This window comes from Equus quagga, chromosome 16, assembly GCF_021613505.1.
Source record: "Equus quagga isolate Etosha38 chromosome 16, UCLA_HA_Equagga_1.0, whole genome shotgun sequence".
NCBI classification, from domain to species: Eukaryota; Metazoa; Chordata; class Mammalia; order Perissodactyla; family Equidae; genus Equus; species Equus quagga.
The window spans coordinates 45650461-45794639 of record NC_060282.1 but is presented as its reverse complement, the minus strand read 5'-3'; the positions used below and the strand labels follow the sequence as shown (position 1 = coordinate 45794639).

Sequence of the window (144179 nt, the reverse complement as noted above, 5' to 3'; positions counted from 1 at the left end):
TAAAGTCTAGTGAGTGATATCCCTGTGGAGTGATTCATTCAGAGTGCATGGTTTTATATACATAATAAACATTTATATACAGTGAATTACTTTCATCTAAACTACTCATTTCTCCTTTTTTCATTCCAGATATATGAGACATGCATATGGCTTAGGAGAACACTACAATTCTGTTACACAGTTGGTGAACACAGCTACTGAAAATTGCAGCTAGTTTACAAAATGTTGCACAATTATGTTTTAGTGCAGTGTGCTGATCTGAGTATTCATACCAAGTGCTGAATTGTTTTAAACATTACTGAAAAACACAACTACCTTAAATTAGTGTTATGGCAAAGCTACTTACAGGTTTTTGAAAAATGTGTCAGAGAGAAACTTTAACCAGCGTCCCCTTAGTAGTAGTTTAAAAACTCGTAAGCCCATTGTGTCGAACAACATCGTTTATAGAACAAGGTGGTACCCTGTTTGCTGATATTCTTATTAGTATAGGATCCTGTACATTCTGTTTTCCATTGAAGTAAGTTTTAAATGGTTTTTTCCTCCCATTACTAAAAGCTTTCAGTAACCATTTCAGTGTACTTTTTCTTGAAGAAATGAAATGACTCAGTCTCTTTGTCATTACAGTAATGTGGTGATGGTGATAGCAGATTTAATTAATGCTTATAAATGAACTTGATTACAGTAACCTTGGTATTGATGGGATTAATCCCATGAAGCTTATTATATAACCCTATCAAAGTACAGCTGAGAAGCTTGCTTTAATAATTAAGAATTTTTAAATACTTATTCAGATGGGAATCTGTTGCTAAGTTTTAAGAAATGAGACAAATTCAAAGGTAAATTGGTGTTCCCTGTCAGATTTAAACCTCTAAAGAATTAAAGATTAACCTTTTAGTTGTGTATAACTTAAAACGACCCAACATTACTGTCTTTCTAATTCGTTTGTTATTTCTTGCTGTTTCTTAAAATTCACAGTGGAATTAAGACCATCATTTCTGGGTTATCTTCATAACTACAAGTTTTTCTGTTCTTTGTTGTGTTTTCTCTATCACCCCTCAGCTGCTTTGCTTTCCTTGCAGCCTTTTCCACTAAGAAACAGTTTGTGGCGTCTCTTATTCTTTAACTTGTACAAATTGAAGGTGTAGTGATGTAAAAGGGCCCAAGGCCAAATTTACTTCCATTTCTTCCTCTTTTCCAATTTGTCTTACAAGATCTTTCTTTTTGCTTCATTCTCTAGGGTTAGGAGAAAGCCTTTGTTACTTGTTATTTTCTCAGCCTTATTAATGTCACGTTTCCTTTAACTCAGATATTTGGGAATTTTAATGTTGCATGTATTGATAAAGTTGAAAACCACTGTTTGGGAGCCAAGACTGTATAGTAAAATCAGTACAGAATACTTTTGGTGTGAATGATTTATCTAGCTCAAATTTTAGGTTACTCCTAACAATATTCTAGGAATGACAATTAGGAGTAACAGTATTCTAAGAAGATAGTATCCATGTATACAAATGTGTCTGATAATTTGTTCTGTAAGGAAGTATTATGAAAATGAGACCTTTTTGGTTTGATCCGTTCCCAAATTAGAAATAACTAGTAAGATTTAGCATCAAATTTATAATATTTTAGTTTTTGCTCCATGAATGCAGCTAAATTTTGTAAGTAAATGTTGGGTTTATAATATTAAAAATGGAGTGTCAGTTTTACATGCCCAGCAAGTGACAGTGTGGGAAAGTGGTAGGGACTGTAGTCAACTAGAGCAAGTAAGTACTGCATGAAGGTATTCCAGTTCAGAAGATTGAAAACCATTCTGCCTGCCAAACAAAATATATTCTGAAGGTTCCCTGTTTTGTAATCCTTGATCTGAATATTTTCAGGGTCTGAAATTTATAAAAGAATGAAGTTATAAAATACTAAACAGCTTGGCTTTATTTTGAAGTAATATTACTTTAAAATTAAAGGATAAGCATTTAGAAGTAATAAAACAGTATCATGAAAACTAGTTATTATAAATTCAATCCATATTTAAAATATTCTAAAATAACTTATTGGTATTTTATTCTACCAGACGAGTGGAATTTTCTTGATTATAGTTTTATTTTTTATTTTTAAATGGCCAATATGGTTATGAGTAAAATTTGTATGGTCAATTTCTGTTCTTTCATAAAACTTGAGATTAAAATAATTTTAACTGTAACCTAATATTGAAGTCTTTAAAAAAAGGCAGATGTTAATTTAAAATCAGCATATGCTAATTTAGTTTGCTGTATGATGATAGTCTAATGGAAGTTTCAAAAGCTTTCTTTTGTCCTAACTCAGAAAAGAATATGCCAGAGTTCTGGAATATGTCTTTAGCCAAGAATTTTATCCACTTAAGTATGTTTACAATTTGTGTAAAGTGAAAAAACAGTGTGTAATTATAGTGAGCAATGTAATTTTGCTCCTATTATATGTTATTTTCCAAAATGAATAAAAGACGAATGAATTAAATCAACATTTGTTTGTTCAAATTGTTATTCTCTAACAATTTTAGAATATAGGCATAGAGAAAACTCATTTTGTTTAGAATTTTATCTAGCCATTATTTTTTCCTCACATACAATTGAGAATAATACAATCACAGATTCTTGCATTTGGGAGATGTGGAATAAATACATGAGCATAGCGTAACGCCCCAAACAGAATAGAGGCAGACAATAACGTAATAGCTCTTTAAGCGATGGCTCTTAGAAAACAAGTTGAAGCTTAGAACCTTTTAGAATAATGAAGGTTTATTTGGGGCAAATGAATTAGAGAAATGTTCTAACACTTGTGGGTGTTAAAGAAGAAATGAAAAATGAATAAGCATTTGTGTGCAAGTATGGGAAGAAGTAAGAAGGAAATTTGTGTAAATTGAATCCTGGCACACGCATGTTAATATATTGTCTTCTTGGTACAGATTGTCACGAACTAGCTGAAGTTCTTAGTTTTTCTGAGAATGTAATTGGTAATTTCATACTGTTTTTACTTTTACTGAAGAAATGAGAGTGGTTTTATTTTTCTCCCTGTCCCGCATGTTTTCACATACATTGATTCCTTAAGTCTTGTTTAAAATAATCTTTTGGGGCCAGCCTGGTGGTGCGCTGGTTAAGTTCACACACTCCGCTTTGGTAGCCCAAGGTTTGTGGATTTGGATCCTGGACACAGACCTACACACCACTCATCAAGCTGGGCTGTGGTGGCATCCCACATACAAAATAGAGGAAGGTTGGCACAGATGTTAGCTCAGTGACAATCTTCCTCAAGCAAAAAGAGGAAGATTGGCAAGCGATGTTAGCTCAGGGCCAATCCTCACCAAAAACAAAAAAGGCACATATTTTCAACTGTCTGTGCTAATTAGGGACCTGTGGCATATAAATATAAGGCAACTGTGTCACCAAAAAAAAAAAGGTATTAAAATAATCTCTATCTTGTGGAGAAAAAACAGAACTCATGGGGTCTCTTCTTTTTTTAAAGTAAGTTTTAGGAAGCTTCAGTTCTGGTTCTTTACCCCACCATTGTTTCCTCTGAAGGCTTTTGAAGCGTCATTCCGAGTTGAATGCCTCACCCAGCCTGCTTCACCTTGGTTACTATATGCTGGCCTTAGACTAAATAGCACTGACCTAGGCAAGCTTCCCAGATTCCTCCCACTTGGGCTGGGTTAGACACCATAGTTGATGCATGTTTCTTTCTAGTAACTACACACTTGTAAGCAGTTATTTGTATTTAGTTGTTTGTCATTGTTGTTATTATTTTTCCCAAGTCTAAGTGCTTGGAAGAAACAAAAAACTTGTTGAAACAAAACTTGGAAGAAACAAAAATTTGTTGACAATTATTATAATATCTAGCATATTGCCTGGCCTGTATATTAAATGCTTAATAAATGTTTGTTGACAGTGTTAAGATCTCAAATTGAGAGGATAGAACATGACTGAGGAGTTGTCCTTAGGCTAATGGACCATTAGGATTGAAGAGAGATCTTGACTTAGAATTGTGTTTGCTCACAAAAAGGTTGCTAATATACCTTGCCCTTGAATGAATTCTTTTTTTTGTTTTTAAAGATTGGCCCTGAGCTAACATCTGTTGCCAGTCTTCCTCTTTTTTTTTCCTTCTCCCCAAAGGGCCCCAGTACATAGTTGTATATTCTAGTTGGACGTTCTTCTAGTTGAGCTATGTGCGATGCCACTTCAGCATGACTTGATGAGCGGTGCTAGGTCTGTGCCCAGGATCCAAACCAGCGAACCCTGGGCTGCCGAAGTGGAGCTTGCAAACTTAACCACTCAGCCACAGGGCCAGCCCCTTTGAATGAATTCTTAACTTTTGGTCGATTGAAGGCAAGGATGGAACCCAAGAGAACTTCCTATTTTCTTCTGATAGTGTATTATAGTTAATTTATCTTCACTGTCAATTGGGACAATCTGATTTTAATGAATCTGCAAAATGTCAGGGTCCTCTAAAATAAGTGTACAGACCAAAAAAAAATTAAAAACTTTGTTAATATAGTGACAAAGAACAACTTTGTCTTATTTTGATATAATCAGGATGACTAGTATGCCTTACTGATGCAAATTACTGCCTTTCTACAAGGCTACTGAATTTATCAGTTCTCTGAACAGGGATGGCTTACAATCTTTCTCCTGATTTTTCTTATCTATGTTACCGTTGTCTTGATAAATGGAAAGTTCTATTTATTGTATATAATCTTAACCAATACAATATCAACATGGGCATTAATAAGAACCACAATATATGAGTTTGATGAGTGAAAGTAATGACCTTATTTTAAAAAGTAAATTGCTGTCCTGGGTTTTTTGTTTTATTGAGGTAACATAACACTGTATAGATTTCAAGTGTACATCACTATATTTTGATTTCTGTGTAGATTACATCATGTTCACCACCCAAAGACTAATTACGATCCATCATCATGCGCATGTGCCTAATCACCCCTTTTACCCTTTCCCTGCCCCTTCCCCTTTAATAACCAGCAATCCAATATCTAGGTATGTGTTTGTCATTGTTTTTATCTCCTACTTATGAGTGAGATCGTATGATATTTGACTTGCTCCCTCTGACTTATTTCGCTTAGCATAATACCCTCAAGGTTGTTCCAAGTGGCAAGATTTCATCATTTTTTATGGCTGTGTAGTATTCCGTTGTGTTATATGCCACATCTTCTTTATCCGTTCGTCCCTTGATGGGCACCTAGGTTGCTTCCAAGTCTTGGCTATTGTGAATAATGTGGCAATGAACATAGGGGTGTGTGTATCTTTATGCATTCGTGTTTTCATGTTCTTTGGATGAATATCCAGCAGTGGAATAGCTGGATCATATGGTAGATCTATTCTTAATTTTTTGAGGAAACTCCATACTGTTTGCCATAGTGGCTGCACCAGTTTGCACTCCCACCAGCAGTGTACGAGGGTTCCCTTCTCTCCACATCCTCTCCAACACTTTGTTGTTTCCTGTCTTGTTAATTATAGCCGTTCTGATGGGAGTGAGGTGTTATCTCATTGTTCTTTTGATTTGCATTTCTCTGATGGTTAATGATGTTGAACATCATTTCAAGGGCCTATTTGCCATCTGTATATCTTCTTTGAAGAAATGTCTGTTCAGATCTTTTCCCATTTTTTAATTGAGTTGTTTGGTTTTTTGTTGTTGTATGAGTTCTTTATATATTTTGGAGATAACCCTTTCTTGGATATATGACTTGCAAATATTTTCTCCCCATTGTTAGGTGGTCTTTTCATTTTGTTGATGATTTCCTTTGCTGTGCAGAAGGTTTTTAGTTTGATGTAGTCCCTATTTGTTTATTTTTTTCTATTGTTTATCTTGCCTGGTCAGACATGGTATTTGAAAATAACGCTGCTAAGACCAATATTGAAGAGCATACTGCCTATGTTTTCTTCTAGAAGTTTCATGGTTTCATGTCTTATATTCAAGTCTTTAATCCATTTTGAGTTAATTTTTGTGTATGGTGTAAGATAATGGTCTACTTTCATTCTTTTGCATGTGGCTGTTCAGTTTTTCCAACACCATTTATTGAAGACACTTTCCTTTCTCCATTGTATGTTCTTGGCTCCTTTGTCAAAAATTAGCCGTCCATAGATGTATGGGTTTATTTCTGGTCTCGATTCTGTTCCATTGATCTGTGTGTCTGTTTTTGTGCCAGTACCATGCTATTTTGGTTATTATAGCTTTGTAGTATATTCTGAAATCTGGGAGTGTGATACCTCCAGCTTTGTTCTTTTTTCTCAATATTTCTTTGGCTGTTCAGGGTCTTTTGTTGCTACATATAAAATTTAGGATTCTTTGTTCTATTTCTATGCAAAATGTTGTTGGAACTGTGACAGGGATTGTATTGAATCTGTAGATTGCGTTAGGAAGTATGGACATTTTAACTGTCAATTCTTCCAATATAAGAGCACAGAATCTTTTTCCATTTCTTGGTGTTTTCTTCACTTTCCACAATGTTTTATAGTTTTGAGTGTACTGTTCTTTCATCTTTTTGGTAAAATTTATTCCTAGGTATTTTATTCTTTTTGTTGCAATTGTTAATAGGATTGTATTCGTAATTTCTCTTTCTGCTACTTTGTTTAGTGTGTAGAAATGCAACTGATTTTTGTATGTTGATTTTGTATCCTGTAACTTGACTGTATCCATTTCTTATTTCTAAAAGTTTTTTAGTGGATTCTTTAGGGTTTTCTATATATAAAATCATGTTATCTGCAAATACTGAGTTTTACTTCTTCCTTTCCAGTTTGGATCCCTTTTATTTCTCTTTCTTGCCTGATTGGTCTGACTAGGACATCCAATACTATGTTAAATAAGAGTGGCAAAAGTGGGCATCCTTGTCTGGTTCTTGTTCTTAAGAGGGATAGCTTTCAGGTTTTCTCCATTGACTATGATATTAGCGATGGGCTTGTCATATGTGGCCTTTATTATGTTGAGGTACTTTCCTTGTATACCCATTTTATTTGGAGTTTTTATCATGAATAGATGCAGTATCTTGTCAAATGCTTTCTCTGTATCTATTGAGATGATCATGTGATTTTTTTCTTTTTCTGAAGAAGATTTGCCCTGAGCTAACATCTGTGCCAGTCTTCCTCTATTTTGTATATGGGTCGCTGCCACAGCATGGCTGCCAACAAGTGGTGCCCAGGAACTGAACCCGGCCCACTGAAAGGGAGTGTGCTGAACTTAACCACTAGACCATGGGGCCATCCCTGCCGTCATGTGATTTTTATTCTTCATTTTGTTAATGTGGTATATCATGTTGACTGGTTTTTGGATGTTGAACCATTCCTGCATCCCTGGAGTAAATACCTCTTGATCATGGTGTATAAACATATTAATGTATTGTTGTATTTGATTTACTAGCATTTTGTTGAGGATTTTTGCTTCAATGTTCATCAGTGATATTGACTTGTAATTTTCTTTATTTGTGTTGTCGTCGTCTCTTTTTGGTATCAAGGTGATGTTTGCTTCACAGAATGAGTTAGGAAACTTCCCTCTTCTTCAGTCTTTTGGAAGAGCATGAGAAGGATAAGTATTAAGTCTTCTTTGAATGTTTGGTAGAGTTCACCTAGAAAACCGTCTGAGCCTGGACTTTTATTTTTTGGGAGATTTTTCTTACTGTTTCAATCTCCTTATTGGAGATGGGTCTATTCAAATTCTGTTTCTTCTTGATTCAATTTTGGAAGGTTGTATGATTCTAAGAATATATCCATTTCTTCTAGATTATCCAATTTTTTGGTGTATAGCTTTTCATAGTATTCTCTTGTAATTTTTTGTGTTTCTGAGGTGTCCATTGTAATTTCTTGTCTTTCATTTCTGATCTTATTTATTTGAGCCTTCTCTTTTTCTTGGTGAGTCTAGCTAAAGGCTTGTCAGTTTTGTTTATCTTTTCAAATAACCAGCTCTTGGTTTCATTGATTTTTTTCATCTCTATTTCATTTGTTTCTGCTCTGATTTTTATTATTTCCTCCCTTCTGCTGATTTGGGGCTTTGTTTGTTGTTCTTTTTCCAGTTCCTTTAGGTACACTGTTAGATTGTTTATTTGGGATTTTTCTCGTTTGTTGAGGTAGGCCTATATTGCTATAAACTTCCCTCTTAGAACCACTTATTCTGTATCCCATAGATTTTGGCATGTCGTATTTTCATTTTCATTTGTCTCCAGGTATTTTTTGATTTCTCCTTTGATTTCTTCATTAACCTAATCGTTGTTCAGTAGCATTTTGTTTAATCTCCATATATTTGTGGCTTTTCTGTTTTTCTTCTTATAGTTGATTTCTTGTTTCATACCTTTCTGGTCAGAAAAGATGCTTGGTATTATTTCAGTCTTCTTAAATTTTTTGAGACTTGTTTTGTGGCCTAATATGTGATCACTCCTGGAGAGTGTTCCACGTGCATTTGAAAAGAATTTATATTCTGTGGTTTTTGGATCGAATGTTCTGTATATAGCTACTAAGTTCATCTGGTCTAATGGGTTGCTTAAGGCCAATGTTTCTTTATTGATCTTCTGTTTCGATGGTCTATCCATTGATGTAGGTGGAGTGTTAAAGTCACCTACTATTATTGTGTTGCTATTTCTCCTTTTATATCTGTTAATAATTGCTTTACATATTTAGGTGCTCCTATGTTGGATGCATAGATATTTACAAGTGTTATATCCTCTTCTTGGATTGTTCTCTTTATCATTTTATAGTACCCTTCTTTGTCTCTTGTTACGGTTTTTGTTTTAAAGTCTATTTTGTCTGATGTAAGTACTGCTACCCCAGCCTTCTTTTCATTGCTGTTTGCATGGAGTATCTTTTTCCATCCTTTCACTTTCAATTTGTGAGTGTCTTTAGGTCTGAAGTGTGTCTCTTGTATGCAGCATATGTGTGGGTCTCATTTTTTTATCCAATCAGCCACCCTTTGCCTTTTGATTGGAGCCTTTAGTCCATTGACATTTAAAGCAGCTGTTGATAAGTATGTACTTCCTGTCATGTTGTTACTTTTTTCTGGATGTTTTACTGGTTCTTCTCTGTTCCTTTCTTCTTCTCTTGCTCTCTTCCCTTGTGTTTTGATGGATTGCTTTAGTATTATGTTTGGGTTCCTCTCTCTTAATTTTTTGTGTATTATAAGTGTCTGGTTTGTGATTACCATGAGGTTCATATATAATAATCTACATATACAGCAATGTATATTAAGTTGATGGTCTCTTCAGTTTAACCTCTTACTAATAGCTCTACTCTTTTATTCCCCTCCTACGACATTTTATGGTTTGGTATCATATATAACCTCTTTTTTGTGCATGTGTAACTGTTACCCTCTTATCATGGAAATAGATAATTTTAGTACTTTTGACCTTCATATTATCTTCATAGGTGGTTGATCTGCTACTTTTACTTTATATTTGCCTATACCAGTGATTTTATTTTTATTTATTTATTGTTTTGATAATTTTCTTATTCCTATTTGTAGTCTTTTCTTTTCCACTTAAGTCCCTTTAACATTTTTTGTAAGGCTGATTTATTGATGATAACCTCCTTTAATTTTTGTTTGTCTGGAAACTCTATCTCTCCTTCCATTCTGAATGACAACCTTGCTGGGTAGGGTATTCTTGGCTGTAAGCTTTTTCCTTTCAGCACTTTAAGTATATCATGACACTTCCTTATAGCCTGTAAGGTTTCAGTTAAGATGTCAGCTGATAGTCCTATGGGATTTCCTTTGTTTGCACTTGTTGCCTTTCTCTTGCCACTTTTAGTATTCTCTCTTTAATTTTGGACATTGTAATTATAATGTGTCTTGGTGTGGGCCTCTTAGTCTTCATCTTGTTTGGAGCTCTCTGTGCTTCCTGTACTTGGACGTCTGTTTCCTTCCTTAGGTTAGGAAAGTCTTCAGGTATTATTTTTTCAGATAGATTCTCTGCCCCTTTCTCTCTCTCTTCTCCTTCTGAGACACCTATAATACGAATGTTAGTGTTCTTGATATTGTCCCAGAGTTCCCTGAGACTGTTCTCATTCTGTCTAATTCTTTTTTCCTTTATCTGTTCAGCTTGGGTGATTTTTGCTAGTCTTTCATCCAATTTGTTGATCTCTTCTGTATCATCTACTCTGCTATTGATTCCCCCTAGTGAGTTTTTCATTTCTGGTACTGTGTTCTCCATTTCTGATGGGTTCTTTTTTATGTTTTCAATTCTTTTGTAAGAATTTTTTAGCCATTCTTCTGCCAAGATCAGTGATCATCCTTATGACTATTAGTTTGTACTCTTTATTGGGTCAATTGTTTATCTCTGTTTTATTTAGTTCTTTTTTGAGGATTTGTCCTGTTCCCTTATTTGGAACATATTCCTTTGTTCCCTCATTTTGCCTCTTTTTCTGTGCTTATATCTATGTATTAGGTAGATCAGCTATATCTCCCAACCTTGGAGATGTGGCATTATGTAAGAGATGCCTTATGAGGCCCAGCAGTGTGCTTCCCTCTTGTCACCAGTTCCAAATGTTCCAGGAGTGTCTCCTGTGTGGTCTACATGACTCCTCCTATTGTAGCAGGGTTGCTCTTGTGCAGATGCATGGGGAGGCTAGGCTGCCCCCCTGGCCAGCTGGTTGTAATGCTCAGCTGTGTGCAGTTGCTGTGATCCCTTCAGCTACTTTATTGGGCATGGGAGCCCCAGCACAGTTGGCTGCAAGGTCTAATAGTGCATTCCTGCTGCAGTTTTTCTGTTAAGTGAGTAGATTCCCAGCATGGTTGGTTGCTAGACTCAGGGACTTACAATTGCTGTAGGCCTCCAGTGTGTGAGGCTCATGGCAGCTTTCTCTGTAGTGCAGCTGGGTGGGGCTGGCCCCAGGCATGGCCACACACAGTTGTTTCAGGTGTTGCAATGTGGGGCCAGTCCCCTATGTGGCTGTTTGAGAAGCACAAGTCTGCTGCGGCTGATAAGCCCCACCACCTGCAGGCCCACATACCCCATCAACACAGTTTTTCCCCATGCACATGCCCCGACCCACTGAAGCAGACCCACTCACCCTGCTACAGAGACCTCACACACTTTGCCGGTGCAGGCCTGCCCCTCTTGAATGCCCTGCCCCACAGTGGCTGACCCACTTGCCCTGCAGCAGAGGTCCCACACACCCTGTCTATGTACCTATGCAAGCCAAGAGTTGCCCAAGGGCTTGCTGTTGGGTGGTGCCAGTCCCTAGCATGGGCTGCGTGCCCTGCCTGAACTGGATTAAATTGATGCTCTAGTGAGTGTGGCAGACCCCTGTAGTAACAGGCCAGGGGAAGAACTCCCCAATGACGTCTGCTAGGGTTTGTGTCATCATGCCTGTCCCAGGTCACAATAGTGGCTACCTCCAATGTCTCAGTCCCTGGGGATGTTGTCCCAGTCTGGAGAGGTCTCACCTCTCATCAAGATGGGCCCAGAGCCTATCAAGTGAGTCTCTTTTCACTAAAGGACTGTGTATCTTTCTTTCTGGTGATTTTAGGTTGCTTTGCAAAACAGATGAATTTTTGCATGGGCCCTTTAAGAGCAGGCTTTTCTCTCCCTTATGTCCAATTTCTTTTCTGGGGGTATTCCCTGTTGTTAATAGCCAGCAAAGCCAGATATTATGACACTTGTCTTGGTTGTACTGAGTCCAAATCAGCTTATTGTGTCAAAGTTCTGCTGCTCAGGTTCCTCACTCCTCCAGGAAATGCTTCTTACCTTAAGATTGCTCCCAGCCATGAAGCACAATGCCTAGAATGTGGCTTTTTCCTCTCCAGAAAGGAATTTCGGTCTCTTCCACCTCAGTCAGCACTGTCATTTGTTGTGGGGATTCTTTTTACTCAGTTTTGAGTTCTCTCTCAGGGGTAATTGTTCCAAGGATAGTTGTAAATTTGTTGTGTCCATGGGAGGAGGTAAGTTCAGAATCCTATGCTGCCATCTTCCTGATTCCAATAAATGGCTGTTGTTGAATCAAGAATTTTTCTCCCCTTGAAATCAGAAAGGCTTTATACACCTATATCAGAGTTTCTTAACAATGACACTTTTGAAATTTTGAGCTGGATAATTCTTTTTTGTGCTGTCCTTTGCATTATAAGATGTTTAGCAGCATTCCTGGCCTCTACCAACTAAGTGCCCCTCTAGAGATGGGAGGGAAAAATGTCTCCAAACATTGCTAGATGTCTCCCCCTAGTTGAGAATCACTTACTAAATCATAAGTTTCATAAGTTGCTAATGAGGTTGGAAAGTTCTAAGGAAAACCATTTGGAATAAAAATTGGGCACATTAGGCAAGAGTTATTCATCTGTTTTTCATAACTTTGGCAACTGCCTAATGCCAGACTATACATTAACCTCCTTTGAAAAACTCGGTTAATCTTAACTTCCTTTTTTCCTTCTCTCTTCATATTGTATCCTGACCTACTAAGATGTGTTAATTTGACTTTTAGACCACTGGTGGTAGCACTCAGGATAGACTATGTTGTGCTGTGGTAATGACTCAAAAATCTTGGTGGCTTTACCAACAGAGGAACATTTCTTGTATGTCCTACATTTTGCAAGTTGGCTGGGAGCTCTGCCCCATGTCTGTACACTCTGGGACACAAGCTATTGGAGTTGTCACCATCTTAAACTTTTCTAGGAGAGAGTATTCTGGAAAGTCTCACTCCAGCAAATAAATTCTGTGGTTCAGAAGAAACACGTCTCATTTCCATTCACTGGCTGTAAATAGTCTTATGGCTTCACCCAAACAGGAAAGTGCCCAGAGCTGCAGCCCTACCATGAGTCCTGAAGGCAGGGAGCTCTAATATTTGGTGAACATCATTCAAGATTTTTACATGTACTGGAAATATAGGCATTTGGGATCAGACCTAGATTCAGCTCTTGACCTTAGCACTCATTAACTATTTAAGCTTGTGCAATATATTTAACCTTTCAAAGATCCAATTTGCCTGTTATAAAATAGAAATAATGTTTACATAGTAGGAGAACGATAAAAATAAATAGGAAAGTTTAGATAATGCATCTAGCATTTTAACATTTGCTATATAATTTATGGTAAATATGAAAATAATTATTATTTTGCTGGGTTTGGGGCCTATATGTCACCTGGAAGAGAGACAGACCCATGATGGAAAGGGTATTGATTTCTTTTGGAAAAGTAGGATTGTCTATGTGGTTCACAAAGCAGAGCCTTCAGATGCTAAAATGATGGGAAATTTCACTGTTGCCCTTGGTATTCAGCGTGGAGGAATTTTTCGTAGCTTTTACGCCATTATGAGACCAAGGAATTTTCTGAGATAATAAGGTAAAAATTCTAATAGTATTTCTGTTTTACTTCCTATCTGTTATCTCAAAGTTTGACATTTACATTCTATTTGGAATTGAACTGTTAAGATTCTTGATCAACATAGAATTTGTCAGATTTAGTTACGATATTCTTAAATGAATTGTTAAACTTTTTTGATATTATGGGTGAATTAACATGAATTAACATCTTTACTAAGTTCCACAAAGAACATTCATGGTCATGTGTCGCTTAATGATGAGGCTACATTCTGAGAAATGCATTGTTAGGCAGTTTTGTCATTGGACAACATCACAGAGTGTACTGAAGGGGAACAAAATTTGCCATCCCAAAATGTGTCTCTTTAACATGAAAATTATTTTAGCCGAATTGTTTTTAAGAAATAAAAACTCAGAAAGTTTACATAATGTTGTAAGCCAAATATCTCAATAAAATAATTAAAATGAAAAAAAAACCCAGAAAACAAAAAATCTCAGCAAGTTTTTCTTGTTACCTCCCCCTTAACTGCCTAAAAGAATTCAGATAAAAATAAACCTGTCTCAGGAAGTTAGCTATCACCTTAGCATAACACGAACTAGGTGGTAGACAGGGAGGAACCTACAAAAGCCTGTTTGTTGGGCTCCCCTCTGTGTTCTTCTGTCTCTGTGTGGCCAGACAAACACTTGTTTTCCAGATGTTTTCTCCTTTTCACCTACTTGTGAATTGCCTTACTTCCCCTTGAAGTCCCTGACTCTCCTACCCCCAAAATCTTTTGTCTTTAGCTGAGGATGGTATTTAAGGTGAGGGCTTTGGCCATTTTAATGAGTTACTCAGTTTTCCTGGAACCATGTATATGTGTTATTAAACTTTTGTTTGTTTTTTTCCTGTTAATCTTTCTCATGTCTTTAACTATTAGACCAGTCAGAAGACTCTAGAAAGGTAGAGGAAAATTTCTTCCTCCACTACAGGACTTACACAAGCCTAGATGATGTAGTCTACTACACGCCTAGGCTATTAGGGTGCTATCTTATGTGAAAACCATAGTATATGCAGTCCACTGTTGATGGAAATGTCATTTTGCAGCATTTGACTGAATTTTGTGTATGTTGTAATATATTTACAAAGCTTTTAAAATTATTGCTGAAGAATGACACCATTTGCACATGGACCTATTTATTTAGCGTTGTGTTTTTGAGATATATAAAAATCTATATCTTGAACCCACAACAGTCTGGGTTCAGCCTTCACCGCTTCACTGAAGCTGCTTCTAAAAGCAGTACCAGTAACCACTTACCTTTCTTTATCTCATAGGACATCTCTGTTGCGTTTTATGTTGTAGATCACTCGCTCCTTGAAATTCTTTCTTGCTTTTCACAACACTGCTGTTTGCTGGTTCCTCCTCCCTAAGCTTTGTTCTGGGCTGTGCCGCTTCCTCAGACTGTCTTCCACAATGTCATCCTTGACCCTCCTTTTCTCACACTACACCAGAGCTTCCAAACTGGTGGGCTGAAAGTGGCCCAGAGATGTATTTTGTTTGGCCTGTGTAGTGATTTAAAGAAAAAAAATAAGTAAATTAGTTGGTATCATTTAAGAACTGGGAGATTTCACTTAAAATTCATATTTCCAGCTTCTGAAAAAAATTGGAAGAACTGTCAACACTGGGCTCGGATTTCCTCATGGCAACACTCAGCTGGAGCCTTTAGCCTGGGCATGTACTCTTTCTGTTTGCCAACCACCATCTCTACCTGGTCAGCTAACTTCTATTTCATGTCTCAGTCAAGAATGCCCAGTTCTCAAGCCAGAATCTTGCTTGGCATTTATCTTATACCATTCTCCTTTTTGTTGTCCTTTTTGCTTCTTTTATTCCATCCTTAATTAGATGTGATAGTTGTTTGGGTATCTTATTGGGCTTGGTTTATCCCACTGTTTTATTTTCTAATCTATTCATTTCTACTTTTTATTTTAATTGGTTATTTCCTTCTATTTTCTATGTGTTTAATTTTTGGTAGAAGCTTCCCAAAAATATGTATATGTATTTGTGTGTGTTTTTAAGTAGAATCTGAGAGGTTCGTCCAACCTACTGATAATCAAATGCTGGTCTGTAAACATACCATTGGCAAAACAATAAAATTTAGTATAAGATAGTGAGTTTTTCATAAAGCAAATTTATTCAATTTAAGGAATTTTTTTTTTTATGGCTTGCATTATGTTAGCAGAGGGGTTTAAAATGTGCTTTCTTTTATAAAATTATGGTGGTAATAGATAATAGTAAATTTTTTTAAGTGACTTGACTTGGCAAAATTAAGAGTTGCTAACTCTGTATTTCTCACAAATTGCTTCATGTTTTAAAGTCTGAATCACTAGCATCTTTCTGACCTCATAACCGGCATAAGAATTCTTTGTAAAACATCTCCAACAGATCCTGACCTAGCCCCTCATATACACACCTTTAATGAGGGTTCAGTCAGGTCTCTAGGGAATAAGTTGAAGTAGTCATGGATAAAGAAGAGGGAGTGGAGTGCAAGTGGTAACAGGGAGACAGGTCCTTGGCACAGTAGGCCTATGTTGGCATCTATGTCAGGCCCAAGAGTAGTGCTTGCGTACTTGAGATTTGTTAACAAAAGGTGGAGAGCTTGATTTATATGCCTTGTGGGATTATACAAAAGAGAGCAACTACCTTTTACTGAGCATTTACTGTGTACCAGGCAGTGTGCTACCTGCTTTACATAAGTGAGCTTATTTAGTCCTCACAGAAGGCAGAGTTTTGTATTTTGATCCGTGTTTTATAGATAATGGGAACGAGATTTGATGAGGTTTGAGAATGAATAACTTGCTAAGCCACACACCTAGTAAGCGGGAAGGCTGACCCTAGAAGGTAGGCCTTTGAAAATCCAAAACTGCAAACTTTCCATTTCCGTATTTAAAAAGAAAACAAACCAAGAGAAACCCTATATCCTTCTTTATTACAGGAGAGAGAATTTCTACAATAGATTTTTGGGACAATGAAGCATCTGCTCATGTTTGATAACGTTTACCCCAAGTCTCAGATCATGTTTTAATCACAAAATAAGCTTGCCAAAACAATTGGTTTCTGCCATAATCTGTATTTGTGAACTCCTGTTTTTCATACATTTTTGCAACTTTCAAAATCCTTTAGTTTGTCACAGGAGCCCTTGTATGAATTAGCCAGGTTCTTTTGTATTATAGAGATAATAAATGGAATAAGCCCTCTCTGTGTTAATAAAATTAATTGTAGTTTTTACTTGAAGGTCCTTGAGATTCCAGGATGCTATATATTTTAGCATTCTTACAGCACTTTATACTATATACAAAGTAATTTATAATCATTAGTTAGATATTTCCCACACAATCTCAGTGGAGTAGACTGGTATTCTTTTTTGGTTTTTTATTGATGAGAACAGAGATATAGCCATTTGACTGACTTGCTTAAGTTTACATAATAAGTCGATAGTTCCATCTGGATTAGCATTCAACTTAAGATTCTTAGTCTTGTGCTGAGTTTACAGGATGATCGTGTCTCAAAAAATTCATGATTTTTCAATCTTCCGGCCAGACAGATTGATTTCTGGTTGCTGGGAAAGCTCTGGATGCAGACATTTCATGAGGCTAACCCATACAGCAGAGAGTTCAGCAACCCTTTCAGCTGGGCATCCATAGGAAGTGTGTTTAAGATGCAGGTCAAAACTCAGAAATTTGAAGTAGCAAACCCCATCTCCTTTTATACATTTCTTTTCCTAGGTTTCTAATGTCTTCATAAGCCTAGTCCTGTGCCACAGCCTTACCCTGCCAAATACTACCCAAATCTCATTTCCCCACTTTACATCCTAAATTGTGGTTCACCCTATCTAATGTGCCCATGAGATCAGGTTCTAGTTACGATTTTACCCACATTATACCCTATCATTTCCTCTCTATCTCTTTTTCACTTTCACCTAGAATAGTACAGAAGCTTCACAATGCAGTCCCTACCTCCAGTCTTACTCCCTTAAACTCTCCTTTCCTTCATGGTGCTAAAGTGAACTGCCAGAAAGGCTATCTGACTACTGACTTCCTGACCTCAACTTTCCACTGATTTCCCACTCCTATAGGATGAAGTCCGCTCTCCTTATCCTGGCCTTTAAGGGAGGTCCTTCATGACTGGTCCTATGTATCTCTCTATCATCAACTCCCATCACTCCTTCCTTTATATTCATGCACTAGAATTATTTATATTCCCTGTGGCCCCATGTATTTCATGCCTATGAACCTTTTTTTCACGATCCTTTTATTTAAATGCTTTCCCCCCTCACATTTATTTCATCAACTGTTTAATTCTTTTTAACTCTTTATGACTGGACTCAGCAGTCAACAGCAGGAAATCTTCCTTAAACCATCAAATAAGGTTCTTTGCCACTTTGTATGCTTATTTAACTTAGCATTTATGTATTGCAATGTTGGCTTCCCAAGAGAAATGACCTAATCTATGCTGTACATTACTGTGTCCCCACTGCCACAATGCTATAATGGTGCCCAGCATGTAATGGGCACTTAATAAATATATGATTATTGTCAGGGTTTTTTTCATGATCAAATGAATCAAAAGTTTAATTCTGAACCATTTTTATAAGCACATTTTCTCTTGTAGCAGCACATCCCAGCAGTTTACAACAACTTTGGGATTAAAGGCAACTGGTAAACTGTCCAAAACAAGATTCCAAATAACACTGTTTACTGATTTACCCCACCCATGCATATCCCAAATAAAAGTTTTGATCAAAAACATGAAATAGATCCACCTGCTTATTTTAAGCATATTAAAAAAGAAACTAATTGGACCATTTCTGTTTGCCTATTTTATACAAAAAGGCTACACAATGTTATACTGTATTTGGATTAAAATTAGAGTGGTTATGAATTAGAGTTCTCCACCATTATTCAATTCTTAAAAATTAAAAATTGCTATGGCAGTATTCACTATAACTGTATAATATTAGAGTTAAAAAACTACCAGTTACTGCAAAAAAAAAAAATTAAAGCTATTTCAAAGCAAGCAAAGTCAGTACCATTATAGATAGTTAAAAAAAATCTAACAAGCGAGGCTAGAGTTTGATAAATTCTACCTTGTGATCCAAAATATAGACATATCAAACCATTATGTTGTACATCTTAAACTAATACAGTGTTGTATGTCAGTTCTATCTCAATAAAATGAAAAAATATTTGATGAATGAATGACTTGTTTACATTTCTAACTTCCCTGTAGACTCTGAGCTCCTTGAGGGCAATAACTATGACTTATTCATATTTGTATGTTGGGCATCTTGGACAATGCCTGACAAATAATCAATGTTTTTAACTTCTGTGATCTTTGCATTTATTTTTTCCTATATTCGCACGAACACCAATTTATGCTACTGATGGACTTTATATAAGATGCTCTTTCAGGCAACATGTAGGCTTAAGTTTTCAATTTAGTTTAATGAACGTTTACTGAGTGTCTGCTTTATGCCAAGCATGCTATTAGAGATTACAGTTCAAACGTGCGGCAAGGGAGAAATATGAAGAGAACAGAAATACAAAGTATCAAATGCTAAACTAGAGTTTGTATATAGTCCTCTTGAAACATAGATATGGAAGCACTTAATTCTGCTTAGAGGGAAGGTCACAGTTCAAGGAAAATGATAGAGGAAATATTTGAGCAGGTTCTTCAAAAGATTAGGAACAGAATTAGGCAGAAAGACAGGTGGAAAAGGCAGATAGGCAAAATGAACAGCATAAGCAAAGGAGTAAATGTACTTGATGCTGCTGAGGACTAGCAACTGATTTCCCAAAGGTAGAATACAGGGTTTGTGAAAGGAAATGACAAGTGATGAAGCTGGGGCTAGACTGATGAGTTTTGAGTCCAAACTTAAAGAGTGGAAATTTTAACTTGTACTCAATGAGAGGCCATTAAAACGTTTTATTTAGAGTTATAGATTTATTATAGGAAGATGACTCATGACAGTGATAATACAATAGTAGAGTGGCACAGTATATAATGGAAGGAGGCAAGTACTACAGGTGGAGATGATGAGTCTTTGGACTATGATAGTAGCAGTGGAAAGAAGCAGACAGGTGTGAAGGGTGGTGGTGTGGTAGATTTGTACTGAATCAATTTAGCTAAGCTCAGACCACATCTCACTCCTCTTCCCTGCATAATTTCAGATTAGTCCTGGCCTTAAAAAACATTTCGTGTGAAATTTGGAAGGCACGTGTGAAGTGGCAGCTTGGAAAATCAGTGTGGAGGCATCAATTGTTAATAATCATGCATACTGTTGCTGATCTGCTGGCTCACTTCAACGGCTTGAATTAACAGTTGAGCCTGCATCTTCTCCCACTTCTGCCAGATCTTCTCCTTCAGCATCTCTGAATTTGAGGCAGGTACAACACCAGATACAAAAGCAACAGGCCTACTTAGATGGCTTAACCAGCTCCCACAATTACCTAAGGTCAAAGTCTATTTGATTCCTAGTAGGTCTTCTCTGATTGAACCCTGGTAAAGAGTTGGCTGCTATCACAAAATACCTAACCCATGTAACAGGTTCAGGGACTGGGTCTCAGGTATAAGTTAGAAGGGCCATGAAAAGACTGTTAGCAGGAGACTGATGTAACTCCAGGAGGCCGTTGGTGAGGGTTTATAGGATTATGAGGAAAATGTTATTGGAAACTAGAAGAAAGATGACTCCTGTTACATAGAAGCAGAAAGTTTAGTAATGCTGCCAACAACATTAATATGGAAAATAAGAATAACACGATCTCTTCATGGATCATCTAGCAAAAGAGATTTCTAAACAGAGTGTTGAAGGTGCTATCAGGATTCTTCTAGCTGCCTATAGTAAGAGACAGAGGAGAAAGGCAAACAAGAGGAAGAATTGTTAAATATAAATGAGCCACAAATTTGGGGGTTTGAAAAATAAAACTTTCATTCCTAGCCTCTCCAGACAGTGAATAATGCTAAAATCAAGAAATGTGTTCCAGACAGAGCAAATCCAGGGAACTGTCAGGAAAATGAAGTCTAAAGATGAAGCCAAGGGCATGACTGTAAAACCCTTTAAGACCTCAGGAAGATTAAAAATGCTTTCTTACTGACAGATGAGAGAGCTTCTAAAATTCTTAAGGCTATTGTCCCACATAGTTTCACATGGGAACCCAAAATAGAGAAGGGCTATTCCAAAGAGATTTTGGGTGTGGCTTTTGTCTGTTGGAGTGAATTATAAACTGTTTCAAGAGAAACCCAAAATGTTTTTAAAAGGGTTTTATCAGTTTGAACTGAAAGGGACAGAATAAAATGAAAAGATGAACCCTCATACACTGCTGGTAGAAATGTAAACTGATGCAGCCATTTTGGAAAACAATCTGGCAATTTCTCAAAAGGTTAAAGATGGAGGTATCATATGACCCAGCAATTCCTCTCCTAGGCATATACCAAGAGAAATGAAAACATTTATACACACAAAATTGTACACAAATGTTCAGAGAATTATTTGTAATGGCCAAAATGTAGAAACATCCTAAATGTCTATCAACTGATAAATGGATAAGTAAAATGTATAACTATCCAATGGAATATTTTTAGGCAATAAAAGGAAATGAAGTACTGGTATATGCTGTAACATGGATGAACTTTGAAAGCATTGTGCTAAGTGAAAGAAGACAGTCACAAAAGACCAATTATTGTATGATCCCATCTATATGAAATGTCCAGAATAAGCAAATCTGTAGAGATAGAAAGGGGATTAGTGGTTGCTTATGGCGAGAATGGATGGGAGGAATGAGAGGGTGATTGCTAAAAGGTAGAGGATTTCTTTTGGGGATGATGACAGTGTTTTGAAATTTATGGTGCTGATGGTTGTACAACTTGTTGAATATACTTAAACCATTGAATTGTACACTTTAAATGACTGGACTGTACGGTATGTGAATTATAACTCAATAAAGTTATTAACAAAAAAGAAAAAAATGGAAAGTGGCCTTTGGACTCTTGAACTTCTTTGGATAGGAAGCAGTCTGATAAAACTACTTAGCAAACATGGGTTAAGTTTTATGAAAAAGGAAAGATAATTCTAGAGCCCAGAGAGGAGAACCAGGTACAGGACTGAACCCTAGCAAGGAGCTGACAACATGTGCCTAATTAGATTCCATAATTACTATGAACCCGTGGCTGCTTTGTGCCTCTAATTTTTCAGCTTTTTTTTTTTTCCTGGACTGTCTGTTGCCTGTCCTGTTTCACTCATTGTTATATTCTGGATATGTGGGGACAGATAACTTGTCTCTTTAGTTCATAGGTCTCAGATCAAGATAAGCTGTATTCAAGCTGGATTTGAGAAACTGCCCCTGAGGAGCTGTATCCACCTTTTGTACCTAATTTAGATGACAGGATCTGATGCTCTAAATAGATGAAACTTTTGGGGAGCGGGGCTCTTGGGAGTGAGTGTCTCTATTTTGCATGTTGCAGGAATGTAAATAACTCATGACCAAAGGGTGGACTGTGGTGGGTTTTAAGACATGTGCACTTCCTATCAAGAGGTGGAATCTAATTCCTTTCCCTGTGAATGTGGGTTGGCCTCAGTGACTTGCTTCAAATGAATAGAATGTGGCAGAAGTGATGCTGCAAGACTTCTGAAGCTAGGTCATGAAAGTGGTATGGCTTCCACTCTGCTTTCTGTCTTGAGATGCTCAAGCCACTTTGGAGAGTCTACATGTAGGTGTTCTGGCTGACCACCCTAAGGTTCCAGCCAACAACCAGCACCTATCACCAGATATAGGTGAATGAGCCTTTAGATGATTTCTGCCTCAGCCTTTGAGCCACCGCAGCTGATGCCAAGAGGAGCATTCACAAGATGTCCCATTAAACCCTGCCCAAATTATAGAATTGTGAATAAAATAAATGTTGTTTTAAGCCATTAAGTTTTGCAGCAATTTTTTACCCAGCAATAAATAACTGGAACAGGTGATATTAATAGGACTAATTGCATATTGGAAGTAAAAGAGGAGAAATCAGGAATGTTTACCACATTTTCCAGGTTAAGCAAATTAATAGAAAACAGTATCAGATTGTAGTGGCCTGTTCACCAATTTAAAGCAGTAACCACTGTTTGGCTAGCCGGGGTACTGGAGGAGATGCATGTTCATGAGATTTTTTTTTATAAAAACAAAGCCTTACGAACAGTTTGTTTAGATAGTGACAGCATGATTGTTCTCAGGAAACTAAATATCAGAATAAAGAAGTTGGAAAATAGGTTTGGATGAGATAAGACAGAACAGTGATTAAGAAGCTGAAAACGATTTTATCTATCATTCTAGCAGCTGGAGGTCACCATTAATCAGCACCTTTTATCTGACTGTTATGATGATATTGATGTTCATTATAATGCCCTTTATAAATTTCATGATTCTTCTTTAGGACTTTGGCACCTGCTTTACCCTCTTACTAGAAATGCTATGGTCCCTAATAGCACCCTCTCAACGAGGCCTTCTCTGGTCCTCTATCCAAAATTGCAAACTCCTCACTCCTATACTCCCTATTTCCTCACCTGATTTATTTTTTTGCTTGGCACCTAACACCATCTAACATGCTGGATTTACTTACTTACCTTGATTATTTTTCTCTCCCTACTAGTTCATTGAGAAAGGGAATTTTGCCTTTCTAATTCACTTCTCTATCCCTGCTGCCTGGAACAGTGTTGAGCACGTAGTAGGAGCTCCTAAATATTTGTTAAATAAATGAATAAAGTGATTTCTGGATTACAAGGGAAGGATTGAATCATGCTCTGTACACTTTCAATGCAGAATGTATTTTGTAGTGTTTAACTTTTTGGAAATCAGCAATCTAAATGTGGCATATATAGTTGTAACCCAAATGTCTCCAAGCCTCATAACTGGGCACAATGGTGTTCTAATAGTAATCAAATATCGCTGCCTTCAGCTCCTCCCCCCTTCCTCTTCTTTTTGTCTTTGTCTTAATCTTTTACTTGGAAATTTTCAAATATACACAAAATATAATGAGAATAGTAAAATGAACCCGTATGTACCCATTACTGTGTATTAATAATTATCAATGTTTCTTAATCTTGTTTGATCTGTTTCTTTCTCCTACTTTTCCTCCCTGATTATTTTAAAGAAACTCCAAGACATTGTGTAATTTCATCTGAAAATTGTATATACATTTCTAAATGTTAAGTACATTTTTAAAAAACACTATCTCCACACCAATATCACATATAACAGAATTAGTAATTCCTATCATCTAATATCCAGTTCATGATCAAATTTCCCCAATTAACTCTGCACTATTTTTATTCTCATAAGGATCCGAACAAGGGCCACACATTGCATTTGGCTGTTATTTCTCTTAAGTCTCATTTATTTCATTACAGTTTCCCCTTCTTTTTATCATGCTCTTGATTTGTTGGTTAAACCTTGTGTCGCTTGCCGTGTAGAATTTCTCATGTTCTAGATTCGGCTGACTGCTTCACTGAGAAGAATGTGGCTTGTTCTTTAGTCCTCATGTTTTCTGTAAATGGTGGCTACATCTAGAAGCATGGTTAGATCCAGATTCAATATTTAGGCAAGAATATTTCATAGGTGGTGCTGTGTACTTTTTATTGCATCACATCATGAGACTTATAACATGTGATTGTCTCAGTTTTAATGATGCTAAAATTGATTAGTGGACTATTAGCCTGTTTTCTTAAAGTTCCTCACCAAACTCTCATGTAATGCTTTTAGTATCCAATTATGATCTTTGCAGATCCATTATTTATTTCATTAGGATTTGCAAAAGTGATGATCTTTCTAAATGTATTTTTCCTTCTTCATTGATTAGCTTCAATTTTTCTATGAATAAGAACTTTATTAACTATTAGGCTATGCTAAATTGTGATTTGTACTGGAAAAGCAAAATAAATGCCTTACTTTTCTTCCCTTTATCAATTTTCAGACTAATGAGTTTGTTCTCTAACAAGTCCCAATGTACTCAGTGAGTTTATTTTTAAAATACCATTATGAATGCTTAGATTTTAATGTATTTTAATGTGTTTCAGTTCACTCTAGGTTATTCGTTCTTTCTGATCCTCAAGTGTTCCCATTTTAGAACCCATGGGTGCCCCTAGAAGTTGGCTTCTATGTCTTTTTGATGCAATATCATTAGTCTTTGATAACTTCCATGTCTCTAGCATTAGATATTCTAGCTCATCTTGTACATTTTTGCCCTAAACCTGGAATCAGCTATTTCCCCTCCCTACCTTTTACACAGGAAACTATCTGATGCCTCCCACCTTCACCATGTTAGACCTCAGAATGTTTGTTTCCATGACACAACAATTCTGTAATTATAAGTTCTAAAGATGCATAATAGGGCACTTAATCTCCAATGGTAACCTTCTCCCTTTTCTATTTTTCTTCCAAGCCCATGGCTGAAAGGTTATTGGTAAGAGCACTGAAGGGTGGTAAAAACACTAAGATTGTTACCTTGAATGGGAAGAAGATAACAAAGATGCCCTCAACATTGGAAAAACTGCCTGGCCTGAAGACTCTAGACCTTCAGAATAACCGAATCCCCAAAGTGTGCCCAGAGATAAGCACCTTGACCCAGGTGAGGCACAGTCTATCTTTTGGATTGAAGGTGGAAAATAGGAAGAGAGAAAAAATGTGAGAGAACAATAAGGCTTCCATCTCTGGAGACTCAGCTCCCTGGAAATTTACTGTGGAGTGTTGTTGGGGTGGCGTCAGAAGACTTTCTCTCTCAGGGAATTATATATGGTAGGGGAGAAGATGATTCAACTTATTCTTGTGCTCTTTGGCCCACATCTGGAATCAGAGGATTAGATCTCTGCCACGCACATCTTTCCGGAGGCTGTCATCTGAAAAGGGGTTGGGAGCCTGGATCTGCTCGTCTACATCCAGGGTTCCATCTGGAAGTGGGTTTGAGGATCCAGCCCAGAGATGCTGTTCACCCTGGGGACTATCCTGAAGCTTTTCAGATTTAGAAAGGAGGTTCCTTTTCAATTTCCTAGAGCAGGCTGAATTTTGAAATTGAGTGTTGGCAGGGAATGTGGAGGGGACATTCATTTCTTCTGAAGTAGTCTTAAAAAGAAAAGTAGTAATTTAAGTAAAGAATACCCTTCTTAAAGAGCAACAGTTGACATGAAAGAATCCCAGATGCTTGTGTTAAACATTTCTGCCAAATAATGTGAAACCACAGCTGCTAAAAATCTTGAGATCAGGAGAAGGCAAGGGATCTTAACTTTGCAGTTAAACTGTCATCGGCACTGAAAGAACCTATAACCAGTTTAGTCATTGGAGTTCATTAGTTTTGAAGGCAGAGTTACAAAAAAGAAAATCTCTATTTTTTTTTTTTTTTTACCTTCAACTACCTCATTTCCTTTTATTTTTATTATTATTTTTTATTGTGGTAACATTGGTTTATAACATTATATAAATTTCAGGTGCAAATCATTATATGTTTCAATTTCTGTGTAGATTACATCATGTTCACCACCCAAAGATTAATTACAATCCATCACTACACACATGTGAGCCTAAACACCCCATTCCCCCACCCCCTTCTCTGGTAACCACCAATCCAGTCTCTGTTGCCATGTGTTTGTTGTTGTTTTTATCTTCTATTTATGAGTGAGATCATACAGTATTTGACTTTCTCCTTCTGACTTATTTCACTTAGCATAATACCCTCGAGGTCCATCCATGTTGTCACAAATGGCCAGATTTCATCATTTCTTAGGGCTGAGTAGTATTCCATTGTGTATATATACCACATCTTCTTTATCCCTTCAACCCTTGATGGGCACCTAGGTTGCTTCCAAGTCTTGGCTATTGTGAATAAGGCTGCAGTGAACATAGGGGTGCATGTATCTTTATGCATTCATGTTTTCATGTTCTTTGGATAAATGCCCAGCAGTGGAATAGCTGGATTGTATGGTAGTTCTATTCTTCAATTTCTGAGGAAACTCTATAGTGTTTTTCATAGTGGCTGCACCAATTTGCACTCCCATCAGCAGTGTTATGAGGATTCCGTTCTCTCCACATCCTCTCCAACACTTACTGTTTCCTATCTTGTTAATTATAGCCATTCTGACAGGAGTAAGGTGATATCCCATTGTAGTTTTGGTTTGCATTTCCCTAAACTATTGTTAATGATGTTGAACATCTTTTCATGTTCCTGTTGGCTATCTGTATATCTTCTTTGGAGAAATGTCTGTTCAGATCTTTTGCCCATTTTTTAATCGAGTTTTTAAGTTTTTGGTTTTGAGATGTATGATTTCTTTCTATATTTTGGATAATAGCCCCTTATCAGATCTGTGGTTTGCAAATATCCTCTCCCAGTTGTTAGGTTGTCTTTTCTTCTTGTTGCTGATTTCCTTTTCTGTGCAGAAGCTTCTTAGTTTGATGTAGTACCATTTGTTTATTTTTTCTGTCACTTCCCTTGCCTGGTCAGACATGGTACTTGAAAATATGCTGCTAAGACTGATGTCAAAGAGTGTACTGCCTGTGTTTTCTTTTAGAAGTTTAATGGTTTCAGGTCGTACATTCAAGTCTTTAATCCACTGTGAGTTAATTTTTGTCTATGGTGTAAGATAATGGTCTACTTTAATTCTTTTGCATTTGACTGTCCAGTTTTCCCAACACAATTTATTGAAGAGACTTTCCTTTCTTCATTGTTTGTTCTTGACTCATTGTCGAAAATTAGCTATCCATAAATGAGTGGGTTTATTTCTGGGCTCTCAATTATCTTCCATTGATCTGTGTGTCTGTTTTTTTTTTTTTTTTTATTGAGTTAATGATAGGTTACAATCTTGTGTGATTTCAGTTGTACATTAATGTTTGTCATTCGTGTTGTAGGTGCATACTTCACCCTTTGTACCCACCCTCCTCCCCACCTTTCCCCTGGTAGCCACTAATCTGTTCTCTTTGTCCACATTTTTAAATTCCTCATATGAGTCGAGTCATACAGAGATTATCCTTCTCTAACTGGCTTATTTCACTTAACATAATTCCCTCAAGGTCCATCCATGTTGTTGCAAATGGGATGATTTTGTTCTGTTTTGCAGCTGAGTAGTATTCCATTGTATATATATACCACAACTTCTTTATCCATTCATCTGTTGGTGGGCACTTAGGTTGCTTCCATGTCTTGGCTATTGTAAATAATGCTGCAATGAACATTGGGGTGCATAGGACTTTTGGAATTGCTTACTTCAGGCTCATTGGATAGATACCCTGTAGTGGAATGGCTGGATCATATGGTAGTTCTATTTTTAATTTTTTGAGGAATCTCCATACTGTTTTCCATAGTGGCTGCACTAGTTTGCATTCCCACCAGCAGTGTATGAGGGTTCCATTCTCTCCACAACCTCTCCAACATTTGTTACTATTAGATTTAGATATTTTTGTCATTGTAATGGGTGTAAGGTGATATCTTAGTGTAGTTTTGATTTGCATTTCCCTGATGATCAGCGATGATGAGCATCTTTTCATGTGCTTATTGGCCATCCATATATCTTCTTTGGAGAAATGTCTGTTCATGTCTCCAGCCCATTCTTCGATCGGGTTGTTTGATTTTTTGTTGTTGAGTTGCGAGACTTCTTTATATATTATGGATTTTAATCCTTTGTCAGATATATGACTTGCAAATATTTTTTCCCAGTTAGTGGGTTGTTTTTTTGTTTCAATCCTGTTTTCATTTGCCTTGAAGAAGCTCTTTAGTCTGTTGAAGTCCCATTTGTTTATTCTTTCTATTGTCTCCCTTCTCTGAGAAGACATGGTGTCCGAAAATGTCCTTTTAATACTGATGTCAAAGAGTGTACTGCCTACGTTTTCTTCTAGAAGCCTTATGGTTTCAGGTCTCACCTTTAGGTCTTTGATCCATTTTGAGTTTATTTTGGTGAATGGTGAAAAAGAATGGTCAATTTTCATTCTTTTACATTTGGCTTTCCAGTTTTCCCAGCACCATTTGTTGAAAAGACTTTCTTTTCTCCATTGTATGCACTTTGCTCCTTTGTCGAAGATAAGCTGTCCATAGATGTGTGGTTTTATTTCTGGGCTTTCAATTCTGTTCCATTGATCTGTGCACCTGTTTTTGTACCAGTACCATGCTGTTTTGATTACTGTAGCTTTGTAGTAAGTTTTGAAGTCAGGGATTGTAATGCCTCCCATTTCTTTTTTCTCAGGATTGCTTTAGCAATTCGGGGTCTTTTGTTGCCCCATATAAATTTTAGGATTCTTTGTTCTAATTCTGTAAAGAATGTCATTGGAATTCTGATTGGGATAGCGTTGAATCTGTAAATTGCTTTAGGTAGAACGGACATTTTAACTATATTTATTCTTCCAATCCCTGTACATGGAATGTCTTTCCATCTCCTTATGTCGTCATCCAATTCTCTCAGAAAGACCTTGTAATTTTCATTATATAGGTCCTTCACTTCCTCAGTTAAATGTACCCCGAGGTATTTTATTCTTTTTGTTGCTATTGTGAATGGTATTGTGTACTTTTTCTGTCAGTTCGTTGTTGGAATATAGAAATGCTACTGATTTATGCAAATTGATTTTATACCCTGCAACTTTGCTGTAGTTGTTGATTACTTCTAAGAGTTTTCCAATGGATTCTTTGGGGTTTTCTATATATAAGATCATGTCATCTGCAAACAGCAAGAGTTGTTTTCACTTCTTCCCTCCCTATTTGGATTCCTTTTATTCCTTTATCTTGCCTGATTGCTCTGGCCAGGACCTCCAGTACTATGTTAAATAAGAGTGGTGATAGAGGGCATTCTTGTCTTGTTCCTGTTTTCAGGGGGATGGCACTCAGTTTTTGCCCATTGAGTATGATCTTGGCTGTGGGCTTGTCATATATGGCCTTTATTATGTTGAGGTAGTTCCCTTCTATGCCCATTTGGTTCAGAGTTTTTATCATAAACGGCTGTTGGATCTTGTCAAATGCCTTCTCTGCATCTATTGAGATGATCATGTGGTTTTTATTCCTCAGTTTGTTGATGTGGTGTATCACGTTGATTGATTTGTGGATGTTGAACCATCCCTGTGTCCCTGGTATAAATCCCACTTGATCATGATGTATGATCCATTTGATGAATTGCTGAATTCTGGTGGCCAAAATTTTGTTTAGAATTTCTGCATCTATGTTCATCAGTGATATTGGCCTGTAGTTCTCTTTTTTCGTGGCGTCCTTGTCTGGCTTTGGTATCAGCGTGATGTTGGCCTCACAGAATGTGTTAGGAAGTGTTCCATCCTCCCTAATTTTTTGGAATAGCTTGAAAAGGATAGGAGTTAAATCCTCTCTGAAAGTTTGGTAGAATTCCCTGGGGAAGCCATCTGGTCCTGGGGTTTTATTCTTTGGGATGTTTTTGATTGCTGTTTCAATCTCTTTCCTTGTAATTGGTCTGTTCAAATTGTCTGCTTCTTGAGTGAGCTTTGGGAGATTGTAAGAGTCCAAGAATTTATCCATTTCCTCTAGGTTATCCATTCTGTTAGAGTTTTTTGTAGTATTCTCTTATAATCCCTTGTATTTCTGCAGAGTCTGTTGTTATTTCTCCTCGTTCATTTCTGATTTTGTTTATTTGAGCTTTCTCCCTTTTCTTCTTTGTAAGTCTGACTAGGGGTTTGTCAATTTTATTTATCTTCTCAAAGAACCAGCTCTTTGTTTAATCGATCCTTTCTACTGCCTTTTTCGTTTCAATAGTATTTATTTCTGCTCTGATTTTTATTATTTCTCTCCTTCTGCTGCCTTTGGGCTTTATTTGTTCTTCTTTCTCTAGTTCAGTTAGGTGTAGTTTAAGATTGCTTATTTGGGATTTTTCTTGTTTGTTAAGATGTGCCTGTATTGCGATGAATTTTGCTCTTAATACAGCTTTTGCTGTATCCCATATGAGTTGGTATGGCGTGTTATCATTTTCATTAGTTTCCAGGTATTTTTTGATTTCTTCTTTAATTTCATCAATGATCCATTGCTTGTTCAGTAGTGTATTGTTTAGTCTCCACATCTTTGTGCCTTTCTCAGCTTTTTTCTTGTAATTAATTTCTAGCCTTATAGCATTATGATCAGAGAAGATGCTTGTTATTATTTCAATTTTTTTAAATTTGTAGAGGCTTGCCTTGTTTCCCAACATATGGTCTATCCTTGAGAATGTTCCATGTGCACTTGAGAAAAATGTGCATTCTGTTTTTTTAGGGTGAAGTGATCTATATATGTCTATTAAGTCCAATTGTTTTAGTTTTTCGTTTAGCTCCACTATTTCTTTGTTACTTTTCTGTCTGGATGATCTGTACATTGATGTGAGTGGGGTGTTGAGGTCCCCTACTATTATTGTGTTGTTTTTAACATCTTCCTTTAGGTCTGTTAATAGTTGCTTTATGAACCTTGGTGCTCCTATGTTGGGTGCATAGATATTTATAAGCGTTATTTCTTCTTGATGAAGTATCCCTTTGATCATTATATATTGTCCCTGTGTGTCTCTCTTTACCTGTCTTATTTTGAAATCCACTTTGTCTGATATAAGAATTGCAACACCTGCTTTCTTTTCCTTGCTATTAGCTTGAAGTATGGTCGTCCACCCCTTCACTCTGAGCCTGTTTTTGTCCTTGGGGCTGAGGTGTGTTTCCTGGAGGCAACAAATTGTTGGATCTTGTTCTTTAATCCATTTTGCCACTCTGTGTCTTTTTATTGGAGAGTTCAATCCGTTTACATTGAGAGTGATTATTGATGCATGTGGACTTAAAGCTGTCAATCTGTTGCCCATTATCTGGCTTTCCTGCTTTTCTCTTCCTGTGTGCTTTATCCTACCCATTTGATACTGCAATTTCTTATGCTGGGTTTCTTAGATTTTTGCTTATTTATGTTTTGTGTCTCTGTTCTGTTGTTTAGTTTAGTGTCTACCCTGAAGTTTGTATTTAGAATCTCGTGTATAATATAGTCCATTCTCTGGTGGTCTTTTACTTACTTGGCCTAGACTAATTTAGTCCCTTTGCTCTTCCCCTCCTAAATTATTATTTTCACTTCTTGTTCCAACTTGTGTTATGAGTTTGTAGTTAGAGTGATAAGATCGTCTTTGCTTTGGTAGTTTCCTTACCTTTATCCTAATGCTATAGTTGAATATTTGCTGTCCTATTCTGCTTCTATTTATCTCTCTCCCTACTCTGTGGTTTGTGACTCCTTTCTCCCTTTTTTCTTTTTTCAGGTATGAGAGCCTTCTTGAGGATTTCTTGTAGTGGAGGACTTTTGGTTACAAATTCCTTTAACTTTTGTTTGTCTGGAAAAGATTTAATTTCTCCCTCATATCTGAAGGATATTCTTGCTGGATAGAGTATTCTTGGCTGAAGATTTTTATCTTTTAAAGCTTTGAATATGTCACTCTATTCTCTCCTAGCTTGTAAGGTTTCTGCAGAGAAATCCACTGAAAGTCTAATAGGGGCTCTCTTGTAGGTAATTCTCTTATTTCGTGCAGCCCTGAGTATTCTTTCTTTGTCATTCCTTTTTGCCAATTTTACTACTATATGCCTTGCAGTAGCTCTTTTTACATTGACAAATCTAGGAGATCTGAAAGCTTCCTCTACACACATTTCTCCCTCAATCCCTAGATTTGGGAAGTTCTCTTCTATAATTTCATTAAGCACACTTTCTGCTCCACTTTCCTTTTCTACGTTCTTGGGAATTCCTATGATCCTTAAATTCTTTCTCCTCATTGAATCTGCTATCTCTCTAATACTTTCCTCATTCCTTTTAACCCTTAGTTCTCTTTCTTCCTCTGTCTGGAGCAATTCAGCCTGTCTATCTTCGATTATGCTAATTTGCTCTTCTATGGTGTCTACCCGGGCATTCAGGGAATCCGTATTCTGTTTTATCTGGTCCATTGTGTTTTTCATCTCTAGTAATTCTGTTTGATTCTTCTTTATAATTTCAATCTCTTTTGTGAAGTAACTCCAGAACTCGGCTTATTTCTCTATCTTTCTCTCTACCTCATTGAGTTTTTTTATTATAGCTGCTCTGAACTCATTTTCATTTAGTTTACCTAATTCCAAGTCCTCAGGACTTAATTCTAGGTTTTTATTATTTTCCTTCTGGTCTGGGGCTTTTATAAATTGCTGGATGGTAGAGAAGCGGTTTTTTCGCATGGTGGTAGAATTCGGTTGCAGTTACCACCTGTCGCCACTAGATGGGGGTCAAGATCTGCGTGTTCTGAGCTCTCCACCTTTGGGCAAGATGTTGGTGCCAAGTGCGCTTTGCCAGGGCCAGGGGTGGGGGTGGTTTCTCTCACGCATGGATCTGGATTCGATCAGTTCTGTTCTCTGGTCTCCCACCCTGCGTTTATGGGGTCCCTGCGCAGGGAAGCTTTCCCCTGTCAGCAGGTTTCCACTGTACCGGCGGCAGGAGTCCTAGATGATGCCCTGGTCGCACAGCCCCTCCCCTGCTCCTTCCCGGACCCACGCGGCAATCCTGGTTTCTAGGGGATGGAGCGATGTTCTCTCTTACCCTGTTCCAGCTCCTCCGAGGCAGGCATTAGGGGCTCCGTCTTCTGTCTTTTGATACTGTAGGTCTCTGAGTCCTGGCATTAGCTGAAATTCAGGGGTTTTTTTTTTTTTCAGTCCTTTGTTGTACTTTAGAGGGGAGAGAGTCCTGGGTAGCTCACCCCGCCATTTTGCTCCACCTCCCCAAGCTGTGTGTCTGTTTTTTGCCAGAACCATGCCATTTTGGTTACTATAGCTTTGCAGTATATTCTGAAATCTGGGAGTGTGATACCTCCAGTTTTGTTCTTTTTTCTCAGGATTCCTTTGGCTATTCAGAGTCTTTTGATGTTCCATATAAATTTTAGGATTCTTTGTTCTATTTCTGTGAAGAATGTCATTGTGATTTTGATTGGGATTGTATTGAATCTGTAGATTGCTTTAGGAAGTATGGACATTTTAACTATGTTAATTCTTCGAATCCAAGAACACGGAATATCTTTCCATTTCTCTGTGTCTTCAATTTCTTTCAACAATGTTTTATAGTTTTGGGTGTACAGATCTTTCACCTCTTTGGTTAAGTTTGTTCCTAGGTATTTTATTCTTTTTGTTGCAATTGGAAACAGGATTGTATTCTTAATTTCTCTTTCTGCTATTTTGTTCTTATTGTATAGAAACACAACTGACTTTTGTATGTTGATTTTGTATCCTGAGACTTGACTGTATTCATTTCTTATTTCTAAAAGTTTTTTAGTGGATTCTTTAGGGTTTTCTATATATAAAGTCTTGCCATCTGCAAATACTGACAGTTTCACTTCTTCCTTTCCAATTTGGATCCCTTTTATTTCTTTTTCTTGCCTGATTGCTCTGGCTAAGATTTCCAATACTGTGTTAAACAAGAGTGGTGACAGTGGGCATCCTTGTCTTAGAAATCTTAGAGGGATAGCTTTCCGTTTTTCTCCACTGAGTATGATATTAGCAGTGGGTTTGTCATATTTGGCCTTTATTATGTTGAGGTATTTTCCTTTTATACCCACTTTTCTTAGAGTTTTTATCAAGAATGGGTGCTGTGTCTTGTCAAATGCTTTCTCTGCATCTACTCGATGATTATGTGATTATTCTTCCTTTTGTTAATGTGCTATATCACGTTGATTGACTTGCAGATGTTGAACAATCCCTGCATCCCTGGAATAAAACCCACTTGATCATGATGTATGATCTTTTTAATGTATTGTTGTATTCTATTTGCTAGTATTTTGTTGAGGATTTTTGCTTTGTTGAGGTGTTGGCTTTGTAGAACAAGTTAGGAAGCTTCCCCTCTTGGTGTCTTGATTTTTAAAAAGATTTTTTAGTCTCTATTTCATTTATTTCTGCTTGGATTTTTATTATTTCCTTCCTTCTGCTGATTTGGGGCTTTGTTTTTTCTTCTTTTTCCAGTTCCTTTAGATGTGCCATTGATAGCTTATTTGGGATTTTTCTTGTTTGTTGAGGTAGGCCTATATTGCTATAAACTTCACTCTTAGAACTGATTTTGCTGTGTTCCATAGATTTTGGCATGTTGTATTTTCATTTGTCTCCAGGTAATTTTTTGTGTCTGTTAATAATTGCTTTATATATTTAGGTGCTCCTATGTTGGGTGCATAGATATTTATAAGTGTTATATCTTCTTGTTGGATTGTTCCCTGTATCATTATGTAGTGTCCTTCTTTGTCTCCTGTTACAGTTTTTGTTTTAAAGTCTGTATTGCCTGTTATGAGTGTTGCTACCCCAGCTTTCTTTTGCTTGCCATTTGCTTGGAATATCTTTTTCCATCCCTTCACTTTCAGTTTGTGAGTGTCTTTAGGTCTGAAGTGTGTCTCTTGTATGCAGCATGTATTTGGGTCTCATTTGTTTTATCCACTCAGCCACCCTATGTCTTTTGATTGGAGCATTTAGTCCATTGACTTTTAAAATAGCTATAGATATATATGTACTTATCCCAGTTTGTTATCTTTTTTCTGAGTGTTTTAGTGGTTTTTCTCTGTTCCTTTCCTCTTTTCTTGCTCTCTCTCCTCGTGGTTTGATGGCATTCTTTAGTATTGTGTTTGGGTCCCTTTCTCTTAATTTTTTTTTTAAAGATTGGCACCTGAGCTAACAACTGTTACCAATTTTCTTCTTCTTCTTTTTTTTAAAGGTTGGCACCTGAGCTAACAATTGTTGCCAATCCTCTTTTTTTTCTTTCCACTTTTTCTCCCCAAATCCCCCCAGTACATAGTTGTGTATTTTACTTGTAGTACGTGAGACGCTACCTCAACGTGGTCTGATGAGTGGTGCCATGTCCATGTCCAGGATCCAAACCAGAGAAACCCTGGGCTGCCATAGTGGAGTGTGCTTACTTAACCACTCGGCCACAAGGCCAGTCTCCCATTCTCTTAATTTTTTGTGTATTTATTATAGGTTTCTGATGTCTGATTACCAGGAGGTTCATATATAATAACCTACGTGTACAGCAATCTGTATTGAATTGATAGTCTCTTTAGTTTGACCTCTTTCTAAAAGTTCTACTCTTGCTCCCCTCCTCCCACATTTTATGTTTTTGATATCATGTCTAACCTCTTATTTTGTGTGTGTGTATCCATTACCTTCTTCTCATTGAAATAGGTAATTTTAGTACTTTTGTCTTTTGACCTCCATATTATCTTCATAGGTGTTTGATCTTCTACCTTTACTGTATTTTTGCCCTTACCAGTGATTTTATTGCCCTTTTTTTTTGGATAATTTTGTTATTCCTATTTGTGGTCTTCTCTTTCCCACTTAAATAAGTCCCCTTAGTATTTCCTGTAAAACTGGTTTCTTGGTGATAAACTCCTTTAATTTTTGCTTGTCTAGGAAACTCTTTATCTCTCCTTCCATTTTAAGTGATAACCTTGCTAGGTAGAGTATTCTTGGCTGTAGCTTTTTTTCCTTTCAGCACTTTAAATTTATCATGCCACTTCCTTCTAGCCTGTAATATTTCTGCTGAGAAGTCAGCTGATATCCTTATGGGGTTTCCTTTGTATGTCATTTGTTGTTTTTCTCTTATGGCTTTTAGGATTATCTCTTTATCTTTAATTTTGGCCATTTTAATTACAATGTGTCTTGGTGTGGGCCTCATTGTGTTTATCATGTTTGATGCTATCTGTGCTTCCTATACTTCGATGTCTATTTCCTTCCTTAGCTTAGGAAGATTTTCAGCTATTATTTCCTTAAATACATTCTCTGCCCCTTTGTCTTTCTCTTCACCTTCTGGGACACCCATAATATGAATGTTAGTGTGCTTGATATTGTCTCAGACTTCCCTTAGACTGTTCTCGTTCTTTTTAATCTTTTCTTTTATCTGTTTGGTTTGGGTAATTTCCTGTAGTCTTTTGTCCAGATCACTGATCCATTCTTCTGTATCAGCTACTCTGCTATTGAGTCACTCTAGGGAATTTTCATTTCCAATATTGTATTTTTAATTTCTGATTAGTTTTTTTTATATTGTCCAATTCTTTGTTGATGTTCTCACTGTGTTCATCCAATCTTCTCCCAAGTTCAGTGAGCATCCCAATGACTTTTTGTTTGAACTCTTTGTCAGGTAGATTGCTTATTTGTGCTTCATTTAGTTCTTTTTCTGGGGTTTTGTCTTGCTTCCCTGCTTGGAATGTATTCCTCTGTCTCCTCATTGTGCCTCCTTCTCTGTGCTTATATCTATGTATCAGGTGGGTTAGCTATGTCTCCTGATCTTGGAGAAGTGGCCTTATGTATGAGATGCCTTTTGAGGCCCCACGGTGTGCTTTCCTCTCATTACCAGTTCCAAATGTTCCAGGAGTGACCCCTGTGTGGGCTCCATGTGTCCTTCTGTTTTGGCAGTGTTGCTATTGCTGGAGGTGCCCAGGGCATCTAGCCTGTCCCCCTGGCTGGCTGTTTGTAATTATCAGCTGCACGTGGCTGCTATAGACCTTTCAGTCACTTTCTTGGGTTGGGGAGCCCCAGCACTATTGGCTTCAAGATCTAATAGCACATTCCTGTTGCAGTTTTTCTGTTATTGATTAGGCCCCCAGTATGGCTGGTTGCTAGGCTCAGGGGATTACAATTTCTGTACTCCTCTGGCCTGCAAGGTTGTTGTCAGCTCTCTCAGGAGTGCAGCTGAGTGGGGCTTGCCCCAGGCACATGAGCACCCAATTGTTTCAGGCTTTGGAAGGCGGGACCGATCCCCTATGTGGCTGTTTGTGAAGGACAGGTCTTCTGTTGCTGATAAGCCCCATGGCCATCAGGTCCACACACACTGTCAGCATAGTCCTGGGCTGTACACATGTCCCAGCCCCTTGGAGCCTGCCCAGTTACCCCACTGCAGAGCCCCCCACACACTCCACCAATGCCTCACCCATGCTACCTCTCCTCAAGCACACCCTGCCCTGCAGAAGCTGAGCCAATTTCCAGCCTGAAGTGGATCCAGACACCCAATTTATGCAGGTAGAAAAGTTTCCCAAGGGTTTGCTGTCCAGTGGGGCCAGTCCCTAGGGCGGGGTGCCTGCCCTGGCTGAGCTGGATTAAATCGATGCTTTAGTGGGTGGGGCAGACCCTGGGCTAACAGACCAGGGGAAGAACTCCAATGGTGTCTACCAGCATCTGTATCAGCTCTCCTGTACTAGGTCACAATAATGGCTGCCGCCAATGTCTCAGCCCCTGGAGTGGTCTCACCTCTCACCAAGATGCACCCCAAGCCAATCAGGTGAGTCTCTTTTCACCAAAGGAGTTTGTACCTTTATGGTGATTTCAGGTTGCTTTCTGAAACCTGTGAATTTGTGTGTGGGCCCTTTAAGAGATGGATTTTTTCAGCTCATGTCCAATAGCTTTTCAATGGGTGTTCCCTGTTGTAGTTAATAGCCAGCAAAGCCAGATATTATGACACTTGTCTCAGTTGTGCTGAGTCTGAAGGTTGCTTATAGCAGTAATGCTCCCTAGTTCAGGTACCCAATTCCTCCTGGGAATGCTGCATACCTTAGAGCTGCTCCTGGCTGGCTGCCCATGAAGCACTGAGGCTTGCAAAGGTGGCTTTTTTTCTCTCCAGAAGGAATTTCTACCTCTTCCCCTCAGTCAGGACTATTCCTTGTTGCAGTGGTTCTTTTTATGCAGTTTTCATTTCTCTCTCAGGGGTAATTGTTCCAAAAGTAGTTGTAGCTTGATTGTGTTCATGGGAGGAGGTGAGTTCAGAGTCTGCCTACTCCACCATCTTGACACCAACTCCTCATTTCCTTTTAGATTTACAAAGTTATTTGAGCTGGTAATCTGTGACCAAGTCTTTCCAAGAAATAGAATAATATTTCCAAACTCCCCTCTTTAATGGTGAATTCCAAAAGTGTGTTTGTAGTTATAGAACAACAAGGATATGGACTTTTCTTATGGGACAGAGGAATTTCTATGCAAAAGAATTTAGGATTTGACTGAACCTCCTCTGCTGGAATTTTTTTCCAGGAAAGTAACACAGTGCATTGTTTTAAGAAAATCAAATACTACAAAAGGCTTATAATAAAAAACTACTATTTTCTGTCCCACTCCCCTTCACCCAAAATCCTGATCTCCATCTATAACCACTTTTAATTTGTCTTTTTTTCTTGATTTGTCCATTTTAGATGTCACTCTTCTTCATCTTCCAAATATAATTGTATTAATATGTTTAGTTTCTCCATAGTTATCTTTTAAACTTAATATTATTATACCTTTGTTTCTTCTTTCATCAACTGCAGTCTCTATTTACTCTTCACTTTGTAAGATGACAACGTTAGCATCTGTAATCCACTTTCAGCTCTTTCCCTCTTCCCCTTCACAAATTCTGAACTTCCTACTTTTATGAGATGTATAGCATTTACATTGTATTCAGTTTTAAAGATGATTAAATCTTTACTTTGTCTCTTGGAGACTTTTAAAATGTATATTTTTAATGAGTATCATTCAGACATAGCAATTAATATACTATGATTATATTTTCTTCCTTGTATACCATTTTTATCCCTTGGAGTTTCTAATTGACTTTCATTTATTCTTGTGCTTTTTGCCTTTATCATGGCATCATTTTATTTCAAACTTGATCATATTATAGATTTTATCAAATGTGTTTTTTCCTTGAGTGACTTCCCTTAGGAACATCCATCCTCCTGCTCCAATCTAAGATGATTGATTACTCTCTAGGCTTGCTGGATACGGTCAGCCCAGGACAGCCCTTTGTGGCTCTCCTGAATTGGACCCATTGTTTCCTGTAACTATATTTCCCTCTTTCTTGGTTTACCCACTTATTTTGTAGGAATAAGCACCATAGTCTGAGCATGTGGTAGTTAAATTTTATGAACACCTATATAACTGAAAACACATGTATTCTTCCCTCCCATTTGATTAATTGTTGTTTAGTAAAAATCTACAGATTGTAAAATATATTTCCTTAGTAAAAAAAAGCCTGACTGTCTGATTATCATTACTTTGTCTTCTTGTGGCTCCCCTGTTACTTTCCTCTTCATTCTGCTACTATTGAGGAGAGACCCTGAATTTTAACTTCTGTTTGCTCATCTCAATTTCCTTAAATAGAGAGCTGGCTCAGCTCAGCCCTTACTTTTAAAGAAGAAATCACACCTTTTTAAAAAAATTATTTTATTGATGTCATAATGGTTTATAACATTGTGAAACTTCAGGAGTACATTATTGTCAGTCACCATGTATATGTACCCCTTTACCACTTATGCCCACCCCCAACCCCCTTCCCCTCTGGTAACCACTAATCTGTCCTCTTTGTCCATGTGTTTGTTTATCTTCTACATATGAGTGAAATCATACGGTGTTTGTCTTTCTCTAGCTTATTTTGCTTAACATAATACCCTCAAGATCCATCCATATTGTTGCAAATGAGACAATTTTTTATTTTATTCATGGCTGAGTAGTATTCCATTGTATATATATACCACATCTTCTTTATCCATTCATCAGTGGATGAACACTTGGGTTGCTTTCATGTCTTGGATATTGTGACTAATGCTGCAATGAAGATAGGGCTGCAGAAGTCTCTTTGTATTGTCAGTTTAAAGTTCTTTGGATAAATACCCAGTAGTGGGATAGCTGGGTCGTATGGTATTTCTATTTTTAACTTTTTGAGGAATTTCCATAATGTTTTCCAGGGTGGCTGCATCAGGTTGCATTCCCATCAGAAGTGTATAACAGTTCCCTTTTCTCCACATCCCCTCCAACATTTTTTGTTTTTTCTCTTGGTGATTATAGTCATTCTGACTGATATAATGTGATATCTCATTGTAGTTTTGATTTGCATTTCCCTGATGATTAGTGATGTTGAACGTCTTTTCATGTGCCTATTGGTCGTTGGTATATCTTCTTTGGAAAACTATCTGTCCACATCCTTAGCCCACTTTTTGATCAGGTTGTTTGTTTTGTCATGGTTCAGTTGTGTGAGTTCTTTATATATTTTGGAGAGTAACCCCTTGTGGGATATATGATTTGCAGATATTTTCTCTCAGTTGGTGGGTTGTATTTTTGTTTTGTTCCAAGTTTACTTTGCCTTGCAGAAGCTCTTTAGTCTGATGAAGTCCCATTTGTTTATTTTTTTCTTTTGCTGCCCTTGCCTGAGTAGAATGGTATTCAAAAAGATGCTGCTAAGACCCATGTCAAAGAATGTGCCATCTATATTTTTTCCTAGGAGTTTTATAGTTTCACATCTTACCTTCAAGTCTTTAATCCATTTTGAGTTAATTTTTGTGTATGGATAAGGGTCTACTTTCATTCTTTTGCAAGTGGCTGCCCTGTTTTCCCACCACCACTTATTGAAGGGACTTCCTGTTCTCCATTGTATGTTCTTTGCTCCTTTGTTGAAGATGAGCTGTCCGTAGATATGTGGTTTTATTTCTGAGCTTTCAGTTCTGTTCCCTTGATCTATGTGTCTGTTTTTCTGCTAGTACCATGCTGTGTTGATGACTATAGCTTTGTGGTATATTTTGAAGTCAGGAATTGTGATGCTTCCAGCTTTGTTCTTTTTTCTCAGGATGGCTTTGGCTATTTGGGGTCTTTTGTTATTCCATATAAATTTTAGGATTCTTTGTTCTGTTTCTACTAAGAATGTCATTGGGACTGTGATTGGGATTTCATTGAATCTGTAGATCACTTTAGATAATGTGGTTATTTTAGCTATGTTTATTGTTCCAATCCATGTGCATGGAATATCTTTCCATTTCTTTGTGTCATCATCACTTTCTTTCAGTAATATCTTATAGTTTTCATTGTATAGATCTTTCACCTCCTTGGTTAAATTTATTCCTAGATATTTTATTCTTTTTGTTGTGATTGTAAATAGGGTTGTATTCTTGAGTTCTGTTTCTGTTAGTTTGTTATTAGGGTGTAGAAATGCAACTGATTTTTGTATGTTGACTTTGTACCCTGTAACTTTGCTGTAGTTGTTGATTATTTCTAATAGTTTTCCACTGGATTATTTAGAGTTATAGAATCATGCCATCTGCAAACAGTGAGAGTTTCACTTCTTCTTTGCCAATTTGGATTCCTTTTATTTCTTTTTCTTGCCTCATTGCTCTGGCCAAAACCTCCAGTACTATGTTGAATAAGAGTGGTCAGAGGGAGCCCCCTTGCCTTCTTCCTGTTCTCAGAGAGATGGCTTTCAATTTTACCCCTTTGAGTATGACGTTGGCTGTGCATTTGTTATATTGAGGTATTTTCCTTGTATACCCATTTTATTGAGAGTTTTTATCATAAATGGATGTTGGATCTTGTCAAATGCTTTCTCTGTGTCTATTGAGATGATCATGTGATTTTTATTCCTCATTTTGTTAATGTGGTGTATCACACTGATTGATTTGCAGATGTACCATCCCTACATCCTTGGTAAGTCCCAATTGATCATGGTGTATGATCCTTTTAATGTATTGCTGTATTTGGTTTGCTATTATTTTGCTGAGGTTTTTTGCATCTATGTGCATCAGTGATACTGGCCTGTAATTTTTCTTCTTTGTGTTGCCCTTGTCTGTCTTTGGGATCAGGGTGATGTTGACCTCATAGAATGAGTTAGGAAGTGTTCCATCTTCTTCAATTTTTTGGAGTAGTTTGATAAGAATAGGTATTAAATCTTCTTTGAATGCTTGGTTGACTCTCCAGAGAAGCCATCTGGTCCTGGACTTTTACTTTTGAGAAGGCTTTTGATTACTGTTTCAATCTCTTTACTTGTGATTGGTCTATTCAGATTCTCTATTTCTTATGGATCCAGTTTTGGAAGGTTGTACGAGTCTAAGAATTTGTCCACTTCTTCTAGATTATACAATTTGTTTGCATATAGATTTTCATAGTATTCTCTTATAATCCTTTGTATTTCTGTGGTATCCATTGTAATTTCTCCTCTTTCATTTCTAATTTTGTTTATTTGAGACTTCTCTCTTTTTTTCTTAGTGAGTCTGTCTAAGGGTTTGTCAATTTTGTTTATCTTCACAAAGAACAGCTCTTAGTTTCATTGATATTTCTACTATCTTTTGGTTTCTACATCATTTATTTCTGCTCTAATTTTTTTTTCCAGGAAGATTAGCCCTGGGCTAACATGTGTTGCCAATCCTCCTCTTTTTGCTAAGGAAGACTGGTCCTGAGCTAACATCCATGCCCATCTTCCTCTACTTTATGTATGGGCCGCCTATGGCAGCATGGCTTGCCAAGCGGTGCCATGTCTGCACCGGGGATCTGAACCAGCGAACCCCAGGCTGCTGAAGCAGAATGTGTGCACTTAACCACTGTGCCATCAGACTGGCCCCTCTGCTCTAATTTTTATTATGTCCCTCCCTCTGTTGACTTTGGGCTTTGTTTGTTCTTACTCTTCTAGTTCCGTTAGGTGTAGTTTAAGATTATTTGAGATTTTTTTTTCCTTTTTCTCCCCAAAGCCCCCCGGTACATAGTTGTATATTCTTAGTTGTGGGTCCTTCTAGTTGTGGCATGTGGGACGCCACCTCAGCGTGGCTTGATGAGCAGTGCCATGTCCGTGCCCAGGATTCGAACCAATGAAACACTGGGCCACCTGCAGCGGAGCACATGAACTTAACCACTCGGCCACGGGGCAGGCCCCTATTTGAGATTTTTCTTGTTTGCTAATGTGGGCCTGTATTGCTATGAATTTCCCTCTTAGGACTGCTTTTCCTGCATCCCTTATGAGTTGGTATGATGTATTTTCATTTTCGTATGTCTCCAGGTATTTTTTGATTTCTGCTTTAATTTTTTTCTTTTCTTTAATTTTGAGGAAGATTAGCTGCAAGCTAAGATCCACTGCCAATCATCTTATTTTTAGGGAGGAAGATTGGTCCTGAGTTAACATCTGCCCCTATCTTTCTCTGTTTATATGTGGGACACCTGCCACAGCATAGGTTGATAAGCAGTGCATAGGTCTGCACCTGGGATCTGAACTGGAAACCCCAGGCTGCCAAAGCGGAGCACATGAATTAACTGCTGCACCACTGGACCAGCCCCACTCCTTTGGTTTCTTCATTGATCCATTGGTTGTCCAGTAGTATGTTGTTTAGTTTCCACATATTGTCACTTTCCCAGCTTTTTTCTTATAGTTGGTTTCTCATTTCATAGTATTATGTTCAGAAAAGATGCTTGATATGATTTCTATCTTCTTAAATTTATTGAGTCTTGCCTTGTTTCCCAACATGTGGTCTATCTTTGAGAATGTTCCATGTGCACTTGAGAAGAATCTGTATTCTGCTATTTTGGGATTCAGTGTTCTATGTATATATATACTAAGTCCATCTGCTCTAGCTTTTCGTTTAATTCCACTATTTCCTTGTTGACTTTCTGTCTGGATGATCTATCCATTGATGTAAGTGGGGTGTTGAACTCCCCTACTATTACTGTTTTGCTGTTAATTTCTCCATTTGGGTATGTTAATAGTTGCTATACGTACATTGGTGCTCCTGTGTTAGGTGCATATTTATAAGTGTTATGTCCTCTGGTGAAACACCTCTTTTTCTCATTATATACTGTCCCTCTTTGTCTCTCATTGCATGTTTTATTTTGAAGTCTGCTTTGTCCGATATAAGTATGGCAACCCCTGTTTTCTTTTGTTTGCCATTTGCTTGGAGTATGGTCTTTCATCCCTTCACTCTGAGCCTGTATTTGTCTTTAGAGCTGAGATGTGTTTCCTGGAGGCAGCATATTGTTGGGTCTTGTTTTCTAATCTATCCAGCCACTCTGTGTCTTTTGACTGGAGAATTCAATCCATTAACATTTAGAGTGACTATTGATATATGAGGGCTTAGTGTGGCCATTTTGTCTCTTATTTTCTAGTTGTTCTGTACTTCTCTTGTTTCTCACCCAATGTATTTCTTACTGCCAATTCAGTTTGGTGATTTTCTAGGATGGTTTTCTCAATTTTCTATTTACGATTTGTGTCTCTGCTCTGATTTTTTTAGTGGTTACCAAGAAGTTTGTATAAAAGATCTCATAGATGAGATAGTCCATTTTCTGATAGCCTCATATCTTCTTAGCCTAAGCAGTTTCCATTCCTTTCCTCTTCCCCATCTAAGTTATTGTTGTCACAACTTATTCTGTTTTGTGTTGTGAGTTTGTGATTGGAATAAGATGATTATAGTTATTTTTGATGCTTTCCTTCCCTTCATCTTTAATGTTATAATTATTTGCTAACCTGTTCTGATAGAGAGCTTCAATTTTCTGATTTTGTCTGCCTGTTTATCTCCTTGCTTAAGGCTTTGTAACTGTTTTCTTTTATTTCAGGTATGAGGGCCTTCTTGATCATTTCTTGTAGGGGGGATCTTGTGGTGATGAACTTCCTTTGCTTCTGTTTATCTGGGAAAGTTTCTATTTCTGCACTGTATCTGAAGGATAGTCTCACAGGCTAGAGTATTTTTGGCTGAAAGTTTTTGTCTTTCACTATTTTGAATATATCATTCCACTCTTTTCTGGCCTGTAATGTTTCTGCCGAGAAATCCACTGAAAGCCTGATAGGGCTTCCTTTGTAGGTTATTTTCTTCTCCCTTGCTGCCCTTAATATTTCTTCTTTATCATTGACTTTTGCTAGTTTTACTAATGTATGCCTTGGAGAAGGCCTTTTTACATTGATGTAATTAGGAGTTCTATTAGCTTTATTTACATGTAATTCCAGCTCCTTCCCCAGGTTTGGGAAGGTCTCAGCTATTATTTCTTTGAACAAGCTCTCTGCTCATTTCTCCCTCACTTCTCCCTCTGAAATACCCACAATCTTTATGTTGCATTTCTTAATTGAGTTGGATGTTTCTCAGAGAATTCCTTCATTTCTTTTTAGTCTTAGTGCTCTCTCCTCTTCCACCTGAAGCATTTCTATTTCTGTCCTCTAAGTTACTAATTCTGTCATCCATAGTGTCAGCTCTGTTTTTTAAGGATTCTAGATAGTTTTTTATCTCATTCTTTTGTCCTTCATCTCTAGGATTTCTGTTTGGTTTTTTCTTTTTTGCAGTTTCAATCTTTTTTGAAGAAATCCCTCTGCATATTAATTTTATTCCTGTGTTCACTGAACTGTCTTTCTCAGTTTTCTTGTAATTCATTGAGTTTCTTTATGATAACTATTTTGAATTCTCTCTCATTCAGATTATAAATTTCTGTAACTTCAGGATTGGTTTATGCACACTTGTCATTTTCCTTCTGGTTTGGAGTGTTAATGTATTTCTTCATGCTGTTTGATGGAGTGGAACTTTGCCAGCCCATAGTGGTAGTACCTTTTTGCAGATTCCACCTGCCACAACTGGGGGGTTCAGGAGTTGTGTTTTCTGAGCCCACCATGTCCCCTGGCAGTTGTGCCTATCTGTTGGAAGTTTGCTTGTTGAAAGTTGTGCCAATTGGCCTCTCTGCTTCTGGCTGCCACTGCTTCACATATGCAGATGCAAGTGTTCTGGTGGGGATCCCCTGCCCTGGCCCGGTGATGTGCCAGGTGGTCTAGGAGGGGAGGGAGTGCTTTCTTTCCCACATCCACTCATGCTTTGTACTCACTGGCAGCCCACCTGGGCTGCTTGGCTTGGTGGAGGTACCCCTGCAGTGACTGAGCCACCTTGGTGTGGTGTGTTCCCACAGGTGAGAGGCAGCTCCAAGAAAGAAAGCATTCCTGCAGAGGGCTGCCTTTCCCCTGTCTCCTCTCAGAGTTGCATGCTGGCCACTGTGTGAGGTCCCGTGCCCTATATTGCAGCTGCTGGAGATGGGGAGGAGATCTGATTACCCACTTCCACTGCTTTGCAGGGGATCCAGTACCCCCATCTTCAGACATATGGGTGCATGAGTCTCTCAGACATCTATTGTGTTGTGTGGATAGCCTCTGTTGGTCAATGAATATGCTTTTTATTGTATCTTAAGGGAGAGACACCAATGGAACTGTGCCATCATGCTGACATCACTCCTTTACACCTTACTTTTAAAGAAGAATTCAACTGATTAGAAATCAGACTTCTTGTTGTCTACCATTAAAGCTCTTTACAAGTCAGATTTAGGCTAAAGACATTCATGTTTAGCTGTTCATGAACAATCAATTTTTTTCATATAGAGTGTCCAAGGTTGTGGAATTTTGAAAAAATCTGTTTCCCCTTTATAATGGGAGTTCCAAAAGCAGCTTGTGGTCTTTATAACTTGGTGATGTATATATCATAGTTCAAAGATCATAATAATTGTTATTTTAACAATTTTATATAAAATCCCCACATGTATTTTTCAAAAGTTACTTTGAACTCTTTCTTATGTTCCTATAGGTCATATCTTTTATTAATTATGCTCAAAACTATCCCTCTACCACATTTTTTTTTTTTTTTGGTCTATATTGCACTTGCTTTTTGGACTAGTCTTTCTTTTATCATCGTAGAAGTCCAGTTTGCCTCAATATACTGATTTTTTGATCATATTTTCCATAGAATGCATAGCATTAAAACAGAATTGATATTTTTTAAGTTCTTAAAACAAAAATAATACTTTTAAATTCCTGTATTCACAAAATGGTATCAAATAGAATAAGAATATCAACTGTTTATTGAGAGCCAGGCACAATGCCAGGAACTCTCTGTTCATTTTCAAGGAAGTTATTACCTTCATATTGTTAATAAAATTGAGGTTCAGGGAGAGGTTAAGTCACTTGTCAGGGTGACTTAACTAGTGAATACATCTACAAAATGAGATCTCTTTTGAGGTTGCTTTCAGCTCTATTGTCTTGTTATTCTATACACTTAGTGTGAAATTTACCAGGGTGTGATGTTCAATTTATAGCTCCTAAAAACAAAAACTGGCTTCCTAATGATAGCTGTTTTGAGCACTAGATGGATTGTCCCCACTCTCCATTTGTTTACACATCTGTTCTTGGGATAAAGATTTACCATTCATCTTCTGTGTCTATGCTGGTCCTGAGGATACAGATGTGAATAAAACATGGTCCCTGTCTTCATGTTGGGGATTAAATTAAATGGTAATATATGTAAAGCTCTATGCCTGTCACATAGGAGCTTTTCAATAAATTACAGTTTCTATTATGATTAGTGTTACTATTATGATATAACTAGCAACAATGATAAAATGGGAGCAGGTTCTTTAGAGACTATAGATCCTAACTCTTCTTTCTTTCTTTGCTAATTTGGCTAATGAAAATCTGGAGAATGTCAATCACTTATAATGACATGAAAAACAATAGGTAAACGTCCAATAATTTTTTTTCTTTGGTGAGGAAGATTGTCCCTGAGCTAACATTTGTTGCCAATCTTCCTCTTTTTGCTTGAGGAAGATTGTCCCTGAGCTGACATCTGTGCCAATCTTCCTATATTTTGTACAGAGGATACCACCACAGCATGGCTTGATGAGCAGTGTGTAGGTCCGCACCCAGGATCTGAACCCATGAACCCCAGGCTGCCGATGCGGAGTATGTGAACTTAACCCTTACACCACTGGGCAGCCCTGTAATGTCCTATAATTTATGATGAATGCCTTTTGCCTGTGACTAATGAAGTGCTAGAATATCAACAATATTCAAATAAATGCTTTATAATTCTTGAGAGTGGAGACCTTGACCTTGTCTTGTCCCTAGTGCCTGGTGCATATTGGACATGTAATGTCAATTGGAATGGAAACCCTTTTCAAAGTCCAGCTCAACCAAACGTAATGCCAGTTATGATTATGGCATCATCTAGGAAAAAAGTCCCTCACAGGTAAATCAGCCATAGTTTTAAAATCCCCAAAGAAACAAATAGCCATCATCTCTAACTGTGTGCAGCATTGTCGACATGCATCATAAGGTCCAATGGTGGTATAGGAATGTTTCCCTTACGTGGCTCACATGTGTGGCTGCCTAGGACAAAGATATGGCCTACCATAGCTTTTTATTTGACCATAAACAATTGACAGTAAATAAGGCCAACTATCAGCAGAGTTGAGCAGTTTATAACTTTGTTATTATGTCCCTAGTCTCTCCTTTTAATACACTTACTGCCCTTGATGACCTCTAACCCAGTCAACTAACTTCCTTCCTTCCTAGCTCCTTCCCTCCCTCCCTCTGTTCCTCACTTCCTCCCTCGCCCCCTTCCTTATATTCAACAAATAATTATGTGTGCCTACAGTGGACTGGGCACTGTGCCAGCTGGCAATACAAAAAGGAGTGTGTCCCTATTCTCAGGTTTAGTGGGGACAGGTAATCAAATATACAAATAGATGTAAAATTACAGTTGTGAAAAGTGCTGTGAAGGAGAATTATATTGTGTTATGAGCATCTCTAGTCAGAGACATCAGAAAAAGTGATCCTGAGGAAGTGCAACCAAGCTAAGATCTGAAGGATAAGAGTTATGCAGAGGAACACAAGAGGGACAGCATATGCAAAGACTTCCCTATCTCTCCCTTCCTTGGGCATTCTGGGTCTTACTCTCTAAGTCTAGCAGACCAGAAGGGATCTGATGTCATTTGTACTGTTTGACAGCATCACTGGAAATGTCTTCTTCCTCCATTAAGTAGGTAATGCCTCCTCTTTTCTAAGCTTGACTTTTCTATCAAAACAGGAATTTATTATCTTAGTTTATTCTATCCTGTCCTGGTACAGAGGTACCTCATGATTTCCTTTTCTCCATGTTCCTTTCAGTCCTCCTTTGCCTCTGCTTCTTTACCCAAGCCTACACTAAGCCTCCTACACAACTATTGGAACTTCAGCTTCTTCCTCTAGCTAGCAGTCAAGTGTCTAGAAGAGGCCCAACTCTCTTCTCTCACTTGCCAGCTGGGTGATATGGGACAACTCACATAATCTCTCTGTGCCTCCCTTGACTCATCTGTAAAATGGGCCTCATCATTCTTAGCTCCTATGGTTGCCTTCAATATTACCTTCTATAGAATGTCTTACCCACACTTGTTATGCAGAAAATTTTAGCCACCAACCTCACTCAAACATCTAAATGCTTAGTTTTTCCAAACACTTAAGGCTTTACATTTTAATTGAATTTTGTGTTGTAATTCCCCTTTTACGATAATTTGAAACTGTTGTCCTTGCTTCTTATTTATTCTTTCCTTGAGAAGCTTCTGACAGGATGTTAAAAGGTCATGCCTGGTTAACGCTTTTACTATGAATGCCAATCAGAGATTCCTTCTTATATTGAGTGAGTAGGAAGTCCCAATTCCATGGCACCTGGGTTGAACTTTGGGCTCTAAGGGGACAGTACTTGGAGTTCACAGGGATCTCTAGAGATTAGATGCCATACTGGACCTTGGAACCTTCTCCTCTTATTTCTAATGAAATCTGAATTGTTTTGATAAATATGAATTTATGTATTAAGAAGTTACTGTGAAATTAAATAATAGTTTTGAACTTAGCAAAATTATTCAAATAAAGTCTTTCGGGAACAGCTGGACTCAGAAGAAGCATTTGGCAATTGCATTGAACTGTGGTTTTAAAGATGTCACAGATTCTTAAAAAGAGGCATTTATAAGGATTAGCAGTGAGCCATAATGCTGCCCTCTCCCATACATGTTGGCTATACGCATGCTAATTAAAAAATGTAAAAACCTTGTTATTCTTCTCTCATTAATTTGATTCAATTATTTTTATTAGTTTACAGACCCTGACATTATATTATGCACTAGTTAGGTGTAGTGAATGGGGATATACACTGTCCTTAAGGAATTTAAGGATTAATATTTCAAACACTTGCCTAAACACATTTATACATATTATAGGTAAATGATCTAATAGTTTGTTCCACAATGGTATCATCTAACCATGATTTAGCTCAAAAAGACTTCCAGACAGAGGTGGACATTTGAGCTGGTTTTATTTTCTTTATTCTTAAAAAAAAAGTTTTTATCCAAGTTAGTCATGGATATCATTTAAAAAATCAAGTAAGTAATTGAAAGATATAATAATAGCATAAAATTTTCTAGTGGTAATTAATAGCTACAAGCACAGCATAATTAAATGTTAGGAGATCTTGCCTGGTCCAAGTTCTAGGCGTACATATGATAGGCACTACATCAAATCAAATATAGGGTTAGTAAGAAGGAGCAGATGGGTAGAATAAAAAAAGCAGGCAGCCCATTAGAAGGAAATGAATCAAGCTGGGCAGACTGGAGCTGACTAAGCACAACAGATACTTGATTTTGAAAAAGAAAAAATAATGTGGAGCCATAATGAGTATGCCATAGTTTGAACCATTAGCTTACAGAAATGATCTAAGCAGGCAGCATTCAACTAATGTTTATTGAGCAATTGTTATATTCCAGCCATTGTTCTTTGAATGGTAGATGAATCACAAAGAGACCCCATTATTGGAAAATTTCCACTTTAATAGTGAAAATAAGATATATACATGAATCAGTATAATACATAGCAGAAGATAATAATTGGCCATAGAAAGTACCCAGTGCTACACAAGTACAAAAGGAGGATGGCTTCGTGGAGGGTGGTACAGGCCAAGGGGAAGCATTAAACACAGAAATCAGTTATAATAATTGAAAAACAAAGGTATAGTGATAGTTTAATCAAAACAGAATCCTGAAACACATTATCACTGTAGAAACAATAAAAAAAAGTTTCCAGCAAAATTAATGAATTAATAGAAAGCCTTTATTCTACGGCCAACATTTCTCTCTTTCCTGAAAATGTCATTCAAAAGGGGCTGTGAATTTAGAAATCTTTGAAAAAATGAGTTGGAAATCATTAAGAAAACAGATTTAAAATTCGAAAACCAAGTAGAAATGTCAACATACACATAAGAAGCAACTTGTGCATTTCTAGCATCATGTATGTCTCACATTTTGTCAAACAGTCTTCTCTTATGTCTAAAAGATTATAGCTACCATTTCATAATATCTACACTTTGAAAGGCACTTTATTATATTGTCTCTTGTCCTTATGACAGCCCTGAGAAGTAGATGCAAGTATCCCCCTTTAAAAAAAAAAGGAGAGGAATTTGAGTGACTTGCCTGGGATCACATACCTAGTATACTGCATAGCAGATGGTCTCCAAAGCCTGTGCTTTGCCTACTGCACAATCCTGACTGAAGAGATTGTGAACCAATAGAACAAGAATATTTAAAATGAGAATTCTGTGTATTGCAAACAGTCCATTGTGTGTGTGTTATGTGCATTATGTGCTTATATATGATCATTCTGAGCAATAGTAAATTCTTTTTGAAAATAGGCAGCACAGTATTGTACACAGTGTGGTGTAGAAGTTAGGAATATAGGTGATAGAGTGAAGCTATTTTATTTCACCATAAATCATAGCCTGGACCACAGATCTTTTTTCTGTAAAATTGGGGCTATTGTGAGGGCCACATGAGGCAATGTACACGGCTACTTGGCACAGTGTTTGGCACGTGCTAAATTCTATTTAAATGTTAGTCATTATTATCAGTATTAACTGATATAGTCACTATTATCATCATATAATGACAATGAGTCATCATGAGTATAGTCATTACTCTACTGACATCATGAGTATAGTCAGTATTATCATCAACAAATCAATCAGTATTTTTTCTTCTCAAATTTCTTGTCCTCTTCTCTCCTACTTGTACAAAGATTGCTACACATTAAATCTAAATTCCGTAATCCAAAGGCCTCAGAGGACACTGAGATGCTTATCTTATATCCAAGATGTAAGAGGAAACACACACATCTATTTCAAGACAGGCCACAGATAGGTTATAACTTAGAGGTATGAGAAGGCTAATGCAAGGAAGTAAATCAAACCAAATTTACAAAGAGTTGGGATAGACACACATTATTTGGGACAAGTGTACAAAGATGTAGAAAAGGTTACAGGGAGATTGGAAACATTTTGGACATATTGGGTAGGGAAATTCCTCATGGACTGATTATTTGGGCAGCTGTTTATGTATAATCTAGTATGATTGGATAAAGGAAAGTTAAATGATAATACATGCCATTCTTTGCATTCTTTGGCTATGTAATGCTATCGGCAGGCAGTAATGAGCTCTGGTATTAGGGTGATTGCAATGGGATAGAGCTGAAAGAGTTGCATCTAAAAGGAATTTTGAGAATGGGACTTGGTGACTGATTGAATTTAGCTGGAAAGAGAGAAAGAAGTTCTAGGTGATTCCAAAGTTTGGCCACCATAGGATTACAAGAATGGTGGGTGGTTAGCCAAAGTGGGAATGGGAAAAACAGATCTGGTTTGTCCATTGACACTGTCCAGTTTTAGGCTTTGAATTTAGAGTGACAATATCACATCCAGTTGAGATGTCTTTTGAGCTAAAATCAACAAGATGCAATTTTTAAGTGGTAACTGTAAATTCCTACATTTAAGAATTCAATTGTGCAAGTCCAGCAAGTGGGTTATCTCCTTGACAGTTAACTTAGGGATTTTTGTTGGCCACAAAATTAAGCATGTGCCAACAATGTGCCCTGCTGTTGAAAGAGTGCATGCCATGTTAGGCTGCATTAATAGAAGTATATTCACCTGCCCTAGAGAGATTCTGTGGTCCCGCTAGCATCTATGCTATGAGATCACATTTCCTGTCTCACCCTAGGCGCCGTGTTTCTAGAGAGGGGTACTTACAAAGTTCTTTCTAATTGTAAGAAGATATAATTCCCTGAGTCATGAGTCCATGAGAAACCAATTCGTAGCAATGATTTCTTTCAATCTATGGCAATATACTTGTTTCCAAGGGATAGAAGAGTTACACTCTGAGAATAACAACAGAACTTCACTATGGATAGTTATTGAAGTAATGTTAAGTTTTAAACTTATCAAGTAGTTATCTCTTATCTGACTAAAGCCTTCCCTCAGGAACTGCCCATAACCATAGAAAGTGTTACTTTTGAAACACTATATGTGCTCTTTCTGAATGCTTCCTACTTCTGAAAACCTGTTAGTAAAACACCATTTGGAACAACCTTGTCAAGGCATCATAAATTTATTGCTCACCTCAAATATCACCTCCTCAGAGAGGTCTTCCCTAATGACCCAATCTGGCCCCAAGTTACTTTTCTATCCTATTATCCTGTTTTCTTTCCTTCATATGTTAGCACTTAACACTAACAGAAATTGTTTACTTATTTGTTCTCTGTCTCACTTCCCAACATACGAGAATTATGAGAGTGGGATCTTGTGTCTTTTTCTCTCTAGCATTCAGAATAGTACCAGGCACATAATAGATATATAATATAATATGATTGAATTAATGAAACATATAGGTTCGGTCTTGAGGTGTTTCTCAAAGCTAGTTTCAGTCCTTGCTACAGTATCTCTGGACCTTTCTATGTAATTTATGTAATCTAGGCTGAAGCTCTGACATATTTGCCATGGTGACAGAGTATAGCCACCTGGTTTTTAGGATACCATTATGAATTTAAAGGTCATCAATGAATCTTCTTTTAGTTATTCTATTCTATCAAGAATAATTCCAGTTCCATTCACTTCATCTTAGTTTTAACTTTGAAATCCTTTAAATGTTGAGGTTTTCAGTAGAACCCTCTTCATCTTCTACATGTCATATTCTTGGTTGTGGTAACCTTGGTAGCCTTTTCTAGTCAAAGGGTCATGAAGTTAACTCAGAAAAAGTGCCTTTTCTTGGATTATCTAAGCATTTTATATCATCATCTTTGGAGCTAAGTTGAATCAGAAAACCAACTGTGACTGTCAAGTCACCCTACTACATTTCTCTAGATTGTTCTTCAAAATTACCTTTCCTCAAACCTCTTATATCTCTTTCTCCCAGCAGATGGCTTTGTTTCATATTTCATTGAGAAAACAGATAATATTAGTCAGGAACTCCCTAATCTTTCCATAACTAAATCCATCCACTGCCCTGATCTGCATGCCCCTTCTCTTCTTTCCTTCTTACCACCCCAATGAAGAGTCTCTACTCTTATCTAAGGCCAGCAACCACTTGTACTTTGTGTCCTATCCTCTCTCATCTTCTAAAGGATTTTGATTCTACAATTATCCCTCTCCTTATGTCATTAGTTTCTCATTCTCTACAGGATTATTTCCATCAGCATATAAATAAGCTGTAGTATCTTTTATTTTAGGGGGAAACAAACCCTCTAGCTCCCTCCTAATTTTCTAGCGTCCTTAAGAAAAGTTCTTAAAAGAATTGTCTTTTAGTCATTGTCTTTGCTTTCTCACATTTTCTCCACAGTACACTTCAAATAGAGTTTCCTCCCCAACGCTTCACCCCTGTTATCAACGTCACTAATGATGTTCATGTTGCTAATTCCAGTGGTTATTTCTATGCTTGTATTTGACTTAAGCTTCCTGTGGGATTTGACCCACATCTTTCTTCTTAAAATAGCTTTCTTTTCCTTTTCTTTCCTCTTGGCTTCTGTGACACTATATATCTTGGAGAGCCTGAGTCATAACATTTTTGTAATTTATTAAGGCTGTGCTCACAGAAGAAACCTGTAAAAGTGTGAGGGAAGCAAGACAGAACACGGAAATAATCTAGGCAAAGATGTGGTTTCAGAATAAATTTAGCCTCAGCCTAATCCCACCAGAGTTCTAGAGTATGCCTTGTACCACAGAGACAAAGGGGCTGGCTGTTATACCCCTGCATCCATCATAGGCTGTAGGCCACCCTGGGAGATTGGAGTAGAGGCATAACTTTCCATGTATCTCCAGGTAAAGCTTCTCCTGGTAGCCAAGGGAAATTCTTCAGAGAAGGATGCAGGAGAAAGTCCACAGTAGCTGAGGATTGAGCACTGGCTCAATAAAGGGGATTTGGTGTACTAGATGCTGTAGGTGTCCCACCTTTCCCTTCTACTTCACTAGCCTCTCCTTCTCTTCCTCTGCTAGGCTCAATTCTTGCCCCACACTCTTATCCTTGATGATTTCTTACAATTGCTAAAAGCTCACAAATTTACCTTCTGGTCTTGACCACTTTAGAGAACTCTAGACTTGCACTGACAATTGCCTACTTGATGTTTCCACTTAAAAGTCTAAAAGACATCTTAATTTTAACATGGATAAAACTGAACTCTTGATTCCCTGTCTTGCCTTCAAACCTGCCCTGTCCCACCTTTCCTCATCTCAGGTGTTCAAGCTCCAAAGCTTATTTTTGTCCGTGATTCTTCTCTTTCTCTTACATCTCACGATCTTCTGGCTTTACATCCAAAACATATCTCAAACCCATCCACCTTCTTTCCACCTTCACCACCATCATTCTAGCCCAAGCCATCATCATCTCTCACCTGGACTGCTGCAGTCATACCTTCAGGCTATCTCTGTGCTTCAGTTCTTGCTCACCTTGAAGACTTCTTTATACAGCTACCAGAGTGCTCTTAAGACACAAATCAAATAATGGTACACACCTGCTCAAAACCCTACAGTCACTTCTCATTCCACTTAGAATAAGATCCCACTCCTTACCCTGGTTTACAAAACCATACATAGTGTGGCCCAAGGACACCCTTCCAACCTCATTTTTTGCTGCGTTTCCCTCTACTCATTATGCTCAGCCATATCAGCCATGTCTCTTGCCTCCTCAACCACACCAAGAAGGTTGCTGCTTTGGGGTCTTTATTTTGGCTGTTTTTTCTTTCTTACTGTCACTCAGATCTCATTTTAAATATCAAATTGTAAGGCAAGCTTCCCTGATCAACCAATCACCATCTCCTCATTCTTTTAATTATCTACAGAGGACTTAATGCTGTCTGTTATTTTTCTTATTAATTCTTTTAGTCATTCGTTCATTCATTCGATTGTTGCTCTCTCACTGTTACTGTGTAAGTGCTTTTAGGGTAAAGATCTTACATATCTTTTTCACCTCTGTATATCGAAAAACTAGAACTGGCGGCTCATAGTAAGCATACAATGCATACTTTTTAATGAATCTTGACTCACCTGCTTCCTTAGACAGATGGTTATATGGGCAGTTTAGACTGCATTTTTTTCATGATTTGTTTGTGGATATATATTTCTAAGCATCAAAAATTAATAAAATAAAACCCCACTTTATAGTCAAGCTTGATTATATCCTGTGGCTTCCCTTTGATATACCATGAAATCAAATTACTGTGTTATCTTCATGTACCTGGGCCATACCCGTAGATTCTGTAAAACACAATGACAAAAATATAACTCATACATGAGAACTTATGGCATAACATGCAAAATGAGCATTATACAGTCTGTGCTGTATACCTGGAAAGCACTGATGGTGTGGGAAACCACAAGCTCCATTCCTTGTTACTTATTTACTTTAAAATTACATGTTACCATCTCTTTGCTGGAGACAGTTCTCCACGAGTCTCTCATGCTTTTGCATATTTTGTAAGCAGAAGTACTGACTGCCTTTGTTCCAGACTAACTTTTCAAGGATGTCTATATAGCAGATATCCTTGGAAATTAGACATAGTGTCTCCCTCTGGAGCAAAGGACAGGCACGGTTACTGCTCATTATAAAAGATTCAGGTTCCCTAAGCTTTTGGTTCCTCTTCTGTAAAACAACACTCTGCACATCTAGGTGTCATCTGATTCTCTGCCTTGCTGGTGCAAAAATGGCAATATTCTGGGCACAGCTGTTGCTGTGAGTAATAAACTGTCTTTTTTCTCTTTCCCAGGGATCTCACGCTTTCTACTAGCATCTATGAAATGGCGGCAGGTTAGCTTGCAAATTGGGTAAAATCTCAGACCTTTCACAGTTCCTGACACTCCTGGATTCCTGACTAGTATTCAGAGATTTTCTTGGGCTCTCAGCACTGGTCATCTTCTATGAATTTTTTACTAAAATTAGGCAAAAGAATGAAATCTATCTCAGAAGAGTATCAAAGTGATGTGACTTGAGAAAAAATCAATCAACCATTGATGGCTTTGAAGATGAAAGGAGGGGCCCGGCGCCTAGGAATGTGGGCAGCCTCTGGAAGCTGGGAAAGGCAGGGAAACAGATCCTCCCTAGAGCCTCCAGAAGGAGCACAGTCCTGCCTGTACCTTGATGTTAGGTCAGTGACACCTATTTCTGATATCTGATCTCCAGAGCTGTAAAATAATAAAGTTTTATTGTTTTAAGCCACTGAGTTTGTGTAAATTTGTTACAGTTGAAATAGGAAACTAATACAGTCACAGACTCTAGATGAAGTCTTTTCATTAGAATGCCTACATGAATATATTTTAACTTCACCATTCTAAAAGAATAAAGCCTCCAAGATGGTAGATGTATTGTCCTTTGTTTAGAGGACACTGGCAATTCTGAGGAAAGCATGTATGGAAACCAAATCTCTTCAATGAATTCTAAGGACAGGGAATTTCCTTGTAAATATATCTATGTCTACTTTATATTAATTTAAATCATTAACATACACCCATACCAAATATCAGGTGATATTTAAACATAAATGGTACTCACCTAAATTTTCTTCTTAATTTTCTTGTCTTTTGTAAACTCATTAATTTGTAAAACCTCCCATGATTCCTTTTCTTTTACCCTTTATTATTAAAATTCTGAAGGGGCTGGCCTGGTGGCGTAGTGGTTAAGTTTGCACACTCCACTTTGGTGGCCCAGGTTTCTTGGGTTCGGATCCCAGGCGTGGACCTACACAGTGCTCATCAAGCCATGCTGTGGTGGCATCTCACATATGAACTAGAGAAAGATTGGCACAGATGTCAGCTCAGGGACAATCTTCCTCAAGCAAAAAGAGGAAGATTGGCAACAGATGTTAGCTCAGGGCCAATCTTCCTCACCAAAAAAATAAATAAATAAAATAAAAAATTCTGAAGTATACAGTTAGTAATGAAATCTGAATGGTAAATTATGTTTGAGAGTGAAAGAAAAGGCAATTTTTGTATCTTGGATGGTACAGTTAGATTTCATATCAAAGAAAAATACCACGTTTTAGAGGACAATCCTGTGTCATTGATTTACTGGATTAGAGGATCAAGGAGGATCTTTCTAACTCCTCTTATGTGCAGTCCTTCCTATGGCTAACCAATTTGTCATTAGTAGAACAGGTGTCTGTAGGGCAGATACCCTACCATACCATGTCAGTAGTTTCTCTTATGAACTTTGTGATCATACAAAATGATGTTAAAGCTCCCCGCCCACTGCTACCCTTGGCTGTATCCATGTAATGGAGAAGTCTTATTGGCCTAAATGAAAAATCTCATTTGGGTGTACTATAGTAGAACCTCAGATCTTTGACTATATTTCTGATTTCTGGAAATTAGCCCTTTTACTGAATTTTTAATGGTTTTCAGTCTATGGGTCACAATGTTAGGATATTCTTGAGTTGCTCAAGTGATTTATAAGTGTATCATTAATTGTATTTTCAAATACCCTCAGAATGGTTTGTAATTCAATTTTAATGAAGTTAAATGTTTGAATTAAAAATTAAATTGTGCTTTAATTAACAAAGTGCTTGAACATGAAGTTCAAATGATCTTTAGTTATAAAGATAATTTTAAATATATGTGAAATAACTGTTTAAGATCATGTTCAAGTTTTCTTAGGTAACATCGATCTCAACAAAGGCGCTTAATTATTTCTTTTTTCTCATTTGAAGATGGGTAATGTATAAGTCCATTAAATCTCTATGTGTTTGCAGTTGACATCACTAAATCTGGGAAACAATCTTCTAGAAGAAGTTCCAGAAGAGATGAAATACCTTACATCTCTGAAGAAGCTCCATTTATTTGGAAATAGGATTCATAGATTTGCATCTGGTGCATGTGGTAAGTTAGTCAAAGACCAAAATTATAGTATCAAGCTTAATCCTCTTATGTTTAACAATTTGGAACTAAAGTGAAAGGGAATTGTACATGTTTTAATATTTTTCTGTTGGAGCTGTTTACACACTACTCTTGAAATTAAGGAATTTGGGGGACAACACTTTTTTCCAACTATTGTATTATATATTTCTTTACATGTATACCTATGAAATAAGTAAGCATTAGTGTTAGTGAATTTTCCCCTTTTAAGAATCAGTGTACATTTAGACTCGAATCCTGGGGCCCTTTCTCTGTGCCAGAGAGAAAACCAGTTGAAGAGCAAATCAAGAAAAGCTCTCCATAGCGCTCCTTATTCTTTACACCTTTTCTTGTCTCAGATACTAAGTGACAATCTTTGATCAAGATGCTAAGTTTAAATCAATTTGAGGAGAATTTTAAAGGAAAGATATGAGACTCAATAATTGGCATTCTTTACTTTGTGTTTCCTTTAAACCTACAATTTCTCCATCCAATATGAAACTCTTCCTATTTAATATGGGTAACGTGGGCTTAAGGACAGAATGCATGACAAAGAAATCTGTATGATTTTTATAGCTTCATTAACTCATGTAAGGCACTTCACCATTTTATGCATTTGTCCCCAATAGTAAATCTAGAACTATATTACAAAATGTATAAGGTTCTGTGAACTTTTGAGGCACAGGTGCTATATATAATCACTGTCACCACCAAGCAGCAATTATTAAGGGTATTATTGCATGGGGCACTAAATTAGGGGTATATTTGGCAAACAGCGCGAATAGACTCTGATACCATCTATTTAAAGTACCTCAAAATCTTAGATCATGTATCTTTGAGAAATATTTTTCCTCAAAATGAGAACTGTAACAAACACCTATTGATGCTTATGTACATTATATATACAAAGCCATAGATTCAGGGTTCAATTATAGTTTACTTAGGAAGAAAACAGTTTACATATAAGAAAAAATTAAGGGCATGCAAACAAATATACAATACTATTTTATTAACTATATTGAGGGGACAAACTTAGGTAAAACCTGATGTATATAAATGATACTAAGCAACCTAATTAATGTGAATTTAGTTTCTGTAAAGAAGTAATTTTTTTTCTTGTGTTGCTCTTAAATTTGAGGTTTACAAAATACATGTAATCTGTATACAGTGCCCCTGAATGTCTGTGACTTCTGTATTTCCTGATTTTGGGCTGTTGAACTTTGAAAATCCCATGTGATCGACATAAATTATGGTCTATGTCAGATCCTGATTATCCAATTGCAGAAATGGTTTGGTGTCAGGGAGTTGAGCCCCCTCCAGCATAGATCACATGATCTTGTCCCCCTGACCTGAGCAGACTGGACAAGGGCTAGACATGTGTCCCAAGCTGAGTCAGTCATATATCCTTTCTTGGGGATTATGACAGAATCTAAAACAGTTTAATTAGTCTGAGCTAATTACATGAATTAAGACAGAGGTTGCAAACTGGTGGCCCACGAGCTGAATCTGGTTCACAAATAGGTAGGTTCTGTTTTGTCTGCCTTTGTAAAAATTTGAATTTAGTGCCAAAATTTACAGGTCAACACAGTTTATATAAAAGTCTGGATCTCTAGCTCTTTTTGTTTGTTTGTTTTACAAAGGAAAGATTAGGCAACACTGAAATCACATTCCCACGTGACAGCATTGGCGGGGAGCTGGCTGAATGGCAGCTGCCCTGTTAAGATAAGGGATGTGCTCTGCAGTTCGGCAGGCTGCCACCAGGTACACTCCCACCAGACCCACTGCTGTGTTTTGAGTTATCTCCCCAGTTCCTGCAGGCATTTCCATTTGAGAACTCTGTCTACCCTGTCTGTGAACATTCAAACACAGGAGTTGGGGATGGCTAGGAATGCATGGAAAATTAGAGAAAATGCATTCAAAAGAGAAGAAATGGGGCGTCAGGGAGAGGGAGAGAGGGAGAGAGAATATAAATATGAAACTGAGAGAAGCTGTTATGAGAAATGAAATTCTATACTCTGCAGAGATTCCCAGAGTATAATCTACCAGACTTTGAGAAGCTGTGTGGAGAGACAGACTATTAGCATGGAGTGTTGCGTAGGTCTCCTTGGACATCACAGCCTGGTTCAGTGGTTCAGAAGAAGCATCAGAAACCCAGGAGACCCAAGCATGAGCAAATATATATATAAGCCTATAATTATATAACACTATATATATATTATGTGTATATGTATACATATATTTAAATTATTATAACTTCTGGCTGCTGCCGCTGCTGCAGCCTAAGGGCCGTGCACTTTGGGCGGAGCGCGCGTCACCATGTGCAGCTATGGACGGACTCTTGGGGAAGGCCAAGCGAAGCCCAACGGGGAGAAGCCGGCCGGGGAGAAGATGTACCTAGGAGCTGGAGTATACCAAGTCCGGAATCACCGACTTCCAGGTCAAGGGACTGCTGGTGCTGCCCAGGGAGAATGACCTCCACGTGCGGCTGGCCAGCAACACCACGACATTTTTCTGCCAGGTCAACCTGCAGCATAGCACTGCCTCAGAATTCTGCACAGGAGAGGCGTGCCAGACGATGGCCGTGTGTGACACACAGTACTACTGGTAAGAGCTGGGGAAGAAGGTCAAGTGCACAGCGCCCCAGTATGTCGACTTTGTCTTGAGCTCAGCGCAGAAGCGGGTGATCAACGAGGGCATGTTCCACATGAAATAGGCAGTGAATTCTCCAGCTCCTTCGAGTCAATGGTGAAGAAGATCTGCAAATACCTGCTCCCGATGCTAGGGTACGTCTACTCGTCCCACTTCCAGGAAACCCTGGCCTTGGAGCTGCACGCGCGCTTGAATACACTCTATGGCTAGTTCCTCTTCTCCAGGAAGTTCAACCTGCTTGGTTCCAAAGAGACCGCGGTCATGACCATTGCATCGAGGTGCTGTGCAGCGGCAGGGGTGCGGCTGTGGACACATGGGAACAGACCACGGGAAGGGGAGGTGTGCTCGGCACCCCCGGCCCGACAGGTGTGCACGTGTGCGGAGAGATGCCATACGAGTGCCAGCATGGCTGTGCACACTCTTGGCGGGAGTCAAGAGTGGCGACGCGGCCCCCCACCCCGGGACGGCCTGCGCTGTGCTGAGGGTGGGCTCCGCAAAAGCGGGAGGACCGGGGCGAGGTTCACCAGTTTCCCACAGCGGTTTTCTATTGGATGGATGAGTGCCGCTTGTAAAGAAGAACCTTTGGACTTCATTTATTCGCTCAACAAACATTTAAGGGACTGACGTTCTGAGTTCCAAAAAAGAAAAAGAATACAAAATCGTGGGTTCCTGTGCCGTTTAATTTCTGGTTCCACTTTGTAGTGAGCCTGGCTCTACCCTCTGTCCTCGGGCTCCATGACTTGGCTTTGTAACTGTGATAAATTCCCTCTTTTTGCTTAAGCTAGGTTAAGAGGGTATCTCTTACTAGCAACCCAAAAAGCATTGGCCAAAGCAAGAAACCAGAAGGAAAACAAAGGTGTATGGAAAAGTGGCTAAAAATTACTTTCTAACAGATATCTAAGGTGACTAAAATTATTTTCTAACAGATGGCTTACAAAATTTGATCCTGCTTAGTCTGAACAACAATCAGCTTACATGGATTCCTCCAGAAGTCAGCAGGTAACTTTGTTTATACCGACACTTGTTTAAACACTCCCCATCCCCCACTGCCCTCTACCCTCGCCCTCGTCGTCTGAACACGTAATGCCTAGCCTCAAGTCCTTGTGGGACTTATACAGAGCAAAGAGGCACCTGAATGACTGAGGCAATGCCGCTAATTTTAAGCAGATGATTCCTTAAACACTTCAGAGAAATGAGAAACAGCATGACTTGGTAGTCTAAGTGTAAAAGTGGGGGTTTGAAACATAAAGTTCTAAAGTTGTTTGTGCTGTTGATTTCCCAACTCAGGGGTTCTTAGAGCTTGCTCCGCGGCAGAATTGAGGACAGTAAATTTTATTTTATATGAATATTGTAAGCCATTTTCAGCTTGATGGAAGAGGTGATGTAAAAGCAGAGGATTTCAAGCCCAAGTGTCTTTTTTTTTTTGTTAAAGATCGGCACCTGAGCTAACATCTGCTGCCAATCTTCTTTTTTTTTCTTCTTCTTCTCCAAAAAACCCCCCAGTACATAGTTGTATATTTTAGTTGTGGGTCCTTCTAGTTGTGGCATGTGGGACGCCGCTTCAGTATGGGTTGATGAGCGGTGCCATGTCTGCTCCTAGGAGCTGAACTGCTGAAACCCTGGGCCACTGAAGCAGAGCACGCGAACTTAACCACTTGGCCATGGGACCAGCCCCAAAGTGTCTTTTTTATTAAAAAAAAAACAAACTCCAAATTTTATTATCATTAACAACAGGGACAAAATGCTGTCTCTCCTTATCCTGCACATCTGCACAGATGGGCTGCTGTTTCTGTGCCTTTCTGGAGCCAGCTGAGGGCCTTGTCCTGCAGGCAAAACACCGTCTTGGGCTTTTCAGTCTGACAGATGGAGAGAGAACCCAACTGGGGTTTCTTTGGAGACCCTTTTTATTGCCTGTTGAATAGAAACAGATGTATTCCAATATAAGAGCATCCAGATTTTTAAAGGAGGATACAAAACTAGGACCAGTCCTCAACAAAGGGCTTTCTATAGCACCTAAAAGTCGATTCCAATTCACTTGTCTATACATCTAGCCAATGATTTATGTTTCTCAGATAGATTTTTACAGAGAAAGTAATGTTTTAAGTCGGAGCAACTAGAAAAAGTTTTGAAGTGATCTAATTTCTGAAGAAGAGGTTTATGGCAATGAAAATGCCGATAGTTGTCTACTTGCTTTTCACTTATTTAGCTTATCAGTTGATTTATGTAGTGATGATATAATGAAAAAAGGATGCCTTGGAAGATCTGGCGAACTAGGTTCAGGTCATATCTTTGTGTGACTAGCTTTATGACCTTGGGCAAGTAATTTAACGACTCTGGACCTTAGCTTTCTCATCTCTAAAGGAAGAATTTTGAGTAGATGAACTTTAAAATCCTTGCAGCTGTAACATGATTTCACAATTTAGTGAGTTTAGTTCTGTTTGCAGTAGAAAGTACAATATTCAGGGACTGCATAAATGTAAGGTTACGGTATGTTAGAAAAGTAAATGAGAACTTTCAGTGAAAAAAGTAGGATTGCAAAATGTCTGGGTCCATGCTATTTTATAGATAATTCTGGGTTGTCCATATTCTGCCTCAGCCTTAGATGTAAGCTGATTCAGAACCTCTTGAAGCAGGATTCCATTTTCTGACCTTGGGAAAGTTTTGTCACTTTCTTATCCCTTAGTGTCTTTTTCTGCAAAATGAGGACAATAATAGTGCCTACTTCACAGGGCTGTTCTGATGATTAAATAAGCTAATCCATCAAAGATGTTTAGGGTTGAGCCTGGGACGTAGTAAGTGCTCAATGAATGTTAGATATTATTATTTGTTGTTATTTTTATTCTTCTTTTTGTTCCCCTCATTTGTTTCTTTGTAGAGACAAAAGATTGACTTAGTAGTGAATTTGAGAAGAGCACTGAGTGTGCATGGCTCAGCATCCTCCCTTTGCTCTGCCACCAAATAAGCAGCTGCCTTAACAGGAAAGGCCGTGACTGAGTGGGCATGTTTAATTCAGATGAGGGCTGGTAGGGAGCCTGAGAGTGGTCCCGTCAGCTCGGTGCTGATGTTTGATTCCCTTTTTTCTGAATCCCGTGTCTTATTTCTCAATTTGTTCAGAACCTGGGAAGGGGAGAGAGGCAGTTCTGTTTATTCGTTTGCTAAAACTACAGAGTATCGGTTCAAGGACTTGGGGTCAAACCTGGGCAGGGGAGAGTTTTGCCTCTAAACAACTCTGTCAAGGGAAGAGCTGCACAACCACAAGAAAAGTGGGCCTGCTGGGGAGAGAATCTCTCTGAAAGAAAGACAGGGAGAGAGGAAGGGATTCAGCCAGCAGGCTCAGTTCTTTCTCCAGATTCGCCAGGCAGTGAAGTTTATCTTCAACCCACTGGGGAGGAAGGAGAGCAGGGAGAGGCTGCAGGTGTACCTACTGTAGTTTCTTCTAGAAGAGTAGAAGTTCTCTCTGCTCTGTGCAAACGGAAACAAGGGCAGATACTTGTTTCTCCCCTGTACTCTTTACTCAACCCAATGAATGACGGACACATTTACAATAGCCTCTGAGCTCAATTTAGTGCCTTGAAATAACAAAAAAGTAAAAACCCAACTCTCATAATAGTAATTCAGCGTGGACTCAGTTAAAATAATGATTATAACGGTGATTAATGAAGAAAATTCCCTCTCCCCTTCTCTACAGGCACTCTACACATTTTACTCTCTTTCCACACTAGGTCATCCTTCTTTGACCATGTAGTATCTCTGCAAATAACTTTGCTCCCTCTTTTACTGAGAAATTTAGGCTCCCATAACACCGTTCTTTTCAGCCTCTTTGTCTTGCCTTAAGAAGATCTTAAGGCAAAGACTACTTCTTGCCTTTTCTCTCCTGCCCCCTCATTCTCTCTCCTTTCCTTCATAACCAAACTTCTCTGAAGTGCCCTCCATCTATTGCTTTTGTTTCTTACTTAACCTCTCAAAATTCTTTTTCTCTCTCCATTCTACTAAATATCATTTTCAAAGGCCATTCATGTCCTTTAGGTAACTAAATCTAATGGCCTTTTCTCTCTGCTGAATAAAAATTACATACAAATTGTGAGTGTTCATTTCAATGAGTTTTGACAATTGTACACACGCTAGTAAGGCATAGTTCCTTCAATCCACAAATTTCCTCATGAGTGCTGCCTGTGAATTCTTACCTTCATAAGGCAACCACTAGTCTGATTTCTATCTTTACAAATGGGTTTTACTTGTTCTAGAGCTAAACAATGGAATCATACAGTATGTACTCTTTTGTATCTGGGCTTTTTTGCTCAGCATTTTTTTTGAGATTCGTCTTTTTGTTGCATTTGTCAGTAGTTTATTGTTTTTTGTTTATCCTCAGTAGCATTTCATTATGTGAATATGCCATAAATTATTTTCTACTATTTATGGACATTTGGGTTATTTCCCATTTGGGACTATTATGAACCAAGCTATTATATATACTTTTACAAGCCTTTTTGTGGACATATGTTTAATTTATTTTTCATTTCAATTCCTAGGAGGAGAATTGTAGAGTCATAGAGTAGGAGTGTGGGTGTATATGTTAATTTATAAGGAATTTCCAATAGTTTTGCAAAGTGGTCGTACCATTTTATATTCCAGCAGTTTTTAAAATTTTAACCATTGTATTGGGTGTGAAGTTATATCTCATTGTAGTTTTAGTTTGCATTTCCCTGATGTCTAATGACATTGAGCACCTTTTCATGTTCTTATTCACCATTTATGTATCTTCTTTTGTGAAACGTTTGTTTCAAGTATTTTTTGCATTAAAAAAAATTGTGTCATTTTCTTTCTTAGAATTGAGTTGTAAGAGTTCATTATGTATACTGTATATAATTGCTTTGACAAGTGCAGGTATTTTATTCTAGTACGTGGCTTGCCTCTTAATTTTCTTAATGGTCCCTTTAAATGAACTGGAGTTTTTAACTTTGATGAGGGCCGATTATAAATATTTTTATTTTAAGATTAGTGCTTTCTGTGGCCCTCTTAAGAAATCTTTGCCTACCTCAAAGTTTTCAAGATATTATCCTATATTTTCTTCTATGGGCTTTATAGTTTTAGTTTTTATAGTTACGTCTATGATTCATCTCAAGTTAATGTTTGTGCACAGTGTGGAGTAATGATCATAGTTCATTTTTCCTCCATGTGTTTATCCAGTTGTTCTAGCACCACTTGTTGAAAGACTATCTTTTCTTAATTGAATGGGCTTGACACCTTTGTCATTTCTCCAGTACCATACTATCTTGATTACTGTTGCTGTATTGTAAGCTTTGAAATCAGATAATGTGAATCCTTTAACTTTGGATTCTTTATAATAGTTTTGGCTATTCTAGATACTTTGAATTTCCATATAAATTTTAAAATTGATCTGTCAATTTTTACACAAAAGCAGCTGTTACGATTTTTATTTGGACTGAGTTGAATGTATAGATCAATTTGGGAAGAATTGGCATCTTAGCAATATTGTTTCTTTTAATGAACAATGTAGCTATATTTATATCTATGAACAGGATATATCTCTACTTTTATTCAGAACTCCTTTAAATTTTCTCAGTCATAATTTATAGTTTTCAGTCTGGGGATCTCTCATGTCTTTTGTTAAATATATTTTTAACTATTTTACGGCTTTTTTGATGTTACTGTAAATGAAATTTTAAAAACTTTTATCTTCCACTGTTTGTGGCTTCATAGAAATATAATAGATTTTTAAAATATTGACTTTGTAGTCTGTGACCCTGCTTTTAGTTCTAGCAGGCTTGTATTACCTTTCTTTAACATTTAAACTTTATTTTTTTACAGTATATTTCTCCATTTATTAATGTTTTATTTAATTTCTCTCAGCAATGCTTTTTAGTTTGTGTCTAGATCTTACATAACTTTTTTTGAAAAGACAGATCATTATTATTTTCTTTTTTCTTATATCTATTTTACACATTTTTTAAAAATTCATTTTTTTATTTATGGAGATAATATTGTTTTATAACATTATATAAATTTCAAATGTACATCATTATATTTCAATTTCTATGAAGATTACATCGTGTTCACCACTTGAAGTCTAGTTGCCATCTGTCACTGTACACATGTGCCCAGTTACCCCTTTTGCCCTCCCCTCTCCCCCTTCCCCTCTGGTAACCGCCAATCTCTTCTCCCTGTCTATGTGTTTGTTGTTGTTGTTTTTTAAATCTTCCACATATGGGTGAAATAATACAGTATTTGGCTTTCTCCATCTTAAACTTTGACTATCTTTTCAATTTTGAAATACTCTTCTCCCATGCCTTTAGAGATTCCTTGTTAACCTGGTTCATCCCAGTTTCTCTGCTCGTGCCTTCTCTGGGTGCCTTTTTTTTTTTTTAGTTGTCACATATTCTTATTTCTCAACAATCTTTCCATTGGCTTTCCTTCTGTCTTCCCCTGACCCTCCCCACCTTTTTTTGTTCTTCCTCTCAGTTTCATCTGTTCACATGGCTTCCACGATCATGTTTTTAGAGTCTTCCCCTAAATCCCTTTCACTAGCACTGATCACTCCCCTAACCTCCAGTCCCTCATTTTTAACTGTCTAAAATGTCACCTCATTCTGTTATTACTTTAATTTCAATGCATTCAACCTTGAGGTCATTTTAGATCTTCATTCTTAGCTTTGTAAGCAGATACATCTGCTTTTGAATCTTGACACTCTTACCTACTAGATGGGTAATTTGGGCAAGTTATTTACTGTCTCCGATCCTTTATTTTCCTCATTTCTAAGATAAGTTATTACTGAGGTAATAATTCTAACCTCAGTTTTGCACTGAAGACTAAGTTTAATACACAGGTTCACAATTGGTGCTCAGTGGTACTAACTTCTTTTTTTTGTTCTTTTCTTGAGGAAGATTAGCCCTGAGCTAACTGCTGCCAATCCTCCTCTTTTTGCTGAGGAAGACTGGCCCTGAGCTAACATCTATGCCCATCTTCCTCTACTTTATACATGGGACGCCTACCACAGCATGGCTTGCCAAGCGGTGCCATATCCATACCCGGAATCCAAACTGGCCAACCCTGGGCCGCCGAAGCAGAACATGCGCATTTAACTGCTGTGCCAATGGGCCAGCCCCTCAACTTCTTTATTCATAACATTTTCTCAGATTGTTATGTCCTCCTGTTGCCCTAATTTTGCAAATTCTATTATTCAGGGCCAAGTTCAAAATGTTAGTTCTTCCATAAAGCTTGTGATATACCTCAGGTACCATATCTGCAATTATGCACTCAAGTTTCCTTAATCTTTTCCTCCCTATCTGATGGCGTTTTCTATCCTCGTTTTATGACTCTAACATCTCCTTCTGGACTGTGATACACATAAGGGCAGAACTTGTGGCTGATTCATCAATGATTTTCACATTCCATAGCAACTAAGTGGTTCTCACATCATTTGGTACAAGATATATCTTTGCAAATTATACATCCAGTAAGGGATGACTATCCAAAATATATAAAGACTTACACAACTTAATATCAAAAATAACAAACAACCTGATTAAAAATAGCCAGAGGACTTGAATAGACATTTTTCCAAAGAAGACATGCAAATGGCCAACATGCATGAAAAGGTGCTCAAGATCACTAATCTTCAGGGATATGTCTATACCTAAATCATCTATATCTGTATCTATACTTATATCTCTATGTCCCTGTATATGTTTACGTATATGTATGTCCTTCTTTGTCCTCTGGCTTCCTCTTCAGTGTGGCTATTGTATACATACAAAGAATGAAAATAGAATTTTCTTTATCTTAAATCTAGGTTTTGATTACATAAAATACTTCTAACATGAGCTATTTGATTATAAAATATCTTTAAAAGTTAAATTTTAAAAAAAGATCATATACACCATCATCAAAACCATAAATACTTGGGAATAAAGCTAACTAAAGATGTGCAAGATATCTATGAAGAAAATTTTATACTTTACTGAGAGACATTAAAGAAAAACATAAGTAAATATAAAGATATACTGTGCTCATGAGTTGACTCAGTTTGTAGTGATGTCAATTCTCCCCAAATTGACCTATAGGTTCAATTAAATCCAAATCAAAATCTCAAAAAGTTTTATATGTAAGCTGATTTGAAGATTTATAAGAAAGTACAAAGGGCCAAGAAGAGCCAAGACAATCTTGAATAAGAATGAACCTGGAGGACTTACACTACCAAGTATCAAGATTTACTACAAGCTCTAATAATTAATTCAGGATGATATTGGCCCAGGGAGAGAGAGGTAGATCAAGAGAAGGAAACAGGCTCAGAAATGGCCCCATGCATATGTGGACACTTGACATACATCAGTGGTGGCGAGATCACCAGGGAAAGTATGAAGTTTTCAATAAATGGTGTTGGGACAATTAGACATTTGGTTGAGGAAAAAATGTCATTGGATCCCCACTTCAAATCATTCAAAAAATAAATTCCATATATACAAAAGGCAAATATGAAAGGAAAATTATAAAGTTTTTAGAAGATACTACAGCAGAATATCTTCGTGACTCAGGGAGGGGTAGAGAAGGACTTCTTAAACATGACACAAAAAATTATCAACCATAACAGAAAAAGATCAATACATTTGATTCCTTTGAAATTAAGAACTTCTTTTCCAAAAGACGTATCAAGAGAGGAAAACGCAAGCCACAAGGTGGGAGAAGATATTTTCAACACCTAACTGACATGGATTAGTATCCACAATAAGAACCTCTATTTTAAAAAAAGAGGCAATTCAGTAGAAACATGGGGACAGATTTGAGCAGGAACTTCCAAATGAAATGATCAATAATGTGAAATGACATCAAACTGTATTAGTAATCAGGGAAGTGCAAATTAAAACCACAACAAATTATCATTATTGCCAAAAATTTTAAATCTTGACAATAGCAATTGTATGGGAATGCATATGTGGCTGGTGGGAATATAAATGAATACAAGTATTTTGGAAAATACTTTGGCTCTATCTATACATAGCAAGCACATACATGTTCTAAGTCACAGCAATTCTACTCCTGTGTATCGACCCTGGAAAAACTCTTGTACCTGAACAACAGGAGATGTGTACATGTTTATTGATAACAGTCCCAAACCAGAAACAACCCAAATGTTTCTCAACAGAAGAATGAATGAATACATTATAATACAAGCACATCTTGGAATATTATACTGCAATGAAAAAGGATGAACTGTAGCTGCACATGGATGAGTCTTACAAGTATAATTGAGTGAAATAAAAGAATGACAAAAGTTAAAAAAAAGTTAAATTTCAACAAAGACTTTTTTTTTTAAGACTGGGACCTGAGCTAACATCTGTTGCCAGTCTTTTGCTTTTATTCTCCCCAAAGTGCCCCAATACACAGTTGTATATTCTAGTTATAGGTTCTTCTGGCTCTGCTATGTGGGCTGCTGCCTCAGCATAGCTTGATGAGCAGTGCTAGGTCTGCACCCAGGATCTGAACCGGTGAAACCCGGGGCTGCCGAAGCGGAGTGCATGAACTGAATCATGCAGCCACAGGGGCAGCCCCCAACAAAGACTTTTCATGTTCAAATGATTCACAGTAGTTGTGAATATTTGACTTAAGTAAGGCTCCGATGTGCTACAAAAAGTGAATTGACTCAACTTCTGATAAGTGGTGTCTGTACAATGGACATTCTTATTCTTGTGAGTTTAATTCATATACTTTGTTTATTTTTTAGATTAAAAAGCCTTACTTATTTGAGTATAAATCATAACTGGCTAGCCAGCATTCCTAGAGAACTTTGTTTCCTTAAGAATCTTTCTGAACTTCAACTTAACTACAATCAGCTCATTTGCATACCTGAAGAGATTAAATTCTTGAAGAACCTCCAGAAGCTTTTTCTGGTCAGGAACAACATTGAAGTTTTGCCAGAGGTAAGCAAAACATGGAACCAAATTTTTTGTGTGGGGGAAGAACTCATTACAACATGATGGGGAGTGGCTATAGAGTATGTTTGGGCAGCCGAGTATAAGCCATCATTTGCTTTTCTTGTAATTAGGTAGTCAGTTCCCAAATCCCTATGGCAGAAGAGGTTTATGACTTGGATTACATAGCTAGAGATGCCAGATTTAGTAAATAAAAATACAGGATGCTCACTCTCCATCCTTTTCCAAACTTCTCTGTGCCTGGGAGACTGACCTGTATGGGCATCAGTAATCTCCATTGTCCTCTGGCTTCCTCTTGGATATGGCCAATGAGAGGCATGAGCAGGAGATCTAAGGGAAGGAGAAGACTGAGTATAAGAGGGTATTCCTGTGGCATCCTCCCTGATAGGGTGCTGTGAGTTGCCTGCATGCCTTTCTGGAAGGCTATAGCTAATGTTAGGTGGTCCTGATATGGACCATTGCTACCTCCTCTTGGCTCTTCAGGCCTATGGTGGTAAAGAACTACTTGCTGTTGCTAGCTTTAGGGAACTTTGTTAAGGAACTACCTTTCTTGGTTTAGGGAATGTTGGTTTCCCTAAACCCTGACTAACATTTTTTTTTTGAGGAAGATTAGCCGTGAGCTAACATCTGCCACTGATCCTCCTTTTTTTGCTGTGGAAGACTGGCCCTAAGCTAACATCCATGCCCACCTTCCTGTATTTTATGTGGGATGCTTACAGCATGGCCTGATAAGCAGTGCATAGGTCTGCACCGGGGATCCAAACCAGCACACCCTGGGCCACCAAAATGGAATGTGCAAACTTGTGTCTTTTTGTGTGTGTGTTTGGTAAGAACACTTAACATGAGATCTGCCCTTTTAACCAATTTTTAAGTACACCATGCTTTATTGTTAACTATAGGCGGTATGTCATACAGCAGATCTCTGAAACTTACTAATCTTGTATAACTAAAACTTTGTACCCATTGAAACTCTCCCCATCCCTTGGTAACCACATTCTATTGTTTACTTCTTCATATTTGACCATTTTAGATGCTTCATTTAAGAATAATCATGCAGTATTTGTCCTTCTGTGACTGACTTATTTCACTTAACATAATGTCTTCCAGAGTCATCCATTTTGTTGCGAATAGGAGAATTTCCTTCTTTTTTAGGGCTGAATAATATTCCATTCTGTATGTGTGTGTGTATACATACATACATACATACACAGCCACAATTGCTTTATCCATTCACCCATTGATGCATACTTAGGTTGTTTCCATATCTGGCCTATTGTGAATAATGCTACAGTGAACATGGGAATGCAGATATGTCTTCAAGATTCCTATGGATATATACCAAGATCATATGGTATTTCTATTTTTAACTTTTTGAGGAACCTCCATACTATTTTCCATAGTGATTATACCAATTTACATTCCCACCAACAGTGCACAAGTGTTATTTTTTCTCCACAACCTCACCAACACTTATCTCTTGTCCTTTTGGTAAAGGCCTAACAGGTGTGAGGTGATATCTCATTGTGGTTTTGATTTGCATTTCCCTGATAATTAGTGATATTGAACATCTTTTCATGTACCTATTGGCCATTTCTATGTCTTCTTTCTGTATATTTATGAGTGCTTTAGTTAACCCCATCAAGTTTGAACTTAAATATTTATGATTCTACATAATAAATTTTTTAAAAATCTCTCTCTCTTTTGTTTTCTGACTCAGGGATTTTGCGATCTTATAAACCTGAGAAGCCTCGACATAGCGGGAAACGTTATCCAGATATTTCCATCAGGAGTGAGTAGAGTCAACTTCTATTATAATTGAAAAATAATTTTATTTAAGCTGCTGGGATTAGAAAAATATGGGCAGCCAGTAAACCCTATAGTAATTGGAACCTTGAACTATATAGATGACTCAAAGATATGCTTTGTTCTAGAATTTCAAAACCTGTTCTCTCCCATTTCTTCCTTTGTGTTCTGTGCCTGCTGAGCTTCTTTGAACTACATGAGCTCTGATTACTGTCAGAAACATTTTAATATATTAGTTATGGGTAAATATTTTTTGTTATTACACACTGCTTTTGGGCACCTCAGACTTTGTGGAAATACTACTTTCAAGAGTATAAATTTTTATCCCTGGTAATTAATCCAGAGGTGACATTTCTATTAGCTGTTTTTAATCCATACCAACAATGAAAAATGGACTTATTTGTCCCTTTGAATTTGCTTTATTTCAAATAATTGAGAAGCAGTTGGTCTGGAAAACTTGGAACTTTTTGGAAAGAAATGGCAGTTTTTCATATTGCCTTTTCATATCTGAGTGAACATGTTTCTACATGCAAGGTAATAATTAAAACCTCATTGATCTGGAAGGTATTCAATAAATAGTTGTTGATCCATTAATTACTCTTTCTGACTGTTCAACTCCTTTTTACCACCTGGAGCAATATTTTATACTTAAGATGATTCAAATTTGAAAAATGTTTGTGTTTTAGAGAAAACATACTGTTTTCTTTATTATGGTCAAAAATATGTAACATAAAATGTAACATGTTAATCATTTTTGAGTGTAAAGTTCTATGGCACTAAGTGTAGTCATATTGTTGCATAATCATCATCACCATCTGTATCCAGAAGTTTTTCATTTTCTTCAACTGAAACTCTGTTCCCACTAAACAATAACTCCCCATCCTCCCTCCCTCAAGCTCCTGGCAGTCGCCATTCTAATTTGTCTCTACAAATGTGACTGTTCTAGGTTCTTCATATAGCTAGAATCATACAATATTTCTCCTTTTGTGACTAGCTTATTTCACTTAGCATAATGCCTTCAAAGTTCATCTATGTTATAGCCTGTGGTATAGAATTTCCTTCATTTTGAAGGCTGAATAATATTCCATTGTACATGTATGCCACATTTTGTTTATTCATTCGTCAATGGATACTGAGTTACCTCCTCCTTTTGCCTATTGTGAATAATGCTGCTGTGAACATGAGTGTACAAATATCTGTTCGAGTCCCTGCTTTCACTTCTTTTGGGTATATACCCAGAAATGGAATTAGTGGGTTGTATGCTAATTGCATGTTTAATTTTTTAAGGAGTTGCCAAACTGTTTTCCAAAAATATACAGTTTTCAATGTTTAATAAGAATTGGATATTGTTAATATAGACTGGTAAATGCATGTCTTAGCTCAATTCTCTCTGCTCCGTGCTGACGTCCCTGACTCCCACTGCAGCCTTCTGGTGCCACCTCTTCCATGGTAACGTTGTAGTTTGTACCACATAGTGGAGAAACTATTTTCAAGTCTGCCTTGCTATTAGATTGTAAGCTTCCAAAGAGAAAGCATACTCTTTCTCACCTCTATACCCACAGTGTCTTGAGTTTCAATTCAATAAATATTTGTTAAAGGAATAAATATAAATAATACTCTTAAACTACTCAGTATCCACTTTAGTATTGTCATCAATTCACTGTTTCCTCTACAAATGATTATGTACTTACAATTTTGATAAAACACCATTACTCAAGTGTCATTAATTTAGAGTAATTTTGACAGGATCTGAGTGAGTTTTGCCTCTGTAGCACCTATTTCGGAAGTTTCTGTGAAAACTCTGAAGTAAGATATTCTGTGAACTCATCTCAGCTTTGGTCCAGTTGGTTAAAATAAATTTTCCACATTTGATAGATGGAGCAACTAATGGGATAAACTGTAAACATAGAGGATAAATAAAATAAAGTAGACTAAGTTGCAAAGTAATGGTAATGAACTTTTAAAACAATTAATCTATACTGCTTAGCAGGCAGAATAGTATAGAAATGAAGAACATGGACCTTGGTGTCATATACACATAGGTTTGAAGTCTTAATTTCCCACTTACTAACTTTGTAAACAAGATGCTTAACTTCTCCGAGTTGCTGTTTCCTCATCTGTAAAATTGGTATATTAATACCACTGTCCTCATAAGGTTGTTAAGTAAGATAGTGATTATAAAGCATTTTGTACATGGTTAGTGTTCAAGGAATGGAAGCTATTATGATTATATCCATACCAAGAGTGAAATACTACTAATAATATATAATTATAGTGATCATCCATTGTCTACTGGCATTAAGAAGAAGAATTAACCTTGTGATGTACATATTTTAAAAACTTTTTTTTATTATGAAAAATTTCAAACATACATAAAAACAGAGAGAAGAGCTAAAGGAAACTCCATGTACCCATTACCCTGAAGTGTAGTCTTAACTCAAAAGATTTGAAAATGTATTCTACAGGACTGTCTTTAAGTGGCTTATTTTTACTACCTCACAACTATTCCTTTTTTTAAAAAATAGGTCTTTAGGGGCTGGCCCCGTGGCCGAGTGGTGAAGTTCACGTGCTCTGCTGCAGGCAGCCCAGTGTTTCCTTGGTTCAAATCCTGGGCGCGGACATGGCACTGCTCATCAAACCACACTGAGGTGGCGTTCCACATGCCACAACTAGAAGGACCCACAAAGAAGAATATACAACTATGTACCAGGGGGCTTTGGGGAGAAAAAGGAAAAAAAATAGGTCTTTATTTAAGAGTGGTTTGCTATTTTATGACCTAAAACTTGATGTGCTATTTGGAAAATGCAATTATTTCACAGATGTGTATTTTTTTATTCACATAGCTTTTGAATATTTGACGTTTGCATTTTCACCAGGATTTTTGTATAAGAATGTATATTAAATGAAGATCTGCAGTAAGACAATGAGGCTCTTATAATTATTTGTTTGTATGTGTTGAACTAGAAGAGTTTCTGTATTATTTAATTATAAATAAAAATACTGCTATGATCACATAGTGAATTAACTGTTTTAGAAATGTATTCATTGTTTTACTACCCTGTAGTCAGATCTAGTACATTGAGACTTTATCTCTTTTTTATCTTTCCTTGATTTAAACTTTAAAAAAAATGTAAAACTTATCTAAATTATACACTCCCAAAATGTCAAGGAACAAAGAACTACAGAATAATAATGAAAGTCTCCATTCCAGGACCTCTACCTGTGTATTTTTTTTTTTAAATGTCTGTTAAAAGCATTTTTTTCACCTTATTGTTTTTTGGGTTTTTTTTTTTTTTTTTGGTGCGGAAGCTTGGACCTGAGCTAAAATCTATCACCCGTCCTCCTCTTTTTGCATGAGGAAGATTGTTCATGAGCTACCATCTGTGCCAATCTTCCTCTATTTTAATGTGGGACGCCACCACAGCATGGCTTGATGAGTGGTGTGTGGATCTGTGCCTGGGATCTGAACCCATGAAACCTGGGCTGCTGAAGTGGAGCATGCAAACTTAATCACTACACCATTGGGCCCACCCCAAAATTTATTTTAAGATAACTATTTTCTTTCCTTCCATTTAGCTTTCTTGTCTTCATATATTCTTTGTAAATAGCATTTTTCTGCTTATAGAAGTAACTAATTTATTGTAGAAAATCTAGAAAATAAATAAGTATAGAAAGAGCAAAGTATAAGGTGTCTTTAAGTTTACTTCTCAGAGAATGTTTACTGTTGGATTTTTTTGTTCAAGTATCTCATTTTTATATGTGCACTTAAAAAAGACAAAATTGAAAGTATATTGCATAAAGAAATATGTATCTTACTTTTTCACTTAACATTATATGTTGAGTACTTTCCTTAAAGGACTATTATTAAAATATGTGATTTTTAATGACTGGGTGCTTTACCTTTTCTTGATCATATATTCACTTTTTCTTACATTTTTGTTTCTTGCCAGACTTGGACTTGGATTTTGAGTGAACAAACCTTTGAGAAAAAGGACGATCTGAAATAAATCATCTTTTATTTGCATCTCTTTTTGGGAGACTAATATTTCTGAAACATGGCCTGTTGTGGACCTTACAGAAACGCTGCCTATGTTCAAATAGTGCAGAAAACACTGATGCTTGGCTTCTGAGTTTCCTAGGACTGCCATAGTGATGTACCACAAACTGGGCCTTAACATAACATATCTCTGTTTTCTTATAAGGACACAAGTCCTTCCATTAGGGCTCACTCTAATCCATTATGCCCTCATCTTAAGTAGTTACATCTGCAAAGACTCTGTTTCCAAATAAGGTCACATTCTGAGGTTCCAGGTGGACATGAATTTTTGAAGGACACTATTCAACCCATTATACTTGGGTAGAGCAACAAGTTTTATATTCTATTTAGCACCTTTCTGTGTAATAGATATAACTCTTCTATATGAGGCTTATATGACAATTCAATTCAAAAAAATTTTATTAAGTACCTTCTCTGTAGCCAGGCTCTTTTCTAAGTTTTGGGCATGAAGATTTTAAGAATTCCTACCTTTAGGGAACTGAGGGAGGCAAGTAAACAAATATGGATGTTGCCTTGTAGGAACTTTGGAATTTGAGTTTGAGGAAAGCTCTAGAAGTTGAAGTGGGCCCTGGAGACATCATAAGAAAAAGAAAAACACAGAAATTTAAAGTTAGAAAAATTTGAGAGATCTCATCAAGATGGCAGCATAAGCAGACTCTGAACTCATCTCCTCCCACAAACACAACCAGATTACAACTATCTTTGGAAAAATTACCCTGGGTAGAAAGCTGAAAACTGGATAAAAAGAACCCCCACAACAAGGGACAGCCCTGACTAAGGCGGAAGGGGCAGAAGTTCCTTCTAGAGAGAAAAAAATCACCTTTGGGAGCAGTGGAGTTTCTCAGCCTGTCAGGCGGGAGCCACCCTAAGGTACACAGCCCTCCCTGAAAAAGTGAGGTCTGGAGTGGGGGCTGATACTGCTATAAGCATCCTTCAGACTCAGCACAACTGTGATGAAGGTCTTACTATCTGGCTTTGCTGGCTGTTAACTGCAGTGGGGAATACCCTCAGAAAAGCTATTGGATGAAAGCTGAAAAGACCGGGGTCTTAAAGGGCCCATGCACAAACTCACCTGTCTTAGGAACCCAAAATCACCAGAGAGGAGCCTGACAGTCCTTTGGTGAAAAGAGACTCACCTGGTGGGCTCTGGGGGCATCTCAGTGAGAGGAGGGACCTCTCTGGAGACTGAGACATTGGTGGGGGCTATTGTTCTGACCTGGTCCAGGCATGTTAACACAGACCCTGGCAGATGCCATTGAGGTTATTCCCCTGGCATGTTAGCCCACAGAGCTGCCACACCCTCTAGAGTGCAGATTTAATCCAGTTCAGCCAGGGCAGGCAGCCTGCCCTAGGGACCTGCTCCACCCAACAGCAAATCCTCAGGCTACTTGTTGGCCTGCATTGATGGGGTGCTTTGATCCTCTACAGGCAGGCAAGTGTGTCTGCCTCTGGGGGGGCAGGGCCTGTGAAAGGACCAGGTGAAGTGGGGAGGTATTGGTGGAGAGGTGAGGGCCTCTGAAGTGGGGCATTGGTGTATGCTCCAGAGAGTTGGAGAGAGTGCATGGACCAGGCCTGTGTTGATGGTGTATGTGGTCCTGTGGGGGTGAGGCTTATCAGCGGCAGAAGACCTCTGCTTCACAAATAGCCATAAAAAGGATCAGCCCCTCCTTCCAAAGCCTAAAACAATTGAGTGCTCCCATGCTTAGGGCCAGCCACACTTAGCTGCACTCCTAAGAGAGCTGACAACAGCCTTGTAGGCCTGAAGCCTATAGCAACTGTAAGCCCCTGAGCCTAGCAAACAGCTACACTGTGTACCTACCCAATTAGCAGGAGAACTGCAACAGGAGTGTGCTGTTAGACCTTGTAGCCAATGGTGCTGAGGCTCCCCAAAGCGGATTTACAAACAGCTGGCCAGGGAAGGAAAGACTAGACTCCTTGGGCACCTGTATTAAGAGCAACTGTGCCACAGTAGAGGGACGCAAGTAGCCTACAAAGGGGTCACTTCTGTATCTTTGGGCTGGTGACAAGAGGGAAGCATACTGCTGGTCCTCAAAAGGCAACTCTTACATAAGGCCACTTCTCCAAGGTCAGGAGACATAGCTAACTCACCTAATACATAGAAATAAGCACAGAGAAAGAGGCATAATGAGACAAAGGAATACTTTCCAAGCCTGGGAACAGGACCAAACGCAAGAAAAAGGACTAAATGAAACAGAAATAAGTGACCTACCCGACAAAGAGTTGAAAGAATATATCATAAGGATGCTCACAGATATGAGGAGAAGACTGGATGAACACAGTGAGATCATCAACAAAGAACTGGAAAATCTAAAAATGAACCAATCAGAAATGAAGACTACAATACCAGAAATGAAAAATTCACTAGAGGGACTCAATAGCAGAGTAGATGGTACAGAAGAATGGATCAGCAATCTAGATGAAAGACTAGAGGAAATCACCCAAGCAGAACAGAAAAAATAAAAAAGAATTAGATAGAATGAGAACAGTCTAAGGGAACTCTGGGACAATATCAAGCACACTAACATTCATGTTATAGGGGTCCCAGAAGGAGAAGAGAGAGACAAAGGTGCAGAAAATTTATTTGAAGAAATAATAGATGAAAATTTTCCTAATCTAAAGAAGGAAACAGGAATTCAAGTATAGGAAGCACAGAGAGCTCCAAACAACATAAGCCCAAAGAGGCTCACACCAAGGCACATTATAATTAAAATGCCCCAAATTAAAGATAGAGAGAATCCTAAAAGTGGCAAGAGAAAGGCAACAAGTAACATACAAAGGAAAGCCCATAAAGCTATCAGCAGACTTCTCAGCTGAAACCCTACAGATGAGAAGAGAATGGCATGATGTATTTAAAGTGGTAAAAAGAAAAACCTCCAGCCCAGAATACTCTATCCATCAAGGTTGTCATTCAGAATGGAAGGAGAGAGAAAGAGCTTCCAGGACAAGAAAAAATGAAAGGAGTTTATCACCAAGAAACCAGTTCTACAAGAAATGCTGAAGGGACTTAAGTGGGAAAGTGATGACCACAAATAAGAATAAAAACATTATCAAAAAAAATACCCCCCCTCAAAAAAAACAGGCAATAAAATCACTGGTAAAGGTAAAAATATAGTAAAGGTAGAAGATCAACCACCTGTGAAGATAAGATGCAGGTTAAAAGACAAAAGTACTAAATTTGTCTATTTCAATGATAAGAGGGTAATGGATAGACACATAAAACAAGAGATTATATATGATTTCAAAGCCATAAAATGTGGGAGGAGGGAAGTGAAAAAGTAGAGCTTTTAGAAAGAGGTTAAGCTAAAGAGTCTATCAATTTGATATAGACTGTTATATACATAGAATATTATGTAGCTTCCCCATGGTAATCACAAATCAGAAACCTACAATAAGTAAGCAAATAAGTAAGGCAAAAGAGATCAAATATATTGCTAAAGAAAGCCATCAAACCACAAGGGAAGAAAGCAAGAGAAAAAGAAAGGAACAGAGAAGAACTACAAAAACTTCAGGAAAAAGAAAGTAACAAAATGGCAATAAATACATATTTATTAATAGCTACTGTAAATGTTAATGGACTAAATGCTCCAATCAGAAGGCATGGGGTGGCCAATTGGATCAAGAAACTAGACCCATATATATGCTGCATACAAGAGACACACTTCAGACCTAAAGACACTCACAAACTGAATGTAAAAGGATAGAAAAAGATATTCCATGCAAATGGCAAAGGAAAGAAAGTGAGGGTAGCAATACTTATGTCAGACAAAATACACTTTAAATCAAAAGCTGTAACGAGACAAAGATAGGCTCTACAGAATGATAAAGGGAACAATTCAAGAAGAAGTTGTAACACTTGTAAATATCTGTGCACCCAACATAGGATCACCTAAATATATAAAGCAATTATTAACAGACATACAAGGAGAAATAGACAGTAACACAATAATGTAGGGGACTTTAACACTCCACTTACACCAATGGATAGATCATCCAAACAGAAGATCAATAAGGAAACACTGGCCTTAAATGACACATTTGACCAGATGGACTTCGTGGATATATATAGAACATTCCATCCAAAACCCAGAGAATACACATTCTTTTCAAATGCACATGGAACCTTCTCCAAGATTGATCACATATTAGGCCACAAAACAGGTTTCAATAAATTTGTGAAGATTGAAGTAATACCATGCATCTTTTCTGACCAAGAAGGTATGAAATTAGAAATCAGCTACAGGAAGAAAACCAGAAAAGCCACAAAAATGTGGAGATTAAACAAAATGCTACTGAACAATGATTTCGTCAATGAGGAAATGAAAGGAGAAATCAGAAAGTTCCTGGAGACAAATGAAAATGAAAATATGACATGCCAAAATCTATGGGATACAGCAAAAGCGGTTCTAAGCAGGAAGTGTTTAGCAATTCAGGCATACCTCAACAAAGAAGAAAAATCTCAAATAATCTAACAGTGCATCTAAGGATACTGGAAAAAGAAGAACAAACAAATCCCAAAATTGGCAGAAGGAAGGAAATAATAAAAATCAGAGCAGAAATAAACCAAATAGAGACTAAAATAACAATAGAAAAAATTAATGAAACCAAGAGCTGGTTTGTTGAAAAGACAAACAAAATTGACAAAACCTTAGCTAGACTCATCAAGAAAAAAGCAGAGAAGTTTAAATAAATATAATCAGAAATGAAAGAGGAGAAATTACAACGGACACTTCAGAAATATAAAAGATAATAAGAGAATACTATGAAAAGCCATATGCCAACAAATTCGATAATCTAGAAAAAATGGATAAATTCTTAGAAACATACAACCTTCCAAAACTGGACCAAGAAGAAGAAGAGAATTTGAATAGACCAGTCACCAGTAAGGAGATAGAAATGGCAATCAAAAACCTCTCAAAAAATAAAATTCCAGGACCAGAGGGCTTCCCTGGTGAATTTTACCAAATGTTCAAAGAAGACTTAATGCCTATCCTTCTCAAACTCTTCCAAAAAATTAAAGAGGAGCAGAAGCTTCCTAACTCATTCTACAAAGCCAACATTATCCTGATACCAAAACCAGACAAGGACAACACAAAAAAGAAAGTTACAGATCAATATCACTGATGAACATCAATGCAAACATCCTCAACAAAATACTAGCAAATTCATTACAACAATACATTAAAAAGATCATACTTCATGACCAAGAGGGTTTCATTCCAGGGATGCCGGGATGGCTTAACATCCAAAAATCTGTCAACATGATACACCACATTGACAAAATGAAGAATAAAAATCACATGATCATCTCAATAGATGCAGAGAAAGCATTTAACAAGATACAGCATCCATTTATGATAAAAACTCTAAATGAAACGGGTATAGACGGAAAATACCTCAACATAATAAAGGCCATATATGACAAACCCACAGCAAATATCATTCTCAATGGAGAAAACGGAAAGCTATCCCTCTAAGAACAGGAACCAGACAAGGATGCCCACTGTCACCACTCTTATTTAACATGGTATTGGAAGTCTTAGCCGGAGCAATCAGGCAAGAAAAAGAAATAAAATGGATCCAAATTTGAAAGGAAGAAGTGAAATTGTCACTCTTTGCAGACGACATGATTTTATATCAAGAAAACCCTGAAGAATCCACTAAAAAACTTTTAGAAAATCTAAATGGATACAGTCAAGTCTCAGGATACAAAATCAACATACAAAAATCGGTTGTGTTTCTAAACACTAACAATGAAGTAGCAGAAAGAGAAATTAAGAATACAATCCCATTTACAATTGCAACAAAAAGCAAATACCTAGGAACAAACTTAACCAAAGAGGTGAAAGATCTATACACCGAAAACTATAAAACATTGTTGAAAGAAATCAAAGAAGACACAAAGAAATGGAAAGATAGTCTGTGCTCTTGGATTCAAAGAATTAGCATAGTTAAAATGTCCATATTTCCTAAAGCAATCTACAGATTCAACGCAATCCCTATCAAAGTTCCAGCAACATTTTTCACAGAAACAGAACAAAGAATCCTAAAATTTATATGGAACAACAAAAGTCCCCTAATAGCCAAAGGATTCCTGAGAAAAATGAACAAAGCTGGAGGTATTACACTCCCTTATTTCAAAATATACAACAAAGCCGTAGTATCCAAAACAGCATTGTACTGGCACAAAAAAAGACACACAGATCAATGGAATAGAATTGAGAGCCCAGAAATAAACCCACACATTTATCCACAGCTAATATTCCACAAGGGAGCCAAGAAAATACAATGGAGAAAGGAGAATCTCTTCAATAAATGGTATTGGGAAAACTGGACAGCCACATGCAAAAGAATGAAAGTAGACCATTCCCTTACACCATGCACAAAAATCAATTAACGGATTAAATTCTTGAATGTAAGACACGAAACCATGAAACTTCTAGAAGAAAACATAGGCAGCATGCTCTTTGACGTTGGTCTGAGCAGCATATTTTCAAGTACCACGTCTGACTGGGCGAGGGAAACAAAAGAAAAAATGAACAAATGGGACTACTGTAACCGCCCCTGATGCAGGAAGGGTTAATAATCACTGGAAAAGGCTTGCCAACAAACTGACCTAGAGGTGAGAAGGCCAGTTAGCCAAAGACGGGTAAGATCTCCAGTGGGAGGCAACCCAAGCCAGGCACGGTCGCCCAGGGGCACAGATGGAGACATGATATCGGGAGCAGGAGGGGCCGTTGCCTAGGAGGCCTTGCATGCTCCGAGATAAAAATATACGAGCACAGCAATAACATGATAATACCAAAACAGAGGCCAAGGGAGGGCTCCTTGAGAAATCACTAAGAATTCTTGGCATTTGCTAATTGCATTGTCCAGAACACCTGTGTATGTTTAACAGATGTAAGCTATGTATATATTGAAATGCTGGTTATAATAAACTCAGAATGGCCATCAGCCCTCTCCACATCTATCCTGGTGTGTACATTGGATCGCGACACTGACAACTACATCAAGCTAAAAAGCTTCTGCACAGCAAAGCAAACCATCAGCAAAACAAAAAGACAACCTAACAATTGGGAGAAGATATTTGCAAACCATATATCAGGTAAGGGGTTAATATCCAAAATATACAAAGAACACATACAGCTCAACAACAAAAAAACCAACAACCCAATTTAAAAATGGGCAAAAGATCTGAACAGAGATTTCTCCAAAGAAGATATAAGGATGGCCAAGAGGCATATGAAAAGATGCTCAACATCATTAGCTATCGGGGAAATACAAATCAAAAGTACAATGAGGTGTCACCTCACTCTGGTTAGAATGGCTATAATTAACAAGACAGGAAACAACAAGTGTTGGAGAGGATGTGGAGAGAAGGGAACCCTTGTACACTGCTGGTGGGAGTGCAAAGTGATGCAGCCACTATGGAAAGCAGTATGGAGTATCCTCAGAACATTAAGAATAGATCTACATATGATTCAGCTATCCCACTGCTGTGTATTTATCCAAAGAACTTGAAAATACAAAGCATAAAGATACATACACCTTTATGTTCATTGCTGTATTGTTCACAACAGCCAAGACTTGGAAGTAACCTAGGTGCCCATCAAGGGACAAATGGATAAAGAAGATGTGGTATATATACACAATGGAATATGACACAGCCATAAGAAATGATGAAATCCGGCCATTTGTGACAACATGGATGGAACTTGAGGGTATTATGCTAAGTGAATTAAGTCGGAGGGAGAAAGTCAAATACTGTATGATCTCACTCATAAGTAGAAGATAACAACAACAACAAACACATAGCAACAGAGATCGGATTGGTGGTTACCATAGGAGAAGGGGAAAGAGGGGAGGGAAAAAGAGGTGATTAGGCTCACATATGAGTTGAGGGACTATAATTAGTTTTTGGGTGGTGAACATGGTGTAATCTACACAGAACTCGAAATATATTACAATGTACATCTGAAAGCTATATAGTGTTATAATCCAATGTTACTGCAATAAAATTAAAAAAAAGAAAAAATAAAACTAGAAAAATTCAAGAAACTAGCATTAATTAGCTTGGAAAGAGAAGGGAGGCAGGTATATGGTAATTTCATTGTTGAATTCAAAATATAAAGGGGAAAAGTGACCAGTTGCCCTCATAACCTTTGACAATGGAAACAATACATAGTGTTGTTTGCTGCAGAAGGTCTTTGGAGTAATTTTTGGGAGGAAAGGATCTCCAACCTCTCTCTAGATTCTAAAGGAATGATTAGAAAACTCAGTCTCCGAAGTAGTTATGATTTAGCCCTTTCAACAGCGAAATAGTAAATTACTGAAGTTTTTAGTCCCATTGAAACAGGTTTCTTTTTGTATCTTTTAAGCAAAGACCTTTTCTCTGTGGCTCTTCTTTCCCTCAGGAGACCAGTTACTTTTCAAACTACGGTCATTTGAAGAAAAAAAATGACCTGACAAAAGTGAGAAAAATTTTAATGATTATCACCAGGGGACATTATGACATTTATCTTAGATGTGAAGTTAAAACCAAATATCATTTATAAAACATTTTCAGACCTAACAGAAAACTTCATGTTTCTGTGACAGTGTTGATCAGAATCCTTCATTAGCAACCTATATAACCACCTAAACTATTACTACTACTTTTCAGACTGAGAAATCTCATTAAAAGTTATCTTTCTGAGGCAGTACTTTGCAATTATGTAGTCATTGCAGATTTGCAAAGCCATTTTGCATGTTATCACGTATATTTGATATTGAATAGCCCTTTGAAGATGACAGATTTGGTATCATTATTCCTGTATGGAGCTGAGGATATTGAGGCTCCAGAGACGTAATTTGCCTGTACTAGTTGCCCTCAAACTTGAGTGTGTATCAGAATCCCCTTGATGGCTTGTTAAAATGCAGATGACTGGGCCCCACTCCTAGAGTTTCTGATTCAGTACATTGGGGAGCCCAATAATTTGCATTTCTGTTAAGTTCTCAGGTGATGCTGATGGTGCAAGTCTAGGGACCATACTTGGACTTGTACTCAAGATTTTTGGCTGCAAGCCCAGGGCCCCTCCCATATTAGAACTTTGCCTCTGAGAGAAAAAAAGACTGAGGAATCTATTCTTTGTCTCAGGAGTAAAAGACAGGGGCACTCCCAGTAATACTACACAAATAAGTAAGACATTTCTTTCATCTAACTAGGAGTTTGGGTTTTGAGAAATTCCCTGTGTCCTTGACTAAAATGATACTCAAGGAACATTCCTTGAACAATAAAATTCTTGCATACTCTGGAAAATACTTCACATAGAAACTAGGACTTTGGTATGTGAACACAAGGAATGCTTATAAAGTTGGATGCTGAGTTTTGTATGTTACTCACTCCTCTTCAGCCATACTGTAGATGTACTTGGCGCATATATGCCATTGACATAACCTCTTAAACATTTGTTCATCAGTCAATCTAAACATTGGAATGACTTTAAATACTAGATTTTAATGCTAGATTTTAAATACTTAAAAGATTGTGACTTTAAATAGTAGATTTTATTTTGGAGAAAGTTTGGCAAGGCCAAATCTTCACCATGTAACTTTTAATTCTTTCTGTGTTTTGTCTTTACAAAAGTGGTTGCATTTGAAACTCAGGTTTAGCTAAAACATTTACAAGGACACATAAATGTAATAACTTATGAGAAACTGTTTTGCTGAGAATAGACATTGAAGAAGTGTGCTTAAAAAGATGTAAATCACAGCAATGCTAAATTTTCCACAGTTGCTCTTGCTTTTGCAGTTTCAAATTCATGATATTAACTTTCATTTGAATCTATGGACCTCAAAAACAGATTCTGTGTCAGAGTTAAGAATCTTAAGTATTTATATATCCCTAAGGTTTGTAGGCACATAGTGTTTTTATAAGGAAAAAAAAAAAAAGAATACAAGGAGAAAAAGCCTCATGCAATGGTGATGTCATAAGAGAAATTATGCTTGGATTATTTTGGGAGGGATAATAGTTACAGCATGTATTCCACTTCATCAATGCTCCCTTTTTCCTTCAAGAATTCTTCAGAGTAATCATAAATCAAATTTGAGAATAGTACAAGCACTTTTCCCCTTTTGCAGTATGAGAAACATGGGAGAGAAAAAAAATGCAAGCAACTTCCCCAGAAGCACAAATCATTTGAAGGGCAAAGAGAAGATTTGAAGCCACTGTTCCCAAACAAAAATTGCATCTGTCTAGGCTAGCAACTTACCAGTTGTGTGACCTTGAACACATAACTCAATTACCCTGTCTCATTTTTTTTCCTGTGTAAGTTGGGAATATTAATAACACTTATAGCATTTTTGAGCAAGTGTCTGACACAACAGTTGATGCTCAGCAAATATAGAATGAATGAATGATTAAATGAGATAGTGTATATAAATCCTTTACTAGTGCTTGGCGCATAATAGATATTAAATGTGATTTTCTTTTCATTTCAAAGTTTGGTCTGAGCTATCTGCCACTCAGTGCATCCCAAATGAAGGGATATCTTTTCAGGCCTTCAGAGCCACGAGAGCACCTGAATGATTCTAACTTGCAACTAGCAGGGAAACCACTGATGTGCAAACACAGGTGTAAAGGCGAGTACAGTCTCTGTCAGCAGTCCATTCCTCCTCCTCTCCATGTGCTCTTTGCTCTGGTAGCTCTTGCAGGTTATTTTCATCTGCAGGCTCAGTTAAATTCCTCTGGCCTATCTTGGTTAGGCGATAAACAGAACCAACAGACTATCTCCCTGAAGTGGATTCTTCTTTCCTGGGATCTTCACCTTTGATTCTCTGTTTTTTTCTGTCTTATCCTTTCCCCCTGCCTCTGGGCTCACTCGGTTTCTGATTGTCACACTGAATTCCTCTGAAAATAGGACCCCTCATTACTAAACTCCCTTTCTCCTAGACCCTTTGCTCAATTTGTCGCTTACTACTTATCCTGATGTCCTTTCCTTCCTTGAATACTTTTAGTTTAAAATGTTTCTCTACTTATAGCCAATGCTGACTGATTTTGATCCATGTCCATCTAAGCATATCTTGCTATGATGTTCTTGATTCCAGAGACTTGCCTAACATCTAGCCTGCAGCAGACCCTGGCTTAGTGTCATGCTCAGTCTCCTGTCTGTCTAATTCATAAGGCCTAAATATATCACAAGTGCTCCCAGTGTCTTTTGTTGATTTACTTTTTTGTAAGTCAAAGTCAAGTGAAGAAAGCCATATTTGTTTTTGAATGACTCTCATCATTTCCAAATGAGCTCACCTGTCTTCAACAGAATAATTTCCATATATAAGCAGTTACATATAAATGTGTGCATATATGCATAGGGAGGCCATTTAGGTTTGGATTAAGAGAGATATTTCTGTGAAATTGACTGAACACTTGGAGAACACTTGGTTATTTCAAATTTCAACGTATCCCTGATCAAAAATGTCCTTGAGAGCTGGCCTGGTGGCTTAGTGGTTAAGTCTCATGCTTCACTTCTGTGTCCCAGGGTTCTCAGGTTCAGATCCTGGGCATGGACCTGTGTGCTGCTCATCAAACCATGCCGTGGCAATGTCCTACATACAAAATAGAGGAAGATTGGCACAGACGTTAGCTCAGCAACAATCTTCTTCAAGCAAAAAGAGGATAATTGGCAACAGATGTTGGCTCAGGGCCGATCTTCTACACACACACACACACACACACAAAGTCCTTGAGTGGTCAAAAGTGCAACACCATTGTGTGAAAGGAACTTCCTGGGAAAATGAAGTTGTGATGTATACCTTGTATCAAAACTTCTATCAAAACTTTTGAAACTCTTTTGCCAGGATTAGAAAATAACATAAACGTTTTAAAATGATACGCAGGGAAATGTTCATAAAGCTGTGGTCAAGGACATCTCCAAATATCTCTACAATCTAGTGACGTGGTTTGATGTATCCACTTTGCTCGAACAGCCAAGAGAAATCCCAGTCGGCTAGCTCCTCCCCTTTGCTTTTCTGCCTCTTTTAAATAGCAACATTAGCGATCCACTTTGTTCTTGTTCCCATATCTGTAGTTTATTTTCTGCCTCTGGTGAATGTTAAGGAAAACTATACCCTATCCTTGAAGCTCATTAAAAGCCTCTCCTAAAGTTTGATATTGGTTTGAAAATAGTATATTTTTCTTTGATTGTCAGTGTTGCCTTCAGTGGCTCAGTTTATTAGGAGATATACATTTAAAACAACATTCAATGACCTTTAAAAAAATGGGACATGAACCAATGCTTGCCTAATGAAAACCCCTTGTGGGCTCTGAGGTTTTATGTAGGTTTTTTGGAAGTAGTGAGTTCCAAAACTTAGCTAAATGCTTTGCCTGTCACTACTTTTATGAGAATGAGATCATGTTTTCTGCTGTTTCTCATATGGGAAGTAGGCAAGGAGGAGGGTGTTGAATTATATATGATTGCTTCTTTTGCCATTCTAATTCTAAAATTTCATGAGATAGACTTTGAAATGAAAAGCATAGAGAAAATTCATAGAATATTACCCTGGATGCAATGAGGGTTTTGTTAAGACTGGTTCAAAAATTGAGGGCTCAATTAAGTTAGGCGGTACAACTGTTTCCCCCTGTTTAGCTAAATTAAATAATCTGAGTTCTGCTTTTCTACCTCTATATGTATTCCTGTCAGAATTAAAGGCAGGCTGGTCCTGGATGCCTGTAAGTGCTGCAAAGGGCCATGTGCTACATGGTATGGTAGTTGGTGAACAATGTTTAGCTATCACTAGTTACCCTTGGAAATTTTTTTCTTCTAGCCAAGTAGCTAAAGAAAGTGATTAGGAGATAAAAGGGGTACTGCTTATCTTCAAAATGGAAGTTCCAGAATTTAAGTAACACTACCTCACCTGTTGAGAGGAAAGGAGGACAGGGTTATTTGCTGCTCAAAGAAGTCAGAGAGTCAGAGCTGCTGACCTTCTGCCTTGTGATAAAAGTGGAGTTCAAATGATTTCAAAATGAGAGCCAGTATTTTTCAAGGAGTAAACCTAGTAAAAAATGAGAAAAATTTTAGAGAGCCTGTGATTTAAATCCAATAATGCAGCTCTTATGGAGCCTGTTTAAACATTGATTTTCATTTAGATGATGAATTCTTTCTGCTCCCTTCTGCCCCCTGCCTAAGCTGTATGAAGGTAGGGGTTTTTGTCTCTTTTCACTGATGTATTCCCAACCCCTAGAACAGGGCCTATTGCAAAGCAGGCACCCAGTAAACACTTGCTGAGTGGACAGATGGGTGGGTGGATGGATTGGGTGGATATTAACTTTACCTAACAAACATAACTGCTTTGCTTTGCCTGAAAAATCGAAACTAACTTGTGAGCATTAGTATCAAAAAAGTTGGTCTAGGGCCCGGCCCCATGGCCGACTGGTTAAAGCTCCTCAACTCTGCTTTGGGCCTGGGTTCCAAGGTTTGGATCCTGGGTGTGGACCTACTCCACTCAGCAGCCATGCTTTGGTGGTGTCCCATATCGGCACAGATGTTAACTCAGGGCTAATCTTCCTCAGCAAAAAAGGAGGAGAATTGGCAACAGATGTTAGCTCAGGCGAATCTTCCTAAGCCGAAAAAAAACAAAACAAAACGTTGGTCTAAGGTACTGGTTTTCAACCAGGGAGGATTTTGCCCTTCAGGGATATTTGGCAATATCTGGAAACATTTTTGGTTGTCACAACTGAGGCATTGTGGTGGTACTACTAGTGTTTAGTGGGTAGGGGCCAGGGATCCTGCTAAACATTCGATAATGCACAGGGAAGTCCCCCATAACAAAGTATTCTGGTTTAAAGTGTCAGTGTCATGACTGAGAAACTGGTTTTAGGGATTTACTATTTATTCCTCTATATTTTCCAGGCCATAATTCTTATAAAATATATCCTTATCAAATAGACTTTAGAGTGCATAAGAATCAGCAGTGGAGCTTGTTAAAATTTTGATGTCTTGGCCTCATGCCCATAGATTCTGAGTTATGGCTAATAATGCTTTTTGCTTTAAAGTTTAATTTTCTTATGTTACTGTAGCTCTATCAGCTCTATTTTGATTCATGTTTGCAGGATGTATCTATTTAAATTCCTTGCTTTCAACCTTTCTATATCCCTAGGCTTTAGATATATTTCTTATAAATAGTATATGACTCTTCACTTTTAAAATCCAATGTGATAATCTTTATCTTTAAATTGTAGCATTTAGTTCATCTAAATTTATTGTAATTGCTGATTTATTTAAGGCTAAATCGACATCTTCCAATATATTTTTAATTTGTTCCACTTGTTCTGTGTTCCTTTTTCTCTCTTTTCTTCCCTTCTTTTGAAATTATTCGATATTTTTATGATTCATTTTTAAATTTTTTATGGAAGTTTTATATAATTTTCTTCTTTTAATTGACTGCTTTAAAAATTTTTAAAAGTCTTACTTGCTTTATGAAAGTATATTATTAATTGGTACCTATATCTTCCTCTTAGACAGTTCAAGAACTTTAGGACACTTTAAATCTATTTAACTGCCTCCATTCTTACATATTTTGTGTGTATTATAATTATTTTTGTATTTTAAAATATTTTCTTATTATTTACACAGATATTATTCGTTTAGATTTTTCTGCAGGTTTAACATTTTTGTTCTTTGTTTATTTCTTCCTGTATCTCCAGTCATGCTTTGGTGACCCTGTATTTGCTTCTAACTCAAATAACATTCTTTAGTCTTTCCTTTAGAGTCAGTCAACTTGTGGTTCATTGTCCCAGTTTTTGTTTGAATTGAACTATCTTTATTTTAGTTTATTCTTGAAGAATAATTGTTGCTGGGTATAGAATTCTGAATTGACAATGTTATATGTTACTACTTTCAAAATTTTAATCCACTGTCTTCTAGCTTCCATTGTTGCTGTTGATAGATCTGCTGCCAGTTTTAGGTGATCTACTGAAATTTTTTTTCTTTGAGGAAGATTATCCCTGAGCTAACTACTGCTAGTCCTCCTCTTTTTTCTGAGGAAGCCTGGCCCTGAGCTAACATCCATGTCCATCTTCCTCTACTTTATATGTGGGATGCCTGCCACAGCATGGCTTGCCAAGCGGTGCCATGTCTGCACCTGGGATCTGAACTGGCGAACCCCGGGCCACCGAGAAGCGGAACGTGCGAACTTTACCTCTGAGCCACCTGGTCAGTCCTCTACTGAAATTTTTAAGCTTGACTTTTGTTTCCTGGAACATGTCAAATATAGTTGTTTTAATGTCTGAGTCTGATAAATCCAATATTGAGGAGGACTTTTGGGCTGATTTCTGTTGTCTGTTGTTTGTGCAGTTTCATTTATCTGTATCAGAGTTCTCCAGAGAGACACTATTCAACCAAGTGTACCATCTTGTCTTCTTAAGTGCTTGGTTATACAGGCATATTCCATCGTATTGTGCTTTGCAGATATTGTGTTTTTTAGAAATTGAAGGTTTGTGGCAACCTTGTGTAAAACTAGCCTATTGTCATCATTTTTCCAATAGCATTTGCTCACTTCATGTCTCTGTCACATTTTGGTAATTCTTGCAATATTTCAAACTTGGTTTTTGCTGAGCAGGATTCTTCCTGTGCTAACATCTGATGCCAATACTCCTCTGCTGCCACAGCATGGCCATTGACAGACGAGTGGTGTAGGTTTGTGCCCAGGAACTGAATCTGGGCGGCTGAAGCAGAGAGCGCTGAACTTAACCACCTGGCCATTGGTGCTGCCTTTCAAACTTTTTCATTATTATTATATTTGTTATGGTGATCTGTAATCAGTGATCTTTGATGTTACTGTTGTAATTGTTTTGGGGTGCCACAAACTGTGCTCATATAAGACAGTGAACTTGATTGATCAGCAATGTGTGTGTTCTGACTGCTTCATATATACATCATTATATTTTAACTTCTGTATAGACTAAATCACATTCAGTTATTGCTATATTCTTATTGTGTAGAGTAGTGCTTGGTGAATAGCAAGCATGCAATATATATTTGTTGAGTGATTAAATGACTGGATGGCCTAGTCTTAGCCATTGTTGATTTTCCTTGTCTTCATCTAATGCCCATGAGTCACAAGCATTGAGAGGGTCTCAAGAATCTTCTTCTTGGTGTGAGAACTTAGCTCCATCTTGTTGCTGTCTCCTCTGACTTCCACTTTATTTGCTTGGTTGTGTATTGCCTTCCTGCTTCATTGTCCTCCAGAAGTCTCTGTGTTCCTCAGTGTTGCAAGATCACTCCAAGGTAAATCTCTGTTTAATGCCGCATTACACTTCTATTGTAGTTCTATTTCCTTTTTAATTTTAAAAGATAGTTAAAATTATAGTAACCCTTTAAAATTCTTTTTGCTGTGAATCTCAAGAAGTTAAGAACAAAGTTAAGAGGTTACAGTATTTGAATCATTTTCTTCTATATTTTGGAACTCTAATTTTATTGGCCTCAATTTATAAGTCTTCTATTATAAACCACCTAAAGTTCTTGGAAGATAATTGAGAATATATTAAAATACAAACCAAAACAAAAATAAAAACCCAAGCCCTGACTGAGAAGATGTTCCCAAATACTTCCAAAGCTCCCTATGTAAAATTGCAGGGCATTTCAGAACATTTTATTTGTAACCAGTGGTGAGGGTAGGAGGGAGGAGGATCAATTTTCTCATTATTCCTAGGATCTTTGTGAAGTGAGGATCAAATAAATCTATAGAAAACTACCTGCTATTCTATAACTTTAGCTTTCTCTTGCTTTTTCCTCTAGGTTCCCATACGCAGAAAATCATACTGTAGTGTGCAAAGAAGGTATAATGGTGAGATATGTGCAGTGATTAGTGATAGTACAGGTGGAGGGTTCTAGAACATAATGAGGGCAAAAAAACGTCTGTGTCAAGAAGACAAATACTCAGAGGTGTCAGGAAACTAGGCCCAGAAAATAGTTCTCTTTTTTTTTTAGAACCAGTGCAGCTTTCCTTTAGGAAATTCTGGCAAGAAAATTCTGTGCACTGGAGCCTAAGGATTGGGAGAAGAACCATCAGGGATGGGCAAAGGCCATCATAGGAGGGATGTACTTCAGTCTTTGAGATACTCAGGATTGTTAGTGAGAGTTTCATCTACCTAGGTGACAGATGCTCGATGTAAATGATAACATGCCAAGGGAGGATATATAAAATTTACTATATAAAAACAAACAATGATAACTAATATTCTTTGTAAAGTATGTAGTTGGTTTTGTGTTAAGTGCTTTAGAAGCATCATCTTATTTAATCCTCATTATAGCTTGATGAGCTAGGTACCATTACTATTTCCATTTTACAGATGAGAAAACTGAGGCTTTGGGAAGAGATTAAAGTACCTTACCCAACATTATATAGCAGAATAGAAATTCAAATCTAGATCATTTTGAAGCGAAAAAAAACTTAATTACTAGTAGTACTTTTAGAAATACACTATGCCAGATTATCATATCTTGTTCCAGACTGTTTGACAAGATTGTATGTTCTTTTAATTATTGTAGAAGGCATGGCTTAGTTAAACTAGCCAGAGAGGACTGATCTCAGCACCCTCTTCCCCCTGCTTCCCAGCCCTCTATACTCCTATAGGCTCTCGTTTACTTCAGAAAGTTGAAGTCAAGACTCCTGGAAATGTGTTCTTTAGGAGAACTAAAAACATAAGTTCATTTGAGATGAGCAGTTAAGATTAGCAGTTGACTCTGAAAGCTCTTGCTGAAACCGACTTTTTTTGCCTAGTAATTAGGAGGAACAATTGGTAGCATCTGGAATCCCCCTACAGAAGGAGAAGAAGACAGGATACCGAGTTTAGAGAGTATTTTCAGACACCGTATCTGAGAGTCTGTTGGCATTCCTGGATTAAAGGGGAACTTCAAAGAAATCATAGGTGTGGACTTCTGGAAGGATATACTAATGAGACAGCAGAGCTGTAAATCAAGGAAATAACTCCAAACAGAAGACACTGAGTTAATAGAAGTCTGAGACACTAAGCTGTGCAGTGGATGTCAGGGGACTGACTCTCAGATGGGGAGACAGTAGGTGACATTGAGGAAGGCTGAGTGTGTCACTCTAAGGAGACCATGAGACTTTTGATATGGTAGTTTTTTGTTTCAGAACATAAAAATATTGCTTACTCTCCCTTTCTTAGCCTTGCAAGTAGGGAGTTGGTGCTAATCTATTAAAACCATTTGGTGGCTAGATGCTCACAGGTGTCTGGGTGGTTATCTGGACCTGAGATGTTTTTCCATGCACATCTCTCTCTCAAGAATTACAGCTGCATCAAGTCACATGCACAATTCTAAAAACACATGTAGTTAATAAGTATTCCATTTATATGTAATATTGGATTTATTTTGATCTTTCTTTTTTTGCATTAATGGAAAAAAGTATGATGGGTGAAAACAGCAGATGGACAGAGTCTGGAGTCAGACAAACCTAGGTTTGAATTCTGGCTCTGACACTTATGTTTGATTTCTTGATGCCTGCAGATAACAGCCCTTTGAAGAGATCTCTAAGTTGGCTATAGAAGAAGACAGGTTTTTCTTGGTGGATTTACAAGTTAGCTTTCCAAAGGAAAGTGAGTGAGTCAAGATTTTGGTAGTGACTTCTTATTTAGGTCATAATAGAATAAAGAGCAGTTAGTGTGCTATCTTCATTGGAGGCAGCATTGTGTAGTCTATAGAAGACACACTAACTTTCCTGGGCTGTGTATGAATTCTAGTTTTGCAACTTCCTAGTTGTATGACTATGGGCAAGTTTTCTAAAGCCTTGAACTTCAGTTGCTTTATCTAAAAAATGGGGTAATAATACAAATGATACTGGCTGCTGTGATAATTGACTGAGCTAGCAAATATAAATCACCAGAAACATAGCTAGTGTTTTATATATCATGTTAGTCCTAATTCCTATCTTTGCCTATCACCATCAAATCACAAGCATGTTCCCCCACCCCATACACACTCTTACAAGTGGTGTGGGACTACCACCATGATGTCAAGGCTTTAGATAAGTTGTGCTAGAAGCTGTGATTATTGTTTCCTCTCACACTTTTTTTCCTAGGTTATCCTTGCATGTCTTGGAGCTCTGGATAATCTGACCCAGAATGTGAGAGAATGAATGGGAGGAGGGATTTGGAGGAATAATAAGTGGAAAAAATATAACCTATAAATACTTGATGAGTATTATTGGAAATCTAATGTTAGCATTATATATATATAATATATTAAGATTGGCACCTGAGCTAACAACTGTTGCCAATCTTTTTTGTTCTGCTTTTTCTCCCCAAATCCCCCCAGTACATAGTTGTATATTTTAGTTGTGAGTCCTAGTTGTGGCATGTGGGATGCTGCCTCATCATGGCCTAATGAGCCGTGCCATGTCCACCTTCAGGATCTGAACTGGTGAAACCCTGGGCTGCTGAAGTGGAGCACGCGAACTTAACCACTCGGCCACAGGGCCAGCCCCTATATTTTTAACTTTATAGCAGGAAGAGGAATTACAATTTATGTTCCTGGATCAAAGATATACTCTGTAAAGCAAGAACAAGATAAAATAAAGCAAACATATAGCTTGTGTTTGATATTAGCGTGGAAGCAGCCGCCTTATGAGGTTTTTTACCCCCCTGTCATATAATTTTTATTCAGATATTCACTGTTTCAGAGTACAAGTTCCACTGAATGTCCCCTGGGGCATAACAAGTAGAGTCAGTCCAACACCAACTATTCTCATGCAAAAAGAACCAGGGGATTCATGCCTCCTCAGAGAAGGCCCAGGACTGCCAATCAAGCACTCTCTTTCAATGAAGGTTCTGCTCCTGCCCATTTTCATAGACACAGAGGTGGTTATAAATTCTATTGTTCTCTTTCCCTGCCTACATCCTGGCGATCTTGCCCAGCTTGTTTGCTGAATAGTCACACTTTTTAGTCACTATTTTGCCCCACCCCTGTTGGGCTGCGATCCTTGTTCACAGATTTAGAGATTTGGAAAGTAGAGAAAGCAAGAAGAGGGCACCATGCTGAAAACTCTGAGTTCCACAGGAGCAGCAAAATAAGGACTGCTTCTAGGGAGAGAAGTCTGGAAAGTTTATGTAAGTGCTTTCAGCATTAATAGAGACAAAGAAGTGGGATGGGAAATATCTGGTGGTTTGCTCGTAAATGTTTAGCAACCAGCTCTCTGGGGAGAAAAAGCCCTGATTGGTAACATCTGCCAATTTCCATAGGTAGATACTCCCAAATACTCCCACCATAGCCTGTTTCAAGTTACCAACATGATCTCACTGAAAGCCAAGTTGGAAATTAATGCCCATACCTGGTTCTCCTGAACCTGTAGCAGTCAGCATATCAATGGCAGTAAACTTGGCACCATTGACTGAAGTAGGGAGGATCTGGTATAGAACTTTAAGAGATAATTCGTCTTTCTTTTGTGTCAGAGATTCTTAAAATAGTAGCTTTGCTACTTACTAACTGTCTAATCTTGGGTAGAGATCCTTAAATTCCCAAAGTCTGATTTCCTTATTCAGTAATTCACTTATTCACTATAAATTTGAATGTCTTTTGTATGCCAGGAACTGTTGTCCTAGGCATTCTGGATACAGAGGTGAATAAAACAAACTCCTTCCCCTCTTGGAGCTTATATTCTAGAGGGGAAGACAGATAGTAAACAAGAAAACAAAACCCCATAATTTTAAGTAGTTTATGAAGAAAACACATAGGGCACTGTAAGCCCAGAAGGGGAGATTCTGTATTTTGTGTACTGCTCTATCTTCAGTGCTTACCACATTACAAAAACAAATCAGAGTGTAAAGGAGGGTTCTGATACTCTAAGTGGGGCTACATGTGATCAGAGAGACTTGAATGATATTAAAGAACAAATGTAGCAGGTGCTGTTCAGTACCTGGTTGAAATCCCCATCTCCAACCTTTTTCTCTTGAACTACTTCCAGGGGGAGCGGCCGTGTTCACAGTTCTGACCAGAGAAAAATAAGTGGAAATCTTTTGGGTGGGGTTTCTAGGAAAACTTTTATTTTCCCAACAAAATTGGACAGACTTATTTGGTTTCCTCTAACCTCCCTTACTTCTTGCCCCTTGGTCTTTCCTTCTTTTTGTTGCCTGGACTTGATTGAGAATTAGCAGCCATTTTGAGACTGTAAAGTTACAAGCATGAAGATAGTATTGTATAATACCATATTTAATTAATATGTAATAGTTAATGCATATTCTTCTTATTATAAAAGACTCAATAAGTAATAAAGAATAGTTGTTTTGAACCCCTAATTTGTCCTTTATTACAGGAGTCATAATAGTGTGAGTGATTCCAGAGTCAAAAAAAGCTTTGTCTAAAATCTTGATGCTAATGTTAACAGTTATCAGTAGACACTTCTTCAAAGCTTCAAACACATATGTGAAAGCAGAAAGCAATACAATGCTTAGAAAAATCTAGCACTTTATAAAATATTGTTCTTTTTAGTCTAAAAATTTCAGTATAGAAGCCAATTATTGAAGAGTCAGTTGGTAGTTTTTAAATGCAAAGGAACACGTATACAAGTATGTGTGTACATGTGCATAATTAAAATAAAATAGTGAATGCTGAGACTCTAAGCAACCTAACCAAGAGACGAGATATATGAAAAAAGAATTGGGGTATTATGTTCCTAGGTTGAACCAGTGTTTCTCAATCTCTTTTTCATAATTGTTCTCTCCCCCAGGAGCTTTTTAGACTTTTTCCCCCCTAATAATCTCTCCTCTACCGCATTAAATTTTAGCACCAGAGAATTACTGTATATATGTTTATTTTGTCAGGTAGAATTGAATTTTGAAAGCCACAAACCATTGTAATGTCTACGATTTTTTTCACCTCCGCTGTAAACTAGTTTTCATGTGCTTGGGAATGATATTAGCTCCCACCCTCACTCTAGGAATGCATGAGCTGCCCTAGCACAGAACTTGAAAAAATATTTCTTACAATCTAACTTTTGTACCTCATGGTCAGATATGTAAGAGAATTTTCAAACTTCTAGAAAATCTTAGAATCAGCACAGATGTTGAGATAGCTTTCTTGAAATCCTGGAAATATTTTTAGCCCTGGGAAAATTTTATCCACTTTGGGAAGCTGTATTTTCAGTCTTTTAACCCAGAACAAGAGGAGTCTGTCTCTTGTTGCCCCCATTCCCAAATTTGTCTTTTGAAAGTTTGCAGATTGGTAATCAGAATTAGGGAGATGTAAGTTTCATCATTCTTGGAAAAACATTTTAAAATTTCTTTTCACTGTGGCTCATTTGGAAAATAGAGATACATAAAAAGAAGAAAAGCAAAATTACCCATAATCTGACCATGCAGGGGCAGGGGAGAAGGGAACCGGCACCATTAACATGTCAGTTTATTTATTTCCTATTTTTCCATTTTTTAAAAAAATCTGTGAATGTGTGTACATGCACATATAGGTATTTTTTTCAAAAATGGAATATTCACACATATTAATGTTAGTACTAGTCATACATCACTGTTTTATAACATGTCTTTTCAATTTTTATTGTAAACATTTCCCCATGGTTTAAAGTATCTTCCTACATCACTCTTTCTAATGGCTCCATCACATTGATATTGGATATATTTAAGCAGTCCCCTATTTTTTGATGGGTAGAATGTTTCAAACTTCTTGCCACAATAAAAATGCTTCAGTGAATGCCATTGTAGCTAATCTTCGTACATACCATTAATTACTCCCTTAGGAAAGATTTCTTGAAGTGTAATTGCTGAATCAAAATTTATGCATACTTTTCCTGACTTGATAAATGTTGCCAAATTTTGCTTCAGAAAGCTTATATGATTTGACATTTCCAAGTATTAAAATTGGTTCTTATTCTTGCTTAATATAAGCAATGTTTCACATATTTCTTTGAAGATATTAAATATACTAATTATTTTAGAGTCTTGTCCTATTAGCTCTATTTCCTCTGGTATAAATTCTTGCATCTGTTGTCTCTAATGGTATTGGCACTCAATGATTATCAGTTAATTTCATTTTTAAACCTTCAGTTTATTTTTGATTTGGGACACTCAAGAGTCCCTGAAACACTAGCAGCTTTACTTTATGGGCGAATAAAAAGCTCTTACAGGAGCTTGTGTTGTTCAATGAGAGTGTGGAAATGATTGAAATATTCCAGCAGGAATAGTGCATTCTGGCAGCTCCTCATTCCTCCCTGATGTTGCCAGCCATTCAGGGCCCCATCTTACCTCTCTTTATTCAAAGCACTGCTCTTGCTAGGCTATAGGTGTGTGGAGTTCAGGGAAAGGAGGTCTGGGGATGGGAGGTAGAGTGTGGCCCTGGAGGCAAGAGTGGGTGGATGAGTCCACAGTGTCTGCCTGCTTCTGAGAGAGGACAGTGTCCTGCTTGTCTGTCGTTCTGCTATCTCATTCTTCTTTGGAGGCCTCTACTACCTTTGTGTATTGAGTTCCCTCACTTCCATTTCTTTGTGGGAATTCTTCCCTGGGCTTCCATATTCATCCTGGGTTGATGCTTCTTTCTTCACTTGACTCCCAAGTCTATCTTCCTAAACCCACACATTTTATGTTATATATTAAGCCCTGCACTAGGAACTGGGGATATAATGGTGAGGAAACAGACAGGGTCTCTTCCTTCTCAGAGCTGTAGTGTAGTGGGGAAACATAGTAATTAAATAATTAGCATTATGAATGATAATTACAAACTGAAATCAGTACACTCGAAAAAAAGGACCACTGGTCTATGAGAGAGACCAGGAGCCTGACTAAACTAATTTCTTTGTTATTACCTGAGAAAAGTGCTTTTTATAGTTTGGTTACAAAGAAGGTTGGGGAAGGCTTCCTGGAGGAAGTGACATAAGCTATCTGAAGAATGAGTAGGGATCAATTAGGTGAAGGGGAAAGGACACATTCCAGACAGAGTGAACAGCACGTGGAAGGGCGCATGGATGTTCAGGGGACTGGAAGGTATTCAGTGTGGCTGCAGCTCAGAGATTAAGTGGGAGGGGGCCATGGCCAAAGAATGTAGGATATGTCAAGGATTTTGATCTTTATTTGAAGGACAACACAAGTTTCAAATGATTTTAGGTAGAGGGTGCCATAATCAGATTTGTATTTTGAAAAAATCATCCTGTCTGAGGCGTGGAGGACACACTGGAAGGAGGAAGTGGAAGGAGGCCAGAGGAAACGCCAGGTAGACTTCTGGTAGATTTTTACTGAAGCCAAGTAGGAAATGCTGATATAATTTGGTCTAAGGTGGTGGCAGTAGGAGTGGAAAGACCTGAAAAGACTCAAGAGACATTTAAGAAGTACATTTGGCAGTGTTGATGGACTAGTAAGCTTTCTATGGACTGAAATAGAAACCACTGGAAAAAGACCAACCATAGAAGAGCCGATCATGAGTTCAATCTTAGACACAGTGAGTTTGATGTGTATTTAAGACATCCAAGTGAAGATTTTCAGTAGGCAGTTTGCTATAGGGTGTGGAACCAGAGTCATTGGCTTAGAGATTTCATTGAAGTTGTGGATGTGGCTAAAATGCCTAGGGAAAGGAAAATAAAGTGAAAAGAGAATGTGCTAGGCTCTGGGGAGAACTATTTCGTGGTTGGGCAAAGAATGATAAGCCAGCAAAGAAAACAGAATTATGTTGACCAGAGTAGAATTTCCAGCAACCACTAAGGGGCATAATGGCAGCTGGTGCTGATGAATTTATTGGGATTCTGGTCAACCCTGAGGTGTGACTCTGCAAACAGCACTTACTTGCTTGGGTGCAGAGATAGGGAAAGCTGATGGCAGGAATGTCCCAGTGGTCAGTTTTGCTAGACATAGGGAGTGAAAGGCAGAGAGCCAGAGGTTCAAGTATGTAATATAATTTACCATACATGATTTTTTAATATAGGAAGGGATTTTTAAAATTTTAAATCTCAGAAACATATTTTGTGCATAAATATTTGTTCCCATTTCAAATATTTTTGGATGAATTTCTATAAGTAGAATTAACAAAGAGTAAGAATAACTTGCTTTTTAATGACATTGCAAATTTCTTTACAGATTACCCTAATCTCGTTTACACTGGAGCAGTAAGTGTTCTAAATTTTATTCTTTGCATTTGACAGGAAAAATGAAGGTATTCTCCAAATTCTTGGTTTTTGTTACTCTTTCAGCTACTATATGTCTTGAGTCATTTTCAGTGGGTAAGGTACATAGCTCATGCATGTGAGAATATCTTTACATTGTCTTTGTATATTAGTGAAAACTTGTCTTGTTATCAAATCCTTGGGTCATAAGTGTTTCCCCTCTCAAACTGCTAAACATATGATTCCATTTTACTCTGAATTGTAATGATATGGACAAATCTGAGACCAAAGTGTTCCAAGAAGAGGGAAGTGCCGGGGCCCCCAGGTGAGGAGTGCTTGGAAAGATAGCCAATGTTGCCAGAGTGGAGAGAGAAATAGAAAAAGAGAGAGAGAGTGAATGCTAGGAGATGAGGTCAAAGAGGAAGTACAGGGTCCAACTATAACAGAGTTCAGGAAGCCAGTGTGAGGACTTTGCATTTCATTTTGAGTGAGATGAGAACCGCTGCATGGTTTTGAGCAAGGTAGTAATGTGATCTGACTTACATTGTAAGGAAATCATGCTATTGGAGGTGGGGCATACAAGGCAGAGTGGAAACAGAGGCCTCTTCAGCTACTCATTCTCAGGTAATTCAAAGATCACTCCACAATTCTGATTAGATATCGAGTTTATCATACATTTTCTTGAATTTCCCATTGGTCACAAATCTTATTCATGTCCTTTTTTAGAATGATTAATTAATATATTTTTGGATACCATAGCCCCCACAGTTAAAATCTAATCCTCACAAGTCATCCTTTAGCTTATTTGGAAGTGGGGTCTAAAGCAGGTGTGGCATGGGGATTGTGAGGAGATGCAAATAAGCCCTATGATATTAATTGTTCTTCTTACAGTGACATTTAAATCAAGCGACTTGAAGAAGATGGGGGAGCCACTGTCCCATCAGCTTTAAGGCCCAGAATATTAAAGGCAGGGAGGGGCCCGGGTTTGAGGGCCTTCAGCTGCTTCTCCCTCGCCATAATGAGAAAGGTCTGTGTGTGTGTGTGTGTGTGTGTGTGTGTGTGTGTGTTTGGAGCCTGGGAGTTCACTTATCTCCTTCCCTCCAGGCTTCTCTTGACCTCCTCCCTTCAATTCCCTCCAAGAATCTTCTCTTGGGACAAGTATCCAGCAGATAATGAAGGATTCTGACTCTAGGTCACTTACTGCCTGTTTTCCTTCCCACTCATGAAGAGTGGGTGAGAAAGAAGTTCCTAGAGCAGATTTTTTGGCTTTCTTATGTTCAAATGATATCATCAGCCTAATTACTCCACACAATTATGGTTAGATATCAAGTTTATCAAACATTTTCTTGAATTTCCCATTGGTCACAGATCTTATTCATGTCCTTTTTTAGAATTGTTAATTAATATATTTTTTTGGATGCTATAGTCACCACACTTAAAATCTTACCCTCCTCACAAGTTGTCCTTTAGCATATTTAGAAATTCCAATTCTTGCTAAAGGGTAACCCTGTGAGGTTTGAGATGATCTGAAGAGTACATGCTAATTTTCTGTAGCCTACTTATTGTTTCTATTTTTGAGTCCCTATGAAATCTCAACCTCCTTTCTTTATGTTTACATCAACAATGTTCTTGCTAAACCAACCCTCGTCTGATCTCCCTCATTACTTTAGGCTAGTCCGAAGCAACTGAAGGACTTGCTTAACTTATGCATCATTGTTCCTGGGGCATGGGGCTTTGTAGGAACAGTTATAACAATTGACCAAGTTTAGAGAAGTGCCCAGGGAGAGCTGTGTGTGCCTGGGGTTTTTGAGAAGACATTCATTTATTTATCAATTATTTATTAGGTACATCAGCTATGTACTGGGTACTGAATTTAGAGCTTGCACTGTATAGTTCACTTAAGATATAGGTCTTAAAGAGATCAAAGCCTGATAGATGAAAATAGACTTTTCAACAAGGATTGCCTCATAGTATTTATAGGTGCTGTGATTAATTTATATTTAAAGTCAAGGTGGAGACACAGAAACATTTACTAGAGGCTGGAGAAGCTTAGAGGGGTGATATTTTCATCTTGAAGAAATGATCCAGGAGTAGGTGAGTAGAAGTGCACAGCTTGAGTAGTAACTGTGAGATAAGACCCAGGCCTCTTGTGAGACCCCTAGGTCCCTCAGGATGGCTGGTTTATAAGGGTGAGTGTGGGGCTTACCAGGATGTGTAGTTAGAGAAGCAGGCCAAGGAGAACCAAGTATGGCATACTAGGACTTTTGAATTTATCCTGTGGACAAAGGGGAACTTTGTAAACTTTTGAGGAAACCTGTATTAGGACCAGATCCTCATTTTTAAAATCCCAATTCTACAGCAAAAGTGCACTGAGGCCAAATAGAATACTGTTGCAATAATTCACATAAGATGAGGGCTTCAATCAAGGCAGAGAGAGTTAGTGGCTGGGGCAAGGAGGAGGAGGAGATTGTTCAGAGGTGGTGAGGAGGTGAGTGAGGTAGGGGGACGGAAAGAAAGGATAGAGTCCCAAAGTTTTAAGAAGGTAGAATTGATAGGACATGGCGGGAGATTTGATGTGGGTGATGAGGAAAAGGAAAGGGGAAAATTTGAGGGAAACATGAGTTTGGTTTTCAAATGTTAGGATTTATGATGATTATGGGACTTCCAGGTGGAGATGTTCAGTAGACAGCCAAATATTTGTGAGCGTTACTCAGGAAGTTGGTTTGTAAAGATGGTCAATACAAACAACTTAGGCTCAAAGTTCCTTGAATGCTTGAGTTTAATGACCTTTCCCAGTCTTCACTTCAGCAAACCACCTCCACAGTGATGTCTAGATCTTAAGATCATCCTCACTTGCTCTAAATTTGAAGCACTAAAGTCTAGGATGGCAATTTGACCACTGGTTCCTCCTATGTTCCGCCTCCCTTATTGCTTTATAGCCATATCTTTTCTTTTAGGTCACTGAGACTTCGTGTCCTTCTACTTTTCTTTTTACTCCTGTCCATCGAAACTTTGTACTATTTCTTTTTCTATCTTGTCTAGACCATAAAGGACCAAGTCCAAATCATTTATGTTTTAGTACATATAACATGTTCATTCCCTTGCTTTATGACATATTCGTTCTGCAGATTCTTTTTTTATTGAGGTAGCATCGATTTATAATATTGTATAAATTTCAGGTATACATCATTATATTTCACTTCTATATGTGTTCATTGCAGCATTATTCACAATAGCCAAGACTTGGAAACATTCTGCAGATTCTTAATTTTATATCTGGGCTGGTAGGTGCTAAAGGGAAGCAAACAATATATGGACAGGGACCACCACAAATGTGTGGACTCCAGTGGGTCCCTCGGCAAGTCTGTATAATATTTTTGCCTGTCCCTGGCCAGGTTCCTCTTCCAAAACCTATTGCATATTCCAAACTTTCACCACATTCTTTATGCCTCCTTCCACATTGACACCTTGCTTTACAGCTTAATTGACAGATGGTCTTATTCTCTATTTCAAAGACAAAATTGAAAGGATCATGACTGACTCCTTCAACCATCCAATCCCACACCTTCAAACTTATCCATGCTTGTGTGTACACCTCCTTTCTTCTGGCCATAGAGGAGAAGATGACTCAAAGAGGTTAGTATTTAAGAGTCATTCTGTGTTCTTCACCTGATCATTACTTTATCAATTATTCCTTCTTTCTCCTCTACATTAATCTCACTATGTTGGCACTTACCTTCTACATGCTCAAGTCTTCATCTTAAAAAATAAAAACTCTCATTTCCCTCTAGCTGTCAATCCCCTCTCCAGGTAAGATGGGCCAGTGAATATTTATGATCTTGTGCCTCTAAACCGGGGTTTTTCCAACTTCAATGCTATTTTGGGCCCGATAATTTCTTTGTTGTGGGGGCTATCTTGTGCATTGTAGGATGTTTATCAGCACTCCTGGTCTTTACTAATTAGATACCAGTAATACTACCCCTTCCCCCAGTTGTGACAACCAAAAATGTCTGTATACCCCTGCTGGGGGGGGAGGGGCAAAATTGTTTCAGTTGATATTAAACTCATAGCAGTGATTGTTTGAGTAGACATGTGCCAAGAGACTCTGAAAAGCTGTAACAACATTTTATTAGTAGAAGAGAATATAGCTGATTATGCTACTGGAATGATGACAATGGCCAAGAATATTGTTCTATCAAGAAGTTAGGCTGACAGGAAACCCAGTAATGGATATAGAGGGAGGGAATGACAAATTGTTGCTCTGGAGAATATTGAGAGTGCACATTGAGAGACTGTGTGACTTCAGCTTATTGAAACTTACCTGCTACAAAACATATGCTAAAGAATTTCATTAATTAATTCATTTTCATTAAGATAACTTCTTTTTTATATATTATGTAGTAAGTTATCAAGCTAGATAACTCATTACCATATTTGATGGAAGAATAGTGACAGGATTTGAAGGAAGAGAAACATGACCCTTGAAGAGAAATGTATGCTCTTTGAACCATGGTCAAACTTGAAATGAGATTCGTATATGTTGATGATATTTTCATATAACAAGATGTTCAAGTTTGTATCAGTTTTGAAAAAGGGACTGTGAGTTTAGGTGTAAATTATGGAATGTTATTCTTTAGAACAGAAAATAAAAAAATGATGTTTTCATGATGCACAAGAAATGCCCTTTTCATTTCAGCACACCCAGCACTGTCTTGGGGCTACCATTGGATTCATTTCTCTAGATTGCTCCCTCTTGATGGATAACGTAGGAAACTGAATTAAGAAAGTCAGAATGTCTGTTGTGAGAGCAGGAGACAAGGTGATTCCAAAATGGCCTTAAGCTCTGTATTTTACTTTAAAATCTTGTCTATGTTGTAGAAGTTTCCTGAGACTTTTGAGACCTAATGACTTGATGCCCTGAAAAGATGTTTTAAATAAATTATTTTAAATTTGTTGAGTACTTGCTATGTTTCAAACCCTGGGCTGAAGTTAGGGAAATATCTATAATTCTTCCATAAATGTGAGATGCAGTGGTATAATGCTGTCAGCTCACCTTGGCTCACAAGAGCCTGTTTTCCACATCTCTTCTCAATTCTGTGTTCAGTGACTGGAATCAGTGATGGTGGGAGTGTTTACCCATGGAATCAAAACACCCCACAAATCAGGGCTTTTTTTTTCTTTCCAGAGAACTGTTTTATCAGCACACCACTGAAGACAGGTCTTATTTTCCCCATTTTACAGCTGAAACTAAGGCTCAGAGAAGAAACTCCCTAAATGAGTGTAACTTTGAAAGCCACATGAGTTCTTGGGAGGCAAGGCGTAATATTAATATAAGAGAATTCCTTATTTTTCTACTCACATGGCATACTCTGGTTGAATTTAGGCTTTCTTCATAGAAAATTCAATATCCTTGTGAACTGTATGTGTTTATTCTTTTTTATTTTCACTGTGTACAACAGGTTATAATGAGAACATTTTGATGTTCTTTTGTTTCTCTTACCTTCCTCACTGAACATAAAAGGGTCATAAGACAGACAATCTTTGAGACCTGGATTTTGGTGTATTTTAGACTGTTATTTTTCATCATACTTGGTTTTCTAACAAATATATTACTTGCAAAATGTTCCCAGCATTTGATTAATTAACCCATTCTAATTACTAACCAGTTCTGTGATCTTAAATAAATTTTCTCAGCTGTCCGTAAGGAGGATGCCACCACTGACCTCTAATGTCATTGCCATTCTTGCCAGCATGAAGACCCTTGTGCTTCTAACAACTAGAGTACGTCCTGCTGTTAAAATAGTAACATGGAGTATAAATTCTAAATAAAGTATTTTAGTCTGATTTTATTGAAAATGTAGCCTTTGAAGTGAAGTTCGTTATTTTGTCATGCAATGAAGTTTTTATTTTGTTTTGAAAGTTTCAGAATCTGAAGCTGAGGGAATTCTACTGTGAAGAAAACCCACTGTTGATGAAGCAGCCAGTCCACGCTGTAAAACAGGAGGGTGTCTGGAGGCTACAGGTGATGGCTTGGATCATTCACGCAGGCCTTCAAACTAAAAACATCATCTAAGTTTTAAAGTTTTCTTTTAAAGCATTCTTGCCAAGCCAGCAGATGATTAATGTAACCTTAGTCCATTGGCAATGTGGATCCTAAACATAATCTCTTTGACTTTCTTACAGAATCCAATGTAATCCTATCTGATTTCCAGAGTGACTAAACTCAGAGAAATGGAAACATTTTGTTGGATGAAAAGAAAAGAGAGAAATTTGTTTTCGCTTTAGCTTTCCAAGTATTTTTTCAGGGTGTATTTCATTTGTTCTTAGCAGGATCTTTGCCTCTTCCACTCCCTTTTTACTTGCTCCTATTCCTAGTGGATGAATGAATATGATCCAGAAATCATGTTCATTTTAGTAAAAGAAGTTGATGATATTAAAAGAAGGCAGAGGAAAGCATGTTAGAGGACTTTGTGTGTCCTTTGGTGACAGATGAGTTAAAGGTTGCAGATCCACGTGTGAGTGTGAGTCTCCATCATGAATGTGGGTATCTCAGGTCCATTTAGGTCTGTAGCTGAACATATAGGGTTGTCTTAAGACTTTCAGGAATTGCATAGGATTCAAGTTTCCTGGTTACAGGACACAACCGACTTTGTTCAGTAGTTTAGTTTGCTTTAAAATAACTTTTTTCCTTATCACATAAGTGATATATGTTTAGAAAATTCAGGTGAGCAAGGAAGAAAAGAAAAGTTATAATACCATACTGATTTTTTTAAAAAGTTTATTACAAAAGTAATACAAGCTCATTTAGAGAAATTAGAAAAAATAAGCCAATAGAAATTGATAAAAATACTCAGAAGTCTATTATGCAGAGATATAACTACAATTCTTTCCAATATTTGTTCTTCTAGAACTTTCTAAGCATCTAGAATTATTTTTATTAAGACTAAATTCAAACTTTACACACTATTTAGAGACTTGTTTTTTCACTCAAAATATTGTGAAGATCTGTCCAATCAGTAAAAAAAATCAGTCTACGACATCTTTTTTGGTGAATAATTATATGATTACACCATAATATTTTTAACTACTTCTCTACATTGGCTGCTGACTTTTTGGCCTTTATAAAAAACACTACAATGACTGTCCTCATAGCAAATTTTTATGTCCATATTATCCCTATAAGTGAAATTGTTGGACCAAAGAATGGGCATCTTTTAAAGTTTGATTAGCACTTTTCAAATTTCCTTCCAGAGAATCAATCTGTATTTCCAGGAGCAGTATTATCTTTTATTCGTGTGTGAAAAAAATTCTTATTTGAAATTTAATTGCAAAAGAATTTAAAAACTGCAGTATTTAATTTGTTTAATCTCTTATAACGTATTTGTTCTCCTTGAGTCAAGCATTTTAGAATAGGAATAATGATACCTAACACTTTTTAAGTTTACTTGGGGCAAGGAACTGTTCTAAGCACTTAACAGGAATGAACTAATTTAGTCCTCCAATAATTCTAAAAAGTTAAGTACCATTGTTGTACCCTTTTTATAGATAGACAAATTGAGACCCAGAGAGGTTAAATAACTTGTCCAAGTTCACAGAGCTAGTAAGTGTTGGGATGATAGTGCCAACCTAAGTGGTTGGGCTCCAGATTCCGTTATGCAATATTGCCTCAAAAAGGAGCTGCCAGAAGGTGAGGGTAAAAGAGAAGGAAAAGTGGTGATTCCTGGTTGGAAGAGGCTCTGGTTTGTGGAGAGGGCTGGATGAGCAGTTAACCCGATGTGGTAGTGGTCTTACAGGAGCTCTCGAAGGCAAGGAGGTTGCCCTGTGGCCGGGCCCAAGACAGAGCAGTATTTCTTCCTTCCCATTTTCAAAACTGTAAGGACCCAGTAGCACAGGAGTTTTTTGTTTTTTTTTAATTTATAGACTTAATAGAAATGACAATTTTTGCTATAAATCATTTGAGTATTTTTGAAAGTATCTCTAAGAATTTTTCTGGGGAAGGTGGTTTAAACTGATTACACATTTCGTGTTTGTACTTAAAGTAAAAGTCATTTCTACTGGACATTTGTTAACATTACTGATTAAACTACTTGGGGGCTGTCAGAGAACTATAGGGCTTTGATTCAGGTTGTGCCTTGGTAAAGCTTTTTAAAAACTTTTCTTCACCTCAGAGATTTACGAACTAAAATTTAATGTTAATAACTAGATTATAACAAAATATGAGCCAGAGTGTACTGTATCAATAGACACCAGGCTAAGAGTTTTACCTGTGTTATCTAATTTAATTTTCTGAACTCTATGTGATAGTGTTAGAAAAAAGTCCCTATTTTACAGGCGAAGTACCCAAGATCAGAGAAGTTAAGGACTTGTCCAAATAAGGTCATGCAGCTAATAAGTCATAGAGCCAGGATTTGCACCTATTTATCTAGCTGACTGTGACTTTACTTACAAAGAGAACCTTTGCTCTTAATGCTTTGTTTAGTGCCTATCATGCACACAGTAACAATTGATTATACAACAATTCCGAAGTTCATCATTCTTTCTAAGGATTCATACTTTTTTTACATTTTATAATTTTAAATATTTATAGGAATATAATTTGCACATGGACAATTTTATAATTCAAATTAAATTATCATATGTAAGGGAAAAAAAAAGAATACACCTGAAACTAATTTTAGTCTATGATGGATTAAATACAGGAATAATCTCTGACCTATACATAGTTAGCTAACAAATATTCTAACAAAGTAGCATATAGACTATTCAAAAGGAGCAATTTCTTTGCCCATAAAACATTCCTTGACTTTTAAATAATACTGGAATTAGGCCATCATTAAGTTGTGAATTCTCAAAAATTGCATTGCATGTATCTTTAAGAGGTGTCCTAAATGATGGCATGACCAAAAGAATCTTACTTTATGTCTACTCACATTTCCAAGTGCTAACTTTATATATCAGTGGTATATGTTATTCTTCCATTGGCAGCAAGTAAGGGAAGAATGTAAATAATGGGTAATGTAAGAGTTGTCAAGGGACATACAGAGTCCAACAAACATGTTTGTTTCCAGAAATCACAAATGGAAAAATTGAGCTCTGTGAGTTGTGATCTATTTATAGGTTCCATGTATTTCAGCAAATTTTCCTACCATCTGCTATTTTGAAGAGTGAATTCTCATCTATTCGTTTTCTGCAACTTGGTAATGAGACCCAACCACTGAATTGTGATAGCTAAAAACTTACCTCTAAACCCAATATCTCATTCAGAATCACAAGCTATGCTCTGTGTCAATAGTTAGAGAAAGGTTATCATAGACATAAAATTTAGGAGTCCTGGTAATATTACGGTGAAAGGATAATTCTCTCAGAAAGGATAACCTCATTATGTAACCATCTAGGAGAATGAGCTTAGTCAGTAGGAGGGTATGCCGTTGAAGGATCAGACATTTAAGGAACCCATGCTCAGGGCTGTTTGCTGTATAAAGGCACCTTTCCCAGGTGCATATTAAGTGGAAGGGATAGAGTAATAAGGAACAGGGAGACAGCAATTTATAGGATTTTGTTGTTATTTTTAAGATTTTAATTGGGGTGAATAAGTGAAAGATTATGTATGCATGTATGTATGTATTCCCAAAGATTCCTATCAGAGCCTGATGTGGACTATTTCAACACCACTGGGAAATCTTTCAGTTTGGGCAGAAAAAAAGTCCTCTACATTATTAAAATTCATGCATTGTTTGTGTAACATTTATACAACACTTCTATGCTGCTGGAACAAACAATGGGGGGAATTTAATGCAATAAATTAAACGTTTATTTTGTTTACTTGGTCAGTGAAGATCTAATTTTGTGTATTATATAATTTTTTAAAATTTAAGATGAAGATGTTGTTGATGGTCATGGTGAAAGTCAGCTTGTATATACACACCACCCCTTTTATTATTTAATATTACAATATTATTATTACCTCAAATAAGGTTTCTGGACATATCTATGTGGACAGGTTTAATATATATTGAATTCAGAGATTTCAGAGATTTGCTTCATAGGAATCGGTACTCTTTACCACTATGGCTCTGTTCCAGTACTCATTGCGGTAGCTAACTTAGACTGGTGCTTCTCAAACTTTAACATGCATATGGATTACCTGGGGAAGCTTTGCATTTACATTGCAGATTCTGATTCAGTAAGTCTGGAGTGCAACCGAGAGTCTGAATTTCTCAAAAGCCTCCAGGTGATATAGATTCTGATGGTTCATAATCCACAGTGTAAGCAGTAAGGATTTAGACATCAGTACATATGACAGACTCAATTTTCGAGTGTAGTCTAAATATTTGTACAATCCTTGCTTATCGTAATGAGAGGCACAAAATTTGAACCTAAACTTTACCTAATAATGTAAATTCGTTATAACTTGGATTCCTGTATGTAAGAGTCATAGAGACATTACACTGAAAATAATTTTCTTTCTTTCCTTTTTTTTTTTTTTGAGGAAGATTAGCCCTGAGCTAACTGCTGCCAATCCTCCTCTTTTTTTCCGAGGAGGACTGGCCTTGAGCTCACATCCGTGCCCATTTTCCTCTACTTTTATATCTGGGACGTCTGCCACAGCATGGCTTGTCAAGCAGTGCCATGTCCACACCCAGGATCCAAACCGGCAAACCCCGGGCCACTGAAGTGGAAGGTGTACACTTTACTGCTGTGCCACCGGGCCGGCCCCAAAAATAACTTTTTCTCATACTGTTGAAAACTAAGTTTATTTACAATGCCAGTCATTGAAAATATAATTCATTATATATACTATGGAAAATTAATTTAACAGAAGCTGTGAGGAATAAACCAAAAGTATAAGTTAGTGAAATGAGGATCAAGGTAATGTAGAACAGTTATTTTAAAAATAATCTGAAGAACCATATCCTTTTTTAATCTAGGAAATAACATCAAGATTCATAATGAATCAGCTAGCAGAAAAGAATCTTTTCCTGATGCAAGCCGTTGAATGGTACCCACAGGTCAGGAACATAATCTCTCAGGGAAGAAAATGTGCAATATGTGGAAAGTCCTTTTTAGCAGTATGGTTGGAATGTGTTGAATTTGTTCCTCCATCAAAGGTAAATGGTGCTTTTCATGTGAATATGAGCATAAGACCTTCTCTTATTCTTTGTCCTTAACTGAGTCAACCAATACTAACTAGATTTGTATCTAGGAATTGACTTCTATGATAGCAAAATGGTTTTTTTCCATCTTTACTGAGATGTAATTGGCACATAACATTGTGTAAGTTTAAGGTGTACAACTTGTTCCTTTGATACATTTATAAACTGTAGAATGATGACCACCATAGTATTAGCTACCACCTCCATCCCATCACATAGTTATCATTTCTTTTCTGTGGTGAGAACGCTTAAAATCTACTCTCTTAGCAACACTCAAACATATTATACAGTGTTATTAGTTATAGTCACCATACTGTACATTGAACCTCAAACTTTTTAATCTTATAAGTGGAAGTTTGTATCCTTTGACCAATATCTACCCATTTGCCTCACCCCCCAGCCCCTGGTAACTACCACTTTTTCTCTGAGTTTATCTTTTTTAGATTCCATGTATAAGTGAAATCATACAGTATTTGTCTTTCTCTGACTTATTTCACTGAGCATAATGCCCTCAAGGTCCATCCAAGTTGTCATGGATGGCAGGATTTCCTTCCTTCTCATGGCTGAATAATATACCATGGAATATTTTACACACGCTCCCCCCGCCCACACACATCTTCTTTATCCACTCATCTGTTGACAGACATTTAGGTTGTTTCCATGTCTTGCCTATTGTGAATAATGCTGCAATGAACATGAAAGTTCAGATATGTCTTTGAGATTCCTATTGTTATATACCCAGAAGTGTGATTGCTGGATCATATGGTAGTTCTAGTTTTAGTTTTTTGAGGAAACTTCTTAACTGTTTTCCATAGTGGCTGTACCAACATTCCCACCAGCAGTACACGAGGGTTCTCTTTTCTCTATAATCTTACCATCACTTGTTATTTCTTGTCTTTTTGATAATAGCCATTCTAACAGGCGTGAGGTCATCTTTTTGTGGTTTTGATTTGCATTTCCCTGTTGATTAGTGATGCTGAGCACCTTTTTATGTACCTGATGTCCATTTGTATGTCTTTTTTGGAAAAGTGTGTATTCAGTTCCCCTGCCCATTTTTAAATTGGGTTGTTAGATTTTTTGCTATTGAGTTGTATGAGTTCTTTATATATTTTGAACGTTAACCCCTTATCAGGTATATAATTTGCAAATATTTTCTCCCATTCCGTAGTTTGCCTTTTCATTTTGTTAAGTTTATTTTGCTGTGAAGAAACTTTTTAGTTTCATATAGTCCCACTTATTTCTTTTTGCTTTTGTTGCTTGTGCTTTTGCTGTCATATCCAGGGAATCACTGCCAAGACCAATGTCAAGGAGCTTTTTCCCCTATGCTTTTCTTCCAGTATTTTTTATGGTTTCAGTTCTTAAATTTACGTCTTTAATTTTGAGTTCATTTTTGTGACTGGTGTAATATAGGGGTCCAATTTCATTCTTCTGCATGCGATTATCCAGTTTTCCCAACTGTTTTCAGTAACAGTTTTCGATACCATTTATTGAAGAGATCATGCTTTCCCACTGAGTATTCTTGGCTCCCTTGTCAAATATTAGTTGACTGTATATGCTTGGGTTTATTTCTGGCCTCTCAATTTTGTTCCATTGGTCTATGTGTCTGTATTTATGCCAGTACCACACTTTTTTTATTACTATAGCTTTATAGTATAGTTTGAAATCAGGAAGTGTGATGTGTCCATCTTTGTTCTTACTTCTCAGGATTGCTTTGGCTGTTTGGAGTCTTTTGTGGCTCCATACGAAATTCCAGAATTATTTTTTCTATTTCTGTGAAAAATGCCATTGGAACTTTGATATGAATTGCATTGAATGTAAAGATGGCTTTGGGTAATGTGGACACTTTGACAATATTAACTCTTTTGATCCGTGGGATATCTTTCCACTTGTTTATGTCTTCTTCAATTTCTTTCAACAAAGTCTTGTAGTTTTCAGTGTGCAGATCTTTTACCTCCTTGGTTAGATTTATTCTTAAGAATTTTATTGTTTTAGAAACAAGGGTCAATGGGATTATTTTCTTTAATTCTTTTTCAGATGTTTTGTTGTTAGTGTATAGAAATGCAACTATTTGTTGTATGTTGATTTTGTATCCTGCAGCTTTACTTAATTTATTGATTAGTTCTGGCAGTTTTTTGGAGGAGTCTTTAGGTTTTCTCTATATAAGATCATATCATCTGCATGTTACCAACCAGGTTGGTTTTTGTCCATCACCCAGAAAGCCAAACACTGAGACAACGAGATTGCAGCAGAGAGAGGGTTTTAATCACAAGGCAAACAAATGAGGAAATGGGAGAATGAGTCTCAAATCCACCTCCCCAAAAATGGGGGCTCAGGGATATTTATGGGGTAGGGGTCAGGGTGGTCTGAAGTATGGAGATAGATGATTGAAGGTGAGGAGAGGTGAGGTAATTGATGATCTGTACAAGTGTCGTCAAACTTCATGCCTCTTCATAGGACACATGTTCATAAAATGGTGGCATTAGTATGATCTAAGAGTGGAGTTTTTAACTTCTTGACATGAAGAAGTCACTTATCAGATATCTGCACGGGCCCAGTTGATGGGTTGGTGGCCTCAACCAGCCTGAAGTGGACAAGGGGTTCTAATTCCTGAAAAACAGCTCAAACACCCATTACCATGGTGACCCAGGCACCAGGGAGATGTTATCTATAGGAACCTAGTGGGGGTCAGATAGCATATTGTCTAAACAGCACACTTAACAATGGATGGGTAATAAACAAAAAAACTATAATCAGTAATTGCACAAAGGAAACAAAACTTTAGTTACTAGCTACTTAATCATCAATGGTTATTTACCAATTTCACATAAACAAAGACATTTTGCTTCTTTCTTTTCTGCTTGGACACCTTTTATATCATTTTCTAGCCTGATTGCTTTGGCTAGGATTTCCAGTATTATGTTGAATAGAAGTGGTGAGAATGGGCACCTATTGTATAGAGCTTAGCATAGCACTTGGTACATATTTTATTTCTAAGTATGACTGATGAATCACAAGATCTGGATTTGAATACCAGCTCCTCTGTTTTATTACATTGTTAATATATTACATCAAATATATCATAGAGAAAAATCTGGCAGAGCCACTGCTAATGAGGGCTAATGTCCACAAAGGTGAAATGATGATTGAGGAGACATTTAAAAGTCAAAATCAACTAGACATTAAACACCAGGTGAAAATAGAGATAATCAGTGGAAAAATGAAAATAGAAATATATGTTGGTTCTGAGGATGGGAGTAAATCTGTAATCTTCATCACTTATATAACTGTAATAGGAGATTTATAAGAAATATATATATTTGGTCATTCAGATGACCAAAATATATTTCTCAGATATATTTGGTCTTTATCCAGCTGTGAGTTCTTGGCTCACAGCTCCCAAAACTTTTGGAATTTCCTGAGTGATAAAAGCATGGGAGCATCTTTGTTTTAATATTTGGTCTCTTGTACTCAGTTCCTGAAAACGCTTCAGAGCCATAAAGGCAAAGTAATTTGGCTGAGTTCACGAAGCTGCTAAGTAAAGGTTCTGGAGAGGAAACCCACGTATATGATTCCTTGCTCTTAACCAGATATGCTGGATGATCATTCCTAAGCTTTTCAACACAGTTACTCCTCATTTGCTTCAACTGAATTTAAAGCATTCATGTTAAAGAGCCTTATTCTGTCATCATTTACTCATCCACTCAAACTCATTAATTTTTTTTTCCTACTACATGTCAGGTCCTTTACCACAGGCTGAGAATATAGAGCAGCTCCAGCCCTCTAGGAATTCACACCTTCCCGGGAGAAGTGGTATAATAAGATGATTGGAATCTGATAAACTAGGCTTGCTGACCAGCCCTACCACTTACCACCTGTGTCATCTTAATTTTCTCTTTGAGGCTAAGCTTCCATCTGTAAAATTGCCATAATAATAATCCCTATCTCACAGGGCTGGGATGAGTGATATGTGAGGTCATGCATAGAAAATGTTTAGCACAGCAGGTGCTTGATAAGGGCAGTGAATAGAAGATGCTCAACAAAGACATATTTTTTTAAAAAAATCAAGAAAGAATGATTGCATTCTTGTTATAAGTTCTATGATGGAGGAGTGCACAGGGTGCTGCGAGAACAAGGCATCTCAATTAAATGGGGCTGTTCCCTGGTCTGTCCCTGCAGCCTAGCACAGTGATTGTGCTTGGTACTTGGAGAATACATAATACGTGTTAAAATTATTCTAGTAGGCATTGCTTGTAAACGTGCTTTGAATAATAAGAAGGCATTAGAATAGCTAAAGAAAGAGTGGACAGGCGTTTTAGGTGAGGCAACTGCATGTGCAGAGGTTACATGGTGCAAAGGAATTGCACAGTGAGTACAGGGAACTCACTGAGTATGAGACATGGGAGATGAGGTTAGAGAAGCAGGTGTGAGATCAGGATGGCTCTTGTGTGTGAATTTTGAACTTAATTTTGAGAGCTACTGTATTCGTTTGTTATGACTACCTTAATCAAGTACCACAGACTGGGTTGCTTAAACAACAGAAATTTATTTTCTCAGAATTCTGGAGGCTAGAAGTCCAAGACCAAGGTGTCAGAGCACTTGGTTTCTTCTGTGGTCTCTCTCCTTAGCTAGTAGATGGCTGTATTCTCCCTCTGTCTTCACATCGTCTTCTTTCTGTGCATGTCTGTGTCCAAATCTCCTCTTCTTGTAAATACAGCGGTCATATTGAATTAGGGCCCACCCAATGATGTCATTTTAACTTAATCACCACTTTCAAGACCAATTCTCCAAATACAGTCATGTTTTGGGGCTAAGACTTCAATATATAAATTTGGAGGGGACATAATTCAGCGCATAACAGCTACTTACAGCTGTTGAAGCAGTGGAGTAGCAAGATGAGATTTATTTTTTGACAGAAAGATTGTAGCTGGTGACGTGGATTTAAGGATTGTTTATGTAAGTGTGAGACTTGATGCCATGGGAATGAAGATTGCACAAGGAGACTTAGGTGAGAAGACCAGAAGAACAGAACCTTTGAGGACAACCATATTAAAGGGGTAGGCAAAAGCAAGAGTCAGCAAAGGAGAATGAGAAAATGCAATCAGGGAGGGAGAGGCAAAACCAGGTAGAATGAGCACAAATTTTCTAGCTATAATACACAGATATGTAAGAAATAGAATTTTATTACTTTTTCTTCTGCTGAATTATCTTCTATTTGGGCTCCAATTCTACTGGAAAACTTAATCCAGTTAATTCCAGGCTTATGTGGTAATTTCAGGATGTTCTTGGTCATTTCAGATTTAATCTCAATCATTCAGGGTTCTTCCCCCTCCCCCCCCTTGTGTTATCCAGCTTTTGGAGCTCTTAAGTAGCATCAAGATATTAGAAAGTGGGAGCAATGTGTTCTGCCAATGTCTTTTGTTGTGTGTGGGCATCCTCTGAGGTATGTGGTCAACCTTTCAAAACTTCAGATATGGTATTGTCTCCATGATGGTGTCTGCTGTGTCATCCACTTCCCATCAATCTCTGCTTATCCATCCATGCACCCTGTGCCTTCTTGTTCAAGGCCTGCTGGTCTTCTTTCAACCACTTCCACCCTATGGGAATGATAAAATTTGGTTATTCTCTTACTCCAATATGGGCTCAAGAATGAGTTGATTTAAAGGTGCCAAGTTGAAAGATTCAGGGCTAATGAGAAAAAACTTGGCTGGAAAGTTGTGGCAGGAAGATGGTATCCTTTGCGTCAATAAGTGAGAGGGCTGGAAGCAGGTTGCATTGATCCAAAGCTTGAATGGGAACACAGAAGTGAAGCCAGCAAGTCTTAACTAATCTCTACAAAATGTAGAGGGTAAGAGGTAAGAGAGTAATAGGATGTTGTCCGGAGGGTGAGACAAGCTTAAGGAAAGATTTTTGAGGATGGTGTAATATGTGCATGATGGTAGGCTGGGAAAGGAGCCAGCAGAGGATGAAACCTAAAATTAGTTTGTGTTGTACACCAGTTGATGAAGAGTTTAATGTTTTGATTATGTACTACCTACTTTAAGGAATTAATAGGGCTAGAATTTGGTTACAAATGATGAGGCTCATCTGTTTCATCACCTTAAGAGACTGAGTAAGCCAAAAAGAGAAGATGTGAAAGTTTTTAAACAAGTGTAAAGTGGATAGTGGTAGTGCTTTTCCACTTATGAAGGATTTTTTTCATATTTTTTTCCTTCAGTGCCTTTAATGGGTACTTACTTTATGCAAGGTCCTAGGCTGGGCTATCAGGATCCAAAGATAAATGAGACACAATCCATGCTATCAAGGAGATTACAGACTATTTATTAAAATACACTGTTATAAGCATTATAGTAAGGCATTATATATCCATGCTATGGAGTCACAGACAGAACCAACAACTACTTAGGAAGTGTCTTAAGCTGTTCAGGCTGTTGTAATGAAATACCACAGACTGGGTGGCTTATAAACAACAGAAATTTATTTCTCCCAGTTCTGGGGGCTGGAAATGTAAGGTCAAGATGCCAGCATGGTCGCATGAAGGCCCTCTTTTGGATCACAGACTTCTTATTGTATCCTTACAGGTGGAAGATGCTAGGGATCTCTGTGGGGTCTCTTTTATAAGGAGACTAATCCCGACCATGAGGGCTCTGCCCTCATGACCTGATCATCTCCCAAAGCCCCCACCTCCTAACACCATCGTGTTAATCTTCAGGATTTCAAAATGTAAATTTTGGGGGAACACAAACACTCAGTTATAGCAGAAGACTTACGGTAAACTTTCCTGAGGAGGTGATATTTGAATAACATGAGTCCCTGATCCTCATATTAATTTTGTAACCTGGTTTTCATTGTCTCCATTCACAGGTAAGGCAACTAAGTAGGTTAGGTAGCTTGTTCATAAGTCTCAAAGCTATGAAATAACAGAATTAGAACTTTAGTTTATACCTCCTGGTACCACCTTCAGGTCTCTTTTTTCTGCATTATAGCATGCACATTTTTATTTTGAACGATGGTGATACAATTATTCACAACAGCCTTCATATATCTGAAAGACTGTAATGTGGAAGAGAGATGAAGCTTTTCTTCTTTTGACCTGCAGAGTGGAACACAGAACCACTGGTATTCAAGCCAGATAAATGGAAGAATTTTCTTACAAGATTTGACACATGCACACACACACATACACACATGCAGATTAACATCACTGAAAAAAAATAGAGTGGAAGAAAGACTAGGAGAATAAAGAGATTTGATAGCTACATAATTTCATGTTGAAAGTTAAGAGGGAAGTAAGAATACATTTTTGTCAATTAAATATGTCCAAGTGCATTATAAAAACAGCAATAGAGTAGTATAAGAATATAGCATGGGTTAAAAACATAATGGTTAAAAAAATAAACCAGAGACCTAGGTGTGAATCCTTGCTAATGGCAGCAAATGTTCAAATATTAACAAAGACATGATCCCTCACGTTGAAAAAACACATTGAGTGCCAAGCAGAATAAATAATAACAAATCCATATCTGGACACATTTTGGTAAAACTACATACTACCAAAGAGAAGCTACTAAGAGCTAAAGGAAAAATTTTAAGAAAACAGATCACTTACAAAGAGATGACAATGGACTAAAAGCAGACGCCAGAAAGAATTGGTATAATTCTTCAAAGCACTAAGAGAAAATAGCCCCAAATAGCCCAAACAAGTAAAATTTCGTAAGTATATGACAGTGAAAAAAGTATGTGACAATGGAATTAGAATAAGTATATAGTATGAATTTATAAATTATGCTACACAAATGTGAGGATATTTAAAAATTGTTAAAAGTTGGATAAACTAAATTCAGATTGGAATATACATTACTAGAGGTTTGGCAGTCAAAACATGTTATTTTAATGGGGTAGTTTAGTTCCCTGTTTCTAGAGTGAAAACATTCAGAAAATGCATAGAGGTGATAATCAGATTAACCACACTGGTAAACAGTTACTTTTATATTATATATCTTTAGAGTTTTATATGCTACTCTTCCACTGAAGTAATGAAAGATTATACAAAGACTAGTTTGCCTAGAAGCCTCCCTTTCTATTAAAAAAAATTCAATTTTTTAATTATCTTTTCAGGAACTAAACATAGAGTATGCTGACATTGAGAATAAATAGCTTAGCATGAAAGGAGAACCCATTTGATAATGCCAACGTCTGGTTACCCTGTTGTGCTTTACAGAATTTCTGTCTCTGACGGAGTTTGCCATCTGAAGACATAGCTGAAGGAGGGAGATAGTTGATGACAAATGTGTCTTTATTCTTGACAGAAAACAACTAGAAACAATAAAACATCCAATTGTAATTGCTTCTATTCAGGTGAATGTGAATTATGTCATGTTTACCTTATGAAATGGCAAGATGAGGATTGGAAAATAGCTGATGAAAAATTTTGCTCAATCTTAAATACTAAGCTTTACTGTAATTTGTCCAGATGCTTTTGTCTTTTTCCAAACGTTATAGCCATCGCCATCCGAATTCAGTTAGTCCTTAGCAATTACAGAATTATCAATAATTTCAATGTAATTGATATTTAAGTATTAACTACTAATGATATAAATCTTTGAAACAGCAACAAAAATTAGTCCTTTTTAGTTACTACCAACTTGGGCCACATTTGAACTGGTGACTTAGAGGAACCTAAATAGTCTCGTAAAATCCTTTCAAAACACTTGAGTGTTCTTGTGCCCGAGATATGCATTTGATAGTTTTCATTTGGTATAGTTATGTTAGTTGAAGTTAACATTTCCCCAGATTCCTTTAAAGTTGAAGAGTTTAGGGGAAGAACAGTTTGGAACATGAACTCTCAACCCCATATTGAATGTTGTAATGTAATTAAAACTACCCGCAAAAGAGATTAGATTGAGTAGGTTTCACTACAAACGAGTGAAAACATGGATTGCTTTATGAAAATAAATGAAAATTTGAAGCCTTAATTCCTTTTTCATGACAAGCTGCCAGTAATGAAACATTATGTAGGATTAACTTTAATAATTGTACTCATTAATAATAGAGCACAATCTTACTTTTCAGTAAAAATTTATTACTGTTTAGATACCACTGATGTTCATTTATGAAACTGATCATTTCAGCCAGTCAACTGTGAAAATGAATGTAGGTTTTAAAACATTTATGCAGTGGTTAGTCAATTTAATGTACATTAGGCACTAAGAGGATCAGAAGGCATCACATTTTTAATTCTAAACAGTCGTGAAAGTAATATGTATTTATTGTTCAGAAAAATTGAGATGATATGAATGGTCCTTATTATCTTAATTCAGAAAATAGCAAAACAGTTATAGTATAAATGAACTCACACAATGTGTCTTGATTACTTCTAAGCTGTGAAAACCCATTGAATTCTCTTTTCCCTTTAGAAAACTCTCCCGTTTGTTCTTAGACTGCTGGGCAGAGTTGCAATTGTATTCAGTATCTACGATTTTTTTCTTCTAAAGAATCTTAAATTGTATTCAACTTCAATACATTTATCTGCATCTATGTATCACCAAAATGTTTGAATCTCCCACATAAACTTCAAAGGACATTGATTATGCAGAGGTGGTGTTGGAGAGCAGGATAGCCCTTTAGAGGAGAGAATGCTGCTTAGCTAGATGAGTGGCTGGAGCATGAGCAGGGTTTTCTTTCTTAGAAGGGTTTCTGCCCTTACCACAGTCCAAACTGTCCTAAGGGTGGAATGACTATATAATGTATCATCTAAGCCAAGATGCTTTTGAGATTGAAAGTGAATATTATTTATTTATATTTTGGTCTTGGCAATGATTTTTTTTTTATTGCAGTAACATTGTATTATGACATTATATAGCTTTCAGATGTACATCGTAATATATTTCAAATTCTGTGTAGATTACATCATGTTCACCACCCAAAAACTAATTATAGTCCATCACCACACTTGTGAGCCTAATCACCCCTCTTGCCCTCCCCCCTCCCCGCTTTCCCTATGGTAACCACCAATCCAATCTCTGTTTCTGTTTGTCATTGCTTTCATCTTCTACTCATGCGTGAGATCGTACGGTATTTGACTTTCTCCCTCTGACTTTTATTGCACTTAGCATGATACCTCAAGGTTCATCCATCTTGTCGCAAATGGCCGGATTTCATCATTTCTTATGGCTGAGTAGTATTCCATTATGTATATATACCACATCTTCTTTATCCATTCGCCCCTTGATGGGCACCTAGATTGCTTCCAAGTCTTGGCTATTATGAATAATGCTGCAAGGAACATAGGGGTGCATGTATATTTATGCATTTGTGTTTTTCAAGTTATTTGGATAAATATCCAGCAGTGGAAGAGTAGGATCATATGGTAGATCTATTCTTAATTTTCTGAGGATACTCCATACTGCTTTCCATAGTGGCTGCACCAGTTTACACTCCCACCAGCAGTGTATGAGGGTTCCCTTCTCTCCACATCTTCTCCAACACTTGTTTCCTGTCTTGTTAATTATAGCCATTCGGACTTGAGTGAGGTGATACCTCATTGCAGTTTGATTTGCATTTCACTGATAGCTAATGATGTTGAGTATCTTTGCATATGCCTTTTGGCCATCCGTATATCTTCTTTGGAGAAATCTCTGTTCAGATCTTTTGCCCATTTTTAAATTGGGTCATTGGTTTTTTTGTTGCTCAGATGTATGAGTTCTTAGTATATTTTGGATATTAACCCCTTATCTGATATATGCTTTGCAAATATCTTCTCCCAATTGTTAGGTTGTCTTTTCATTTGTTGATGGTTTGCTTTCTTGCGCAGAAGCTTTTTAGCTTGATGTAGTCCCATTTGTTCATTTTTGCTTTTGTTTCCCTTGCCCAGTCAGATATGGTACTTGAAAATATGCTGCTCAGACCGATGTCAAAGAGCATGCTGCCTATGTTTTTTTCTAGGAGTTTCATGGTTTCGGGTCTTAGATTCAAGTCTTTAATCCATTTTGCATTTATTTTTGTGCATGGTGTAAGATAATGGTCTACTGAAAGTGGACATTATTAATAGCTGGAAAAACACCAGAAAACCAGTGCTCTCCTGGGAAAATCTGAATGTATGGCTACCCTTCCTAAATGAAGCAGTTAACTTTAGAGTAGTGCTTATTGCCAGTGCTTATCACTGCTGGTATGGAGGAGTTGCCATTCTGAACGTTCAACTTGGATTTTTAAAATTATTTTGTCACTCCAACTCAATTAGGAGATGCAACATAAAGATTATAGGTATACCAGAGGGAGAAGAGAAGGAGAAGGGTGCAGAAGGCCTGCTCAAAGAAATAATAGCTGAGAACTTTCCAAACATGGGAAGAGAGATGGAACTTCATGTGACAGAAGCCAATATATCTCCAAACTTTATTAATGCAAGAAGACCAACCGCAAGGCATATAGTAGTGAAACAACAAAGTCAACAACAAAGAGAAAATACTAAGGGCAGCCAGGCAGAAGAAAATAACTTACAAAGGAAACCCCATAAGGCTATCAGCAGATTTCTCAGGAGAGACCTTACAGGCTAGAAGAGATTGGAATGAAATATTCAAAACTCTGAAGGACAAAAACCTGCAACCAAGAATACTCTACCCAGCAAAAATATCCTTCAAATACAATGGAGAAATAAAAACTTACCCAGATAAACAAAAGTTAAGGGAGTTCATCGCCACAAAACCTCCTCTTCAAGAAATGCTCAGGAAGAACCTCATTCCTGAAAAATCAAAAAAAGGAAGGGGGTTACAAAATCCAGAACAAAGGAGATAAGCAGAAGGACAATAACACAAAGTAGCAGCTCTCCATCAGGACAAAATGCAAAAGAACCAGAAAACAAGCGATAAAATGGCAACAGTAGGCCCCCACATTTCAATAATCACTCTAAACGTGAATGGATTGAACTCTCCAATCAAAAGGCAGAGAGTGGCAGGATGGATCAAAGAACAAGATCCAACAATATGCTGCCTCCAGGAAACACACCTCAGCCCCAAAGACAAACACAGACTCAAGGTGAAGGGATGGAAGACAATACTCCAAGCTAATAATGCACAAAAGAAAGCAGGTGTTGCCATACTTATATCAGACAAAGTAGACTTCAAAGCAAAACAGATAAAGAAAGACAAAGACGGGCAGTATATAATGATAAAAGGGATGCTCCACAAAGATGACATAACACATAAATATATACGCACCTAACACAGGAGCACCAAAATTCGTAAAGAAACTATTAACAAAACTAAAAGGAACATCAACAGTAATACAATAATAGTAGGGGACCTCAACACCCCATTAACACCAATGGACAGATCATCCAGACAGAAAATCAACAAGGAAATTATAGAATTAAATGAAAAATTAGATCAGATGGACCTAATAGATATATATAGGACACTTCATCCAAAAACAGCAGGTTACACATTCTTCTCAAGTGCGCATGGAACATTCTCAAGGATAGACCATATCTTGGGAAACAAAGCAAGCATCAGTAAGTTCAAGAGGGTTGAAATAATATCAAGCATCTTTTCTGATCATAATGCTATTAAACTAGAAATCAACTACAAGAATGAAGCTGGGAAAGGGCCAAAAATGTGGAGACTAAACAACATGCTACTGAACAAACAATGGATTATTGAAGAAATTAAAGAAGAAATCAAATATTATCTGGAGACAAATGAAAATGAAAACACACCGTACCAAATGATTTGGGACACAACAAAGGCAGTCCTAAGAGGGAAATTCATTGCAATACAGGCTCACCTCAATAAGCAAGAAAAATCTTACATAAACAACCTCAAACAACACCTAACAGAATTAGAAAAAGAAGAACAAACAAAGCCCAAAGTCAGTAGAAGGAGGAAACTAATAAAAATTAGAGCAGAAATAAGTGATATTGAATCAAAAAAGACAGTAGAAAGGATCAGTGAAACAAAGAGTTGGTTCTTCAAAAAAATTAACAAAATCGACAAACCCTTAGCTAGACTCACTAAAAAAAAAAAGAGAGAAGTCTCAAATAAATAAAATTAGAAACAAGAGAGGAGAAATCATAACAGATACTGGAGAAATACAAAAGATCTTAAGAGAATACTATGAAAAACTATGCCAACAAATTGAACAACCTAGAAGAAATGGATAAATTCCTAGACTCATACAATCTACCCAAACTGAATCAGGAAGAAATAGAGAATCTGAATAGACCAATCACAAGTAAAGAAATAGAAACAGTAATCAAAAACCTCCCCAAAAATAAGAGTCCAGGACCAGATGGCTTCTCTGGAGAATTCTGCCAAACATTCAAAGAAGATTTAATACCTATCCTTCTCAAACTATTCCAGAAAATAGAGGAAGATGGAGCACTCCCTAATACATTCTATGAAGCCAACATCACCCTGATCCCCAAACCTGACAAGGACAACACAAAGAAGGAAAACTACAGGCCAATATCACTGATGAACATAGATGCAAAAATCCTCAACAAAATTTTGGCAAACCGAATACAGCAATATACCAAAAAGATTATACACCATGATCAAGTGGGATTTATACCAGGGACACAGGGATGGTTCAACATCCGCAAGTCAATCAGTGTGATTCACTACATTAAGAAAATGAGAAACAAAAACCACATGATCATCTCAATAGATGCAGAGAAAGCATTCGACAAGATCCAACATCCATTTATGATAAAAACCCTCAATAAAATAGGTATAGAAAGAAAGTACCTCAACATAATAAAGGCCATATATGACAAACCCACAGCCAACATCATACTCAACGGACAAAAACTGAAACCCATCCCTCTCAGAACAGGGACAAGACAAGGGTGCCCACTTTCACCACTCTTATTCAACATAGTACTGGAGGTTTTGGCCAGAGCAATTCGGCAGGAAAAAGAAATAAAAGGAATCCAAATAGGCAACAAAGAAGTAAAACTCTCACTGTTTGCAGACGACATGATCTTATATATAGAAAACCCCAAAGAATCCATAGAAATCTATTAGAAACAATCAACAACTACAGCAAAGTTGCAGGGTATAAAATCAACATACATAAATCAGTAGCATTTCTATATGTTAAGAATGAACTAACAGAAAAAGATCTCAAGAACTCAATCCCATTCACGATCACAACAAAAAGAATAAAATACCTTGGGATAAATTTAACCAAGGAAGTGAAAGATCTATACAATGAAAACTACAAAACCTTCGTGAAAGAAATCGACGACGACATAAAGAGATGGAAAGACATTCCATGCACATGGATTAGAAGAATAAACTTAGTTAAAATGTCCATACTACCTAAAGCAATCTACAGATTCAATGCTATCCCAATCAGAATTCCAATGTCATTCTTTACATAAATTGAACAAAGAATCCTAAAATTTATATGGGGCAACAAAAGACCCCAAATTGCTAAAGCAATCCTGAGAAAGAAGAACAAAGCTGGAGGTATCACAATCCCTGACTTCAAAACATACTACAAAGTTACAGTAATCAAAACAGCATGGTACTGGTACAAAAACAGGTCCACAGATCAATGGAACAGAATTGAAAGCCCAGAGATAAAACCACACATCTATGGACAGCTAATCTTTGACAAAGGAGCTGAGGGCCTACAATGGAGGAAAGAAAGTCTCTTCAACAAATGGTGCTGGGAAAACTGGACAGCCACATGTAAAAGAATGAAAATCAACCATTCTTTTTCACCATTTACTAAAATAAACTCAAAATGGATCAAAGACCTAAAGATTAGGCCTGAAACAATAAGTCTTCTAGAAGAGAGTATCAGCAGTACACTCTTTGACATCAGTTTCAAAAGAATCTTTTTGGACACCATAACCCCTCACATGAGGGAAACAATAGAAAGAATAAACAAATGGGACTGCATCAGACTAAAGAGCTTCTTCAAGGCAAGGGAAAACAGGATTGAAACAAAAAAAACAGCCCACTAATTGGGAAAAAATATTCACAAGTTATTTATCCAACAAAGGGTTAATCTCCATAATATACGAAGAACTCACACCACTCAACAATAAAAAATCAAACAACCCAATTACAAAATGGGCAGGGGACATGAACAGACATTTCTCCAAAGAAGATATACGGATGGCCAATAGACACATGAAAAGATGCTCATCATCACTAATCGTCAGGGAAATGCAAATCAAAACTACACTAAGATATCACCTTACACCTGTTAGAATGGCAAAAATATCCAGAACCAAGAGTGACAAATATTTGAGAGGCTGTGGAGAATAGGGAACCCTCATATACTGTTGGTGGGAATGCAAACTGGTGCAGCCACTATGGAAAACAGTATGGAGATTCCTCAAAAAGTTAAGAATAGAAATACCTTATGACCCAGCCATCCCACTACTGGATATCTATCCTAAGAACCTGAAATCAGCAATTCCAAAAGTTCCATGCACCTCTATGTTCATTGCAGCATTATTCACAATAGCCAAGTCATGGAACCAACCTAAGTGCCCAGCAACTGAGGATTGGATAAAGAAGATGTGGTATATATGTACAATGGAATACTACTCAGCCATAAAAAAGGACAAAGTCGTCCCATTCACAACAACATGGATAGACCTTGAGGGTATTATGTTGAGTGAAATAAGCCAGACAGAGAAAGACGAACTCTGTATGACTCCACTCATAGGTGGTAGTTAACATATGGACAAAGAGAACTGATCGGTGGTTGCCAGGGGAGAAGGGGGTGGGGGGAGGGCACTAGGGGTGAAGTGGTGTACCTACAACATGACTAATAAGGATGTACAACTGTAATTTCACAAGAATGTTAACTTTCATAACCTTAATAAAAAAATTATTTTGTCACTCCATAAATATTTGACAGTCTACTTTAAGCAGGAAACTCTGGGTGCCAAGTACAATGCAAATAAGTAGGGAGCCTATTTTGTTACAAATGGTTTAAATGCGCAAGCTGAGTTTAAAATCTGAAGATGTAAAAAACATTAGCAATATAAACTAAATGTCAAATGAGTGGTGGAGACCAATTGCTTGAGAGCTTCAAAGTAGAAGGTGAGATCACCATAGGTTGTCTGACCTGGGAAGTGCTCAGAAAGGTGCTAGAACTTGTACAGGGCCTCAACATAGGTACAATTCAGGTACATGGAGAAGGAAAGAGAGAGGTTATTTTAAGAGAAGAGAATGATATGGAGGAGAATGAATCATGTTCATAGGGCAGTGAATCAATTAAGCTTGTTTGTGGATTGGAGTGGGAGGAGGAGAAATTATAAAAAAAGTTGGGGTCAAATTCTATGGACTTGTCAAAGGATAAAATAAGGAGTTTAAACTTGATCCTGTTAAGAAATGGAGTCCTACTGAATATATGGGGACAAGTCAATGATATAAAGAAAGATATATTTTAGAAGGAATCATTTGACGGTACTGTGCTGGGTTAGTGGAGGTTGAAGAAAAGAGACACTGAAAAAAAGAAACCACCAATTAGAGTGGTTGCCTACTGTGGATATAAGGTATAAGATATAGGTATAAGGAAAGGAAGCACTATGAGGTAGGAAGGAAGATAGAACTTATTGAGTGATTGGATATCAGAAACCTCAGAGGTGGGTGAAGGAGAAAATCAGAAAATTCCAGAGGGAGCTGATTTGGGAGACAAGACCCCAAGCTTCATTTTAGACATATTGAGTTTCAAGTGATGCAAAGATCATTCAAGTGAATATGTTTAGCCATCAGTTGGAGACAGATAAGAACAGCAAAGCAATATCTTTCTATGCATTATTTGAAAATGTGCACTTTCCAACAACTTTCATTCTTCCAAATAGTTCTGCAAATTATTATTAAACTATAATCAAAATCGTACATTGGTGAAAGAAGCTGGGAAGCATACTATGACTAATACTGATATAGAATTTAGTGAACTTAGATTCTATTCCTGTCTCTGCCTTGAACTATGAGGCCTAAGGAATGTCACCTTCCTTCTCACTGTATCTGGATTAGTTTCCTTATGTGGACAATTAATGCATTAGACCCAAAGTCCCTTCTAGCTCCAAAGTGCCTTGATTCCATAACAGGGAGAGGGGCTGTCATAGTCATGCTTTTCATGGTCTTGTTAATTTGGAACATGATACCAGTATTAGTTTTCTATTGCTGCTGTCACAAATTGCCATAAACTTGATATCTTAACAACAAAAATTTATTACAGTTTAGTAGGTCAGAAGTCCAACATGGGTCTCCCTGAGCTAAAATCAAGGTGTCACCATGGCTGTATTCCTTTTTGGAAGCTCTACGGGAAAAGTCATTTTCTTAATTTTCTCAGCTTTTGGAGGCCACTCACATTCCTTGGCTCATGGTCCTTCCTCCATTCTCAAAGCCAGCATCCGCACATCTAGTCCTTCTCATATGGCATCACTTGGACCTCTCTTCTTCCTCCCTCTTCCACTTTTAACAATCCTTGTGATGAAATTGGGTCCCTGTGGATAATCTAGGATAACCAGTCTATCTCAAGATCCTTAACTTAGTCACATCTGCAGAGTCCCTTTGGCCATTTAAGGTGATATACACATTCACAGCTTCCAGGGATTAGGACATGGACATCTTTGGGGGACCGCGGTCATGCCTACCATAACACCTTTTCCCAAGAAAACAGGAAACCATTTTGCTCTTTTTTCCTATTCTTTGTGCTTCATGTAATATTGAAACCTTATCCAAAGCTTTACTTTATACTGTGTAATATAAATATATATTTTGATAATTTTTGATTTCTCAAAGTTTAAAATATGGCAGTGATTGTCACTGAGGCATATTTTGAGTTATTTTTAAAAAAATTTCTCAATTCTACCATTCAACAAATATATAACTTAGTAAACTTGCATATTTAAACTTGACGTGCAAAACTACTTTTCCCTAAAATAGGGAGGGGATATAATCATATGTTTATTTGCTTTAGGAAATAATGCATTTCACTGTCAATAGTAAAGAGTGAAAACTTAGAATTTGGTATAACATTTCACATTTTAAAGCTTTTTGTTAAAAGGTATACTTTCAAAATAAAAGCATGTCTAATCATAGACCAACTTCTTTTCCTCTTTTGACTTTGGCTTGACAAAAAGGATCTTTCAGTGTTTCAATTTCTATCTGTAAACAATGACCAAAGCAGTGATTATCTTTGACAGAATTGTGAGGTTTTGTTAATTGAGGTTTGTGGAGAGATGTCCTCTATAAGAGGGTGTGTCACTATTCCTTTGTAACATGCTCATTCAAATGGAGAAATGTCATACTGATACCACAAGCGGAAACAGAAATTTAAATGGAAATCAAGGGGTAACGTATTAGAGACTTCCTTTTTTCCTGCAAACATTGCTGAGTCCAATGACACTAGATGGAAAAGTATGTTACCAAGGAATTATGTTGAGTCCATTTTTCTCAGTAAAATTTCCAGGAAACAATTCATAGCTCTGAGAAATATTATATCAGAAATAGTAATTATTAAGCTAGAGAATAAACACAAGCAAGGTTCCATATTCAATACAAAACTGATAATGGCTTTTAGTAAAATAAGTTCCTAAAAAGTTCAAGTGTTTTACTCCGATTAAAAAATAATACCCCCAAGAAGGCAAAAGATGGACACAGACACTTTGCATTCTTGCCTGCAACAAGAGCCAACTCAAATTCTGCCCGTATAGTTTCTTAATGACACAAGGGAAATGGCTAAAAGCACAGTAGAAATAGAAAATACCTTTGATAGTTTCTAGTGTAAACTTTTCACCTCATGGGGAAACTGGACAAAGCAAACTGAGTAACTCTATGGCTCCACTTGTTCTTGGTTTGTGTGTATTTTTTGGTAACCTCCTGCTCTTGGCTCATGGCTCTACTCTTTCTCCTAGTTTCTTAAACAGGAGCTGAGTGAAATGTATGTAACATGGTTTATTTTGATAGCCTTTTAGTTCCAGATGAGATGTTGTGGGCAGGAATATAACTGGTTGGATGAGAAGGTTGTCTACTATATGGAAATGGAAAAGACCTCATTTAGCTTTTGACTTTTGTCACTAGTTCTCCAAGCACAATTTCAACACTTAGCCATTATAATCCGATTAATCGATATGATCTCATAAAGAGTAGATTTAAAACACTATACATAATGTGTCTATCATTAGAAAACCATTTATGAATTATTTTTACCTCTGGACTAATGTATTTATTGCTGATGTCCATGATTCAACATTTTATGGTCCATTTATTGTTTATACTGTAATGTTTCCCCAACATAATATGCACATTCTTGAATTTTTGCTCTCATAGTTCACCCTTTCTGAATGTCCTTTCGTGTCCTCCCCAGGCAGCCACATCCTAGTCATCTTTCAAGACCCACCTCACCATGTTCTTTTATTGTGAAATCTTGCTTACTATGCAGCCTATGATGGTGTCTCCCTTCTCTGCACTCATATCGAAACTATCATTGGGTTGAGCCTTATGTTTCTAGTTATTTTTTGTGTTTGTGTCTTATCTTTCCAACTAGATGCTAAAAAGATTCTTAGAGGCAGGGACTGTTTGTTGCATATCTTTGTGTCCTTGGCACTTTGCCTAATATCATGCAGGTTTTAGGTTGCTTGTAATTTGTCAGAATTCTTGGTTGCAAGTTGAAGAAACCTAACTCATACATTAACTCAAGTAGTGAAGAATGCCCGGGGATGAGTCTGGCTGAATATTTAGTCTTGTTGGATCAGGTACCCAAATTTATCATCAGAAATCTGTCCTTCCCTGTGTTGTCTCTGCTTTCCTTTGTCTTGGTTTTGCTTCCAGGTAGGAGCTCCCTAAATTGTGCCCTATGGCAGTAGAGGGAGAGCTTCCCTCTGGCAGTAGATCCTGGGATAGCTCTGGGACTGATGCTCATTGGCTTTATTAGACTCTCTTGGGTCTTGTGCAGGGCCTGAGTTATGTGGCTACGTCTTGAGCCAGGATGTGGGATCAGTTGACCTCCCCTTCCCATAATATATGCACTGAAATCAGAGAAAGGGTGGTTCCCCAAAGGAAAAGGTGGGCTTTTGTGCCAGCAGAGTGGGAAATGGATGCTGGGCAGGCAAAAACAAGATGCCCATTGGAGGTTTCGCTAAATGTTTGCTGATTGATCAACTAAACTTCCTTTTAGGAAAGAAGTCAGGTTTGTAGAGGTTCTGTACCATTTTCCACCTTCATCCAAAATATTTTGTCATTAGAATAGTGCCATGTATCCTCTGAGCACTTAATAATCACTGTTGGAGGTGGATGAATGTGATATAACATATGATTTGGCTCCCCAGTGATTTATCACTAGGGTTGAAAGGCTATTATTCTCTCAAGGATGGTTTAATATTGTGCTTAGATGGTTGAACCTTTAAATGGTCCCACAAAGTTCTTTTCTGGAAGAGTGAACAGAACAGTAATGAAATCTCTCACTGTGGATTTTGATGGCAATGACCCAATGGGTTCATGATAAAACTAAGCAGCATTATCAACCAGTTAAACTACTAGTTGTGTGACTCTGTTTTGGATTCTCTCACTGAGAGTTTTGTTGACTTCGGAAGTTGTTTACAAAGCATGTAAATGGTAAGCTTTTGAGGTTGCCATTATATCCGGCATTAGTGGTCAGGACATGTACACTAAGTTAGCTAACAAGGTTTTTGACTGCCTATTTTGCGCATTGAGAAGTGACATCAGAGATATTTGAAGTACAAAAACTTGTCATATATTGAAAATTTGCTTGAAACCAAGCCAGAGAAGATCTTAATGAACATCATAGACAGTGAATAAAGAGTATTAGGAAGATAAATTTACATCGGAAATGGATGCTGGACAGGTTAAATGAAGATGTTCACTGGAGACTTCAATAAATGTCTGCTGATTGATCAACTTCTGTAGGACAGAAGTCAGATTTGTGTAGGTTCTGCACCATTTTTTACCTTCATCTCAAACACTTTCTGGCTAGACAATATAATATGTTTGGACAAAAGCATAAATAATAATCCTTTATTATTTGAATTTTGTTTAGTGTTGAATCTATCTTTTTTAGCTAGTTAAGTTTGTTTATTTGTGTGTGGGAAAAGATCAAATCAAGCACAAATGGAGTAATGTGTCCTTTAGAAGTCAATGTTCTGGAATCTCTGAGAAAGCTAATATTTTTTTTTTTGTAAAGGTAAACAGTTCATTAGTGCTTTCATTCATGGATTTTTTGTTTGTTTTTGTTGTTTGATTTTTTATTTTTGATTGTGGTAACAGTGGTTTATAACATTACATAAATTTCAGGTGTACATCGTTATGTATTTCGATTTCTGTGTAGATGACTTGTTCACCACCCAAAGACTAGTTACAATCCATCGCCACACACATGTGCCTAATGAACCCTTTGCCCCTCCTCCCTCCCACCTTCCCCTCTGGTAACCACCAATCCAATCTCTGTCTCTGTGTGTTCGTTTGTTGTTGTTTTTATCTTCTATTTATGAGTGACATCATATACGGTATTTGACTTTCTCCCTCTGACTTATTTCACTTAACATAGTGCCCTCAAGTTCCATTCATGTAGTCACAAACTGCTAGATGTCATCATTTCTTATGGCCGAGTAGTATTCCATTGTGTATATATACCACATCTTTATCCATCCATCCCTTGATGGGCACCTAGGTTGCTTCCAACTCTTCACTATTGTGAATCATGCGGCAATGAACATAGGGGTGCATGTATCTTTATGCATTTGTGTTTTCATGTTCTTTGGATGAATACCCATCAGTGGAATAGCTGGATCATATGGTATTTCTATTTTTAATTTTTTGAAGAGTCTGCATACTGTTTTCTATAGTGGCTGCACCAGTTTGTACTCCCACCACCAGTGTTATGAGGGCTCCCTTCCATCCACATCCTCTCCAACACTTATTGTTTCCTGTCTTGTTAATTATAGCCATTCTGATGGGGGTGAGGTGATAACCCATTGTAGTTTTGGTTTGCATTTCCCTGATAGTTAATGATGTTGAACATCTTTTCATGTGCCTGTTGGCCATCTGTATATCTTCTTTGGAGAAATGTCTGTTCAGATCTCTTGCCCATTTTTTTTTTTTTTAAGATTGGCCCTGAGCTAACATCAGTTGCCAATCTTTCTTTTTTTTCCTTCTCCACAAAGCCCCCCAGTACATAGTTGTATATTCTAGCTGTAGGTCCTTCTAGGTCTGCTGTGTGGGGTGCTGCCTCAGAATGGCTTGATGAGCAGTGCTAGGTCTACGCCCAGGATCCAAACAGGTGAAATCCTGGACCGCCAAAGCGGAGCATGCAGACTCAACCACTCAGCCGCAGGGCTGGCCCATCTTTTGCCCATTTTTTAATTGGGCTGTTATTTTTGTTGTTGAGATGTATGAGTTCTTTACATATTTTGGATATTAACCCCTTATCAGGTATATGGTTTTCAAATATCTTCTCCCAGTTATTAGGTTGTCTTTTCATTTTGTTGCTGGTTTCCTTTGCTCTGCAGAAGCTTTTTAGTTTTATGTAGTCCCATTTGTTTATGTTTTCCTGTTGTTTCCCTTGCCAGGTCAGACATGGTACTTGAAAATATGCTGCTAAAACCACTGTTGAAGAGCATACTGTCTATGTTTTCTTCTGGAATTTTAATGGTTCCAGGTCTTACACTCAAGCCTTTAATCCATTTCTAGTTACTTTTTGTGTATGATGTAAGTAGTGGGCTAGTTTCATTCTTTTGCATGTGGCTGTCCAGTTTTCCCAACACTGTTTATTGAAAAGACTTTCCTTTCTCCATTGTATATTCTTGGTTCCCTTGCCGAAAATTAGCCGTCCATAGATGTGTGGTTTTATATCTGGGCTCTCGACTCCATTCCATTGATCTGTGTGTCTGTTTCTGTGCCAGTACCAGGCTGTTTTGGTTACTATGGCTTTGTAGTATATTTTGAAATCAGGGGGTGTGATACTTCCAGCTTTGTTCCTTTTCCTAAGGATTCCTTTGGCTATTCAGAGTCTTTCGTTGTTCCCTAGAAATTTTAACATTCTTTGTTCTATTTCTGTGAAAAATGTTGTTGGAACTTTAATAGGGATTGCATTGAATCTTTATTTCTAGATTGCTTTAGGATGTGTGGACCTTTTTTTTTTTTTTTGAGGAAGATTAGCCCTGAGCTAACTACTGCCAGTCCTCCTCTTTTTTTGCTGAGGAAGCCTGGCCCTGAGCTAACATCCATGCCCATCTTCCTCTACTTTATATGTGGGACGCCTGCCACAGCATGGCATGCCAAGCGGTGCCGTGTCCACACCCGGGATCCAAACCGGTGAACCCCGGGCTGCCGAGAAGTGGAACGTGTGAACTTAACCGCTGTGCCACCGGGCCGGCCCCTGTATGGACCTTTTAACCATGTTAATTCTTCTAATCCAACAGCACAGAATATCTTTCCATTTCTTTGTGTCTTCAATTTCTTTCAACAATGTTTTATAGTTTTCAGTGTACAGATCTTTCACCTCTTTGGTTAAATTTATTCTTAGGTATTTTATTCTTTTTATTTCAATTCTAAATGGGATTGTATTCTTAATTTCTCTTTCTGCTACTTCGCTGTTAGTGTGTAGAAATACAACTGATTTTTGTATGTTAATTTTGTATCCTGCAACTTGACTGTATTCGTTTCTTATTTCTAAAAGTTTTTTAGTGGGTTCTTTAGGGTTTTCTATATAGAAAATCATGTCATCTGCAAATAGTGACAGTTTCACTTCTTCCTTTCCAATTTGGATCCCTTTTATTCCTTTTTTGCTGATTGCTCTGGCTAGGACTTCCAATACTATGTTAAATAAGAGTGGTGAAAGTGGGCATCCTTGTCTGGTTCCTGTTCTTAGAGGGATAGCTTTCAGTTTTTCTCCATTGAGAGTGATATTAGCTGTGGGCTTGTCATATATGGCCTTTATTATGTTGAGGTACTTCCCTTCTATACCAGTTTTATTCAGTTTTTTTCATAAAGGGATCTTGTATCTTGTCAAATGCTTTCTCTGCATCTATTGAGATGATCCTATGATTTTTATTCTTCGTTTTGTTAATGTGGTGTGTCACGTTGATTGATGTGTGGATGTTGAACCATCCCTGCATCCCTGGAATGAAACCCTCTTGATCATGAAGTATGATCTTTTTAATGTATTGTTGTATTCAGTTTGCTAGTATTTTGTTGAGGATATTGATGTTCATCAGTGATATTGATCTGTAACTTTCTTTTTTGTGTTGTCCTTGTCTGGTTTTGGTATCAGGATAATGTTGGCGTCTTAGAATGAGTTAGGAAGCCTCCCCTCCTCTTCAATTTTTTGCAAGAATTTGAGAAGGACGAGTATTAAGTCTTCTTTGAATGTTTGGTAGAATTCACCAAGGAAGCCATCTGGTCCTGGATTTTCATTTTTTGGGAGGCTTTTGATTACTGTTTTGATCTCCTTGTTGGTGATTGGTCTATTCAAATTCTTTATTTCTTCTTGATTCATTTTTGGAAGGTTGTATAATTCTAAGAATTTATCCATTTCTTCTTGATTATCCAATTTGTTAGCATATGGCTTTTCATAGTATTCTCTTATAATCTTTAGTATTTCTGAGGTGTCCGTTGTAATTTCTCCTCTTTCATTTCTGATTTTATTTATTTGAGCCCTCATAAAGCTAATATGTATTTTATTTAAAAATATTTATTGAGCACTGTCTTAACTTTATTTTTGATCTTTGCTTTTTAGAACTGGAAGATAAGCAGAAATCTACAGCTTGTACCTCTTCGAATATTAATTTGTTCTTACAAATGTTTTAATCAACGTGGCCCTAACATATTTGGAATTGCTCAAGTGGAGAGTAGGTGAGAAGCTCATTTAGAGCCTCATATGACTTGCCCTGTCAGCTCTGCACACAAATTATGCCCTACTTATGATACCATATTGTGTCTCTTCTTTTTGTCAGTACATTAAGCAAAGGAAAAAAAATAATTTAGTTGTAAAGATCCCAATACAAGCACTGCAATCTATCTTTAGATTGTTTTGACTCTAGGTGTACTGTTTCTTCTTTGACTTAAAAACAAAATAAAAATTGGAAAATAACGATCTGTGTGGCAAGTGAGTGTTATTTTTTCCTGTCATTTTATGACCACTACCTTCTTTTTCTAGTATTAAAGAGACTTTGATGGGGACAAGACTTATTTTATGAATGTTTTGCAGTTGAAAGAGAACAGCATTTTAGCACTAGACAGTTCTGTCACATTTGTGTGATTTCAGTTGTGCTCTCCTTTCTTTCCTTTTTTTTTTTTTTTTGGTAAGTGAGATTGATCCTGAGCTAACATCTGTGCCAATCTTCCTCTATTTTGTATGTGGGATGCAGTGCTTGATGAGCAGTGTGTAGATCCACACCTGGGATTGGTGTATGTGAACTATGCCCTGGGGCCAGCCCCCATTGTGCTCTTATTTCCAAGAGGCACTAACATCTTATTGAGTAAGATAAAACCTTCATTCCACTTAAAAATGAGTAGCAGATTGGAAACCCAGGGTTGGTTACTCCTAACCTCACTTTGTTCCTTCTTTTAAAGCTTTAAATTTTTTGTTTTCCACAAGAGAAACTGACAGAAGCCAGGACAGTAGTGTTGAAATGAGAATTTGGCTCATTTTCTCTGAAGGACAGCAGAAAAGTAGGGAAAGAAATTATGAAAATGCGTAGTATAGTTTGCACAGACCAGTGGTTTTTGGAAGTGTGGTTCTGTCCAGCAGCATCCTCATTGCTGAAGAGCTTGTTAGAAATGCAAATTATCTGGCCCCACCCCAGACAGAAACTAGGGAAGCGCAGCCCAGCAATCTGTGTTTTAACAACTCTTCCAGGTGGTTTCAAAGCACACTCTCATTTGAGAACCACAGGGATAGACTAAGACAAATTTGCTCTGGGTTCAGAAAAGCAAGAAATTTAATCATAATTTTATATTTAAACCTCACTAGAAATATATTTACTGATGTAACAGTTTGGTTGTCCTTCTGGTGGAAAGCTGAGTGGATTTTTATCTTCCATATATTCTATTATCATGTTACTTTCTTAAGTAAACCTTTTATTAATTCACTTCAGGACACACTCCTTTCTACGTCAGCGTTGTCTCTGGCATACCTGGGAAGCTAACTCAGTGGAGCACAGCCAAGAGGTCCTCAATTCCAAAGAATACAAGTCAGGCCCCACTGAGAGATGGGGCCTCAAGTTAACTTTCTGCAGGCTCCATTAAACAGGAATGCATTTCAAACAAAAATAAAAAACAAAGTGCAAATGAAAATCATAGGAGCTCATTAAAAAGGAGTTACAGGAATAAACTGTGCATGTTTATTAATGGAAAACCATTCAGAAAATTGATTTTGATTAGGGAAATATTTTTATACAAACTATGCTGTTGAAAAGAGTGTCTTGTTTACCATTTTAATCCCATGACCTCAGCCACAATTTATGTGCCATCTTGGTTCTGGGGAGAAAAATTGTATCCATTCATTCATTTATTTATTCAACAAATATTTCAGGTACCCTTGAAGCTCAGGTGACATAAAAAGAGAATCTTGACCCTCTGTCTCCACCTTTTCACCCCATTCTCTTCATATCTCAAGGTACTAAGACCTGGTTTCTGTCCCACTATTCCAAAACTGGTCTTCCAGAGGTCACCAGTGACTTCGTACCAGTCCACCTGGTCCTCATCTGCTTGGTCTTCCCTGCAGGTCTGGGCTCAATTGACGAGCTTCTGCCTCTTGGAATTATATGCCTTATTATTATTCTCTGATAGCCTATTCCCCATACCTTTAATTTAATTCTCTTCTATACCTTTTTTCAATAACAAGTATTCTATGAGATTCTCTACTCAGTCCCATTTTCTTCTCTCTTAGCACTTAATTTTTTTACCTGAAGGAACTGTCTACTCCCACCAGTTTTATTTACATTTATTTATCACACTTGGGTGTTTAGCTCCTGAATCTCCTCCTCCTCTTCCTCCTCCGTCTCCCCTCCCCCTCCTCCTCTGTGTCCTCCTCCTCCTCGTCTTTCTTCATTTTTAACACATTTCCAAGCTCCTCAACTTCAACATATCTAAAATACAACTGATTCTCTTCTTCCAAATTGTTGTTTCCCCGTCTATTCATGTATTAAACAAATATTTACTGAGGGGCTACTATCTATGGGACACTGTACTCTGATCTAAGAATATAGCAGTGAACAAAACTTACAGGGCATCTGCTTTCAGAAAGTTTACATTCTAATGGGGCAAGGGAGGCAAGCAAGAAAAGAATAGAGAAATGATATGGTGATATGTACTTTGAAGAGAAGTAAAATAGGATTCCGGAGATAGAGAATGATGAGAATACTTTTCATATAGGGTAGTCTGGGTCTGAGAAGGTAAAATTTGATTGGAGATCTGAAGCAAGTAAGGGAATGAGCTCTATGGATATAATGAATATGGATATAATGAATAAGAATCAGTTGAGTGTTTAGCCAAAATTCAGGAAGATGCTAATAATCGAACGGGTGCTAAAGAAAAATCATGACTCTGAGGTCAGGAGATTTAGTGTTGCTGAATGCATAATCATGCATCAAGTGTCACCACGGGGACAAGACCAGAGAAGGATGCATCTGCTTCTGCTCTGTGGGGCCACCCCATGTTCCGAATCATTGGTTAATTAAATCAGAAATTTAATCAATCTTACTCCACATATATGTGCGTATGTATGTGCATGTGAGTTTGTGGTCTCTTCTTGCCAATCTGAAATACTATTGTTGGAACCTGAAACACTGCAAAATATTTTTATTTTCTAACAATTACAACCAACCTTTATACAGGTGAAGTTTAAGCAACTGAAGCATGAACTCTGTATTATTTGGATTCAGGTTTTTTCATGTTTTTGTCTTTTCTGTGGGTGCTTTCTGAAATTTTTGTTGTTCACTCACATTTGCCTCAGAAGGACATGAGAGTAAAACAGAAAAACTCAAGTCTCTTTTACTTGTTATAAACTCTTATCATCTGTGTTGTGGGGAAATAGTTTCAAACAGAAGAATATATATTATTTTCAGATTATTAATGAATTTTATTTGTCCCCAGTTACTAATTTCCTCCCAGTCACTAATTCTATTAATGAATGTTTATATGTCCCCAGTTGCTATGAATAATTCAAGCATAAGCTCTGAATATTTATATTTGTGTATCTCCTTTGTCTACAGAATCCAAGATGGATTTTCTTCATTTAGTTACTCAATATTTCTAACAACTTTTCAGAATGGTGTTAGTTGAATCGATTGAATCAAATGAGCTACCTAAAGTAATGGTATTTTTTTTTAATAATTAAAGCAATAAGCCCTTAAGGATATTTGTTTTCTATTTTACCTTTATGTTAAAAAACATTATTTTCTTTACACTAACATATGTATTAATGGAAATTACTGAGAAAGTTTTAAATGAAGGTAAATTTAATTTTTTTTCACCTGAAAAAGCTTCTAAAAACTCCAGAATAACACTTGGAACTCTCATTGGCATTTGTTCATAATGTATCTCTTTGTATCCTTGTTGTATAGCTTATTCTCTGGACTGCAGCTGTGAGAAAATAAATGGCTAGAAGTCACTTGCACCTGCTAAAGAATTGTTTTGCTTCTTGGCAGGAGAAAGTCCCTGAGCAGCTTAGTTGGCAAACCCGCTGCCGGAACTTTGGGAACTTTCTGTAGGCCCCAGGGCTCCAGATCTCACGAAGACTCTGACCTGCAGTTCGGAAGGGACCTTGAGACTCCTAGACCAGCCATAGCATACCAGGATTAATGAGGCGACTTTTAAATAATCCTCATCCTGCTAGAGTGGGTGCCTTGGGGGTTAGAGCAGTCACCTGAGGTGGAAAGGAGTCCAGGACGCTTTTCCTATTTCTAGGTACAGGGTTGGAGTGAGGGAAGATGGCTAATAAGGCAGCCCTATAAGTAAACGTGAGGGTTGGTGGTGGGTGAGTGGGCTACAAAAGCTAAAAGAGCGAGGCTGCTTTAAAAGGTGGGGTGGAGAAAACAAAGGATCTATAATCTCAGCAAGTCATGCTATCCAAGGGCCACTGAGAGATCTGGCACAATCAAGGGCAAGTGTTTGGGCCTTGAGAGGAGAGGGGACTAGTCAGCATCAGTGCAGACTCAAGGTGAGGGAGGCGGTCAGTATTAAGCTTGGATCATGGCTCATAGGCAGATAGCATGGGGCAGGCCCTGCGTAGGGCAGGGTCTTCACAAGGGCCATTTTAGGGAAGTCTCTGCCTTTTATTCCCTCAAATAAGTCGATAAAAATTTGGAGAGAGAGAAAAGCTGGGTGTATTGGAGGATGGGGAAGCTGGATGCAGAGGGATAAGGATCCTAAATAGCCACCACTCTCCTAATAAAATTAGAAAAAGCTTCCAGTCAATTGAATTATAACCCAAGCCTTTGATTTCTTCCCAGTGTAAATTGGGGTTACATATGATTTATTATTTTATCTTTCCAAGTAGAAGCCAAAAAAAGGCATTTAAAATGTTTTACAACTTACCATTTAAAATGTCTCAGTCAAGGGGAGGGATCCAAGATGGTGCCGTGAGTAGTCCTCTTTGTCTCTCCCCCTTCGAGCCTAATTATTTAGACACTTATCGCTTGACAAAGGCTATCCAGACAGCATCTCAGGACGTCTGAGATACCCACGCGACTATACATCGGAAGGCGGAAGGACTTTCCTCCGGGAGGATGTGGAAATAGGTGAAAACTCTCCGACCCTGACGAGCAGCCTAGTACCCGCAAGCAGCTTTCTTCCAACGGACGCCCCCAGAGGATCTACACACATCTAGGGCAGGAGCGAGCACACAACAGAGGAGCGACGGTGGAAACAGGTGACCAGAACCCTACCTAAACCCCCCGAAATTACTCCTAAACGCAGAGGGAAACTTTGGAGTTGCACACCTGAGCCTGCGGGGAGAGTCTCTCCCCGCCATTGGTGGGGAGACCCCGCCTGGTGTTCGCGGCGCCCGGAGAGTCCCAGAGAGAGTTGCTGAGCATACGGAGAGGTCTCCCAGCTGCCGTTGCCTGCCCCGTGGGACTAGGGATTGCCGGAGATCTCGGAGAGGACTGGGGCTGGGGGAAGTTTCAAAGGCCGGCTCTGCAACCCGGAGGGGAAGCGCCGGAGTTCCGCCCAGTCAGCAGACAAAGCTCTCTGTCTGTAATTAGCAGAGGGGCCACGCCGAGCATTCACGGCTCCGGGAGAGGCCCGGAGAGAATCCCAGAGGGCGGGGCGACCCCCAGCTGCCCTTGCCCGCCCCGTGGGACTAGGGATAGCCGGAGATCTCGGAGAGGACTGGGGCTGGGGGGATTTCCAGAGACCCAGCTTCGTAGCCTAGGGGGAAACCCTACAGGCTCACAGCAGCCTTAGGGAAAGCCTCTGCACAGCACCAGTAGAAGACACCCAGCCGCCAGCCACAAGGCTGGAAGACCCCAGGGCAAAAGCAGCATAGCTAGGTGAACTAACCACAGACTGTAGAAGA

At 37.6% G+C, this 144179-nt stretch overlaps 2 protein-coding genes across 2 annotated transcripts in view; both read left to right on the top strand.

Annotated features, from left to right (window-relative positions):
• OTUD6B (OTU deubiquitinase 6B) overlaps window positions 1–1013 on the top strand; it is a 14901-nt gene extending 13888 nt beyond the window's left edge. Inside the window, 1 exon segment of the mRNA XM_046642658.1 lies at window positions 130–1013. Coding sequence (XP_046498614.1) covers window positions 130–214 — 85 coding nt within the window. The 3' untranslated portion in view covers window positions 215–1013.
• Window positions 1014–24716: 23703 nt separating this feature from the next.
• On the top strand, window positions 24717–142462 carry LRRC69 (leucine rich repeat containing 69). Its single transcript, XM_046641841.1, has 9 exons — window positions 24717–24899; window positions 58815–58941; window positions 62532–62604; window positions 71345–71540; window positions 73270–73341; window positions 108443–108544; window positions 113451–113630; window positions 138396–138511; window positions 142309–142462. Exons 1-9 carry the CDS (start codon window positions 24717–24719, stop codon window positions 142460–142462), a joined length of 1203 nt encoding a protein of 400 aa, XP_046497797.1.
• Window positions 142463–144179: the final 1717 nt, after the last annotated feature.

Excerpts from the sequence above, each read along its gene's own strand:
- LRRC69 (XM_046641841.1), top strand. The coding sequence starts at position 24,717 with ATGGCTGAAAGGTTATTGGTAAGAGCACTGAAGGGTGGTAAAAACACT. Across the intron at positions 24,900-58,814 it reads AGATAAGCACCTTGACCCAG|TTGACATCACTAAATCTGGG; the intron begins GTGAGGCACAGT and ends ATGTGTTTGCAG. Across the intron at positions 108,545-113,450 it reads AGGGTGTCTGGAGGCTACAG|GAAATAACATCAAGATTCAT; the intron begins GTGATGGCTTGG and ends TTTTTAATCTAG.